Genomic DNA, 144,179 nt, shown 5'->3' with positions numbered 1-144,179 from the left:
TATTGCCATGTCAAGCCTCTAACCCACCTTTCCTAGCAAACCGTTGTTTGGCTATGTTACCGCTTTTGCTCAGCCCCTCTTATAGCGTTGCTAGTTGCAGGTGAAGATGGAGTTTGTTCCATGTTGGAACATGTTTATGTTGGGATATCACAATATCTCTTATTTTAATTAATGCATCTATATACTTGGTAAAGGGTGGAAGGCTCGGCCTTATGCCTGGTGTTTTGTTCCACTCTTGCCGCCCTAGTTTCCGTCATACCGGTGTTATGTTCCTTGATTTTTGCGTTCCTTACGCGGTTGGGTGATTTATGGGACCCCCTTGACAGTTCGCTTTGAATAAAACTCCTCCAGCAAGGCCCAACCTTGGTTTTAACATTTGCCACATAAGCCTTTTTCCCTTGGGTTCTACAGACTCAAGGGTCATCTTATTTTACCCCCCCGGGCCAGTGCTCCTCGGAGTGTTGGTCCAAACTAGAGCCACTTGCAGCGCCACCTCGGGGAAACTTGAGGGCTGGTTTTAGTTGTACGTAGTGTTCATCCGGTGTGTCCTGAGAACGAGGTACGTGCGACTCCTATCGGGATTGTCGACACATCGGGCGGCTTTGCTGGTCTTGTTTTACCATTGTCGAAATGTCTTGTAAATCGGAATTCCGAGACTGATCGGGTCTTTCCGGGAGAAGGTTTATCCTTCGTTGACCGTGAGAGCTTATAATGGGCTAAGTTGGGACACCCCAGCAGGGTATTATCTTTCGAAAGCCGTGCCCGCGGTTATGAGGCAGATGGGAATTTGTTAATGTCCGGTTGTAGAGAACTTGACACTTGACTTAATTAAAACGCTTCAACCGCGTGTGTAGCCGTGATGGTCTCTTTTCGGCGGAGTCCGGGAAGAGAACACAGCTTTTGGGTTATGTTTGACGTAAGTAGGAGTTCAGGATCACTTCTTGATCATTACTAGTTGACGACCGTTCCGTTGCTTCTCTTCTTGCTCTTATTTGCGTATGTTAGCCACCATATACGCTTAGTGCTTGCTGCAGCTCCACCTCACTACCCCTTTCCTACCCTTAAGCTTAAATAGTCTTGATCTCGCGGGTGTGAGATTGCTGAGTCCTCGTGACTCACCAGATACTTCCAAACAGTTGCAGGTGCCGATGATACCAGTGCAGGTGATGCTACCGAGCTCAAGTGGGAGTTCGACGAGGACCGTGGTCGTTACTATGTTTCGTTTCCTGATGATTAGTAGTGGAGCCTAGTTGGGACGATTAGGGATCTAGCATTTGGGGTTATCTTCTTTTCATTTGGATTTGACCGTAGTTGGTCCATGTGTGTATTTTGGATGATGTATGTTTAATTTATGTTTTGTGTGAAGTGGCGACTGTAAGCCAACTCTCTCTATCCCATTCTTGTTCATTACATGGGATTGTGTGAAGATGACCCTTCTTGCAACAAAACCAGAATGCGGTTATGCCTCTAAGTCGTGCCTCGACACGTGGGAGATATAGCCGCATCGTGGGCGTTACAATCCATCACCCACTCAAGACCCACACGCTTCCGAAGAACAAAGTGAAGGCCCTCAACCAAATGAGCAAGATCAAGGGCAAGATCAACCTCATGAATATGGTGGTGCACCAAATGATGCCAAGATCAAGTTCATACCTCCGAGCAAGCTCAAGATAAAGAGGTCACTGAAGATCAAGAGCAAGCTCAAGATGGTGCTCAAGATGATCAAGTTAATGATCCTCAAATGCCTATTGAGGAACTTTTGGAGCGCCGTGCTGCCAAAGTGGCTTCCAAGCTCGAGCGTCAACAACATGCCATGGAAAATGTGATTGGAAGCTTGAGAAAAGGGGTAACTACTCATAAACAGTTTTCAACCTTTTGTGAGCATCACGTGTTTGTTTCGTGTGTTGAACCCCAAAAGGTACATGAGGCGCTCGATGATGAGGATTGTCTTGAAGCCGCATGATGAACTCAACAACTTCGAGCGAAACCAAGTTTGGGAATTAGTTCCAAGGCCATCGGAGGAACACAATGTCATTGGGACCAATGGATCTTCAAGAATAAGCAAGATGCGAACGGCGTGGTTGTTCAAAACAAGATTGATGGCACAAGGTGATGTCTACTACACAACTTATTCTTATAGACTCATGTTGGGCCTCCAAGCGCAGAGTTTTGTAGGATAGTAGCAATTTTCCCTCAAGTGGATGACCTAAGGTTTATTAATCCGTGGGAGGTGTAGGATGAAGATGGTCTCTCTCAAACAACCCTACAGCCAAATAATAAAAAGTCTCTTGTGTCCCCAACACACCAAATACAATGGTAAATTGTATAGGTGCACTAGTCCGGTGAAGAGATGGTGATACAAGTGTACTAATGATAGTAGATATTGACTTTTGTGATAGGAGCAATAAAAAACAACAAGATAGCTAGTAAGAAAGGTGAGAACAAACAGTATTGCAATGCTTGAGAATGAGGCCTAGGGTCCGTACTTTCGCTAGTGCAATCTCTCAACAATGCTAATATAATTGGAAAAATAACCATCCCTCAACGTGCGATGAAGAATCACTCCAAAGTTCCTATCTAGTGGAGAACATAAGAAGAAATTATTTGTAGGGTACGAAACCACCTCAAAGCTATTCTCTCCGTTCAATCTATCCTAGAGTTCGTACTAAAATAACACCAAGCTATTCTTTCCAATCGATCTAACCAAGAGTTCGTACTAAAATAACACCATATGATACACATCAACCAATTCTAATGTCACCTAGATACTCCAATGTCACCGCGAGTATCTGTGAGTTGATTATATGATATGCATCAAACAATTTTAGATTCATAATACTCAATCCAACACAAAGAACCTCAGAGAGTGCCTCAAGATTTCTACCAGAGAAACAAAGACGAGAACATGCATCGACCCCTATGCATATATTACCCTAATGTCACCTAGGGAATCCGCGAGTTGAGTGCCAAAACACATATCAAGTGAATCAATATGATACCCCATTGTCACCACGGGTATTCATAGCAAGACATACATCAAGTGTTCTCAAATCCATAAAAGTATTCAATCTGATAAGAACAAAATCTCAAAGGGAAAACTCAATTCACAACAAGATAGAGAGGGGAAACACCATATGATCCAACTATATTAACAAAGCCCGCGATACATCAAGATCGTGACATCTCAAGAACATGAGAGAGAGAGATTAAACACATAGCTACTGGTACAAACCCTGAGCCCCGAGGGTAGCCTACTCCCTCCTCATCATGGTGGCCACTGGGATGATGAAGATGGCCACCGGTGATGATTTCCCCCTCCGGCAGGGTGCGGGAACGGGGTCTAGATTGGTTTTTTATGGCTACAGAGGCTTGCGACGGCGGAACTTCTGATCTAGGGTTATTTCTAATGTTTCTTCTATTTATAGGATTTTTTGGCGTCAGTTTCACGCGAAGATGGGCCTCGAGGTGAGCACAACCCACCTGGGCGCGCCTGGGCCTCCTGGCGCACCCAGGTATCTTATGCTCACCTCCTTCGCCTTCTGGTCCTCCCATGAAGCTTCTAGTGCCTCTTTTGTTCCAAAAAAATCGTCAAAAAGTTTTGTTGCATTTGGAGAACTTTTATTTGGGAAAACATTGTTTTTGCCACTCTAGTTTTTGCCGACTTTGCTTATGCCACTCTAGAATTTGACATCTCACTTTTGCCACTCCTACCTTTTGACAATACATCACAAATGCCATTGGATGAAAAAAACAATAATTTTTTATATCACTTTTGCCACTCTTAGATTTTGAAATGTATCACAATTGCCACTTTGAAAATTTTGTTTTTGCCACGGAATGGCAGTTGTGATAATTGTCAAAAGCTAAGGGTGGCAAAAGTGATATGTCAAATTCTAGAGTGGCATAAGCAAAGTGGCCAAAAACTAGAGTGGAAAAAACAAAGTTTTCCCCTTTTATTTCTGCTCAAAAAAACAACACCACTGTAGTTCTGCCGAAAACAGCGTCGGTCCGGGTTAGTTCCATGCAAATCATACCAAAACCATATAAAATTGTTGTAAACATGGCATTAATACTTCATAAATTATAGATACGTTGGAGATGTATCAGCATCCCAAGCTTAATTCCTACTCGTCCTCGAGTAGGTAAATGATAAAATAAATAATTTATGAAGTGTGAATGCTAGCATAGTGCATAAGTTTGATCAATGATAATTTCAATCACTTTTCCTAGCATCATAACATTAATTTTTTCTCATAAAACTTCTCATGTTAATGTAGCAACCAATTCACATGTTAAGGTTCAAACAATGAATTCTCTTGAAATTCAACAACCTATATTCTTAGTTACCAAACAATTGCAATTCAACTTATTCAACAAAGTCTAAGTAAGAGCTCCACATACTCAATCATCATATAGTCTTCCATGATTGCTAGTACTCAAAGCATATTCTTAGAACAAATGACATCCATCGAACATAGAGAAAGATAGGGGCTTAATGTTTCGCCTCCCAACTCATTTACGATAGAGATAATGGTCAACAATAATAAATCATGATCAAACATATTTTACTGGCCATATGTGCCTACATCTTTCCCCACCACAAGATGTTTTCCAACTAGAGAGTAATTGAGGTTGAAATGAGAATGCATACTATTGACTCTTGCATAAAAGTAAATACTGAAAAGTAAAAGATAGGCCCTTCCTAGAGGGAAGCAGAGGTTGTCATGCGCTTTTTGGTTTTGTATGCACAATCCCTTATATTGCCCCTTATGATAGCAACCTTTATTATGTAGTCCTTCGCTTTTATTACTTTGCCATCACAAGTTCGTACAACACTCAATTTTCTCTTACACTAAATGATCAAAGACATTTAGAAGCAATTTTTATTGCCTTTTTGCACCGATGACAACTTACTTGAAGGATCTTATTCAATCCATAGGTAGGTATGATAGACACTCATGGCAAGAAACTGGGTTTAAGGGTTTTTGGATGCACAAGTAGTATCTCTACTTAGTACGAATTTTTGGCTAGCAAAAGATCCTAAGCAAACACCACATGTTGGAGGATCCATAACAATATAACTTCTATGCAAATATACACAACCATAACTCATTACATTGTCTTCCTTGTCCAACTTCAACTAATTTGCTCAAGTTTAAAAATAATTAATGGGTATTCACAATCATAGAAGATGTCCAACATAATATATTTGTATGTGAAAGTTCTCTTCCTTATACTAATCATTCATGAGCTTGTATGACCAATAGTGTGATTGTCAAGCTTCAAAAGATTCCACTTTCTAAACCCAATGTGAAGCTACTACTAGGTATGATATGAACATATAATTTCAACTTCATGATATTCAATTCATTCAACAATTTACTCATAGGATATAAGTGAAGCACAAGAGTAATGACAAAGTACTCCAAAAAGATATAAGTGAAGATCAAGCGAGTAGTTAAGTAAACGGGTATCTAATTGAGGACTCTCTCTTATTTAAAAACTTTCAGATCTAAGTATTTTATTAAAATAGCAAGCTAAACAAAACAAAATGACATTCCAAGAATAGCACACATCATGTGAAGAAGCAAAAACTTAGGCTCAACCGATACTAACCGATAATTGTTGATGAAGAAAGGTGGGATGCCTACTGGGGCATCCCCAAGTTTAGATGCTTGAGACTTCCGGGAATATTAACTTGGGATGCCTTGGGCATCCCCAAGATTGAGCTTTTGTGTCGCATTAATTCCTCTCATATCACAGTTTCCTAAATCTCAAAAACTTCATCCACACAAAACTCAACAAGTACTCATGAGATAAGTTAGTTTAAATCAATGCAAGAACCTTATCATTCTCCACTGTAGAAAATCACTAAAATTATTATTTAACATTGCACACTAAATGCCTCTGCATATTTAACACTCCTATCTTCAAATAGAATAATTAAACAAGCAAACATAACATCAATCTGTCTAAATAAGACAGTCTGTAAAGGATGCAAGAATATTCATACTTCTCTAACTCCAAAAATTCTGAAACATTACCATACTGTAGTAATTGTTTCATAGCATATTGTGTAGAAATTTCACGATTTTATCACTCTCTTACTTTCCAGAAGAATTCAGACAATGACAACAAACTTTCTGTTTTTAAGCAACAACATGTGGGCTTCCAAAATAAGCATGGTAAAAGCTATACTTGATTTTTTTATTGAAATAAAAGATACAAAACATTGTTCTAAATAACAGAAAGCAAATATTAACAAAATAAAATGACGCTCCAAGCAAAACACATATCATGTGACGAATAAAAATACAACTCCAAGTGAGGTTACCGATAATGTTGGAGACGAAAGAGGGGATGCCTTCCGGGGCATACCCAAGCTTAGTTGCTTGTGTATTCCTTGAATATTAGCTTGGGGTGCCTTGGGCATCCCCAAGCTTAGGGTCTCGTCACTCCTTATTCTCCACATATAGACATCTCACCCAAAACTTGAAAACTTCAATCACACAAAACTTAACGGAACTTCGTGAGATAGGTTAGTATGATAAAGAGCAAACCATTCACTTGGATACTGTCAATGACAAGATTCATAATTGTCCTCACACAATGCCTACTATAACTTATCATTTCCACAATTTATATTGAGCAATATAAGCCATAGAGACTAGGAAACAAGCAAACTATGTATTGAAAACAAAATCTGTCAAAAAACATAACATTCTATAATGATCTGGACAACGACCATACTTATGATACTCCAAAAATTCTGAAAAATTAGGAAAACATAGGTAATTTGTATATAAATCATCTGTAAAAAATCAAGAATTTATCACGTTCTAGCAGAGGAGATCAATTTTGTTACTGGGAGCAAAAGTTTCTGTTTTTGCACAGAATCAAGTCAACTATCATCCACACATCCCAAAGGCTTTACTTGATACTTCATTGAAAAAAAGCTATAAACACTACTGTAGGATGCTGCTAACGTGACACTACGATCAGAGACCCTTCAATGAAACTGTGTGCGATGCAATAATCGCAAAAGGTGGTGTAAAAAACCATCAAAAAGGTGCAAAATGTTTGCGATGACAGATGCATCAAACACGGTTCAGATTTTAGTTGCGTGTGCGATGTAGGGCATACAGTTCAGTTCAATTAAATGTTTGCGATGAGGAGGAAGAAAAGAAATGGGCAGCCAGATGAAGGTGTGTGTGATATACAGCATACGGCTGACTCAGATGAACTGTTTGTGATTAGACAACACAAAAGAAACGGTCAGCCAGATCAAGGTGTGTGTGATACACGGCACGCAGTTCACTCGGATGAACTGTTTGCGTTGAGACAAGAAAACAAAAACGGCCGCACGTAACTGCATCATGTGGCAACGTGCGCGGTGCAACCACATGCATATGGGGCCCCCGACGTGATCGTGCGCACGCCCAACCACTGGCAGAGCGCGCAGGAGGGACGCGAGCAGAGCGCTCCGCGGCCACCTCAACGACGAGCAACCATATATATGTATATAGCAGTTGAACATGCAAGGAAAAGCTGTCTACAAGCCGAGCGCGCCGATGGAAGCGAGTAGAGCGCGCCGCGACGCCTAATGGCGAACACAGCTTGCAGGGGACGCGAGCAGAGGCTGGCACAGTGATACGTGGCAAATAAGACAAACTGTGGGCAAACGCTTGCTGGTATATAACCGTTTGCGATTAAGGAATTCATCGCTGACGGGTTACCTAGTGCGGTCCGTGTGTGTTGTGAGATGCTGTGTCTGCAGAACATCTATGCTCTGTGTACATAAGAAAAACATATATATACTTGTAACATGACATGATTGCAATACCAAATTAAACATCCAATTACGTTATATAACAAATACCATAAATATTGCAAGGTTCGAATTCAAAGATTACAATGCCCAAATTCAAACATTGCAAACATCGTCATTTCTGCAAAGGGATCAGCCGCTGACAAATCATGTATGGGCACTACAACGGGAATCCCCCTTTAGCAACGCATCGTTGCGTTGCCTAATGTCCATATATGTGTTGCTAAGGTCTACACCAACCGATTAGTATCCGTTGCCGTTGGTGGCGTTGGAAGGGTCTACAACAACACATATAGTTGCGTTGGTAATCGACATGTAAAAGCATTGCACGATAGCAACATATATATCTACACCAAAACAACACTTTGTATATGTTGCTGATTACCCTACACAAACCAATTTTCACATTGCAAACCAATGCAGCACTTCCATGCATCTGTGCATAGCTTGAACAATTACTGCCATTTTATATATTATGAACAACAGAGTAAGGAGCAGCAATCCACTAAACAGAAAGATTATATATATTTAATCAAATCAGTTTGCATTACATGGAACACAATCTGATAAAGATATTACATGATATCCTATTTATTAACCATGAAACTGACATTGTATAATGTAAATGTAAAACTATCTTGTAGTAGCCCCATTCTCCACCTTTCTATCAACAACTTAGCCATGCATCATCTTCGTCTTCATCGTCCTTCATGCTGGATGACAAGATTCTCTATGAACTTCCTGCGAATGCCTTCTATGACATTGTTATAGGATGAATCACTGCCACCCTGCCCATGGTTCAGTACTAGAACTGACTGGCAATGCGCCACTGCAACAGATTAAATAAACAAAATGAAAATTCAGCATGAGGAGATGGAAGCCGCATGTAATGCTTAAATATTCTGGGATTGATCATTTATCGAAGGAAACCTCACATCAGTTTAGTGATTGTAAATGACCAAGAAAAATTCTTGTCATTCCTTATTTTTAGCAGATGCTTGATTTAATTGTAACAAGAATGTATAACTGTGAACTAGGCATGCCACTCTGTTATGCACTCTTAAAATTTTCCCCTCAATCTTTTTCTTTTCTTTTGCCATATGTCGCAAGCCAAAAATACATTAGGACCATATATCTAATATATAGAAATGCATGTCATAATGAACATGGTCCCTCTTAGTACAAAAAGAGAATTCTCATCCTAAGATCAAAGATTACTCACGTTAAGGCATCTAGATTACAGTATACAAAAAAATTCTAAATTGTATAATGCGATTGGGTAATTGCAACTTTAACATAGCCACACACACTGTTATTTTTTTGTCCAGCCAACTAAATAAAGAAGAGTAACTTCAATTAACCTCAAAAAAAGAATACTTGAACTAAGATAATGGAAACTGATTGTGTCATATAACTTACATTCAGGTGTGCATTTCGTTCCACAAAGCTGTTGCAGACCCAAAAAATCCCTTTGGAAACATCCTATATGGGTAGTTGGGAATATAGTTAGTGGAGATAATTTAACAAACTTGGTTTCTGTGTATTTTGTCACCAGTTCCTCAAGGAAAGTCTAAAGCAACCCATATTCTGGTATCCTGCGATAAGTTCAGCATAAGTGTCAGATAATGAACAGCTCAAGGTAGAATTTCTATCTGAAGTGTTTCCTGTATTATAAGCACCTTTCAAAAAAGGTTAAATCGGAAATGCAAAATGGAGCTTGAATTCCAGGTAGCTCTTTATCTAAAACATCCATGTACAATTTTTTTGGTGAAATCACCATATTTGAGGGGCTAGTGTTTATCTTGTGTGGCATTGTAGCTTTTCATCTCTTAATTTTCTATCTAGAAATCTTTACCAGTAATCTATATTTTGTGTGATATTTGTTTCTACCTTTCAATGAACTTTTTCTTCTAAGTTTACAGTTCAACATCGAACTCACTACCTATAGGACTACTCTGAGCAATAAAAATAAATAGTTCATAATTTTTGACGTGACGACTTCCATTTTAAGAACTATATATATCAGGAAATAACCAATCTTTTATTTTTGCAGGGGAGGAAATAACTAATCTGGTATTCTTGTAAAACTTAAACTATGGCATGCTATCTTACTTATATTAACATTGTAACTGTTCGCACTGTTCACATTACATTTAATTTCTATATGATTTAGCTAAAAAATAAGCTAACCATCCCCCACAACAAAAAAAGTAGCCATATTTTCATATATAATGAAGGGAATTATAAAGTTTTGCCTGCCGCTTGAGCAGACTATTCTTTATTTATTAGGAAAAACTGGTCCAGAGTCTAAAATAGATGCCATACAGTATAAGAAATAAGGTCAGGGTTGCAACATATTGGGTTTCAGTCAAAAAACATATTTAGGTTGGCCCGGCAGGCTCTGCCGGGACGATTCGGATGCCTCCTTCCGGGGGTGGCCCCGTCCTTGCCGAGCTCGCCTACCCGGCAAGGGAGGCTTTTCTCCTGGTGATGTCTTGCTGTTTTGGCTTGACCTTGGTCCTCTTGATCTGCATGCTGGTCCTTCGATGCTCTTGGTCTCTTGTACTCTGATTTAGGTTGGAGCCCCAATCTTGTTCCCGTGGGTTTGTTGCACTGACACCCGACGCGTAAGATGGGTTGTCAATCCCTCCTCGGTAAAAAGATAGATTAATTTGTATGAATTTGGATAAATAGATCTTGATAAAACACGAAATAAAATAAATAAAGAAAAAGTGTAGTAAGGTATTTTTGGGTTTTTGGAAATATAGATCTGAAAATAAATGCGGCAAAAGATAGATCGGAAAGCAAATATGATAAAAGATAGGCCCGCGGGCCGTAGATTTCACTAGTGGCTTCTCTCGAGAAAATAGCAGACAATGGGTTAACAAATTACTGTTGGGAAACTAATAGGAGAACAAATAATTATGACGATATCCAAGGCAATGATCAATATATAGGCATCACATCCAAGATTAGTAGACCGAAACGATTCTGCATCTACTACTATTACTCCCCACATCGACTGCTATCCAGCATGCATCTAGTGTATTAAGTTCATGGAGAAATGGAGTAATGCAATAAGAACGATGACATGATGTAGACAAGATCTATTCATGTAGGAATAGACCCCATATTTTTATCCTTAGTAGCAACGATACATGTGTGCCTCGCTGCCCCTTCTGTCACTGGAAGAGGACACCGCAAGATCAAACCCATCACAAAGCACCTCTTCCCATTGCAAGAAAAAATAATCTAGTTGGCCTAACTAAACCAAAGATTCGGAGAAGAAATACGAGGCTATAAATAATCATGCATATAAGAGATCATAGAAGACCCAAATAATATTCATGGATAAAACTCTAATCATAAACTTGATCTTCATCGGATCCCAACAAACACACCGCAAAGAGTCATTACATCAAATAGGTCCCCAAGAGATCATTGTATTGAGAATCAAAAAGAGAGAAGAAGCCATATAGCTACTGCCTACGGACACGTAGGTCTATGGTGAACTACTCACGCATCATCGGAGGAGCACCAATGAGGATGATGAACCCCTCCGTGATCGTGTTCCCCTCCGGCAGAGTACCGGAATAGGGCTCTAGATTGGATCTCGTGGTTCTGGTACTTGCGGCGGCTGGAATTGTGTTTCGTCGACTCCCCTAGGGTTTCTGGAATATTTGGGTATTTATAGAGCTGAGAGGCGGTGCATTGGAGCTCCGTGGGACCCATGATACATCAGGGCGCGCCTGGGCTCTCTGGCGCACCCTGGTGTATCATGGGCCCCACAGGCCTTCCCTCATACACTTCCTGGGATCCCAAGTTGTCTTCTGATCCAAAAAAATCTCCAAAAAGTTTTGCTGCGTGTGGACTCCGTTTGGCAGGGATATTCTGCGAAGTAAAAAACAAGCAAAAAATAGCAACTGGCACTGGGCACTATGTCAATAGGTTAGTCCCCAAAAATGATATAAAGTTGCTATAAAATGATTGTAAAACATCCAAGAATGATAATATAACAACATGGAACAATAAAAATTGTAGATACATTTGTAACGCCCCAAGACCGACGCTCCAGACGCCTGCCATGTTTTGCGTGACCGTCGGGTGTTTATTTGTTTGTTGCATTCATCATCGCATCATTCGCATTGCATCGGCATTCTGTTGCCGTCATTGTTTTCAAACTTGCATCCGCTTGTAGTTACCGCTCGTCACTTCTCTCCGTTGCGTTCGTTGACCTTCCGAGACCAACCGTGTTTTCGGTTCCCTCTTGTCAAACCACCTAACCCCTCTCAGACCCACTCACGTGCGTGTCCGAAACCTTTCCCGAACCCGACCCGCTCAGTCATCACCATTGGGTCCGGATCATCCCCAAACATCTATAAAACATCTCCGGTTTCTCATTTGGACTCTCTAACCTATTTATTCTCGAACCGTCCGATTATAATCGGAGGGCCCGAATAGCCCCTAAACTAATCTACCTGCTATATAACCAGACAAACCCTAAAATCTAGGGAGATGTCCCATCCATCCCCACGCCGCCGCCACTCCACCGAATCCCCCTCGGGATCTCCCCTGCCCGATTCACCTAATCAGCCCTCTCCCTCCTCCTCGTTCCAGATGCCCGAGCCCCCGATCCAAAAATTCCTCTCGGCCTCCTTCCTCCTCGGATCAGCCTCAGCCGCCACCCATCAAATCCATCCATCCACAGCGCCACCCCACCTCCCTCGTGTTATGCATCACCCCAACCGGCAGCCTACTCCCGATCCCCTCACACCCGAGTGCCCGAGGAGAGGAGCTCCTCGAGTGCATGAACCCGCCACCAGCAACCGAAGCCTCCACCGCCACCTCCTCTGCTCCCGGGGCCCGAGCGTCCTCTCATCCAGGAGCACGAGCCCCTCGGCACCGCGCCACCCCCCCGAGCCTGTCAGCCGGCGACCTCGACCTCAGGCCGGCCCCATCGCGCCCTCTCCCTCGGTCCCTCCTCCTCGCTCTCTCTCTCACACATCTCTCACTCTCTCGCAGGAGTTTCTCTCGTCAGCCATGGCGCCCGCAAGGCCAAGCTCGTTGTTCTCTGCCAGATTCGGCGCCTCCCGCTCGGATCCGCACCCCCACGACCTTGCTGCAGCTCCGCGCCGCCGCAAGTCCACGGTGTCGCCGGCCTCTACTTCCCCTGCTCCAGATCGAGCGCCTCGCTCGTGTCGATCGAACCGCCCTCTGCTTCGCTCGCCTGAACCAGCGCGTCGCTCGCGTTGACCGCATCAAGTCCCACGACCGACCACACGCACCTGGGCTGCCTCCCCTTCGCCTGTTGGCCAAGGCCCAGCCGCGCTAGATCCGGCCTGCCTGGCGTCCTCCTCTCCAGCTGGGCCATGGCCCATGGTGAGCAGCATCCAGTGCCCTCTCCTGTGCACTATTGGGCCAGCAGTTTCAGCCCGATTGTGTTTTTTTTTCTGTCTGCGAATTTGTCTAATAATCCAGAGAACGCCAGTTTTCAGAAAAGTCCCTCTAGATCATGCATTTAATAACTCACAAACCGTGCATCATTTGTAAATAAGTTATATATGTAAAATGCTGATTAAATTGCAAGGAATTTCATTGTATATCAATTGACCCTGCATACATCTAGGGGGAGTATATTTCATCATCGAGTCAAGTAACGCAAGTTCACTCTTGTTCGATTTACATTTCCTTATCTATGTTCACTTCCATGATTATCTGTTTTGTCAACAACCGTCCAAAAATGGGGAGATTGTTGGTGCAATGATAGGCCCCTTATGTTTTGGCGTTTGTTGACATAAACAGTGTGGGACTTATGAGTTTGCTAGTGCACACAGAGTAACATGTTCCAGAAGTATCGAGGATTTTGATGCAAACGATGAAGATAATCTCCCTGTGTGGCAGCGAAGGTTATCACCGAAGATAAAGCTAACAAGAGTGACCCTAAAAATTGCTGAAGTTCAAGCAATTGGTTCGGTGCCTATTCGAAGCAAATGACTGCGCTCAAGGAAGAATGAAGACAAGATGAAGACGTATAATTTATTTCGTTGTTCTTCTTCTTTCATTGAGTCATAGGACCACCATACTATTAAGAGGGGTGTAGCGTTCAAAGCTTTGATTCTCTGATGCTAAACCCAAATCCTATGGAAGCTGTGAGAGAAATCGCTTTGTGCTCCGAGCAAATACTTGCCAGCAAGAGACTGTGATCTTCTTCACTGTGAGAGATTTTCCTCGGACCGAGGAGTTAGCATTACATGTTCCTCAAGTAATGTTACTGTTGCTCCAAAATCCGACCATTGTGAATGTGTCGGTTGGCCATTGGCTGGGCCACATGTCCAAAATGGTCATTTCTCATCTATGAAGGCTGAGCCCATAAATAGCCACCCCGTGTCGGCTTTGTCCGGTGGCTGCTCTGTTTGATTTTTGAGAAGATTGTTGAGAAACCCACTCTCTGAGCGTTTGAGTTTAAAATCCACCAAGAGAAAAACCCTAGTGTCAAAGAATTAGATAGTGTTTCAGCATCACTAGAATCTAATTTTAGTATGCTCTGCCTATTACTCTTGAGAGCTGCAAACTCTCTAGACGGTTAGGTGTCAATTTCTTCAAAGACCAAGAGTGATTGTGGTTCTCGAAGAAGAAGTCTGTAAAGGTTCGAAGATCGCCTTCAAGTATCTACCACGAGTGATCGGCATTGGTTGATGAATTGATTGTCGAGGAGAATAGGGTGAAGAGAGTTTATATTCCATGTTAAGTCACAGCCCCTCCAACCAGACGTAGTCCTTGTGCAGAACGACGAACTGGTCCAACAAATCCCTTGTTGCCATCGAGCATCTTCGGTTATCTCTGTCACTCATGTTTACCTTCATTGCATTTTCATTCATGCAATTTACTTCAATGCATGCTCTAGTTTCTTTTCGGTACTCTATGTCAGTTCACTATAGTTTGTTTTTCATTCGTTCCGCTGCTGGGTTCTAAGAGATTTAAGTTTTTCGAAGAAAATTTAAAACTCCCATTCACCCCCCTCTGGTAGACGTACTTCGTTCCTACAACCCCTCACTCGTGCACCGATGTGCTATACAAACAGTTTTTATCCTCTTTACGCGAATGAGTTTTAAACCGTCACCTTGCCTGTGTGCGATAGGGGGGTCCTTCCCACATGACCCATAAACCATTGGCGATAGGGAGTAGAATGCATACGTTTTGCAGAATAAGCGTATGTGATGCCCGCATCTATCCCAAACGTGAGTCGTCACACAAATATTTGTGATATATCAAATATCCCTCCATCATTGGTACTCGTGTGGGTTGCCATTACCATTGCATGCGCTATTCTATGGTGCAACGTTTATGATGCCCTCCATCACAAACATTTCGCGATTGTAAAGCGTGTATGATAAGGAGACTATCACACACATTCACTTTTCCCGAACCATATGCGATATATAATTAAGAAGATAAGTTAATCATCGTATGAGTGTCGGATGATCAACGAAACGTCCAACTGTCGTACTAGTGTCAGATGGGATAACAATTGCACACACACTAGTCTGTGGTGCAACATTTATGATGCGTACGACATCACAAACAGGTCATGATTGTAAAGCGTGTACAATAAGGCCACTATCACAAACATTTAGTTTGGTTGCACCGTTTGTGATATTGTCTGCCATCACACACGCTTTGCAAATGGAAATTGTGTGCATGGCCGCACACAATTTTTCTCTACGAAACATGTTGGATTATGAGTTATATCGCACCCGTTGTGCTTTACAAACCGTGTGCGACATAATGACCTGCAGAGCATTTTCTCCCTAATTTAATAGATGCAATTTAAAATTGTATAGAATTTGAATTTGAGAGTAGGCAATAACTTTATTCATGTCCATCAGGTTCAATAACCAATGCATTATTTGATTGACAGGTACGTATGCTCAAGAATTACACCAAAAAAGGAACTACATAAGCACCAAATAAAAAAGTGATGAACCAGGGTTGTATACTTGTATTATATATGGTAAAGAAAGAGGCGAAAGACATTCTGGTTGCTGAACAGGTGAAGCAGAATGCCCGTATTGTGCCCTCCTCCATGCCAAATGCACGCATGACTCTAGTCCAACCCCTTGCGATGGCCGACCGCCCATCCTTCACTATCTTCATGAGGACTTCTAGATAGTCATTGTAGTCTAGTAGAAATACTTTAACCTTTGCATGCCCACCAATCATGTAGTTTGAGATATAATCTTGAGTAAACTGCTTTGGAAACACTTCAAAGGAAAAAATCAGACATTAATTGTCATCTAACAGCTCACTATGGGCAGTAAAAGAAGGCTACAGAGTTCCTACTCACCATCCTGCAGTTCACTGTTGTCTTGGATAAAGTGTAAACAGATAGTTTAATTGCCATCTTTTGACCCATTTTACTAACAATCTTTAGCAGTTTCCTCACTTGATGCTGGTTCATGAATATCTCATTGCCCCATACGAAAATGGGTCAAAGTGCGGATCTTTACCAATGACATATGTACCTACAAGCACCAACTTATTGTTAGAAGCTAAACTGCAATTGCACAATGATGTAGCACAACACTCCCTCTGTACCATTATATAAGATCTTATTACATCCAATATACTCACATATTGGATGAATTAACAACTTATATTATGGAGCGGATGGAGTATATATAATCCATGGGATGAAAGTAACCTTGATCGAAAACAACAGTCGTTCCCAATATTGTCCTATGTAAGTACATCGAAAGGCATGTTAAGCACAACAGGCTAAACATCAACCAAATATATCCATGGTAGACAACATAATCTCCAAATGATAGCTTTAGTGTGCCGGTTTAAGCATGCTAGTTAAGCAAACAAAGTGGAAAGCTGATACGTCTCTAATGTTGTTACGCCCACGATGCTGCTATATCTCCCACGTGTCGAGGCACGACTTAGAGGCATAACCGCATTGTGGTTTTGTCGCAAGAAGGGTCATCTTCACACAATCCCATGTAATGAACAAGAATGGGATAAAGAGTTGGCTTACAATCGCCACTTCACACAATACATAAATAAAATCATACATCAAACAGAGTATACACATAGGTCCGACTACGGAACCAAAAGAAAAGAAGACAACCCAAATGCTAGATCCCCGATCGTCCCAACTGGGCTCCACTACTGATCATCAGAAAACGAAACATAGTAACGACCAAGTTCCTCGTCGAACTCCCACTTGAGCTCGGTTGCGTCACCTGCACTGGTACCATCGGCACCTGCAACTGTTTTGGAAGTATCTGTGAGTCACGAGGACTCAGCAATCTCACACCCGCGAGATCAAGACTATTTAAGCTTAAGGGTAGGAAAGGGTAAGGTGGTGAGGTTGCAGCAGCGACTAAGCATGTATGGTGGCTAACATACGCAAATAAGAGCGAGAAGAGGAGCAACGGAACGGTCGTCAACTAGTAATGATCAAGAAGTGATCCTGAACTCCTACTTACGTCAAACATAACCCAAAAGCCGTCTTCACTTCCCGGACTCCGCCGAAAAGAGACCATCACGGCTACACACGCGGTTGATGTATTTTAATTAAGTCAAGTGTCAAGTTCTCTACAACCGGATATTAACAAATTCCCATCTGCCACATAACCGCGGGCACGGCTTTCGAAAGATAATACCCTGCAGGGGTGTCCCAACTTAGCCCATTATAAGCTCTCACAGTCAACGAAGGATAAACCTTCTCCCAGGAAGACCCGATCAGTCTCGGAATCCCGGTTTACAAGACATTTCGACAATGGTAAAACAAGACCAGCAAAGCCGCCCGGATGTGCCGAAAAATCCCGATAGGAGCTGCACATATCTCGTTCTCAGGGCACACCGGATGAGCCAGACGTCGGGTTGGCATAGACCCTGGTTGCCCAGGGGGCGCCGGACATCGCTCGGTTTGGACCAGCACTCGAAGGAGCACTGGCCCGGGGGGGCTAAAATAAAGATGACCCTCGGGCTCCGGAAACCCAAGGGAAAAAGGCTAGGTGAGGCAAATGTAAAACCAAGGTTGGGCCTTGCTGGAGGAGTTTTATTCAAAGCGAACTGTCAAGGGGGTCCCATAAATCACCCAACCGCGTAAGGAACGCAAAAATCAAGGAACATAACACCGGTATGACAGAAACTAGGGCGGCAAGAGTGGAACAAAACACCAGGCATAAGGCCGAGCCTTCCACCCTTTACCAAGTATATAGATGCATTAATTAAAATAAGAGATATTGTGATATCCCAACATAAACATGTTCCAACATGGAACAAACTCCATCTTCACCTGCAACTAGCAACGCTATAAGAGGGGCTGAGCAAAAGCGGTAACATAGCCAAACAACGGTTTGCTAGGAAAGGTGACAAAGGTTAGAGGTGGTTTCATGGCAATTATGGGAGGCATGATATGGCAAGTGGTAGGTAGCACGGCATAGCAATAGAGCGAACAACTAGCAAGCAAAGATAGAAGTGATTTCGAGGGTATGGTCATCTTGCCTGAGATCCCGCAAGGAAGAAGATTGAATCCATGAAGAAGACAAACGGACGTAGTCGAACGGATCCTCACAACTCCGGAAAGAAACCGAAGCTAACGAGAGAAGCAACCCGGAAAGAAACAAACAACGTAGTAAACAACCACCACATACACATGGCATGATGCAAAAACAAATATGATGCATGTCCGGTTTAATGAGGCATGGCATGGCAAAGTGCAACAAACAACACTACAAATTAAGTGGAGCTCAATATGCAATGAGTTGCATATTGACAAAACACCACATCAATTGTTTAGTTCGCTCTTTTTTATGCTACTCGTCAATATTAAATGTTGATTAACATGGCAAGAGGTGAAGCATAAGTAATCTAACTATTTAGGCAAGTTTAAATGAGGCCGGAACAACAAACAACAATTCCGGAAAATCCTCATATGCATATTTTGAATTTGGTACTGTTCTGCCCTAAACACAATTTTAATGTTGTTAAACAGCAAAATGAAGTGCACCAAGTTAATCTATGCATTTTTATACCCCATTTACATATAAAGTTTATTAAAATCCGAGCTACGGTTATTTAGTTATGAAATAATTCATTTTAGCATGGCATTTGAGCAAATTTAAACAAACAGCAAGTTTAAACATTTTAACATAGATGAAAGTAGCAGATTATGAAACTAGATGAAAAACTAAGCATTTTACATATATAACTTATTTACAAATGATGCACGGTTTGTGAGTTATTAAATGCATGATCTAGAGGGACTTTTCTGAAAACTGGCGTTCTCTGGATTATTAGACAAATTCGCAGACAGAAAAAAAAAACACAACCGGGCTGAAACTGCTGGCCCAACAGTGCACAGGAGAGGGCACTGGATGCTGCTCACCATGGGCCATGGCCCAGCTGGAGAGGAGGACGCCAGGCAGGCCGGATCTAGCATGGCTGGGCCTTGGCCAACAGGCGAAGGGGAGGCAGCCCAGGTGCGTGTGGTCGGTCATGGGACTTGACGTGGTCAAACCGAGCGAGGAGCGAAACGAGGCGCTGGTTCAGGCGAGCGAAGCAGAGGGCGGTTCGATCGACGCGAGCGAGGCGCTCGATCTGGAGCAGGGGAAGCAGAGGCCGGCGATGCCGTGGACTTGCGGCGGCGCGGAGCTGCAGCAAGGTCGTGGGGTGCGGATCCGAGCGGGAGGCGCCGAATCTGGTGGAGAACGGCGAGCTTGGGCTTGCGGGCGCCATGGCTGACGAGAGAAACTCCTGCGAGAGAGAGAGAGAGAGAGATGTGTGAGAGAGAGAGCGAGGACGAGGGACCGAGGGAGAGGGCGCGATGGGGCCGACCTGAGGTCGAGGTCGCCGGCTGACAGGCTCGCCAGGGTGGCGCGGTGCCGAGGGGCTCGTGCTCCTGGACGAGAGGATGCTCGGGCCCCGGGAGCAGAGGAGGTGGCGGTGGAGGCTTCGGTTGCTGGTGGCGGGTTCATGCACTCGAGGAGCTCCTCTCCTCGGGCGCTCGGGTGTGAGGGGATCGGGAGTAGGCTGCCGGTTGGGGTGATGCATAACACGAGGGAGGTGGGGTGGCGCCATGGATGGATGGATTTGATGGGTGGCGGGTGAGGCTGATCCGAGGAGGAAGGAGGCCGAGAGGAATTTTTGGATTGGGGGCTTGGGCATCTGGAACGAGGAGGAGGGAGAGGGCTGGTTGGGTGAATCGGGCAGGGGAGATCCCGAGGGGGATTCGGTGGAGTGGCGGCGGCGTGGGGATGGATGGGACATTTCCCTAGATTTTAGGGTTTATCTGGTTATATAGCAGGTAGATTAGTTTAGGGGCTATTCGGGCCCTCCGATTATAATCGGACGGTCCGAGAATAAATAGGTTAGAGAGTCCAAATGAGAAACCGAAGATGTTTTATAGATGTTTGGGGGTGATCCGGACCCAATGGTGATGACTGAGCGGGTCGGGTTCGGGAAAGGTTTCGGACGCGGACGCGAGGGGGTCTGAGAGAGGTTAGGTGGTTTGACAAGAGGGAACCGAAAACATGGTTGGTCTCGGAAGGTCAACGAACGCAACGGAGAGAAGCGACGAGCGGTAACTACAAGCGGATGCAAGTTTGAAAACAATGACGGCAACAGAGTGCCGATGCAATGCGAATGATGCGATGATGAATGCAACAAACAAATAAACACCCGACGGTCACGCAAAACATGGCAGGCGTCTGGAGCGTCGGTCTTGGGGCGTTACAACACTCCACCACTACAAGAGGATCTCGTCCCGAGATCTAGGATGGCACCAGAGAGAAACGTAAGAGGAAGAGGTAAAACAAATTGCTTTTTTGACAAACGAGTGAAACCAAAGAACCTTGAGAGGTCGCAAAGCTTGAAGAAATGACACGACGGAGGTGAACAAAATTTACAACACTCCGTTCAGCAAGAGGAACAAGGACCATTACAAGAACCTTGTAGGTTGAAAAACAAACAAAAATGGTTAAGATGGACAAGAAGTACATGCAAGCACTCCGGTTGAAACGAGATGTATAAGGAACGATAAAGGTCAATTACGACAACACTCTGGTAAAAACAAGATAGAGAAGGAATAAGAGTGATATAATTTGGGCAGCACTCCGACTGTAAATGGAAGGAATTGAACATGATCTTGACAAGATGAGAGGATACTCGTTGAAATTAACAACACATTGCCTCCGTAACTATTGAAAGAATGGCACAATGGGTCAGAAAGATTTCAGACAGCACTCCAGTTTAGAAGGTAGGCAAAACTTGATAGAATGGGAAGAACTTGAAAAGAGGGCACGACACTCCGGTTGGAAATGGATAAGCACGAAAAGAACACAGACCTCACAAACCGAGAAGATGAGTGAAGAGAGCAACATCACAATGCCTCCGGAAGAAAAAAAATAATAGAAGATAGATCCTTGGAATAAAGAATGGAGAAGAAAATGCCAATTTCTGCCACAAATTATCTTGGAAAGCACCCTTCCAAGAAGGTAAGAACGGAGTAGTTGGAAAACCAACAATGAAACAAACAAGCTTGTAGTGGCTTATGGAAAACTTCTCAAAATTATGAGGTTAAATCCTGCCACTAACGACAACAATAGATTGGATGGATATGAACAAGGAGACGAGAAATTTATTTCACCAAGAGGATAAATGAAGAACTTGGGTCATTTATTAGCACCATAAATAGCAAAATCCTTAGGGCAAGCTTTAGGTGAAATATAACCCAAGATAACTCCAACAAAGAGATTAAAGGATTTAAAATGCCTCATTCTTGACAACATGTGAAACATGGAACACGAACTCAAATTGTCAAGAATGACATAACACCACCTCAAATGATAAGGTAGAACGAATTGCACTTCAGAATGCAAGATGGAGAGTGCTTGAACTCCTCAAAACAAAACATGTGTTGAGCACCATGTTTATTTCACAGTATAGTTAGGCGAATCATAACTTCGAGAGAAATCTTGAAGAACACTTGAAGAATGAAAGGAATCCTTGACGAAGCACCATGTAGAGCCTCCATGAAGAACTCCGGTAATAAAAGAATGATCAAACGAAAGGGAAAGTTGAAAAGAACTCCGGGAGAAGCCTTGCAATGATTAGATGAAGCTTTGAAATGATATAATCGATAAAACTTGCAACTCCGGAAAGAAAAGATGAACAACTTGGAACCGAGAATTTCATATCATGAACGAACTCCGGAAGAAGGAATTAATCACTTGGAGGAAACAAGAATAAGAATTACATTACGCGTATCCTTCACCAATTTAGATTGATGACAAGCAACGGATTTGGCATACTACTTATTCTCGTAGAAAGGATTAAGATAGATATAGCGCAAACTTGAGAAAAGTCTTCAGCGAACCACCGGTAGGATTGAAACAACGAATAAATTTATATGATAACCAAGGAAGATAACTCTTGAACGAACAGCCGTGAGAATTTGAAATGAAAGTAGCAAAGGCGCAATTCATCGGGAAGAATTAGAAAACGAATAAAGATACTTGACAGAATTTAGACACAAGTGAAACAAAGAGATCATGAATTGACTAGAGGATACTTGAACGATGCACCGGTAAGATTTGGAGAACGAGAGCTGAATGTTGAGAATGAATAAATCTTCTGAAATGATGGCCTTCGGAGAATCAAACTGAAAAGACTCATGAATTGCCCCGGATGGGTGAAAAGAATTCTCACAATCGAAAACAATTATGAGAGGATGGCATCAAGCTATAACCATGAATCTTGAAGAGAATGGAGCAAGATTTAAGAGAAACTCTTCTTCGATCTTCAAATGTTGAGAATGACGATGAGAAACACCACCCTGAATTATTGAGACACTCCGGAACAATGGATAATAGAAATGATGAACCAACGATGAAAGAATTTGAAAGATCTTGGAGAAAGACATTTGACTGCTGATAATTCATTCTTACGTCAAACTTTGCAATGAATTTGAGAATAACTCCGGAAAGAATTAGAAGAGTTAGGTAAGATCCTGGGAAAAACCTGTGGGTTAGGGCCCACTCAAAAGATACACCGTTGAATGATTAAAAGAAAGATCGCGCCGGTTGAATTAAATGGCTTGAATGTGATAACAACCTCGAAATAGCTTGAACAGATTGATAATGGAGACACAAATCTTCTGAGATACCTTCGGCACTCCAGAACAAATGAATGGCGAGAAGTGGATGATTAAGAGGTACACCGGCATGAGAAAGCATTTGAAACAAGGAAATGAATGTGACCAACATTGAAGTCTTGAATTTAGTCCACCGGAGAAGAAAGAGAATGAAGAATGAGAAACTTGAAGAACATCTTCATGAGAACCACCGGGTAAGAACATTGATTGAAAAGAATGAAGGGACTTCACATGAATAAAATGGATACTTGGTTAAGAAATCTGAGTGTTTCAAGAAAAAGGGTGGGAGGGTGGGAAAACAAAGGCAACTTGGGTCGGATGAAACGAACACTGTTGAGGAAAAAAACTGAGGGATGATCTTGCGAATGTTGAAATGATCGGATGCACTTGAAGAGAAACACGTCGGTTGGAAAGAATTGGCATGCCAATCTCGATGATCAAGAAGGATTGGTATTCACATAGAAGTATGAGAACACCGCTTAGGAAAGGTATGGAATCAACACTTGACATTGAAGCAACTCGAATACCACAACTTAAAACAAAACAAAGGATTGGCTTGCAAAATAAGCCGGAACAAACATATGATAGAGATTTCGTCTGAAGTTTTTGTGGTGGGGCCCACACGGGCTCGATCGTATAGCACCATCATGTACAAGGCAGTGCACATGACATACGAAGCGTCCCCGAGTCGGCATAGCCAAGGACTCTTTAAGACACTACGAGACCACTGTAAAACCAACCGTGGAAAGGCGGACCACTAGACGTCGAACCCCAATCTCATATCATGCATCTGTCGGAAAGATATCCTAGGAGCTACTTGAATTCCCACTTATAAACTCCTGAAACTTTCTGATTATGCAATCAGGTGTTAGGGAACAGGGGACACAACATATCTCACCCAAACTAACAATACCTAGATCCAGCTGTATCCATCCTTCAACACATAACCAAGAAACCTTCGGAAATCATTTACCTCAACCTTCGAAAAGCATCCGTTCTACGAGTTATGGCAATACTCCCGAACTCCCGCCCCAGTACTGGGTGGCGTCGAGGTGATCTCACCAACAACTGCATAAAAGAGATTTTCGGTGTCGGCGAAACTCAGTTATTCCAGAACTGTAACGATAAAATTGTGACGACAACACCTCGGAGCTCAACTCCCCGGGACACTTCCACAACCCCTAAATGTCAGGAGGCACCAAGAACAATGTTCTCGTCACAAAACCATCAGAACGATTCCAAGATACCCGCGTGATCCTAAAAAAAATTAGTGAAATTTGAGGAGAGAAGAGTCAAAACTTCTACGTCAGGAGGCCTCACCAGAGCGATGAAGGGACTGAGGAGTAAAAAGAATCCTACTCTTCGATATATATAATCCTAAGACTCAAAACATTTTTTTCTAGACTCAACAACGCCAGCGATTCGATCAAGCAGGGGGCTCCTAAGTCGGGGATGGCTCTGATTACCAACTTGTTACGCCCATGATGCGGCTATATCTCCCACGTGTCGAGGCACGACTTAGAGGCATAACCGCATTGTGGTTTTGTCGCAAGCAGGGTCATCTTCACACAATCCCATGTAATGAACAAGAATGGGATAAAGAGTTGGCTTACAATCGCCACTTCACACAATACATAAATAAAATCATACATCAAACAGAGTATACACATAGGTCCGACTACGGAACCAAAAGAAAAGAAGACAACCCCAAATGCTAGATCCCCGATCGTCCCAACTGGGCTCCACTATTGATCATCAGAAAACGAAACATAGTAATGACCAAGTTCCTCGTCGAACTCCCACTTGAGCTCGGTTGCGTCACCTGCACTGGTATCGTCGGCACCTGCAACTGTTTTGGAAGTATCTGTGAGTCACGAGGACTCAGCAATCTCACACCCGCGAGATCAAGACTATTTAAGCTTAAGGGTAGGAAAGGGTAAGGTGGTGAGGTTGCAGCAGCGACTAAGCATGTATGGTGGCTAACATACGCAAATAAGAGCGAGAAGAGGAGCAACGGAACGGTCGTCAACTAGTAATGATCAAGAAGTGATCCTGAACTCCTACTTACGTCAAACATAACCCAAAAGCCGTCTTCACTTCCCGGACTCCGCCGAAAAGAGGCCACCACAGCTACACACGCGGTTGATGTATTTTAATTAAGTCAAGTGTCAAGTTCTCTACAACCGGATATTAACAAATTCCCATCTGCCACATAACCGCGGGCACGGCTTTCGAAAGATAATACCCTTCAGGGGTGTCCCAACTTAGCCCATTATAAGCTCTCACGGTCAACGAAGGATAAACCTTCTCCCAGGAAGACCGATCAGTCTCAGAATCCCGGTTTACAAGACATTTCGACAATGGTAAAACAAGACCAGCAAAGCCGCCCGGATGTGCCGACAAATCCCGATAGGAGCTGCACATATCTCGTTCTCAGGGCACACCGGATGAGCCAGACGTCGGGTTGGCATAGACCCTGGTTGCCCAGGGGGCACCGGACATCGCTCGGTTTGGACCAGCACTCGAAGGAGCACTGGCCTGGGGGGGCTAAAATAAAGATGACCCTCGGGCTCCGGAAACCCAAGGGAAAAAGGCTAGGTGAGGCAAATGTAAAACCAAGGTTGGGCCTTGCTAGAGGAGTTTTATTCAAAGCGAACCGTCAAGGGGGTCCCATAAATCACCCAACCACGTAAGGAACGCAAAATCAAGGAACATAACACCGGTATGACGGAAACTAGGGCGGCAAGAGTGGAACAAAACACCAGGCATAAGGCCGAGCCTTCCACCCTTTGCCAAGTATATAGATGCATTAATAATATAAGAGATATTGTGATATCCCAACATAATTATGTTCCAACAAGGAGCAATCTTCAACTTCACCTGCAACTAGCAATGCTATGAGAGGGGCTGAGCAAAAGCGGTAACATAGCCCAACAATGGTTTGCTAGGAAAGGTGACAAAGGTTAGAGGTGGTTTCATGGCAATTATGGGAGGCATGATATGGCAAGTGGTAGGTAGCGCGGCATAGCAATAGAGCGAACAACTAGCAAGCAAAGATAGAAGTGATTTCGAGGGTATGGTCATCTTGCCTGAGATCCCGCAAGGAAGAAGATCGAATCCATGAAGAAGACAAACGGACGTAGTCGAACGGATCCTCACAACTCCAGTACGAAACCGAAGCTAACGAGATAAGCAACCCGGAAAGAAACAAACAACATAGTAAACAACCACCACATACACATGGCATGATGCAAAAACATGCATCTCTGGCTTAATGAGGCATGGCATGGCAAAGTGCAACAAACAACACTACAAATTAAGTGGAGCTTAATATGCAACGAGTTGCATATTAACAAAACACCACATCAATTGTTTAGTTCGCTCTTGTTTATGCTACTCGTCAATATTAAATGTTGATTAACATGGCAAGAGGTGAAGCATAAGTAAACTAACTATTTAGGCAAGTTTAAATGAGGCCGGAACAACAAACAACAATTCTGGAAAATCCTCATATGCATATTTTGAATTTGGTACTGTTCTGCCCTAAACACAATTTTAATGTTGTTAAACAGCAAAATGAAGCGCACCAAGTTAATCTATGCATTTTTCTACCCCATTTACATATAAAGTTTATTAAAATCCGAGCTACGGTTATTTAGTTATGAAATAATTCATTGTAGCATGGCATTTGAGCAAATTTAAACAAACAGCAAGTTTAAACATTTTAACATAGATGAAAGTAGCAGATTATGAAACTAGATGAAAAACCATGTATAAGGAGGGTTTTTCAATCATACAAGGTAATGATTCACACCGATGATAGCTAACCCAACAAGAATATAGTGCAATCATTCATGACTTCTGTCACCTGCAAAACAAATACTTCGAGAGAATATAGTGCAACAGGCGGTGTTATTAATATTACAGCCCATAACAGAAGTTTTACATCAGAGCACATAAAGTGGCATAAATAGTCTCAAAAGATAGAGCAAATAAACACGAAGAACAAATCCAACAGAGAAAATCTATCGAAACTCTCCATGTGATTCTCCGCCCTTTTGTCAACTAGTGTCAAAAAGGTGACGAATAACATGAGTGCGAGAAAGGTGAATATGATTTACTCTGAGGCATCGCCCGAAGAACTACCCGAAGAAGTTTCTGATTCAGATGTGGCTAGCATATCTTCATCGTCAGCAGCAACAGATCCTTCAAGACTGGCTTGGGGCTGAGAAGACGAAGGCACATTGGGATTAGCCTGATGAGTCGTGCGAGACAGAGTATTTCCTTCAGCAGGTTTCTCAGTGGGCGAAGTGGCTTCTGATTCGTGGAGCAATTTGCGCAGCTGAATGCAAAGTAAATTTGTGTTGTTGGTTCACAAGCTGGCAAAGGTGGAGTGGTGCGGTCTTGAAAATCTTCAGCTGAAAACCCTTGATCAATATACTCATAGAGTTCTTTGAGATGAGAGTGGCTCAATTGCTTCTTTGAAGAGAATTTATGAAGCAATTTCCAGAGATGCTTCTTGTTTTCTGATATGATCATGTGCACAACTTTTTTCGGTTGTGAATTGCATTAAGTTCAGCACCCAGGTGCTCTTTCTCTTGGCGATCTTCGACCATATGCTTCAGCAGAAGCTGTTGAGTGCGCATGCTCACTTCAAGATGTGAAGGAGGTTGAGTGTTTAGTTGACGATCACCCTTAGGTAGCTTTGGACCATTGAAGGTGTGATGATAATGAGGATGGCTTTACACTGGTGCTTTTCCTGATGAAAAATCTTCCATGATTTTATCATATCACGAACTGGAGGAATGAAGCTCTTGTGACTAACTTTTGCAAGATGTTTGGTCTTCATCATAATCAACCACTTTCTGAATCCAGGGTGCAAATACCTTGATAGTTTTCAGGCACTGAGATGAATCCATCAGGATGTGGAGGAACATATCTTCAACATCGAAGATAAATCCTTGAGATATAGCATGGATGGTGTTCTGAAGAACATCATAAATAGCGTTGTCTGTATTCATACGAGCTAGCAGACAGAGGTGTATGTGAGAATATGATATAACGTATGACTGTCGAAGGTTAAGTGCTCAGGCAGGGGAGGACCATTGTAGTCACGAATTTTGGCTTCATCCATTGTGCATCAGAAATCTTCATCAGAGATTGCATCAATGTTGTGAACTCGAATCTCAGTCTTGCCATGTTCAAACCGAGGGAAATGAAAATGAGATACAAAAGTCCATGGCAGAGCAATTTATTCTCTTTCCTCCAGTCATCCATTCCATGATCCACTTTGTGTTGTCAGATTCATCACCAGAGATATATAGTGTTGCATAAAATTGAAGAATCATCTCCCTGTTCCATGGTTGCTGATAGGCAAAGACATGCATGAGACCAAAGTCTTCGATGTCTTGCAATATTTAGTTGGAGCAGCTGATGCTCTTGATCGCAGCAATATCTGGGAACTCATGAGGGAATGTCTTGAGGCTATCATAAAGAATTCGCGAATAGTATATAGCCAATTCCTGAGTCCAGAACTAAGGAGATTCTGAAGTGTGGGGCTTGCTGTATGGGCTCTCTTGAAAGAAAACAGGATGAGTGTTTTGATTGAAGAGTGGCCCTTTGACGCCAACGCCGATTGAAAACAACAACAGTCGCTCGTGAGGATAAGGGTATGCACACTCATCTTCAACAGATATCACTTCATCGCCATATATAACTGAGTCTGAGTGATGAGCCGAAGCTAATTTTGCTATAGAAGGATTTTCTTCTTTTGCTAGGGAGGCCACATGCACTGTTTCAGCTGGCCTTGACGAGATAGATGCATTTGCAACTAGCTCAAGAGTGGGCAAAGGAATTGCTCGTTCAGGAGAATTTTCTCTCCGTGTATGAGCATCTGGAGGAGGAGCATTGTTCTTCGCTATCTTCTTTTTCTTCTTTTTCTTCGACGAACGAATGTGTCCTTTGACAAGATCATTGTAGCTAGTGACTTTGGCTTGATGATCAAGGCAGACCTGACGAACAATTTGATCGAGATCTGAATGAAATCCCAATCTTCGGTGCTGAAGGATAGTCCAATCCTTATTGACATCCTCATAGGATTCTTCAAGTTGCTGGATGACAAACTTAGATTTTGTAGCTTTCATGTGGTTGTCAAGCTCCTTGAGTTGTGCGGTGAGGTCATTTATCTCAACCGAATCATTTCTCATGTCCTGGACCAGATCAGACGCTTGAGTTATTACTTCAGAGAGAACGGGCAAAGATGCCACTTCTCCATCAAACAGGTTCTCCACAAATCTGTCGAGCTGCCCAATCATAAACATATGATTGAAATAATGCGGTGCATCAGAATCATCTGAGTCTGTGCAGCAGCCTGTGTAGAGGGAGCAGTCCGTGCCGCATTTTGCTCGGTCGGAGGCATGGAAGCCAAAGGTTGAGTCAACGTGGGAGAAAATTTTGTAGCCTTTCTTTCAAAATCTCAGCTCTTGGGGCATTTTGCTCGGCAGAAGGAGCTTTTATTTGCTTCACCTTTTGCTTCGGTAGCTTTTCTCCTGGCTTAGCAGTACAGACAGGGGCATCAACTACCAAATCCTGTAGATCAATTGCATCAGGATGTGGAGTGGTGTTCACTTTATCAACCATAGTAACAGTGGTTGCAGGGGTCTTTCTCTTCAATGGATTCTTCTTCGAAGGTGCAGTTGGGACAACACTTGCTTGAAGATCAAGCAGAACAGTGGATGTAGTAAAATTCACTTGTTCGGAGAGAGTTGCTTCAACTTCTTCTCTCATGAGTGGAGGATCATCTTGATCAAAAGAATCAATTTCAGGTCCAACTGACTTAGCAGGCCTTCTCCTCGGTGCGCTCTTTTTCTTCAGAGCAGCAGAACTTGGATCATGTTTGTTCTTTGTATGGCGTTCAATTTTTCCTTCAGCTGTCTTCTTTTCAACATCTGATTTGATAAGAAGACAATTTGCATCTTCTCTTTCCTGCTCGTTTTCAGCCTTCTTGGCTCTCTTTTCGGCATTCTTGAAGCGCTTGGCCTTTTCTTCGGGGTAGGAGTCATGTGTCTTGAGAGATGACTCATGAGCTTGTGGAGGTGGTTGAGGCCTTTCCTGGGGCTCACCTGCCCCGATGAGTCCAATTTCAGGACAATCACCCCACGGGGGATGGAAAGCAAAGTTCTTAGCATACCGAGGATGAACCATTTCGTAGTCGAACCACTTTTGTACCAAGTGGTGCCGAATCTTTTGCACACGCCTTTTTCTCTGAGTTGAGTCTTCTCCAGGTACTGTGTTGTAATCATCATGAGAGATATACTGTGCTGAATTTGTGAGAGGTTGCCTGCCACCTTTCCTTTTCTTTGGAGCATCTGCTTCTTGCACATTTGCATTTGGTTCGGATCTCTTCCTCTTGCTGGTGGATGGGCCTACCGTTGGGCCCTTTGCATTTGGTGCCTTGGATTCATCTGCTGTGCCCGTGAGTACTTCTTCTTCGTCAGCCATACCGTGCCGTCTGGCGGAATCTTCAACAGAATGCATGCACCTGTGAATGAGAGTAGGTACAAGGGAAAATGGGGACATGGTCACAAATGCTCTCAGCGAATGGTTTTTCAAACAAATAGCATTTTGAGGAAGAATCAGATATAGACTTTGTGAAATGGTTCAATCGAATAAAAAAATAGATCGAGCTAGTAGGTCTGAAGAAAATACTAGACAGTGAGCTAGGCATATCATTCAAGCGAAGCATAACGTAAACCCTAGATCTGAAACATTCGGATGCGAGGAACAACTACAAACCACATCCGCACTAGTAGGGTAAAAACCTAGATCTAAGATGTGCGGTCAAGTCGGAGATAAATACAATGGATGAACTCGAATCATGAGGGATGGAGGACCGAGTTCAAACCACACGTACCCTAGCTCGGTGACGTGCAGCAGCTACGGCGGCGTGGGGAAGAAGATGTCCCATGGTGGCGTGGGAACGACTCCGGTGACCTCTTTCCGGCAGTTAACCGGCGAAGGGGTCGTCGGCGTTGAGCTCAAGGAGGAGCGTTGCGGTGAGGGTGTTGGTAGAGAGGAAGCGAGGAGAGAGAGAGAGTAAGGTGGAAGAAAGGAGCGGTGTGGTTTATATAGGCGAATGGAAATAACCGCACATAGAGTATTTCATCTGACGGCTCTTAAGCGAGGACGATTGCGATTGAATGGATAGGATGGACTGGCAGATGATGTTATCAGGGTACACAAATAGGGGCGTATGTTTCCCCCTGACTTGTGCACGGACAGCAAGCCACCCGACAAGATTACAACATCCAAGACCAGACCAAGCCCAAGTGATCAGCTCTTTCAAGAATCAGAGTGCAGATCAAGAAGACCAAGTCAAGCCAAAGGAGCAAGACACCACTAAGGGAAAAACCTCCCTTGCCGGGCAGGGGAGCCCGGTGAGGTCAAGGTTACACCCAAAGACAAGCCTCAAGACCGTCCCGGCAGGCCTGCCAGGCACTACGAAGGCAAAACACCCCGCTAAGGCTCCACCACACCACCTCACAGCGATGCAAGTCATCGATCGGTGCGGTGTCAAGCCCCCAAGTGACTAAGTTGCTATTTCTTGCCACATGGCAGCCACTTCCTTTGGAAATCACCTCCAAATGACACCCGTCCAGCGATGTGTCATGGAAACAGTAGAGAAGGTGGTCGAGAAGCCCGGCAAGGCTTGCCGGGCAGGCCATGATGTGACACTAAGCGGCGCATTTAATGCACTCTGCCCTGTCTGCAGAGTTAGGTATGATAGCACTGATTGCTATCTAATTAGTACACAATGACTCATTTGCCACTGTGGTGCCCCTTGATCTATAAAAGGAGGCCCATGGCAACCATAGAAAGGATTCAGACCCTTGTACACTCATACGCGCGTAGCTGCTCTCGCCTCAAGGGAACCCTGCCGGGCAAGAGCGCTGCGATTCCACCACAATCCACCATCAATCCACCAAAGCAAGAGTAGGGTTTTACGGCTGGTGGCGGCCCGAACATGGGTAAAATTGCCCGTGTGATCTCTGTCGTGCTGAGCGGCGTTCTTCGCACTTTGTGCAATGTGCTCATCCCCCCGCCGAACCACAAGGGGCTCATGGCCCCATAGGTGGGCGTGGTTTCCCACGACATCTTTGGCGCGCCAGGTAGGGGGATGTGCTTGCGCGAAACTGAGAAGCGTACATAGCGCGTCATCTTCATCATCGTTCTCTTCATCAACGGCTTCATCATCCGTGACGTCCGAGAAAAGGCTGGACATGATGGGAATGGAGTGGGGAGCAATGTCGCTTCCCCCACACCTCGTTCAATCACCATCGCTTCCCTCCACCACAGCTGCTGCAGCGGCAAGAATCAATAACGGCGATGGCAAGCCAACCCCTGCGGTCCGGGCGGCGTAATCGCCATGCAAGCCTCGTCTAGGGGAAAGGGACAAAGCGCATAGGTACAAGGTTTCTTCTTCCGCCACTCTCGCTTATCGACAATCAAGCCACTCTAGGTTTTAGCATCATCAACGTTGATGAGTACCACGCAAAACTCGGTTCAGTATTTTCCCTATTTAGGAAATCCTCAGTGGAGCGCTGGTGCGAATCCGTTGATCGACGCCCCGGCATGTGTGCTCCGGCAAGGCCATCCTCATTAGCATGACTTCTATGCCAGCCGCCACCAGATTGTTTGAAGAGTATGTAGTGGAGGAAGAGAAACCGGTCGCACCCTACACCGCGTCCTGCCACCGCAAGATATGTATGCTTTTTTTATCGGCCCCTGCTGGGAGCCAGCTAACTACGCACACGGCATCCATCCTTCCCGAAGCATGCGAACGCCGCAAGCACTCGCAACTGAAGGAGATGGGAGGAAGCGAGGACAAAAGTTAAGTCCATGTAGTCATTGCTCTCTTATGAGTTGAAGATTTTGCGTTTGTTTATCCCGTGGATATTGAAGTGTTCGTATGAGGAAATCCTTCATGTAGCGGTACCTTGCTAGCTTCTCTGTCTGCACCCTCGTTCTGTTCCGAGCCTGCTCGCAGAATGAGCGGCTGCGTCGAGAATTACCAAGGAAAAACCTGACGGGGCGCATCCACGCCAAGATGAATGCTAAGGGCTTGCCCCTTACGACAATCACAACAAATATGATACCGGCACACAACCAAAACATGCATAGGGGCTAATCATACAAACACTGACGGGCGAGCTCTAGAGGGATAAACACACAATTAAGATTAAGAAAAAACATCAGTTTCACGCGAGCATAAATAAAACAATGTCTAAACACAGGACATGCATCATGTTTTGTTACAGGACAACACGGTGATGAGAATAGTTCAACGCCGTGCCTGGCGACCGCGTGGAGCTGTTGGGACGGAAAGGACCTTGGCAGCAAGGGGAGCAGCGTTCTCCTCGGCAGTAGGAACATCCGTGCCGTTCGGCTGCTTCTTAAAGCCATCGGCAAGGTCGAGGTGTGGATGGCGGCAGGCAATGTTGCTCAAAACCATGAAGAGGGCGTCGCGTGCAAGCTTCCGAGATTCAGTCGCGAAGCGATCAGCCCTTCCCTCTTCATGCGCCTTTAGCTTGTCAATCAGCTCGTTGAAGAAGACCCCTAGCTCGACGCTGGGGACCTCCTGCCTGCTGGCCGAAAAGACTGGCCCTTCCATGCCCATCACTGCAGTCTAAGCAGTGAGACACCCGACAATGTCGATCAAGCTCTTGATCTAGAGGTCGACCTGCTCGGAATGATTCTCCAACTTGTCCTCTACATCCTTCCAAAGATGCCTTGCGGTGTCAAGGTCTTTCGTCAGCTGCTGCTCGCGGGCCCCGTTGGATTCTGCCGAGCTCTCCAAGGTGCCGATCCTAGCCTTCAGGTCTTCGATTGTGCCATTGGCGTTCTCAAGGCCTTGACTCTTGGAGGAGAGCTGTGATTGTATATCCTTCAGAAGTATATCTACTTTCTATGCCTCCTCCTTGAGGGTCGAGACCTCCTTGGCGCTTCCGGCAAGCTCTTCCGTCAGCTTGGTCACCTGTTGGTCGACGTCAGCCTTGACAGAAGATGCAGCGGCAAGGTCATCAGCGAGTTTCTTTAGCTGGGTGGCAGAATCAGCAACAAGGGTGTAACGACCCGAACCTGATAAGATTCGATGTATCTGTGCTCACTGTGCTAGTCCCTGGATCGATTCGCTAGCACACACAGTACATGAATATCAAATAACAAGTTCATCGTTTACTATAACGTATGATCCAGAATTCATAAAGTATTACAAACTGAGTAGCACATAGCTAACTTTATTCAGTAATAACAGCGGAAAGGTAGCATAAGCAAACGATGAATCCCATCAATGCCCACTAGCTAAAATGATGAATGAAGACTCGCGACCCTACTGTATCTCACTGATCATCTGAAAATCCTGCAAAACATGATAAGTTGCAGCCACAAGGGTCAATACATTGAATGTATTGGCAAATCACACAATATGATAAAGCAAACCTACATCCAAAAGCAAAGCATGACAAACAAAACACTCAAGTTTGGTTTCGCGTAAAACTACCTTCACCTACCTCCACGACATAGGCAAGGTGCAAACAACACAGATGATAAAGATCTTCAAGATGTCTCAAGTGCGCTCAGTCCTGGCGCATTCTCTAGGGACAATACAACGCTCAGCCCGTGACGCATTCACGTGAGAAAAAGCCCCGAGAACTCAAATGCGCTCAGCGATGGCGCATTCTCTAGGGACAATAGAGCACTCAGCCATTGACGCATTCACCTGAGAAAAAGTCCCGAGCCTACAACTATAAATACTGACCACTTTCATGGATCACTTGACATAGCCCCACGTCTACCATAGCAAGATGATCACACCACCACATAACACAATCAATATCAAACATGACAACATGGGATACACATATCAGGCCAGACATATATCATAGCATCAAACCACACATGCGTAGCAGAATATAGGATGAGCAAAATCAAATGTGCAAACTTGCCTTGAGCAGTGTTGAAGTACTCTAATGATTAATTCTGATCCGCTTCACACTCCGACAATCTATACGGTAACGAAGGCACCAACAAATAAACCGTACTCACATAACCCACAATAAAACCAACATCAAAGAATTCAAATAAAAACTTAATTAACAGAACATATCAGTAGGTATATATTATCTACATGCTAGTAGGATCATAATGCAAAAAGAATCATCTAATTTGGATCTACAATTTGAAAGATATGGCCTCCGAAAGGTTAAATTCAAATATGAGCAAATCCAAATTTAAACAGTTCAAAAATGTGAAAATTTGGTTCTACTAGATTCTCCTGGTCAATATAAGTTCTTAGGAAAAAGAATCAATGAATTTGGAGATACAGATCTCAAGATATACCTAAATGAAAATTTGATATGGAATCTGCAAAGAAAAAATTATGCCATAATAGCGTTCTGGGAAGAATTGCCACGGCTGCTATGGCATTGCCACGTGGCGGGTTTCTACTGGCTGTTACCTGTCTGCTAGGAGGCTTAAATGGCGAACGGCCACAACATAGAGAAAAAACGGTCCGGCCTTAAATAAAAACAACAGATCTAATCTTGACCATCGGAGAGGGATCGGACGGTGCAAGGTGACTCACCGGAGAGGAACAGAGGACAGCCGGGTGGCTACCGGACTTGGAGAAGAGGACCTCGGCGGCTCGGACCTCGATGATGCTGACAGCTACAGGGAATCTCCAGCGACGGCGGACCGACCAGAGGAAGAGGTGTACGACGGTGGTGAGTTTGGCGGCGTCCACGACGACTGGAATACGTCTGCGGGGATGACCGGGGATTGCTCCCGCGACAGCACCGTCCGGTTGGAACACGGCTGTTGGCGGCAACCTTCTGTTGAGGTCGTGTGCGTCGCCGCACTGCTCCCCTACGCGAAGTAGATGAAGAGGGAGAGAGAGGAAACCAAGGCGAAGTGAATCAGAGGGGAAGGAGGCGCTGAACCTATCTGGAGGCGACGAACGTGACTGAGGACGAAGTTCCAGCAGCGGCAAACTCCGGCGAGGTTGGGGCGCCGTTCTAGGGCACGGGAGTTGGCAATTTTGGCGAAAATCGAACGAGAGAGAGACGGGGAATATTTATAAGGTGATTTCCGTGTGGTAGGGGACCGAATCAGGCGAGGACATGGGTCGGGACAAGATGTGGGATTCATGCATGAACAGGAGTCAGGAGAGAGGAGGGAGATGACGGCTGGGCCCCTTTCGTCTGAGAAAAGAAAAATAAAGGGGCTGCGGTGATGGGCTGGCCTGCTAGCTGCTGTTGCTTCCGCTTCAGTGCGCGTAGGCGAGGGATAGAGGCGGGCTGACGGGGTGGCATACTGTGCAGACCGAATGCACAGTAAAACTGGCTGGTAAAGAAAACTACAGGAATTATTGGCTATCAAAAAAATGCCAATGGAATTTCTAAAATACATAAACACACAGTAAAATACTACTACTAATATATACTACAGGAAATATAATTCCAGCCCCAACAGAATTTTGTAATACTATTGCATGCAATAAAGAACACACAAAGAGCAGTATAAAACAAATCTAAAAATCATTTGGAGTTCATAAAATTACAGAAATACATTAGGTGAACTCCAAATAATATTTTGATCATTATGAACGTTTTATAATAGGGGAGAAGTCATGTTATCTCCACTCCAATAGTTTGCCTTAAGTTGCAATAATGATTTAAATATTCAGAAAATTCAAATATGCATAGAAATCAAGATGAAAAAAATGATCCTATTAACAAATCCAAATTTGAAAATTTGGGATGTTACAAATCTACCACCCATAAAATGAATCTCGTCCTCGAGATTCGAAGAGGCTAGAAAGAAAAGACTAGGGTTGGGATCTCCTTGAATATCGATTCTTCACTGGAGAGTGTGGAGTACTACCACCCTTAGAATAAGAGTCACCGGTCTTCAAAAATCTTACTCCTTCGAGGAAATCCTTCAGACATATGTCTTACACTCCTTTGAAATCCTGAGTCCCATATCAAAAGAGAAGTCTTCCATAAACTAAAACTTCATGCCTCACAGGTCTTGCGCCGATGCTAAACAAATATCGATGCTCTCATGGTGGTCATCAAGAATGGTTCCTACAGGAAAGTGTATTGGTTTATTCTCATCGTACAACCTACTATTGGCAACGGGTGCCTCTTACAAGGGTCAAATATCATACCATTCTAAGGTTCAGGCTTGACAACATTGTCACTCTACTATAGGCAAGTCACTCTAGATTACCATCCCATATAACAAAAGCGAATAATAAGAGTAATTCGGCATGGTGATCAATCCATTCCGCACCCAAATCATTACCTTGTATATGGTTTAGTGAATCTCGTAGTCTAACACTCGGACATCCTCACAAGCATTGCAGAAATTTCTCTTGTTCACGAACTAGGCTCGGATTAATCCATCTATTCTGCATGCCAAACAAAACAACTATGTTCCTATCAACTATTAGGTTTACGTCAACTACTGCAAAACATATACTAATGAACTATAGCTTCCTCTAGGTTTCTTCCTTCAACAAGATTGTGCTTGCTTCTTGTCAGATCTTCGCGCATGTGGTAAGACTTGAACTCTTCACTGGGTTGCAACATGTATTAGGATATATACAGAATAAAGACCTAAGGGGAAAAAACTACCCATATGCTCATGCTAGCAACAAAAACTACAACAAAAAAACCAAACACTAAATTCACACAAGTCACACCACACGAGCAAAACCTACAAGTAAGGTCATATCCACAAGAGATATGATCTCATCATACTACCGCAAATCGTTTACCAGGCACAACTTAGTAATTGTGGTCTGTCAACTAAAAATCCTTAAATGACACTAATAATAATACCAGGGGTCATCTATACTTTGCAAAGAAAAGATATGAGTACAAGAGTATGAACTAAGAAGTAGACAACAAGTTGTAAAGTAAGTTTTTCACTCCTATGGCTTTTCTAATCCATTTCTAGGGTCACGACCTACAGTCAACACACTGCTCTAATACCATCTGTAACGACCCGAACCTGACAAGATTCAATGTCACCGTGCTCACTGTGCTAGTCCCTGGATCGATTCACTAGCACACATAGTACATATGAATATCAAATAACAAATGCATCATTTACTATAACGTATGATCCAGAATTCATAAAGTATTACAAACTGAGTAGCACATAGCTAACTTTATTTAATAATAACAGCGGAAAGGTAGCATAAGCAAACAATGAATCCCATCAATGCCCACTAGCGAAAATGCTGAATGAAGACTCGCGACCCTACTTTATCTCACTGATATACTGAAAATCATGCAACATGATAAGTTGTAGCCACAAGGGTCAATACATTGAATGTATTGGTAAATCACACAATATGATAAAGCAAACTAACATCCACAAGCAAAGTATGACAAACAAAACACTCAAGATTGGTTTCGCGTAAAACTACCATCACCTACCTCCATGACATAGGCAAGGTGCAAACAACACAGATGATAAAGATCTTCAAGATGTCTCAAGTACGCTTAGTCCTGGTGCATTCTCTAGGGACAATAGAGCGCTCAGCCAGTGATGCATTCACGTGAGAAAAAGCCCCGACAACTCAAGTGCGCTCAGCCATGGCGCATTCTCTAGGGACAATAGAGCACTCAGCCATTGACACATTCACCTAAGAAAAAGTCCCGAGCCTACAGCTATAAATACTCACCACCTTCATGGATCACTCGACATAGCCCCACGTCTACCATAGCAAGATGATCACACCACCACATAACACAATCAATATCAAACATGACAACATGGGATACACATATCAGGCCAAACATATATCATAGCATCAAACCACACATGCGTGGTATAATATAGGATGAGCAAAATCAAAAGTGCAAAAATGCCTTGAGCAGTATTGAAGTACTGTAATGATTAATTATGATCCTCTTCACACTCCAACAATCTATACGATAACGAAGGCACCGATAAATAAACCATACTCACATAACCCACAATAAAACCAACATCAAAGAATTCAAACAAAATCTTAATTAACAGTACATATCAGTAGGTATATATTATCTACATGCTAGTAGGATCATAATGCCAAAAGAATCAACTAATTTGGATCAATGGTTTGAAAGATATGGCCTCCGAAAGGTTAAATTGAAATTTGAGCAAATTCAAATTTGAGCAGTTCAAAAATTTGAACTTTTGGTTCTACTAGATGTTCCTGGTCAATATAAGTTCTTAGGAAAAAGAATCGACGAATTTGGATATACCGATCTCAAGATATACCTAAATGAAAATTTGATATGGAATCTACAAAGAAAAAGTTATGCCATAATAGTGTTCTGGGAAGAACTGCCGCAGCTGCTGTGGCGTTGCCACGTGGCGGGTTTCTACTGGCTGTTAGCTGTCCGCTAGGAGGCTTAAACGGCGAACGGCCACAACATAGAGAAAAAAAGTTCGGCCTTAAATAAAAACAACAGATCTAATCTTGACCATCGGAGAGGGATCGGACGGTGCAAGGTGACTCACCGGAGAGGAATAGAGGACAGACGGGTGGCTGCCGGACTTGGAGAAGAGGACATGATGCCGACAACTATAGGGAATCTCCAGCGACGGCGGACCGACCAGAGGAAGAGGCATACGACGGTGGTGAGTTTGGCGGCGTCCACGGCGACTGGAATACGTCTGCGTGGATGATCGGGGATTGCTCCCGCGATAGCACCGTCCGATTGGAACACGGCTGCTGGTGGCAACCTTCTGTTGAGGTCGTGTGCATCGCCACACTGCTCTCCTGTGCGAAGTAGATGAAGAGGGAGAGATAGGAATCCAAGGCGAAGTGAATCGGAGGGGAAGGAGGCGCTGAACCTATCTGGAGGCGACGAACGTGACCGAGGACGAAGCTCCTGCGGCGGCAAACTCCGGCGAGGTTGGGGCATCGTTCTAGGGCACATGAGTTGGCAATTTTGGCGAAAATCGAATGAGAGAGAGACGGGGAATATTTATAAGGTGATTTTCGTGTGGCAGGGGACCGAATCAGGTGAGGACATGGGTCGGGACTGTAAGACTTAGGGTTTGGGAAACTGCACTACACCCTTAACGGGTGTGGCTATCTCATATATATAAGGGGTACACGATAGTGTATGGTACAATATACAAGACCTATACACAAGCTACGTATAAATACAGTCTAACACCCTCCCTCAATCTTAACTATGCCCTGAAATACAAAGTATGTTAAGATTACGCCTGCAGCTTACAAACTGAGGTTGTGGTAGAGGCTTCATGAAGAGATGAACTTGATATGGAGTAGCTTCTGTGCAACACGTTCCCGCACAAAGTGATAGTCAACTTCAATGTGTTTTGTCCGAGCATGAAACACTGGATTAGATGACATATATGTAGCACCAATGTTGTCACACCAAAGAACAGGCTGCTGAGTTTGCGAAACTCCCAATTCTCTCAATAAGGACTGTACCCATATGTTCTCAGCTGTAGGATTTGCAACTGCTTTGTATTCAGCTTCGTGCTACTCCTGGACACTGTAGCTTGTTTACGAGCAGCCCAAGCGATCAAATTAGGACCAAAGAAGACAACATGTCCCCTCGTGGATCGCCTGTCATCTGGATTACTAGCCCAGTCTACATTTGAAAAAGCAGAAAGCGTAGGAGACGGTGCTGGCTGAAGGAGTAAACCATACAACGCAGTAATGCAAACATAGCGAAGAATGCGCTTCACCGCTGTCCAATGAGAAGTCCGAGGAGCAGACGGCAGATCAAGTGCATAGCGTCCATGGCGTAGGAGACCTCTAAGTAGAACGTCCCTCGTGTCCCAATCCTTGATAAAAAATAAAAAGGATGAAACTCAGTGAAAACATTGTTATCACGCGTAAGTTGAGGAACAGACAATAAGCTAAGAGTAGAAGAAGGAACTCTACGAACATTACAGAGACAGAGGGATGTCTGTTTATGAGTTAAGAGCGTGGCCTGACCAACATGCGATATGTGCATACCTGCTCCGTTGGCGGTGTGAACCTTATCATGTCCACGGTACGGCTCCTGGGTGGAGAGTTTACCCATCTCGCCCGTCAGATGATTCGTAGCGACCGTGTCCATGTACCAGGTTGGATCAATGGGATACGACGGAGTGTGTCCACGCTCATGAGTAGCCAAGGCAGCCTATTTGTCGTTGCCTTTGCCGTTGTTGCTGATGCCGAGGAAGTCCTGCTTGAAGCGATGATGACAGCGAGATGCTATATGACCGGGAAGGCCACACAGCTGACATGGAAGCTGAATGCCGCATGAGAGGCAGCAGGCACACGGAAGACCACCCCCGGTCATAGGCAAGGAGGCGGCGGCGGGCAGCCGCTGAGCCGGTGGAGTCAGTCATACTATTTTGCCGCCAGGGGGAGAATTGAAGGGCTTCCCTTTGCCGCGAGTGGCAGCATTTGCAGCAACAAAACTCGGGTTGGTACGGCGGGACTTGACGCGCTGTTTCGTGGCGAGGAGGCGCACGTAGAGCTCACGAGGTTGAAGCGGAGTATCACGACCATTGATGTTCTCAGCAAGATTATCATAGTCGTCGTCCAGCCCGTTCATGACGAAAGTAGTGAAGTCCTCGGAACGAAGCGGCTGGCCAATGGAGGCCAAGGTGTCGGCAAGACGCGTCATCTTGCCGAAGTAGTCGGTAATGCTGAGGTCAAGAAGCTTGGTCTCCCCCAGCTCCGTACAAAGAGTGTGAGCACGCGCCTGCTGCTGAGATGCAAAACTCGTGTGTAGGTCAGACCACGCCTCCCGGGACGTGGCAGCGAAGAGGACCAAGGAGGACACCCCCTCGGTGAGCGACGACTGGATCGCAGATAGGATGGCCTGATCCTGAGCCACCCACGCAAGGTACGCCAGGTGATACGGTGGAGGACACGGCAGAGAACCGTCGACGTAGCCTTCTAGGTAGCAACTACGGAGAAGCGGCAACAATTGTGCACGCCATGACAGATAATTATCCGTCGTCAGTTTCATCGGGATGAGATGCGCGAAATAAAACGGCGCTGTCGGATGTGGGGTTCCGGCAAACCCTTAAGGTTTGAACACTGGGGTGCACGCGAAGTCTTTCCCTCCTACCGATCTACGCTCTAGCTCGCTAAGATCTCGCAGACGAACTCGATGAACTCGCAACACAGAAAGACACGAGGTTTATACTAGTTCGGGCCACCATTGTGGTGTAATACCCTACTCCAGTGTGGTGGTGGTGGATTGCCTCTAGGGCTGATGATGAACAGTCCAAGGGAAGAACAGCCTCCTGAGGTTGAGGTGTTCTTGTGGGTAGGCTCTCGATCGGGTTGGATCAAGCTAAGATGAGATTCCTCTACTATGGTGGCTAGCTCTACTTATATAGGCCCTGGTCCTCTTCCCAAATATCGAGCGGGATGGGAGCCAACAACGGCGGGCAAATTTGAAGGGGGACAGCTAGTACAAGCTATCCTGACAAAAGTGGTCTTCGCCTGCGAAAAGCTCTGGTGGTGACCCCCGTTCCCAGAACGTCGACAGTAGCCCCCGGGCCCAAGGTGCGCTCGGGCTTGGCTTCGCGGTGAAGCCAAGGGTCAAGTTCGGAGCACCGCGGGCCCCAAAAGCCCACGACCTCGGTTGACGCATGGCGGTCGATTGGACGTGTGCGTCTCCGCTTCCCCACGCTACCTCGGCAACTGTTTGGCCTGACAAGTCCCTGTGACATGCAAGGAAAACCATCATTACCTGCGATCGTGGGAGACGCCGGTTGGCCTTCTCTTTCTATTAATGGGGAGGGGGGCGGAGCCCCCGTCGCCCATCTCTTCCTCGCTTGCTTGCTTCTTCCTCCCCGCTCCACTGCTGACAACAATGGCGCCTATCAGAAGGTTTTCTGCCGAAGATAAAGGAAATGCTCCCCGTGATGATCCGGGGCCACTTCCGCCGAAGAAGAGGTCGATCCATCACCGTGATGAAGCGGCGATGCAGGTGGTGTCGAGGCCCTGGTGCGAGCGGCCTCCTCCGGGTACCCTCTACCCTTGTACGCCCGAGCTGAGGGCTCGGGAAGACGGAGTGAAGAGCAGCGCCGCCCGCGCCGTGTTCGGGGTCGCCGCGCCGCGGCGACGCGTGCCGCCGCCCCTGGGATCCACGCCGCGGACTCCTCGCGCGAGTTGGTGCTGTGGGCGCGGATGCCTCCAAGCTCCTGGATCCGCTTCCCGCGGTTCTTTTCCGACGTGATGCCACCGAGGGGGCCTCTCGAGCTCTGGTTGCAGCACGCCGACTGCAGCGCTCCGGTGACCGGAGCGGATATCAAAGCAGTTCCCATCGGCAAGATCTTCATGACCCGCGGCTGGGGGGAGATCGCACGGGTCTGCCGTGCGAGGGGCGCCCTCGCGATCCACTTCGAGTACGATGGTGCTTCCACGCTCTTCTTCAAGGTCTTCGACACCGAGGGCCGCCGTCTGGAGTGCTGCTCCGGAGAGGAGCGCCAAACTGACGCGCACTCCGCTCGTGGCTACTCCAGCAGCAGCAGCCCTTGGGAGTCCAGCAGCTCTCCTGAGCTTTACGAGACTCCGGAGACGAGTGACGACAGCTACGTGCCCCCGAGCTCTCGCCTGGCTCGGAGCAGAGCCACGGCGTCCAGCCGTCGCCGCCGCTGATCTGGATGGGGTTGGCGCCGGCCCTCCGTGGCCCACTGTTGATGATGGCGTCCGCCACGGAATGGTGTAGATAGGATTCCCCTTAGTACCAGCTTTTGCTTCCTGCGAAGAATCATGAATCACCCCGTGGGGGCATGGAAGGATCTGCAATGTCTTTTGTACTTATCTTCCTTGTTATGAAAACTTAGCGAATGCGTGTCCCGTTAAGGCTCAGTCCCCCCTTTCTTTCCCTGCGACGGCTTGTTGCTCTGCACTGACAGGTCCCGGTTCCCAGGCGGCTACAGCCGTTGCTGGTATGCCATGTCGCGTGTCGTGGTCAAGGCCAAGAGGTGTGCGGCCCGAGGTCCAGTAAGAGCCCCTGAGACGCGATGCTCAGGAGGTCCCCCTTAGCGCTCAAGCAGCCATGGTAAGGCAAGAGAGGGAGTTGACATGGCCGCAACGGGGTCGCGGCAAGGCGAGGGTGACCATCAGGCCCCAATATTTGGCCGATCCGAGAGCGGGACTTATCTTGTCGATTTCGTGGCGACTCCTGACGCTGCGCTAGAGCTGTGCGCCTACTTGTGCGGCATAGCTAGGCCGGCCCGTACGAGTTTCCCTCCCCTCATGCTCTCCTTAGTGCTCTACGTCCTCAGGTCCCAGCCCTCGAGCGAGCTCAGCCGCCGCTGGTATGCCAGGTCGCGATGCCGTGGTCAAGGCCAGGGGGTGAGGGCTGGAGAGCCAGTAAGAGCTCCCGAGTCGCAATGCTCAGGAGCCCCCCTTTTAACGCGCAAGCGAATTGCACAAGAGAAAAGGAGACTCGCGGTGCCGCCTGCTATCCTTCTCACAGGATCCCTGTGAACTGGCACAAGAAGAAACACGGTCTGCCGTTACAGCTGTCAGCCTGCCGCTGGTTGCTCTGGATGAGGTGAAGGCACTGAGGGCCTGGTGAGGTGACGTGCGCGGGGCATGCCGCGAGCCAGAGCTCGACCGCTCAGGTTTGACGACGTGACAGGGACGGACCCATGCACCAGCGCCGTGCCTGTGTGGAGGCCCCGGGGGAGGCGATGATCAAGCAGGCGATAGCCGTTGGCAGGTTAAGCATGGAGAGTAGATCAACTTGGATAAATGCAGGAAGATACATGCCATCGGGTCCGGCCCGAGCGGCTTGGGGATGATGCAGCCCGAGGGGCGCCCCCAGCAAGGTAAGCTAAAAACGTAAGCAAAAGGGGTACATGCCACAGGGATGGACCCACGCGCCCTGGGAATAATGCAGCCTGAGGGGCGCTCCCAGCTAAACGAGCTTGGAAGATGTCACCTAGTTCTGTAGAGGAAGTAGAGTTGGTGCAGCTGAAGGCGTGCGTTGAAGAAATGGCCCCTCATGAGCCGCCGGAGCCCTGAGCCTCGGGAGGCTCTGGGGGCTCGGGAGGTTCCCTGAAGACCGTCTCCATCTCCTCCAGGATGGCGTGGTACATGGCCTCCTGAGCCGCCAGGACACGCCGCATGTTGCGCTGATAGGCTGACGCCATGCTCGGCAAGCCGAAGGGCATGCGAACGTAGCTCTGCGGTGGGCCGTCGCAATGGCCCACACGCGAACGCCAGAAACGCTCCTGAGATGCGGCCCTGTTGAGCCCTGGGACGTCGACGCAGACACGCAGCCCGGCATCCTCGCCTGGATGGGGAGCTGCGCCCTGTGAGCGGCTGTCGCCGCGCATGGCTCTTGCATCTTGCAGTTCCTGTGTGGTCTTGGCGATGAATTCCTGGGTGGTGGGCACTCCTTGCCCTGTGCTCTCCTGAGGGACACGTGCCACGAAGCACGCCTCCATGTGGTGCCCAAGCGCCTCCCTCGTGAGGGTGGCAAGGTCTGAGGCCCTCCAGAAGAGAGCCCCCGAGCCCTGCCCGAGGAGGGCGCCGGGCGCGCTTTCCTATGCGATGGAGGGAGGCGCCCCTGGGACGGGCGCAGATCCTGATGAGGCTCCTTCCGCGTCGCCATCCTCCTGAGGTCCTGCGCGGCGCAGCTGCTTCTTCTTGGGGATGGCCTCCGGAGGGCCCTCGCTTCTGCTATCGGGGTCATCGATTGTTGCGGCTTGAAAGGCGCGCTCGAGGAGCACACCGCATCCCTCTCTTCACATGGGACCGTGATGATCCCTCCGCTTCCTGGCATCTTGAGAACGTTGTAGCCGTGATGGGTGACTGCCATGAACTTGGCCAGGGTTGGATACCCGAGGATGGCATTGTACGGCAGGCGGATGTGCGCGACGTCGAAGTCGATGAGCTCGTTGCGGTAGTTCTTGCGCTCCCCGAAGGTGACAGGCAGGCGGACCTGCCCTATCGGTGTGGTGGAACCATCGGTCACTCCTGAGAAAGGCTTGGTGGGCTGGAGCTGTTCATATGGCACTTGGAGGTTGTCGAACGTGTTGACGGACAGGACGTTGAGCCCTGCGCTGCCGTCGATGAGGGTCTTGGTAACCTGCACATAGCTGATGACTGGGGAACACAACATTGGGAGGGTGCCAGCGGTGGCTACACACTTGAGCTGATCTGCCGAGTTGAAAGTGATGGCGCATTGGGACCAGTTGAGCGGACGCGTGGCCTCGAGCTTGGGGAGCACCGCATTCACCTCGCGAGCGAACTGTTTGAAGATGCACTGAGAGGCTGGGGCCTGGGCGCCGCCCAAGATACAGGCGATTGCGCGCGGCTCCTGGAAGCCCCCAGCCCCCTCGTCCTGGTGGTGGTCGTCATTCCTTCTTGGTGGCGGCAGCGGAGGAAGACCGGTGTTGCCTTGGGGGCGATCCTCACGAGGCGGGTCCCTCCAGGCGCCCTCGCGAGGTTGGTCCTGCCAGCGGTCCTCACGAGGCTGGTCGCGCCACTCCTGGCGTGGGCTACGGTCATCCCAGTGTCCGCCTCCACGTCCTCCTCCGCGGCCGTAGCCCCGTTCGCTGTGCTCGGGGCGTCGACCGAAGCGTCCTTCTTGTATGGCTCCGAGCTCTTGATAGTTGCTGGTGTTGTGTGTGTTCAGGTTGTGGAAGGCGCAGAACGGCCGGCTGTTCTTGGAAGACTCGGGCTGATCTCTGCCCCGCTTGGTGTCGGGCTCCACTGCGAGCACAGCTGCCTCCTTGCGCTTCACGTCCTTGGCCTTGGTTTTCTTCTCCTCCGCGCCCACAGCTGGCAGCTCAAGGAGAGAGAGGCGCCCCTCCTCAGCTCTTGCGCACTTGGTCGCCAGGTTGAACAACTCCTGAGAGGTACAGAGCTCCTCGTGGATGGCGAGCTCTTCCTTCATCTTGACGTCACAGACACCGTCTGAGAAAGCGGAGATGATGGCTTCGTCCGTGACCTTGGGGATCTTGAGGCGGGTGTTGTTGAAGCGCTGGATGTACTTCTGGAGGGTCTCTCCTGGTTGTTGCTTGATGCGTTGTAGATCACCCGCGGCCGGCGGGCGGTCGCGAGTGCCCTGGAAGTTGGCGACGAAGCGGTCGCGCATTTCATCCCAAGAGGAGATTGAGCCGTGCTGCAGGTTCAGGAGCCAGGAGCGGGCTCCATCCTTGAGAGACATGGGAAACCAGTTCGCCATGACTTTTTTTGTCGCCGTTGGCCGCTTTGATGCTCAGCTCATAGAGCTGCAGGAACTCCGCGGGGTCGGTGATACCGTCGTAGCGAGGAGGCAGATCCGGCTTGAACTTGCCCGGCCAGGCGATGCTACGCAACTCGGGGGTGAAGGCGCGGCAGCCAGCCGTGGTTGCCGGGGCCCGCTTCGGTGGTGGAGCTTGGTCTTGACGAGGTCCGTGCTGCACCGCTGCAGGCGGTGTGCGGTCTTGACGAGGTGGCGCGGAGAGCGCAGGTGCAGCTTCTCGTTGCCGCGGAATTTCTTGGCAGCTTCTCTCTTCGCGCGCGGGCACTGGGCGTGGTGGATCACGCCGTGGAGGCGCGCGCCTTGGTGCCAAGGCACCGTCTTGGGGCAGAGGTGGTGGAGGCACGCCTTGAGCCTCGTCGCCCGTGGCTGGTTGAGGGGGAGGTAGAGAGAGGGACGACACCGGGGAGCCCCCTGCGGCGTGGACAAGCTCGGCGACGCAGTCGAGCCACTCCTCATAGAGGTTGTCGACGGGGCGGTAGCGTAGGAGTTCGTTCGCCACGAGGAGCGCAGCCCGCGCCTCCATGGGAGCGTGGCACGCATGAGACGAAGAACCGGCAGGGGTCAGCGATGGAGTGGCGGTGCGGCCGTCCTGCCGCATCGAAGGATGCAGCGAGGACGCCTGCTGCTCGTTCCCCGCCGGGCCGGTGGCAGCGTTGGCGGCGGGTGACGGAGAACGACGAGGTGGCCCGCCAACGGGAGCCGTCTGAGCGACACGGGCGGTGAGGGCAGCCCGACGCTCAGCCCGAGCACGGCGAGCGTCCGCCATGGAGACGACGGAGCGACGGAGCGACAACTGATGGAAGGGAAGCTACGGCGCACCCCTACCTGGCGTGCCAAATGTCGGATGTGGGGTTCCGGCAAACCCTTAAGGTTCGAACACTGGGGTGCGCGTGAAGTCTTTCCATCCTACCGATCTACGCTCTAGCTCGCTAAGATCTCGCGGACGAACTCGACGAACTCGCAACACAGAAAGACACGAGGTTTATGCTGGTTCAGGCCACCGTTGTGGTGTAATACCCTACTCTAGTGTGGTGGTGGTGGATTGCCTCTAGGGCTGATGATGAACAGTACAAGGGAAGAACAGCCTCCTGAGGTTGAGGTGTTCTTGTGGGTAGGCTCTCGATCGGGTTGGATCAAGCTAAGATGAGATGCCTCTACTATGGTGGCTAGCTCTACTTATATAGGCCCTAGTCCTCTTCCCAAATATCGAGCGGGAAGGGAGCCAACAACGGTGGGCAAATTTGAAGGGGGACAACTAGTACAAGCTATCCCGACAAAAGCAGTCTTCGCCTGCGAAAAGCTCTGGTGGTGACGCTGCCTTGGGCTCCACGATGACCTCCGGCTTGGCATCCTCCTGGTCTTGGTCTCGTTGCACCAATATAGCAACCTTTGCCTGATGCCTCAGTACTCTTCGCCTGCGCTGGCCTCCTTAGCACCAAAGAGGAAATAAGGACGCCGCGCGCGCTGGCGCCCGCCTGGCGCCCGCCTGGTGTCGTTCGTCATGGCTTACGTCACGAGAGCCTCGTGAGGTTTGCCCTGCCTTGATATCTCCGCTCCTCGTGAGCCTGCCTGGCTAGGCCACTCCAGGGGAGGTCTTGCGTCGTCCCCCTCGCGAGGCTTGGACCCTTGCGAGGGTCTTGGATGCCTTGTTGATGAAGATGGGTCGTACGGCCTGCTGGCTTAGCCACGCTATGGGCTGCAGGCAGGCAAGTCTGGGGACCCCCGTTCCCAGAACGCCGACAGGCACGAGAGCCACGACATGATCAGCAGCAGGAGGCGACGTGTAGTAGCACATGTGTGATGAACCACCAGGTGCACCATGACTCAGCACTGGGGAGGAAGCTGCGGCTGGGGTAGGAGCTCCAGAAGAGGGCGCAGCCGGCAGAGGCAGGTAGTAGCCACCGTAGGGCAGCGGTGGCGGCGAGGCACCATAGGGAGCCACGGGTGCAGCCCCACAGTATTGCTGCGAAGGCGGGGCAGCGTAGGACGCCCTAGGCACGGTGCCGTATGGTGCAGCCCCAGCAGCCGAGTGGGGCGCAGCTCCGTAGGCAACGACAGGAGGAGGCGCGTACGGTACTGCCAGCGGCGGATGGATCGGCGGAGGGGCTCTATACGCAGGGGCGACCACAGATGCATCAGCATAAGGCCCTGCCGGCGGCGGATGGGACGGCGAAGATCCCATCCAGGGACCAGGGGGATCCCAAGATGGCGGAGCTGCGATCGTGGCCGGCGGCGGCGACTGATCTGAGGCGGCGCCAATCATCGAGGACTGGCCGGTGTAGACCGAGACCATCGGTCGCGAGGAGAGGAATGGCGAGGCAGGGGCCGAGGCAGAGACCGGCGCGGGCGGTGGCAACGGAGGTCGGCGCGACATCGGTGGCGGCAGCGGAAGACATAGGACCGATTAGGGCTGATACCATGTAAGACTTAGGGTTTGGGAAACTGCACGACACCCTTAACGGGTGTGGCTATCTCATATATAAGGGGTACATGATAGTGTACGGTACAATATACAAGACCTATACACAAGCTACGTATAAATACAGTCTAACAGGGACTCGATGTGGGATTCGTGAGTGAACAGGAGTCAGGCGAGAGGAGGGAGATGACGGTTGGGCCCCTTTCGTCCGAGAAAAGAAAAACAAAGGGGCTGCGGTGATGGGCTGGCCTGCTAGCTGCTGTTACTTCCGCTTCAGCGCGTGTAGGCAAGGGATAGAGGCGGGCTGAGGGGGTGGCATACTGTGCAGACCAAATGCACAGTAAAACTGGTTGGTAAAGAAAACTACAGGAATTATTGGCTATCAAAAAAATGCCAATGTAATTTCTAACATACATAAACAGACAGTAAAATACTACTACAAATATATACTACAGGAAATATAGTTCTAGCCCCAACAAAATTTTGTAAAACTATTGCATGCAATAAAGAACACACAAAGAGCAGTATAAAACAAATCTAAAAATCATTTGGAGTTCAAAAAATTACAGAAATACATCAGGTGAACTGCAAATAATATTTTGGTCATTATGAACTTTTTATAATAGGGGAGAAGTCATGTTATCTCCACTCCAACAGGTTGCCTTATGTTGCAATAATGATTTGAATATTCAGAAAATTCAAATATGCATAGAAATCAAGACGAAAAAATGATCCTATTAACAAATCCAAATTTGAAAATTTGGGATGTTACAAAGGGCATATAGGGCGGCCTTGTGCTTGTCCTCTAGCTCCTTGGTGCGCTACTGCACGAGGGCTTCCAGGTCATCGTCCTTGGTGCCGAGGGTGGCCTCTTTCTCCTCCCGGGAAGAGATATCCTGATCCCTGGCATCCAGAAGCACCTTCCGCTCCGCCATGCGGGCCTCCCGGGCAATGACATCCTCCCTCGCCATCGAGATGGTCTCCTAATGCTTCATGATGACTTGGAACTGCTTGCCGTGCCACTCACGCAGCTCGTTACCTTTGTCCCTCAACTACTGGTCCACCTTGTTGGCGGACTTGCGCTGCTCCTTGAGCGTCTGCCGCATTTCTGGCTATGCCGGCCCTGCATCTCCTTAATGCCTGCCACCATGGACTCCATGAAAGACAAGTCCATCGCAGGAGAAACAAAATCATCGACCTCCTCGACTCCTTGGTACAGCGACGCCAGAATACACTGGAGCTCCTCGTCAAGTTCCGCGCTCATCGCGACTGACGAGCCGGGGGCTCCAAGCCCATGGCTGTGCGACCACTACCGCCAAATGGCTCGAGGATGGCAAGCACAAGTTAAGAAGCAGAGATATCAGGAAAGCTCGAAGCACGAAGCAAGTTGGTAAAAGAAGAGAAGAGATGAAAAAAAAGAGTGGGAGGGAGAAAAATTAACCGAAGGAGTCTGCAGGGCGGAGGCCTCAGTTTCCCCGGCAACATCGGTTGCCGGGCCATGGTTCCGTCCCCTCCCCCAGCACCCATGACGTCGTCCTGGGCAAGCTCTCCTGTTGAAGCCATCGTTGGGGGCTCCTCGACTTGATTAGTGGGCAGAGTTAGTCCTTCCCGGAGGGGCTCATCCTAGATCTCCTCTCCTCCTCTTCCAGCCGAGGAAGTTGGGAGCTCTCCTGCATCGGTCCCCACAGGAGGGGCCAATCCCGTCCTTCCTCGGCGGGGGCTGAGCTGGGGGCTTGGTGGCGGGTCGTTTGTGCTACTCCCCACCAGACCCATGCCCTCCATAGTCTTCGGCGGCTCCGCACACTTGAGCCGCTTGGACCGATGGATGAGGGTCTCTGTCTCCTCCTCCTCCTCCCTGACAACAGCAGCAAGAAAAAGATCAGTCAACAAGAGTAAGAAGGCGTACTGAAACTACTGCAAGAGAAGGGGATCGTTCTCTCTTACTCCTCATCAATGAGCATGGAGTTTAGCTCAAACTCAATGGGCAGTGAGAGCGCCTGGCCTCTCTTCTGGGGTAGAGGAACAAAACTCCACGGCAGCTTTGGGCTCTGCCGAGGTGCAGGGACTCCGACGAGGATGAGTTCTGTGAGGAGCTCGAGCCGGACTGGGAGCTCGAGTCAACTCCCGCGGCCGCGGATTGCTTGGAGGGAGGGGTTTTAGCCCCGGCAAGGCGGGATGACTGTCGGCGCACCACATCCTGCTTGTTGCTCTTGGTGGCAATCTTCTTCACCTTCTTGACGGCAGGCACAGGATCATGAACTGCCGCTCCCTAGTTAGCAGCCCGCCTGCGGGGGCGCTGGTCCAAGTCTCGTTCGGGGGCTTGAGGGCCTGCCGCAAGCCACTCCTCCTCAGGCAGCTCTGCTCCCTCACTCTCCTCTTCCTCCTGGGCCTCTGCCGCCATGGTGTACAGAGCTTCCATCCTGGAAGGCTCATCCCCGCAGGCTCGTCCCCGGCATGCTCAACCCCGACAGGGTCGTCCCCGGCAGCCTCTTCCGTGGGTTGCGCCTCACTCCTGCCGTGGGAGTTACCCTCGTCCTCCGCCTCCTCCTTTCCCTTCGCTGCCTTCCCAGCCTTCGCCGTCGCGGCAGCCCGAAGCGCCTATCCTCCTCTAGCCGCTTCTTGATGTATGCCTCCTCCACCTTGGAGGTGCGCTTCTACATATTGGACTCCACCCTGGTAGCCCTTTCCACCAGGATGGAGGACCATGCAAGATCTTCGTTAAGCGTGGCTAACTTCCAGTAACCCGCAACTCCATGAGCATCGCAATCTGGCATCCATTTCAAGATCTGGTCCCTGGCAGAAATAAAATGCAGTGGGATGACATTTGCCGGTAGCTTGAACAACCCAAAGCTGCCAAATGGTTGATCACACAACCAAGCGTGGCCATAGACTGATAGATTGTTGGCCAGGCCAGGGAGCAATCTCATTCTATCCGCTGCATATCCATACTCCCAGGCAACCCTGTCCCTCTTCTTCAGTGGTGCGATGTGACAAAGGAGGAAGTCAGCTCCCACATCCCTGCTAGTTAGCCTGGCAGCCTTTAGGTGGGTGATCCTGTTTATTGCCGGGCGGAGCTTGTCATCAAAGAGGCTGACTTCCCTCCAATCTTTCCGCTCTCAACACACTCTGTCCGTGCTTGGCAGAAATCTGGGGCCTTCCCATCCTGAATCCAGCACCAATCTGCTCTTCATTCCTCCCATTTGCCACACTGCACACCTGGGAGGCAATCCCAACTTCCCCTCGCCACCTGTGGCATCCAACATATGTTCCCGGAACGATGGACTTTGTTCTCCACCCGCGGGACAAAATAGTGCCTGAACAAATAAACATTGGGGTCGACCCCAACAAAGTTCTCGCACAAGTGGGCAAAAATAGCCATGCACACCGTTGCATTTGGCGTGAAATCCAGAAGATGGAATCCATCGTTTACCATCATTGCTTCAAAGAAATCCAAGAAGGGAGGGCAGAGGCCGCAAATGAAATACGCGTAGAAGAATCGGTATGAATCTGGCGAGTCCTCTTTCCCCTCCGCCAGAACTTTGGGTGCGTCATGCCCTTTCAGGACTTCCATCCCCCACAGATATCCGTACCTTTCTTCTAGAAACCCACTGTCCAGATTCGTTGGGAAGAAGACGATGTCTCCCCTTCGCCTCTTGTCCAGCTCCGTTGCCCTGTTGCTCCCCTCACCGACCGCCTCTTTTGTGGTGGTCATCCGCTTCCCCTTGGCAGCGGTTCTTCCCCATCTCCTCAAGCTGCAACGGGGATAGGGGAAGGTAGTAGGATGGGGGACCGGCAACGAGTATGGGCGAGGAGGAAGAGCGGTTGTTTGTCTTGCGGAAGAAAATGGTGGAGGAGCGGACCGGGCAACGAATGAGCAATGCCCTTCCGTGTTTTCCTTTGTTAAGGAAAGAACGTGGGGGAGGGTGTGACTCTTCAGAAAGTTACCATTTCACATTAACTGATATAGTCCCACTACCCCACAACTCACAGTAAATACGCGAAGTGGACGTTGGATTGACTGCTTATCATGACAAATCGCTGCACGCGCAGCGTTTTCTCACCACATGTCCGTGCACTGTTTGGGGCCTAACCCAACGTGCCCAGCGACACGTATGGCTCAGGTCCGGGGGCCTCTGCCGGGGTACACAAACACGGGCATATGTTCCCCCCTGACTTGTGCACGGACAGCAAGCCACCAACCTGGCAAGATTACAACATCCAAGACCAGACCAAGCCCAAGAGATTAGCTCTTTGAAGAATCAGAGTGCAGGTCAAGAAGACAAGGTCAAGCCAAAGGAGCAAGACACCACTAAGGAAAAAACCTCCCTTGCCGGGAAGGCGAGCCTGGTGAGGTCAAGATTACCCCGAAAGACAAGCCTCAAGACCGTCCCGGCAGCCATGCCAGGCATTACGAAGGCAAATCACCCTGCCAAGGCTCCACCGCACCACCTCAAAGTGATGCAAGTCATCGATCGGTGCGGTGTCAAGCCCCCAAGTGACTAAGTTGTTGTTTCTTGCCACATGGCAGCCACTTCCTATGGAAATCACCTCCAAATGACACCCGTCCAGCGACGTGTCATCCAAACAGGAGAGAAGGTGGCCGAGCAGCCCGGTAAGGCTTGCCGGGCAGGCCATGATGTGACACTAAGCAGCGCATTCAATGCACTCTACCCTGTCTGCAGAGTTAGGTATGATAGCAAAGTTTGCTATCTAATCAATACACATGACTGATTTGCCACTGTGGTGACCCCTTGATCTATAAAAGGAGGCCCATGGCAACCATAGAAAGGATTCGGACCCTTGTACACTCATACGCGCGTAGCTGCTCTCGCCCCGAGGCAACCCTACAGCGGCCCAAAGAAGGAGTGGGGTTTATGCCTCGCGGCGGCCCAAACCGAGGTAAAATTTCCCGTGTGATCTCTACCGTGCTGCGCGATGTTGTCCGCTCTTTGTGCAATGTGCTCATCCCCCTGTCCAACCACAAGGGGCTCATGGCCCCATAGATACCCGTGGTTTCCCACGATAGATGAATTGCACGTGGCAACCGTCATAAAGATCATGGTCCTGAGTTGGGCGGGAAACCCCATATTTTGGACACCTTCGCTAAAACAGATTAATGTTCGGACCGAATCTTAATCGTGGTCAAGGACACCAGATAAAGCTTCGTTCCATATGAAATTTGAGCATTTGCAACGGAACAACATACACTGGAAGAGATAGATCAGAGGGAAAACATGGTCCCTAGGCATTTCACTCAGAAGGAAACACAAGAACACAAGCACATTGCATTCGGACAGAAACAAAATATATCAAAGGAAGAGAAATCCAACGAAAGAAAATTGTAGTGGCGTAACCCACCGTATAAGAACTATATGACCCCGACCGTCGCACAATTATCGTGGCACCCGGTTAGTCCAGTTCTTCGTTAATGTATTCACTCTCAAAAAGAAAATTTCACTTTGTAAAAAATTTCAAACTCTTCGAGTGTTGCGTACCCATTCCTTCAAAGATGTGGAAGTGTTAGCACGGGTGCCGAGTCCAGCTTACTGCAGGTTTGTGAACTCTAGGATATTTACCTCACACCGTAACACACATAATCTTTTCTCGTCGAGAGGCTTGGTAAATATATCAGCGAGATTGTCTTCAGTCTTGACATGATTGATAACATTATCCTCTCGAGCCACATGATCGCGAATGAAGTCATGTCTGATGGCAATATGCTTCGTGCGAGAATGATGCACAGGATTGTGTGCAATTTTGATGGCACTCTCATTATCACAATATAGAGGGATATGCTTGAACTTGATGCCATAATCCTTCAGACTTTGCTTCATCCACAATAACTGAGTGCAACAGGCGCCAACAGCAATATATTCGACCTCAGCCGTAGATAGAGATGCACAATTCTGCTTCCTGGATGACCAACAGACCAAAGATCTACCAAGGAAATGACATGACCCTGAAGTAGATTTCCTATTAACCAAGTCACCAGCCCAATCTGAGTCTGAATAACCAACAAGATCAAACTATGTTCCCTTAGGATACCATAAACCTAATGTGGGGGTGTGAGCAAATATCTCAGGATGCGCTTGACCGCTTGGTGGTGCGATTCTTCCAATGCAGCTTGATAGCGGGCACACATGCAAACACTTAACATAATGTCAGGTCTGGATGCACATAGATAAAGAAAAGATCCAATCATCGAAAGATAAGCTTTCTGATCGTAATCCTTACCATACACATCTGCATCCAGCTTACCATTCATGGGCATTGAAGTTTTATAGCCCTTCATTTTGGAATCTTGCATTTTGAACTTCTTCAGGCACTCTTTCAGATATCTCTCTTGAGAAATGAAAATGTCATTTGCTTGTTGACGAATTTGCAAGCCGAATATAATATCATCCACATACATTTGACAAACAAATAAAACATTGTCAACAGGACGAGTGAAAAGTATGGGATCTGTGGATCCTGGCTTTAACCCCTTCTCGAGCAAAAACTTCTTCAAGATGTGATATCATGCTCGAGGGGCTTGCTTTAGCCCATATAAAGCTTTCTTCAACCTGAAAACTTTGTTAGGAAACTCAGGGTGTTCAAAGCTAGGTGGTTGTCTAACATAAACTTTCTCATCAATCTCACCATTGAGGAAAGCACTTTTCACATCCATTTGAGAAAGCAAGATATCACTGTAATTTGCATAAGCGAGAAGAATACAAATTGCCTCAAGGCGTGCAACAGGAGCATATGTTTCACCGAAATCAATACCTTCTACCTGAGTGTACCCTTGAGCAACAAGTCGTGCTTTGTTGCTCACCACAATGCTATTTTTATCTTGCTTATTGCGGAAAATCCATTTTGTGCTGATTGCATTGTGCTTCTCGGGATACAGTTTGTCAACTAGTTCCCATGCATCATTCAATTCGAATTACACCAACTCCTCTTGCATGGCATTCATCCAATCTGGATCATCCATGGCTCCTTCATACTTGGTAGGTTCTACCAATGAAACAAAGGAGAAGCTGCCGCGGACTTAAACAAACGAGTGCGTGAGCGAGTTGTGGGTCGATAACCTCGATTCTCAATTTCATCGAGAATTAGTGAAGTATAAACTCAATTTTCCACACGAGGATGAGCATTTTCTTCGTGATGATCATTATCATCAGCATCAGTGTCGTGGGAAAACACGGCCACCTATGGGGTCATCAGCCCCTTGTGGTTTGGCGGGGGGGGGGGGGGGGGGTAGAGCACATTGCACAAAGAGCGGAGGGCGCTGAGCAGCATGACAGTGATCACACGGGCAATTTTTACCCAGGTCCAGGCCGCCGTGAGGCGTAAAACCCTACTCCTACTTTGGTGGATTGATGAGAGGACCGTGGTGGAGACGCAGCGCTCTAGCCCGGCAAGGTTTCCTCGGGACGAGAGCAGCTACGTGCGTACAAGTGTACAAGGGTCTGAATCCTTTCTAAGGTTGCCACGGCCCTCCTTTTATAGGTCAAGGGGTCACCATACTGGCAAATTAGTCATTGCGTACTGATTAGATAGCAAATAGTTCTATCATACCTAACTCTGCAGACAGGACAAGGTGCATTAAATGCACCTGTTGGTGTCACATCATGGCGTAGCGCGGCAAGCATTGCCGTGCCATTCGGCAACCTTCTCGCCTGCTTGCGTGACACATCCCTGGACGGATGTCATTTGGAGGTGACTTCCTTCGGAAATGGCTGCCACGTGCCAAATAACAGCCACGTAGTCACTTGGGGGCTCAACACCGCTGCGATAGGTGCCTTGCGTTGCTGTGAGGTGGAGCGGTGGAGCCTTGGCGGGGCAATCTGCCCTCGGCGTTCCCGGCAAGCTTACCAGGGCAATCTTGAGATTTCTCTTCGGGGCAACCTCGACCTCACGAGGCTCGCCTACCCGACAGGGGAGGTTTTTCCTTAGTGGTATCTTGTTCATTTAGTTGGTCTTGGTCTTCTTGATCTGCCCTTTGATTCCTCAAAGAGCTATTTCTTCTGCTTGGCCTTGTCTTGGATGATGGGTGAAGTTCTTCTCGTTGTGGTCGTGCCAGAGACTTGCCTGTCCGGGCACAAGTCAGGGCGAAACATACGCCCATGTTTGTGTACCCCGGTAGAAGCCCCCAGGCCTGAGCCATACGTGTCGCCGGGAACATTGGGTTAGGCCCCAAATAGTGCATGGACACGTGGCGTGGGAACGCTGTGCGTGCAGCGGTTTGTCATGATGACCAGTCAATCCAATGTCCACTTTGCGCAATTACCGCGGGTCGTGGGATCATGGGACTGTAGCAGTTAATGTAAAACAGTAACTTTCTGAACAGTCGCGCCTTCCCCCATGTTTTATTCCTTAAAAGGGAAAAACGCGAAGAGGCACTGCTGACTCATCGTCCGCCTCGCCCCTCCACCATCTTCTTACGCAAGCCAAGCGACCGCTCTCCCTCCTCGCCCACATTCGCCTCTGATACACATCCAGCTTCCTTCGGCCATCCCCGCCGCAGCTTGAGAAGATGGGGAAGAAAACCGCCGCCCCGAAGGAGAAGCGGGCAACCACCACGAAGGAGGTGGCCGCAGAGGGGAGCAAGAAGAGAGCAACAGAGTTGGACAAGAAGCGAAGGGGAGACATGGTATTCTTCCCGTCGAATCTGGACGGTGACACATTGGTAAAAAGGTATGGATATCAGTGGGGGAGGTGAGGGAGTCCTGGATTAAGGGGTCCTCGGGCGTCCGAACTATGATACGTAGGCCGGACTGATGGGTTGTGAAGATACAAGACCGAAGACTCTCTCCCGTGTCCGGATGGGACTCTCCTTGGCGTGGAAGGCAAGCTTGGCGCCCTGATATGAAGATTCCTTTCTCTGTAACCGACTTTGTACAACCCTAGTCCCCTACGGTGTCTATATAAACCGGAGGGCTTAGTCCATAGAGGCAATCATAATCATAGTCATACAGGTTAGACTTTTAGGGTTTTAGCCATTACGATCTCGAGGTAGATCAACTCTTGTAATACTCATATTCATCAAGATCAATAAAGCAGGAAGTAGGGTATTACCTCCATAGAGAGGGCCCGAACCTGGGTAAACATTGTGTCCCCCGTCTCCTGTTACCATCAACCTTAGACGCACAGTTCAGGACCCCCTACCCGAGATCCGCCGGTTTTGACACCGACATTGGTGATTTTATTGAGAGTTCCGCTGCGTCGTCACCAAAAGGTTCGATGGCTCCTTCAATCATCTATAACAATGCAGTCCATGGGGAGGTTTCCCTCCCCGGACAGATTTTCATATTCGGCGGCTTCGCACTGTGGGCCAACTCGCTTGGCCATCTAGAGCAGATCGACAGCTACGCCCCTGGCCATCAGGTCAAATTTGGAAGCTTGAACTACGTCGTTGATATCCGCGGCGACTTGATCTTCGATGGATTCGTGCCCACGACAGCCGCTTCCTGCCATCGCGATGAACATGACTTAAATCTATCATCGGACCACACCCAGGAGATAGCGCCTGTAACTGCTTTGGCCCTAGGTCCGGAGCAGATCACGCCATCCGAGGACGGGAAGATCAACCCCGCCACAGAAGCCGCAGACTCAGCGGCGTTGGAGCCGCACACAGACCCAACCTCGGGTGGAATCTGCGCCACCGGAGCCTCGGACTCGTTTCCGGCTACAAGTTCCGAACCACGTGCGTCCGTGTACGTCAAGCTTGATCGGACATCGATCGTCGAATTTAGCTCCACGGACATCTTCCGGCACTCACCTTTAGGCGATGTGCTAAACTCATTAAAAACACTCTCCTTAGCGGGGAAGTCACAGCCGAATTATATCCTGTTCGAACTAGAGGCTGATGATGGAGAATTTCGCTTCCCACCCACCGCCCACTTCATAGCCACTATCGAAGACTTAACCGACATGCTCGATTATGGCTCCAAAGACATCGACGGTATAGACGACGATGCCGAAGAGGAGCAGGGCTAAAACCCGCCGTTTACCGGGTGCTGGACGGCCACTTCTTCGTACGACGTGTACATGGTGGACACACCTAAAGAGAACAATGGCGATAACAAGGAAGATCCAGTCGAGGATGAACCTCCTAAGATACAACCAAAGCACCGACATCAGCGGCGCCGCTCTAAATCATGCCACAGAAAGAACAGCAATACTGGCACAGGAGAAGATAACATTCCGGACAGTGCCAAAGACAGAGAAGACCCCGACGAGCAAACTGCCGAACAGGACGATCGGGAAGACGGGCAAGTTAGCCCTGATGAATAGGCCATAAACGAAGACTCGGAGCATAGCAATTGTCTACTACTCTCCGAGGAGGAGGTGAGCCTCGGTGACAAAGACTTCATCGTACCTGAGGAACCTCTCGAGCAGGAGCGCTTTAAGCGCCGGCTAATCGCCACTGCAAGGAGCCTGAAAAAGAGGCAGCAGCAGCTTCAAGCTGATCAGGATCTGCTCAATGACAGGTGGACTAATGTCCTGGCAGCCGAGGAATACGGCCTCGAGCGCCCAACCAAAAGTTATCCGAAGCGCAAATTGCTACCTCAGTTCGATGACGAGGCGCTGGAGCATGTACCATCATCGCGCAACGCGGCTGACCGACCACCACGTGGCTTGGACAAAGCGGCAACTCAAGCCGAACACCAACCCGCACCACGTCACTGTAAAGGCAGAGATAAAACAGCTCGGGGACATACATATGACCTGCGGCAGAACTTGGACAGTAGAGTAGGGCAGAACAAATCGATCTATGGATCAAGGGGGCGTGCCCCGACACGCGACAACGGCTACCTAGCCAGACGCAACAATCATAATCACGCCCGGGCCGAGAACCGCAGACGGACTCCATCCGAGCTATGTCGCGACGTGGCCCGATATAGAGGCGCCGCACACCCCCTTTGCTTCACCGATGAGGTAATGGAGCACGAATTCCCAGAAGGGTTTAAACCTATGAATGTCGAATCATACGATGGAACAACAGATCCCGCGGTATGGATTGAAGATTTTCTTCTCCATATCCACATGGCCTGCGGTGATGATCTCCATGCCATCAAATACCTCCCACTAAAAGTAAAGGGACTAGCGCGGCACTAGCTAAACAGCCTTCCAGAGAACTCCGTTGGCAGCTGGGAAGACCTGGAAGATGCCTTTTGCGATATCTTCCAAGGCACATATGTCCGGCCACCAGATGCCGATGACTTAAGCCACATCATCCAGCAGCCCGGAGAGTCAGCCAGGAAGCCCTGGACTAGGTTCTTAATTAAAAAGAACCAAATTGTCGATTGTCCGGACGCCGAAGCCCCCACGGCCTTCAAACACAGCGTCCGGGAAGAGTGGCTCGCCCGCCACCTCGGTCAAGAAAAACCAAAATCTGTGGCAGCCCTTACCACTCTAATGACCCGCTTTTGCATTGGAGAAGACAGCTGGCTCGCGTGTAGAAGCAATAGTGCCAGCGATCCGGGCACTTCCGAAGTCCGAGACGGCAACGGCAAGCCACGATGCAATAAACACAAGCGTCGCAATAATAATGAAAGAACGCAAGACACGGCGGTCAACGCCGGATTCAGCGGCACCAAACCCGGTCGACAGAAACAACCATTCAAGGCAAATAGAGACGGACAATCCAATCTAGACAAGATACTGGATTGGCCCTGCCAGATTCATGGCACCCCCGATAAACCAGCTACTCACACCAACAGAAGCTGTTGGGTTTTCAAACAAGCCGGCAAGCTTAATGTCGAACACAAGGGGAAGGGGCCGCCCAGCGACATCGATGACGAAGAGACTCGCCAGCCAAATACCGGGGGTCAGAAGCACCCCCCCCAAGTGAAAACCGTAAACATGGTATACGTGACCCACAACCCTACAGGGGAGCGCAGGCGCGCACTACGGGACACATACGCCATAGAGCCGTTACCCCCAAAATTTAGCCATATCCGTCCTGAAGGTTTGGTAGCTCTGATCATCGATCCAATTATCGATGGGTTCCATCTCATGAAAGTCCTTGTGGACGGCGGCAGTAGCCTCAATCTACTCTACCAAGACACAGTACGCAAAATGGGCATCGATCCTTCAAGAATCAAGCCCACCACAACTACCCTCAAGGGAGCAGTACCCGGCATAGAAGCTCACTGCACGGGCTCCATCACATTGGAAGTCGTTTTCAGTTCGCCGAACAACTTCCAAAGAGAAGGCTTGACGTTTGATATTGTCCTTTTCCGCAGTAGCCACTACAAAAAAAAATACACTTTCATGATGATACGTGTTTGTCACAGTAGGTCGCGTTTTTTGTCATGCATGTACATCCATGACAAATTTATGACAGAATCAAGATAGTCATACCTGTGCTGTCGTAGAAGTGTTCCATGACATTACCAAAATTATCATCACGGAAGTGTCCACTTCCATGACGATAAATCGCGCGTCACAGAAGTGCTTTCGTCAAGGGTGACCGACACGTGGCATCCACCGTAACGGAACGCCGTTAAGCTATCGGGTCGGGTTTTGGATCCGATAACCTGTTAACAGCCCCGACCAATGGGGATTTTCCACGTGTAAAATCATCATTGGCTGGAGGAAACATGTGTCGGCTCACCATTGGGATAGATGTCATCCGCTCATTGGACCGAAGGCGCCTATGATACGGCGACACATGGCACGGCCCAATAGAGGCCCATTCCTATGAAAAGGCCGGCCCGTTTGACTTGGTCAAAAGGTGGCGGGCCGGCCCACAGAAAGCCTGTTAACGGCCTGTTCGCATATAGCCCTTTACAGCCCGCTAACCTAGGGCCCGTTATGCCCTATCCGAATTAGGCCCAGTAGCGTCATCTGGGCCGTCCAATATGATTCAGCCCGTTTTAACTTCCGGCCCATGTGTGGCCCATGACTTCTTTCGGCCCATATGAGGACCTTTGTAACTCTTGGCCCATTAACGGCCCGTGGTGAAACTGGCCCGTAATGAACAGTGTATCACTTTATACCCATTAACGGCCCGTTATTCCATTGGGTCGTTTCCAGCCCAAGTTATCTTTCGGCCTTCTCAGGGCCCATTGATTCTTGGGCTCATTTGCAGCATTCGGTTACATACGGCCTGTTACTGTCATTTTCTGCTTGTGGGCCAAATTCAGCCCGTCGTTACAGTCGGCCCGTTTGCGGACCGTTAATACGTTGGGCCGTTTTCATGTCAAAAAAACCCGTTGGGCTGTTTTCATAGAGTTATCAAATACGGCCTATTAACGACCCGTTATGGTCCACGAATAGTACGGCCCATGATTGGCGAACTGATGATACGCCCCGTAGAAGGCCCATGGATCCTACGGCCCGTATGAGGCCCATGGATAGTACGGCCCATAGAAGGCCCATGGATCGTACGGCCCGTAGAAGGCCCATGGAATCTAAGGCCCGTATAGAAGGCCGATGGATCCTACGGCCGGACGAAGGCCCATGGATCATACGGCATGCAGGAGGCCCATGGTTACAACAGTCCGTGTGTTGCCACGATTATTTTGGCCTAGTTACCAAAAATAGGCTATTGTGGCCACTAGAAAAAAACAGAAAAAGAACTGCAGTGACTACAAGCAAACAACTAAACAAGACAATAAGGAAATAAATAAGCAAGCAACTAACGCTAGCCTATTACCGCTATTACACATATTACATCCACTGGGCATCAAAGTTCGCCACCAGTGCAAATATAGGGAACAAAGCAGCACATTACATACACTGGCCGTCAAAATTGGCCACCAGTGCAAATAAACGCGGTAGCAAAACAAGAGCATAACTGAAACAACTTCAGAAGAGCTCAAGAAACGTTATCCTGGGTATCCACCATGCTGGCAATAAGCTTAGCAAGCTGATTAGCTTTGTCCTGTTTGGCGCTAAAATCCTCCAACGCTTGCTGTTGCACCAGAAAGTATGCATCTGAATGCTCCAGGGACTTCCGCAGTCCTTCCGCTTCTTGTCGCAGCACAGCTGATCGATGTCTTTCAGCTTGTAGTTGAGACTCAAGAAACCGAACTGATTCAGACAGTGAGTTTGAATAGCTTGTGCAAGCGGTAGTGGCCAGTAACTCGAACACTAAACCAAGACAGGACTTTGGGGTTGTCTCGCTGTCTTCAAGATAGTCTTCCTTAGCTGTTTTATCAGCTTTGTTGGAGACCAACAAGGATGTGTCACTATCCTGAACCTTATCTGCATTACTTCCTTTACCATTTCTTAATAAGGCACTCTTCCGCAATATTCTGTCAACATTCTAAAAGGAGGAACAAGCAGACACATAACAAGTTTAGCATGTACTAGTATACGAAACTCATTTCGGTGAACCAGTTCATTAGTAAGGTGGACAGGATTAAACTACCAAGTCTTCTATTGCCAAGTACTAGTACATAATAAAAGCATCAAACAAACATATATCTATGTCCTATGGTCACTGCATTGTCTTGCCAAATCAAATTAGAGACACGGTTCAAATCATATCAGTTCAAGACAAAGCAGCAGTGAAAGAATACAAAGCGTGGGAAACTACACGGCACAACAAGATTTCAGATGGGTAGCACGGGTCTACATGTACAACAACACTATTGGCTCTGTTGTGATGCTAGTAACGTGCATGATATGAAAGTCAACTGTATACACAATTGAAATTGAAATCAACAGAGCTATTGATAAGAGCAAACCTGTTAAAGAAACATGCGTGAACATACCTGCTGTGCCATTGGAGTTTCGATTGGATCCTTCAATTTAAAAATAAGTTTGTATGAGTAAATACAGTGATACAAGAGCAAAGCAATCATAGTTAAAAAAGGCGCGCCTAAGCAAGCGCTTAAGCGCGCCTAGGCTCTAGGCGTTGGCAAAACGCATTGCGCATAACTACGCATAATCTGTGCATAACTGCGCATAAGCATGCGCTTTGGTCAGTAAAGCGCAAGGTGGTGGCAAAACGCACAATTAACGCCTAGCACTTTTTTGAACTATGATAGCAATGGAATCTTAAATTAGAACAATTGTTCTTCGGGTTTAGGCACTTGTTCTACATGAACAGAGTACAGTAAGACGCAAGAATATAATACTAAAAAAATAGGAAATGAGCTCATAGACCTTACCACATTTTTGGTTCGGGACCAGTATAGAACAAGGCATTCCCAGTCATCGTCCAGTAAATGTGTCTCAGGAGAACGTAAGGGAATTTGATGAGTTTCTTTGCCGGTGAAGTACGTTTTCTTCAGGTAATTCCGATACTGCCACCAAGCATTCTTGAAGATAGCAGAGGTATTAGCATAGGTTACCTCATCCTGAGTTTCCAAATCGGTCCTTCTCTATAGAGAAAAATGGGAAAGTTTGCTGTATTATAACCATCATGGAGGTAGGATGTATGGGACGAAGCAAAGTAATTGCCATGAATAACATTACTTACACATAAATCCTGGACAAACACCTGCAACTGGCATTTTCCTTCATCTTCAGTATAATATTTCCAAGATGGGAAGATACGCACATACGATTTAACAACATCAAATGCGATAGATGCTAAACTACGACTAGCTGGTTGTGCTTCCTCCACAGGAATAGGCGTACTAACTGGTGGAGTTGGGGTTCGCCGTGATAGTACTGGCCCTTTGGGCACTCGAGCTGCCTTACTAACTGCTCTTGTTTGGGAGCTCTGTGGTGGAGATGGTGCTGTGTCAACAGGAACTGGGTTACTATCGGCTGGGGTTGGGGTTAGATTGGGTGAAGCTGGTTCTCTGTCCATCGCAGTAGGGGTACAATCTGCGAGAGTTTGGGTTATGTGTGGTAGGGCTGGTTCTTGTGCATGTACAACCGGGGTGCTATCTCCACCAAGAGGTAGCACTGTTTTATTTGAAGACCGTGTTTTTAGTCCGCTAGATACTAGCATCACCCGCTCCAATTCAAATGGCTGATAAACAGGAAACATAGTTGAATGTACAGACATTGTATGAGAGACAGATGCAATAGATAGTGTGGAAAAAAGAGGGCATGAAATAGTTGACATGTATATTGTTTAACTAAAACGGATAGCATGACATAATTTCACATATATGATGTCTACCTAAACTGGATAGCATAGCATAACATAATTCAAAGATATGATGAATAACTAAACAGGATCGCATGACATAATTCACCTACATGTTATCTAAGTAATCATGATCGCATCATTTAATTCACATATGTGATTTATATGCTAAACAGAGGGCATTCGATATGATGTCTGAACTAAGAACATGGTGTTGAATATTGTGTATATGATGTCTAAACTATGCAATGCAAGACACCGTATGCATGATATGAGCAGTATAACCGTGCCAAGTTAGAGCATACACCTCAGTGGGGGAGTAGGACTGGTCATCTGTCTCTGAATCCATCTCCGAGGAGCTATCGGGACCCAACAAGAGATTTGCTTCGACAGGTAGCACCGTCTGCTCTGAAGGCCTTGTTTTCACTCCAGATTTTTCCATCTCCCACCCAAATGGCTGATTCACAGGAAGAGTAGTTTAATGTACAAACATTGTCGACAAATGGAAATGTAATGAAGAAAAGGATGGGCAAGATATTATTCAAATATATGATGCCTGGTTAAACAGGATGGCATTGCACATTTCACATATATTATGGCTGGCTAAAAGACATGAGACTGCATAATTCCCATATATGATATAGAAACTAAACAGGTGGCATTACAGAACATGTCTAAACTAAGCAGATGACATATATGATGTCAAAAGTAGGCACTGCAAGGCAACATATGCATGATATGACTAACATCATCATGCCAAGGTAGAGCAAACACCTTGGGGGTAAATAGGAGTGGTCAGCGGCGTCTGAATCTGCCTCAGAACAGATATCTTCCTCTGGATTACAATCTGGAGACGGGTGGGGAGGGTTTGCCATTGAACCCACCATGGAGCGCTGTCTGCATGACATTGTATTGCCGCACAAAACTCTTCTCTTTTTCTCTACATGTTCAGCATGACTGTGTACAATATCTGACATGCATACGAAAAAAATATGGTGAGATTATGTAAGGAGAGCATGCAGAAATTTAGAGTGATGGTAACAACCAGTGGATCGACGTTTTTCCGTTGAACCAAAATAGCCCTAATGGATCGACGTGAATGTATAGTAATAAGTGATGCAACAAGTGTACAACCTCTTTGCCGTAGCCGTGTCGACCTCAGCATCATGGGGTTGGTTGCTGAAGCAGTTGAGGCAGAGGTGGCTGTCGGAGGTGTGGAGGGAGATCTGAGGAATCTGTAGACGGCGTCCAGGGCACTGCTCTGTTGTGATGGATCGTTCTATCGTTGGAGCAGCTCCGGTGAGCCGTAAGACGTCAAGGCTGAAGCAGCATAAGACAGACATCGTCAATCTCAAGTGGGATTCTAATAGCATCTCCAATAGATGATGTAAAATGGATGTAAAATTAACATCACCAAAAACCACCTGATTACAACAGATGAGGTAAAAACTGTTGACTCTGAACTTAACTGTCAAAACTGAAATTTACTGTGGAATCTGAATGCTACTGTCGAAACTGAACGCAATGGTAGCAGAGAGGCACTTGACATGTAGTTTAGGGAGGGCCTGCAGTTCATCTTCAACCTGCACCCCCCTGAGCCGCCTGCCACCACCGGCCGAACCGCCGGCCCCAGCGCCGCCTTGCCGCCCCGAAACAACTCGCCACCGCCGCCCCGGCCAGCCCTCTAGCCCCCCACCCCCCACCCTGAACCCTAAGATAGATAGTGGGGTACCTCTCCGGTGAGCCCCCGTCCCCGCTGCGGGTGGTTCTTCCTTAACTCCGGCGAGCCCCCCCAATCCCTGAAAATTGACTGACCCAAAAGTCGATTCAGTCGACTGAAGTGTGGCTTAATCGGAGCAGAGCAGCAGCACGAGCGAGGGGGAGAGCAGCAACAGCAGCTGGGCGAGCGAGCGATCGAGCGAGAGCTGGAGCAGCAGCGCGAGCGAGAGCCGGAGCAGCAGCAGCAGATCCGGCTGGTATGGACGCCGCCGCCGAAGGGGCCTCGCACTGGGGGAGAGCCGCCGTGGAGATGTCACCCACGGCGCCGGCTTCAAGGTAGCCGCTCCATGTGGGTGCGAGATGGAGCACCGTCGGCGCCGGGAGGTCGAGTTAAGGAGAAGGTGCGATGCGATGAGTGTACAACCTCTTTGGTGGCGCCGTGTAGGCCTCGGCTTCGTCCGAGGAGTCGGTGAGGATGCTGCGGTTCCGGTGGAGCAGGTTAAGGCGGCGCTGTGGGGATGGAGCAGCCGCGATAGACGAGGCGATCGTCGGAGCAGCTCCTTGGAGGTGGAGGACGGGGTGGCCGAACCGGCGGGACGGCGAGATGGACGACGAATCCTCATCCGGGGAGGTGGACGAGGGACGTCGAGCTGTTGCGGTGGACGACATCGTTGGGGAAGAGGCTCCGGCTAGGCAGCGGTGACGTGGCGGACGGAGGAGGGTGGGGGTTCGCGGCTAGAGCGGAGAGGTTATGGCGGCCTGGGATTTCGAATGGCGAAAAGGGGGCGATGGGAGGGGGTGAAGCATGACTGGGACGCGCTTGTCCAAAATGTAGGGTGTGTTACAAAAGTACCCCCCACCGATTTGAACTAGCGGCCCTTTCGGCTCAGGGTTAGAAGGGGGATTTCGCATGTCGGGATTTGGCAGTTGGAGGGAGTTTTCGCGTGTGTTGTAATTTCGGGATAGCAAGGCGCGGGTTGTGAAGGCGCCAGTTTTGGGAGCACGATATCTGAATTTTTGGGATATAACAAGACGCGGCTGAATTTTAGGGACAAGCCTAACGTGTAGTAATATTTTACTTGTACGTACCAAATCAATTCGCACTTCCCTCAACCAAAAAGAAAACGAAAAAAATAAAACTATTCACACCACACAAAGAGATAGTCTTGCCCCGTTTTACTATACAAATGCTATTCAAAGCTACTCCCTCCTTCCATCTATATAGGGCCTAATGCGTTTTTCGATGCTAACTTTGACCAAATATTAGAGCAATGATATATGACATGCAACTTACAGAAAGCACATCGTTAAATTCGTCTGTGAAAGGTTCTTTCAATGATATAATTTTCACATTGTGCATGTCATGTACTATTAATCTTGTCAATAGTCAAAGGCGGTCTTAAAAATCTCATTACGCCCTATATAGATGGAAGGAGGGAGTATGAATCCATGTTATGTCCGATTAATTTTTTTCGCTTGCTGTATAATGCATGTAACCTACTCATACCAACATTTTAGTGCATTCCAAATGTCTATACTACCGCTGCAATTCGAACTAAATTTGAATTCGTTTCTCTATTTCAATAAGAATATACAATCATGATTGTTGCCAACTTCAACCATCATAGTTTCCTTGCTATCCGCCAGATATAAATCGGACGGCCTATAATGCAGGATGGCAGGCACACCATCATCAATAACTCCGTTTTTTATAAGAGTAGAGATAAAATATATTAAATGTAGTATAACATGTTCATAACCACACCATGTGTATCACCGTTATATATATTCACACATGCGTTGGTTTCAAACACTATGATAAATTCTTCAAATATCCGAATTCGCTTTTTATAATGAAGTATATCTGATCTCTATTCGTCTTTTACACCCACACAACCCTCTTATCTTTGTAGCTAGCGCTAACTTTCTCTTGTGCATGCACACGCCCGCATCCCTCTCACCCTCCCTCAGCATTCTCTAGCTCCATCGCGCAAATTCATCTTTTCACTTTATGTCGTTCACCCACGGTATGTGTAGGCCCCCCAGCTCCTTCTTTACGGCACACATCGATCGATATGCCTCTCTAGCTAGGTGTGCCTAGCACAAACACAAGCTTCCCCTCTTCTCTTGTCACCGTCCATGCCTCACTCCTACCACTCTTTTCATCATTCTCGTACTCGCACACTCCTCCCCCTCGATATAGTATGCCTCTCGTACCACCTCCTACATGCATCCCTCTCTCTCTATCCTTCTCCTCGTGCCTCATTTGCTTCTAACAAAGGGAGATTGATCTTCCTATGTAGTTACGTCTGCTTACCACAGCCACATCGTCCCCCCTCATCATTCGTGCATGCCTCCTGACCCGTCTCTCACATGCAAGGTGCACAGAGAACAAGCAGCCATCTCCTCTCTTATTGATATTGTGGGCGTGCCCTCCGTTTGTATAGCAAGCCTATCCCACCATTTGTTAGAAGCAACTCCACTGCCACCCCCTCCAACACTCTAGCTCTATCTCTCTCCCAACCTTATTCCTCTCCTGCACATATGCATGGATGCCGATCGATCTCCCTTAATACATGAGGTAGATTGATCTCCTTAATACATGAGGTAGGCCTCTCTCCTCCTCCACACATATACCAGCCATTGTACCTCTATAGTTAATTGGGCCTCCCTCTTCCCCCACCACACACCGATACTCGAGTGCTGCAGGTAGGTATCCATGCCACAGAGACAAACTGCACATGTCCCATCTCACGTTCCAGTAGGCCAGCCACTCTATATCTTTGACGTGGGCACACACAAATTCGATGGCACTCTTTATCGATTGCGCGCACACACACACACATCGTCCCTCTCTTCGATTCTATGGACACCTCAAGCCGATGATACCTCCACTCTCTCCTCGTGGATCGCCCCCTCTATATATATGTTATATCCAGGACTCTATTTCACACACATTGCATATGTTACATTTTTTGATTGACCCCCCCCAAAAAAACTCTCAAGAACCCACACACTATATCTCTCTAGGTTTGTATCTCTCTCACACAACCCCACGTAGGTGGTGTACGTATACAAGAAGAGAATAGGTGCACCGTGCACGTACTCACGCTTCGTGCCCAGCCACACCCGCGCGGGTACACGGTGGAGCTCATTTCTTTATGAAATGGCAGCCCACGTGCTAATTTGAATGCCTGTAGCGGTTGTTTACCTAGGGAGGCCGTGTACCATGCGTGCACGAAACAAAGTTTGACTTGACGCGTTGCCGCGTTATTTTTAAATAAAGTTATAGCGCTCAATGGCACGTACACAGAATATAAAACGATTTTTATGGAGAAAAAGGTAGTCCGCTCACTATATACAATGGAGCCTGCCTGCCTGGTTTGTCGCTCTTCAGAGTATCTCACACAAGGCTGCGGTGGCCTCTCTCTCTCTCACCGTTGGTCACTGATCCGGCCGCATCCCTTCCGTCGGGGGAAAGGGAGTGCGGTGGCTTCTCTCTCTCACCGTTGGTCACTAATCCGGCCGCATCCCGTCCGCCGGGGGAAAGGGAGTGCGGTGGCCTCTCTCTCTCACCGTTGGTCACTGATCCGGCCGCATCCCGTCCGCCAGGGGAAAGGGAGGAAGTGCATCGTTTCTCCGTTTGCCGGCGCCAAGGCAGCACGTCCCGATCTGCGGTACACTCCGTTCTCTCTGACCAAGCTCCGGCGTGGCCGGGCCTACGCCACCTGCTCGCAGATTCCGCCCGCCGCCTCTCACCTAGTTACATCCCGACGACCTCTAGGTATCCCCTCCGGCCTTGCTCCACTGCCCGTCTTCCCACGTCGCTGCATGTGGATCTTCCATAGTTCTTTGCCCAAAACGTAGCTCATCCGGCATACTTTCCATATTGCATTCTCGTCCTCACACCGTTTTAGCCAAACACAACCGTGTTGTTATCTTCCCTTAGGACAAGGAATATGCTTCTTTTTTGTCGTCGCATGTGTCATCAACTGTTATTGGCCAGTAATTGTTTCCTTTCTACTCGTTGCTATTGCGACCTTTTGGTGAACTGCACAAATCACTTTTTTCTGAAGAGTGTTTTGTGCAGTTGTACTAAAATGTCACACGGGCAACGTCTCTACATTTCAGTGCAACTGCACAAAGGGAGATTGGTTTTGCTCTATCCTCCTCATCCAACTCCGAGCCTAATCTTCTCCAACTAGTTAGTCTTAAGAGAGACTGCAAAGGTGACCGCCTTCTATTTGTGTGTTTATTGTTTCATCAGCAGTCCTCTATTATCGTAATCGCACTTAATATCTTTGGAACAGGGACGCTCAGCTCTATTTTAGTGGAACTGCACAAAATTACCGGAATGTTGCATGCTCCAGACAGCTACTTTTTTCCCAACATGCCTTGTTGATTTAGACAGAGCTGGGGGGACGTTGCTGCCAATGAAAGCATGGATCAATTTTAATTTAACACCTTCTCACAACTCTGTCTTCAGTTGTGATGTAATTATTAGCTCTGATCTACTAATAATTGACATGCATTAGCAAGGAAGTTAGTTTTTTATTGTTTCCGAAAGAGCATCGATGGCAAGACACGCGAAACAAAAGCTGAAAGCTCACACCATTGTACAATTTCATGTCGCTGGAAAATTATTTGTATAGTACGTCAATTATGTAAACAAATGATGGAAGCTTGATAGCATTGCCGGAAGCCTCTTCATCATACGGGTCCATGTGCCATGCACAAAATTATACTCCTTCGTTCCTAAGTATTTGTCTTTTTGCAAATTTCAAACGGGCATATTTTAGAGTGTAGATTCACTCATTTTGCTTCGTATGTGTACTCCCTCCGTTCCTAAATATTCTATTCGTCTTTCTAGAGATTTCAACAAGTGACTACATAGGGAGCAAAATGAGTGAATCTACACTCTAAAATATGTCTATATACATCCGTATGTGCCAGTCCATTTGAAATCTCTAAAAAGACAAATATTTGAGTAGTCACTCGTTGAAATCTCTAGAAAGACAAATACTCTGGAGTATATTTAAGAACCGAGGGGGTAGTGCACAACCGCATGGGAGACTCAGCCCGGTCGTTGCGCCACATTAATAGTGAGTAATGAGCAGTCAAATCATAAGCCCCACCTTTCCCACTGTAAGTTGCTCTGAAGAAGCAACCATCAATACACTCTTCTTTGAATCCGCTCATACTACTCCATCCGTCACTGTTTATACAGCGCGCTTCAGAAAAAAGAAAAATAATCTATGGGACCAAGGCGACTAGCGATCGGCCTGAAAAATAGCATTGGTAGTTATAGCACGGCGTCTATTACAAGAGGGAATAATGCGTACACACATGCATGCAGTGCTTCCACCCCGGGTACACACATGCATGCACTTACTCCACTCCGTAGTAGGACAGTACATGGACAGAAAATTGTGGACTTGATTGCGGTTACCATGCCCTAATTAATTGAGCATTAAACCAAACGTGTCTAAAGTCTCTCTGGTGGTGGAAATGCATTGAGAGAAACGCATCATAATGAAGCGCGCCCTGTAAACTGTGACGGACGGAGGAGTAGTATGAAGGTGCAAAACCAAGTACGCGTATGGCCAGTCGGTCAACGCACCTCCTCTTGGCATATCACTGACATGTGGGACAGGAGTGTGAGCAAACCGATCTCAATTGACGGCAAAGAGCCAACCCGCCGTTCCTTGAGAGAGACGAGGAGCGAGAACACACAGACGGGCTCGCACGGAGGCCAAGATATATTCGAGCATGGTTGGTTGATCGATATCATTCATTACATGTTGGGCTGCCGTTTTCCGCCCTTCTCCAGAATAAACGTGTACTTTATCAGAGATAAAAAAATAAGAGTACAGACACTCCACCATGTGGTTCTAGTAGTAGTACTACTCGTACTACTGCACTTGGCTCTTCGCCTCTTCGTGAAGTCGAACAATGATGGTACTCCGCATGTTGGGTACTACAGTGTATGCATCTGACAATCTGACACCGAATGGACTGATGCATGTCCATCGAGGGTAGGTTGCATTAGTCAAAAGGCGTAAGCGAGCTTCACCTTGTCCTGCAAGCTTCTCCTCGTTCTGCGAGTTGACGGGACACACCAAAAAGTAGTGCTAGTCCATACTCCCTCCTTTCCGGTTAATATGGCTTAATCTTTTTTGCGGGTAAATGAGAGAGCTTTATTCATATATAAGCATTCTTAGGACGATCAGCCAAGACACTGGTCACTAGGAAGCGAGGTACCCCGCAAAAAAAGAAGTAGGAAGCGAGGTGTTTCATCAAGCCAGCTCTCGGCCACATTCAAAGTGCAGCAAGCACAGTTCGCACGAAGATGTGCCGCACGGTTCGCACGAAGATGCGCCGCAAGGTTTGCTGACCTGTTTACTTTGCGCTTGGCTGTTCGCCTATTCGGGAAGTCGAACAATAATAGCACTAGTAGTATAGTGTATGCTTCTGGCAATCTGACACCGAATTAACTGTTGCACGTCCACCGCCTAAGCGAGGGAGAGCTTGCATTAGTCAAAAGTTTCTCCTTGTCCCGCGAGCCACCGTGCGCAAGCTTCTCCCGTCCTGCAACCTTCTCCTCGTTCGGCAAGTTGACGGGACACAGCAAAGTAATGCTAGTCCATATTGCCTCCTCTCCGGTTAATATTGTCTTAATTTCAAACGAGATAAATACACTGTCTGTCACTGTATATTTGTAAAAATACGGTCAGTGGACTTCATAATACGCTCATTGCGCTCAATATATATTTTCCGGTGTTTATACGGTCACTGGCTCACCCTGACTGAGTAAGTGTGTGCATGCACGTGTAGGTTGAGCACTTGAGCGTGACCGTGTGTGTTCCGTTGTGTGCTCGGACATGCATGCATTAGGGAGTCGCGCGCGTTTTTGCGTCCATGTGTACGTGTGACTGTTGCATACACGTAGGGGGAGTACGTGTAGGGGCCACTAAGGAGCAGTCAAATCACACAGTAAGTTAGTCGGAAGAAGCAACCATCATTTCACTCTTGAATGACACGTACGCAATATAGAATGGTTGATATGGAGAGAAAAAGAAAACCACTATATATACACTAGCAGGAGCCTAAGCTACAAGCCTGCTTGCTTTGGTTGCTCTCTTCACAAGCATAGAACGACGGGCCTGATCCCGCAGCTGGAGGAAGGGAACAATGTTCTACGTAGACGCGGTCGACATCGGCGAGGGAGAAAACCCACAGTCAGTGCATCCCAATCGGGGGTCACCGCGGTATGGGCCGATGCCGCGTCCCAACCGCCCTTCTAGCTACAGCCCGACGTCCCAGGTAGTCCATCTTCCTTTTGGAGCCGGCTTGCTCCACTGCCATAGCTCCATCTCCATGTCGATCTTTCTCTACTTCTACCGGCTTCTACTTGTGATGAGTTTATGTCTCATGAACTAGTGCTAGTACTATTATTCCAATCACACTTCTTCAATATCTTTGCCATCAGGGATGCTCAGGTCGATTTTAGTGGAACTGCACAAAAGCATCGGATGATCCGAGGGTGCCAGCCGTCTTTCCTTCGACAGGTTCTACCTGGCCAGGAAATTAAATCATGTTTAGGGTTTAGGGTTTAAGTCGTAGTGACCCCATCAGTAGTTTTTCTTTTGTACATGCTCGCACAACTTTTTTTCTTTAGTTGTAAAGTAAATATTGGCTATGATATGTGAATCATTGAGATGCATCAGCATGCGTGTTAGTTTTCCTTTGTATTTGATGGAATGTTGTAATGGGGCAACCTTGGAATAGGAATGAAAATAGAGTGGAAAGTTTCCGTTTTTCCGGAGAAAAAATGGAAACGGAGAGAAACCAACGTTTTGTTTCATTGGATCACGCCATCGAGCAAAACCAACGTTTAAATCACGTCTGTCATGTTCGTGTCTCACCCTCCTCCATGGCTCGACCCCACACGGTCGCTCGGCATGCCACTCACCGCAAACTGAGTATACGATAACTTTCCCGCCTGCTTGTCGATGGATCGCGCCATGGAGTACTAGCACTATTGGAAGAGATTGACGAGTTGGGGGAGGACAGCTAGCTGTAGCATGGACTCCCAAGAACTTTTTACATGCATGTTGTAGCCAGCTATTGCGACCTTTGAACGCGGAGCAGCCGCATGCACCCGAAAGCGGCGCGGGCGACGCTCTCTCGGCCGGCGTGCCACTTCAATACCGGCGCCAGTGAGAGGTCGCGTCCGCTCTGGCCGGGCATGAATGCGGCACTGACCGTTTCGGGCGGGAAGCACACGCAGGTGATGAAGAGGGTTCGGGTTGGTCAGGACCGGCTGTGGCAGCGGTCCGGACGTGCGCAAACAAGAGATGCTGTACGTTAATATTGCTGCGTATATAATTAACAACGTAAATAATGTGCCAGTTGGACAAATATGATTGGAGATGGAGATGCCAATGGAATTTTACGTAAACACGGATATGCATGTCTATGTCTATGTGTGTGCGCGACGACTCTCGCGACCTGGAAGCGGGGGCGTGTTTTTGATCGAGTCTTCTTTCTTGGTACGTTAGAAAAATTGTCCGCCAGTTTTTGTTTCTTTTTTCCGGGAACGCGCGTATTCTTTTTAAAACCACTGCTATGGAGAGATTTTTTTACTCCATTATAGCCTCTTGTTTGATAGAGTTTCTCGCGTCTCGCTCTCTCACCCTCTCCATATCAAAACAAGATGACAGTGTCCACTCTATCTCTCTCCTCACCGGTGGTCATAGATCCGGCCGAATCCCGTCCGCTGCGGGAGGTGAGGAGGTGCAGTGTTGACGTTGTCGCCGTCGGCGACGGAGGAAGCCGATGCGCACCGTCCTCTCGGAGCCGGCGCTGGCGCGGACGAAGATCCTCTGCGCCCTTGTTCGCTGCCGTCGTGTGGGCAGATCCCGCCCGCCCGCCTAAACGACATCTCGCCCACCTGAGGTATAACTTCTTGTACTGGTCCAGCTCCCCAGGTCGCTGCGTGCGGGTTTTCTTCTATGCGACTACTCCCCAGCTCCCCATGCATAGTAGCTAGGGTTCGTCGGCTGGTCCAACATCACCTACTAGTACTATTATAGAGGAAATGCCACTTGAAAAGTTGTCCTGATTTATTCCTCGGTGGAGGTATATATGTTGTTTCAACAAAAAGTACATGGTGGTTGTGCGGTCATTGTCCATATGGTGGTAGTACTATCACTGGTTAAATGAAGAAATGCTTTTTTTCTCTGGTATCCTGGTTTAGTTCCCATCAAGATAATTATGATGCTTCTGTTTGTTGGTGTACTTTTCATTAATTCTTATTGACAATTGAGATGTCGTTGCTAACCCTTTTTTATATTTTTGGAAACAGCAATGCGTGTCTCCATACCCGGGCATGTCTTCCTCAATTTTAGTGGAACTGCACAAAATTGGATGGCCATTGTTGTTCCGCCTCACTGTCCTCTGCCACGTGGTTCTTCCTTCCTCGAGCTTGATTACTGAGAAGAAACAGACCACAGTGAGGATTTGTCGAACTTCATAGGTGCCTCACCCAAACTTGATGCCAAATGGATGATGCATCACCACGATGACCTATCGATGCTCATGGTTGCGCCTCATGGTTGCGTCGGCTGGTGAAGCTGATCGATTTTCAATGAAAAACAACTTGTCTTCCATCAGTGCTCTTTGCTTGTTATGCACAAAGATGATATCCTTCGTCAGTTCACCTTGGTTGCGTTGGAGACGCAGTCGTCTTTCACGTTGGTGCAATTTTATCACACAATTGGCTATGAACCAAATGTTTTCTTGAAGAAGGATCGACGTTGGTACTAAGAGCATAAGTTTTGTATTGATTTCTGAGCCTTCTCACAACTTTGTCTCCAGCACCCCTGTAATTTTATTTGTCCAGCTATTAACTTTGATTTAAAAAATGGTGTGGACTAAAAACCCGGATGGACGTAGTAGCCCTCCATTTTTATTTACTCCGCATATTAGATTTGACTGAAGTCAAACTTTGTAATACTCTCAAACCTTTCCGATAATTGAAATTAAATTCTTTATTTGTACACACTCTCACACGTTTCCGATAATTTGGCGCATGTGTGGTTGTTCACTTAAGGGAGGGTAGTGTACCACACGTGAAGGACAGGAAGTGCGACCAGGACGCGTGGGCGTGGATCATTAGTTCATCGGAAGTAGTACTAGTTTTCTTCACTGTACATTAAATAAAGAGTTTTGTTTCGTACTTACACAATTTAAAACGATTGTTATGGAGAGAATAAGAAAACCACTCCACTATATATTAGTCGTATACACGAGAGTACTATATGGACGCAACTTCATTGACTTAGTGCACCTGCCTTTGGATTTATGACAGGTGGGCCCAAAATGTGGTTGGTTCACCTGTCATACAGCCAAAAGCAGGTGCAGTGAAGGCACCAGAGCTCAGTCCGTACTACAGTAGTTTATATATAAGCGGGAGCCTCAGCTCTTGTTCGCTAGGGTTTGCACTCTCCACACGCTCGCCGCACTACATATATGTTACACGCTGGAGGCTCAGCGTTCATTTGCTAGGGTTTGCTATATTCATAGTCTCTCACCCTCTCTTCACCAGATCTAAACAAGACTGCGTTGGCCTCTTGTCTCTCTCTCCCCCCTCATAGCTGGTGAAGGAGGCGTCCGTATCCCGTCGCACCAGGAAGGGGAGGAGGTGCAGCGTTCACTCTATCGCCTTTGGCGAGGGAGGCAATCCACTACCGGCTGCGCTGTTCTCTTTCACCCAGCGCCTGTGCGGGAGGGCCACCGACCCCTTCTTCCTCGCTGTCGTACGTAGTGTGGGCAGATCCGGCCTCCCGCCGCACGCCTTGCCACATCCCGACGACCCTAAGGTATAAGTTTCTTTGAAACCGTCATTGCTCTAGCTGCATGTGGATCTTTTTCGATCTGTAGTCGAATCTAGGTCTTGGTTCAAAGAGGAAAGAAGGGTGCGGTGGGCTGGAGCAAGAATCTAGGACGTGGTTCAGTGAGGAAAGGAGGGGCGGAAAGTAGTATAGACTGGCTATCCAGCCGCTTTGTAGGTCGAAAAGGGAAAAGGGGGGTAACCCAGTACACACATCTGTAAGGAACCGATCTCTTTGTTGAAAAGGGAAAGAAACTGGGGGGTCGGGTAGTTTGTGCAGGACTAGATTTGCTGCCCTCACATAGGAAGAAGGTTCAAAGAGAACAAATATGGGACCAGCGCATATATGCTGCTTGGCTACATACTCTGCATCACCCATTTATACGTGTGGACGCACATGGTGCTGGCATGTCCCATACAGCTATTTTGCTGTTGTTAATCTAAGAATGCCGCCAGAAAATTGAAGCAATGCCACTGTTAAAAGTAAATTACATTTTTAACGAATGTTGTTTCAAGAGAATGTCTCTGTTAATATGAATCAATGCAACCGTTTTAGAAATGCTACTGTCCTACTTTGTTTCCCATCCAAGATAAGTTAGATGCTTCTTTCTGTCACCGTTTGTTTCATCCTCCTTTATCGGCAAGTAATTGTTTCCTTTTTTGCCTCTGTCAAAACAGGGCTATCGATTCAACTTGTTGCGATTGTGACATTTTGCTTCGCTACTCGAAACACTTATGTTTTAAGAGTGTTTTGTGCAGTTCAACTTGAATGTCACACCGGTGACTTTGCTTAATTTGGTGGAACTGCACAAAAGGAGATGGAGATTCGTATTTTACCTTTGTCGGTCTCATGAAAGGTCAGTATAGGCCTTCATCCACATGATTGTGCAGTGTGCTTTGAGATGTTGTGCTACTTGTATTGGTACTGTTTTAAATAAATGTTGAATTGAAGCTATTGTATTGCTGTCTTTTCCCATTAAGTAGTGAACAAAAATTGGACCAACCCAGACATGATGCTTGTTGCTTTGTTACAACAAACTCTGCATCACCCCCTTTATAAGTAGATGGAAGCACATACTGTTGTTGCACCCACTCTCCTCTGGAACTGTTTATGCTTTTCGTTAATCTAATGCCGCTGGTAAAATTAAGCAATGCCACTCTCAGAATTAATTAACCACCGAATCTTAGTTCAAAACTGCAACACTTGTTAGGAATGGTACTATCCTGCTTTGTAGTTCTTTCTACATGTTTAACCAAGGTATTTTTAAGATAATGTCTCTATTAAAATGAATCAGTTGCATTTTTTTAGGAATGGTACATTTCTGCTTTGTCGTTCTTTATACATGTTGAAACAAGGCATTGTTAAGATAATGTCTCAGTCAATATGAAAGAATCACACTGATGGAGAATTGCTACTCTCCTGCTTTGTTTCCCATTAAGATAAAGTAGATCAGTAGATGCTTTTCTTCTGGGAGTACAAGTCATCAACCATTATTTCTCAGTAATTGTTTCCCTTATACCTATTGTTGCTTACATGGATATCAAAATTAAAGCTCGGTTTTATTCCGACTTCGATTTTAGTTGAACTGCACAGAAGTAGCCAATGTGTCCAAGGCAAACTGCTGCATTACTGGGTCCAGTTGGTCGTTCCACTTTGCAGAAAGAAGCAGTCACTGTTTGCGCTACATTACAGAAGGAATGACCGAGAAGCTTTACAGGGTATTATTAGACACCCGTGACATGACTAGTCTGCAGAGACCATTCGCAATTTAACAGCACGTGGAGTGCCCTGGGCAAAAAGTGCCCAAACAAGTACAAGAAGCTACGACAGGACTCCATGATCATAGGCATTACATATTTTGAATGGGAAAAGCTTGTCAAAGTTTAATCATTGATGTTAGCAAGAAGACGTTAGTTTAATATATTGGAATTGGAAAACCTTGTCAAAATTTGCTCATTGATGTTAGCCAGAAGACATGCATTTGATATTTTTGAGTGGGACGCCCTTGCTGTGAGCAGCGTCGAGTGTTTTTTCCTATTCCTGTGTTCAGTTTAGAAGTAAATAGTTACTCTGCTGAGATATTCTTTTGTTAAGAGTTTGTTCTGAATATTGTCTATGTAATGCCAGGCCTTGTGTTTGATTGCAAAGTTGAGCTTGGAATGTTGTGGCATGCGGCATCACGAGCTGTTCACCGTGACTCCTGAGAATAATGCTTCGTATTGTTTTGCATGTCGATCTAATGCCAGTGATTTGCTTGTTAAGAAGATCATCCTCTTCTGTTGTTTCCGTGCTTAAGAAGTTCATCGTCTGATGTTTCATTCATAGCCTATACGACAAGTCGGGTAGGTTAGACGTGAAACCATATGATCTTCCGACCAACTCATGATATTAGGCCGTGATTGGATCGTCGTTTTCCAACCAAAACCGCTTGTAAAACTGACGCTTGTAAATTAAAGCAGATGGTCTCGGGTGAAGGCGCTTGGTTGGTCGATTTCGACTAGTAAAATATCGGAAGTACTTCACACACGATAAAAACGCTGAACGACACTCAGAGGATTGCTAATCCAGCCGTTAGATGTTGTTTCAGCATTGCCCATGGATGGCATGATACGCACGTCGTGCATGTATCGTCTGGTAATGTCGTCCATATAGCAGTGCTCGTAAAATATACACTGGTCTCTCAAATTACACGCGTAACCCGCCGGTTTTACTTACAGACCTCGGGCCCTCGGTTTCATTATGCCTGTATTTTACGCGTTGTTTCCGATGATGAGTAAATTACACTTGTATGTTAATACAGGTTTGAAATAAACCAGAGCTCCCAAGCGCGGCCTTACCGTTTCATGCCGTCTCAGTTTCTCAAAGGTGCTCATAGGTGTCCGATGATCCTGGCTTCCTAAATGAGTAGCGGGCGCTGTATCAGACCATCCGTAGGGCCCGCGAGGCCCTCTCCGTTGTCCTTCGAGTTGTTGCGCTCGCCATGGCGCCGAGCATTGTTAACATCGTCAACGAACATGAGGATTCAGGAGATGACTTTATTTTGACTGGATGACACTAGGGACCCACTAGGGCCATAGCCGTACGTACGCAAGTGCCTCCTTATTATGTACAACTATATATTTTTGCTTTCTCCTGGTTTCCTGACATCACGGTCCCACACCATCGTCAACCTATGTAGTCAATATAAACGAGAGAATTGCACAAGGTGCGGCCGACAGCTGGGACCAAGCAGCTCGAGCAGTATTTGTGTTTTTGAGGCATGAGCACTGCAGAGTTTTTCTTGGCGATGATTTCGTTGTTGTTCAGAGGAGAGCAGGGTATTAACTGGGTGGGCTGTGGCCCGTCAAGCCCAGGCCAGATATCCAGCCCAGATACTAATTTTTTCAAGATGAAAATGGCTAGCCCAGCTATACGTCTTTTTGAGGAATACCCAGGCAAGGTCAACTTGTTATTCTCCGCCCCGCTGGGCTGCAAATCTTTCCTAGGAGGGATGCATTAGGCTTAATAGGAAAATGGGCTTTGAAAAATAATAAATGGGATGTAATTATAAAAACTGGGCAGTAACTATAAAAAATGCACCAAACACAAAATTAGTTTATAAAATATTATTTATGGATTTTGAAAATCTTAAATTTTCATTGTTGCGCGCGCAATGTTTCGTTGGATTTCTACGTAATACAAATTTATATTTAATCTGACTAGAAATTTCGGGATAAAAATATTTCGGATCCCATCAAAATGTGGGAAATTTTATTGAATTCTGTCTTCAACGGTTGGTTGAAATTATTAATCGTTGTCCTAGCTAGAAAATGGGCTGTACTTTTAACAAACTGTAAATGGGTTGTTGTAAATTCCATTAGAATTCAAAAATGGGCTGGACATTCTTACAAAACGCAAATGGGCTATAAGTTCTCTGCCACACACTTGTGGGCCTACTAAGTGACGCGTCCCCTAAAAAAATAAGTTGACGCATATGCAAGGCTTTGTCAACTTATTATAGTCAACACGCGGTTCTAGTAGCAGTGGCCGTTGGATGTCTATCCAACGGATGTCGTGCTTCTTCTTCAATCTCGGATATTCTTAGCTTCGGCCCCCCAAAAAATGATTCCTCCCCCCGACATCTGGGCGCACCGTTTCGGAGGCTGACCTGTGGGCCTACTAAGTTGGAGCGTACCAAGGGCTTTGTCAACTTAGTCAATATAAACGATTCTAGCTTCAGTGACCGTACGATGTCCATCCAACGGCCGTAGTGCTTCTTCAACCTCTGGTCTTCTTGGTCCAGCCGCCCAAAGCAGCGCCGGTCGTGCCGCCTGCTCCTGCCTCCCGTGGCTGGCTGTGCTGCCGCGGAGGCCTCACCGCCCCCATACTACTCCCACCGCTGGCCAGGCCATCCCTCCACTCACCCACACCCCCTGTTATTCTGCGGCAACGGCAGCCTCACACCGCAACCGAACCAGTGAACCCTCGTACTCCTCTCCGCGCGAGGTTCCACTTCTGCATCTTCCCCGGCTCCGCGTCGTCCCCTTCCTAGGCCTCGCGGTCGTCCACCGCCCTGGTGCTCTCGGCGCGGCGTGGTCAATGTGGTCAACGACCGACTTCCATCGGAAGAGTACTGTACGTGGAGAGGCTGATAGCTGGGTCCACGGCTACCGCAAGGAAGTGCCTCCTTATTACGCGCAAAATAATTATTCCTCCACCTGACAGCGGGGACCCACCGGACGGGCCACCAGTATTTTGCGAAAAAAATCGTTTCCCCCTGAGTGCTGGGACCCACCGGACGGGCCACTGTATTTCGCGAAAAAAACGTCCCCCCCGCTGTCAGCTCGGACCCACTGGAAGTGCCTCCTTATTACGCACAAAAAAATGAATACTCCCCCGGCTAGCTGGGACCCACCTTGGTGGGAGGCTGACTTGTGGGCCTACTAAGTTGACGGGGACGAAGGGCTTTGTCAACTTAGTCAATATGAACGATTCTAGCTCCAGTGACCGTACGATGTCCATCCAACGGCCGTAGTGCTTCTTCAACCTCTGGTCTTCTTGCTCCAGCCGCCCAAAGCAGCGCCGGTCGTGCCGCATGCTCCTGCCTCCCGTGGCCGGCTGTGCTGCCGCAGAGGCCTCACCACCCCCTACTATTCCCACCGCTGGCCACGCCCTGCGGCGACGGCAGCCTCACACCGCAGTCGAACCAGTGAACCCTCGTACTCCTCTCCGCGCGGGCTTCCACTGCCGCGTCTTCCTCGGCTCTGCGTCGTCCCCTTCCTAGGCCTCGCCGTCATCCACCGCCATGGTGCTCTCCGCGTGGCGTGGTCAACGTGGTCAAGGAACGACTTCCATCGGAAGAGTAGTGTACGTGGAGAGGCTGACAGCTGGGTCCACGGCCACAACCCAGTTTTTTTGTGATTTGCCAAGTAAGTCGCTTTGTCAGGCCTGTTGGGCTGCAAATCTTTCAAGACGAGGAGAGCTTTCATTCGGCTAGCCGAGAAAAAGGCCCATCAGTAATGAGAAATGGGCTGTACATTTTTAAAACACATCAAACCGGCAATTAGTTTCAAATATCTTTTTTTTCATTTCAAGATTTTAAATTACATTAATTTTTATGCGTGGAGAATTTGTTGGATTTTATATTGATATACATTTATTTTTAAAATCAGTTTGAATGTGAGTCGAAATTTCAGGATTAAAAACAGTTCGGACCGCACCGAAATATGCAAAATTTCGTATAATTTTTTAACCGTGGCCACAATATGGGCTGTAATGGTAACAAAAAGAATATGGGCTCCAAAAAAACCTTAAGAATTAGCAAATGGGCTGTAAATTATTAGAAATAATGGTAGATGGGATGTATGCTGTTTTCCACAGATTTGAGGCTTTCCTAAAAAAAGGTTGACGCACAAGCACTGACTGTTGGATGTCCATCCAACGGCCATCGTGCTTCTTCAATCTCTCCTCTTCCTGCTCCAGCCGCTCAAACAAGCGCCGGCGGGACTGCCTGCTCCCTCTCCCCGTGGCCGGCTGTGCTGCCGCGCAGGCCTCACCGCCCCACCGTACACCCATCGCTGGCCTAGCCATCCCTCTACTCGCCCACACCTGTTGTTATTCTCCGGCGACGGCAGACGAACCAGTAAACCCTCGTACAGTCGTACTCCCCTCCGCATGGGAAACAACTGCCGAGTCTTCCCCGCCTCCGTGTCGTCCCCTTCCTAGGCCTCGCCGTCGTCCACCGCCGTGGTGCTCTCGGCGCGGCGTGGTCAATGTGGTCAACGACCGACTTCCATCGGAAGAGTACTGTGCGTGGAGGCGCTGACAGCTGGGTCCACGGCCGCAGCAAGGAAGTGCCTCCTTATTACGCGCAAAATAATTATTCCTCCACCTGACAGCGGGGACCCACCGGACGGGCCACCGTATTTCACAAAAAAAATGTTTCCCCCCTGACTGCTGGGACCCACCAGCTACACCTTCGCATGCAAGGAAGTGCGTCCGGGCAAAAAAAACAAAACGATTCGCCCCCCTGACTGCTGGGACCCACCAGCTACATCTTCGCACGCAAGGAAGTGCCTGACAGTCGGGACCCACCTGGTCGAAGCGTACGTAGCGTTGTCATTCTGGTCGCGAATGTCTACGTACATATATACTGGTGGATGTAGAGGCGCGCACGTGTCGTAGTAGAGGCGCGCACGTAGCATGTGCACGTACGTACAGCGGCCAGGGTGCAAGAAAGAAAATACGACCATGTATGTGTACATATGAGCGGAGTCTCGAACGCCTACTCGCGCATACATACGGCGAGGGCTCGTTGACATGGCTGGGTCGGAACGGAGAAACAGCGTCGTCGTCATGTTCATGGGGAGGCAACGGAATGCGTCGTGTTCATGGGGAGGCAACGGAATGCGTCATGTTCATCGAGAGGCAACGGAACGCGTGGGAGCCAACCTGCTGGGTCGGAACGGAATGCGTGGTCATGTTCATCGGGAGGGCTTGGACGGAACAGGCGATGGAAACGAGGCCTGGCATACCGCACAACGGAGGAAACGGACCTCCAACGTTCGGAACGGGGTCCTGTTGATCGGGAGGGGTGTGGCGTACCGCAAAACGGAGGAAACGGACCTCCTACGGTCGAAACGGGGGTCCTGTTGATCGGGAGGGGTGTGGCGTTCCGCAAAACGGATGAAACGGACCTCCTACGGTCGAAACGGGGGTCCTGTTGATCGGGAGGGGTGTGGCGTACCGCTAAACGGACGAAACGGACCTCCTACGGTCGAAACGGGGTCCTGTTCATCGGGAGGGGTGTGGCGTACTGCAAAACGGGACTCCACGGGATATTGTTCATCTCCACCGTCGACGTCCTCCAGCCTCCACGGGCTACCGTCGACCTCCTCCAGCCTCCACGAGCTCCTGTTCATCCAGCCTCCACCGCGTGCTACTCCACCGGATACTGTTCAACCACCCCTCCATGGGCACCCCTCCACCGTCTACTGTTCATCCAGCCCTCCACACCACGGGGTCCTGTTCAACCACCCCTCCACGGGCACCCCTCCACCGTCTACTGTTCATCCATCCCTCCACACCACGGGGTCCTGTTAAACCACCCCTCCACGGGCACCCCTCCACCGTCTACTGTTCATCCAGCCCTCCACCACACCACGGGGTCCTGTTCATCCAGAGGCAACGCCACCGCTCACTGTTCATCCAAACCCCCCCGCAACGCTCACTGTTCATCCCAGAGGCAGCATCAATCGGCTTCAGTTAGCAGCAGTAGCGAAGGAATCGCTCGATCGGGTTCAGTTAACAGCCATCGATCGATCGCTCGGGTTCAGTAACGCGTAGCCTGCAGTGCAATCGCTCGGGTTCAGTTAGAGCCCAACGCCTCGCTCGGGTTCAGTTAGAGCCAACGCCTCGCACACACGCGCGTACGTGTACGAGAGAAACGCGCATCGCTCGGCCCCGACCTCCCACCGTAACCGGGAACTCCCCGAAATTTTCCTCTCCCTTGCTTCTACCACGGTTTTTTCCGTCATGGACGACCCAAAGAATGTCATGCAGCTGCGTCTCTGGCCCGCCTAGGACGAAAAGCCCATTTTTCTGTCATGATTTTTTGTCATAGAAGTAGGAGCCCACCACATCTATGATGATACCGGGTTTTGTCACAATTATCGTCATAGAAGTGTCATATGTATGACAGAATTTTTTTTCGTTCGGCCCAAAATGTCACGGATGTGTCTTTTTTTGTAGTGAGCTACCATGCACTTATGGGGCGTACCCCTTTTGCTCGTTTTAATGCGGTCCCACTCTATGTCCGCATGCCCGGCCCACGCGGCGTCATAACAATAAATGGAAATACGGAACACTCCCTCCGTATAGAGGATCATACTACGGCTACTACGGCCGAAATACAAAGCGGCCTCATCAAGCCGCATATCTCATCGGCCATTAAGCCGCCGGTCTCTATTAAATGGAACCGAACAATCTCAGAGCTGGATTAGCAGTTCGGCCTCCGTCGTTCACCTCATGTACCCGCGAAGTTTGTACCACCAATACATAATTATGTATTTAGAATATCCTGGTCATCAGCAGAGGCACAATACGGACATGCCTACAAACACTCCCATAGCCTCCTTTTCTTTTCTAACTATTTTTTATCTTTTACCACAGGTTTCTCAAAGACTGGTCATCTTACGGACTCTTCCGGAGTTCGGCTTCGTACACTTACCCAAAGGCTATTCCTGTCAAGGAGTCCTTTCACCGAGGCAAGGTGGCGCAGACGTGCGACAGGAGGTCCAAATAATTTCTCGTAGACCGCACTCTCTATTTCGAGCCTGTAAAGTGCCTTCCGCCTCAGCCTTCGACCACCAGTATGTCAAATAGCCTGGGTCGCGGCGTTATTATCTGTAAAATGGCAATTGACATATCAATCAGGTTCTAGTGAACATAATCCGTATTCGGTATTCACTTTTTCTAAAGAACTGAATTTTGCTTCTTCGGTTGTTTCACACACGCACCTCGGCACAAATTGCCAGGGGCTCAATATAGGAACAAATGAACTGCCGGCAAGTCCAAACAGCTTTATAGCACACTTCGGCGTCACGAGTTTGGCCTTATATGCATCAGCTCCGAATCATGTCTTTGGTCAATAGTTCGGTTGCCCGGCTCCTGTGCTTACTACCTTACGTTCCGCTCTATCGGCTAGGGTAGTAAAGGGAGAACTACTGCGATTGTGTCCTGGTTTATCCGGATGAGCACCTCAGTAGAGAGAGCCGAAAACTGACTGTCATGATGCGGCGAGAGCTGGTCAACCACTCGATGACTTATCAGAATCTTTCGTGATTCCTTCCGTATTACACGAAGGACTGTTCTTCTGGTCACCTATGTAACGCACCGTAATCGGATAACTGCGTGCATACCAGGGGCTATCGTAGACCCACCGTCAAAATCCTATGGCTAAGTGAAAGTGTTAAAGCCCTATAGTCCGATTGCCTAGTTCGCCGCATTGACACCTCCTTCACGGACCAAGACGTTGGGTCAAGAGTGATCAAGTGCTTTTCCAAACACCCCCGTATTTTATGCGAGGGCGCTGAAGCTGACGGCTAGAAAACTTTCAGATTATACAAAAACAGCCACACAGGAGGAGCCAAACCTTTTAGGCATAGCCTTAAAATATCATAACATTGTTTTTACAATTTCAATACATTTCACTCGAATATCATATCTTTCGAGCACTGACCCTCTATCAAGCGGGCACCCTCTAAGACATCCTCAAAATAATGCTCTGGCTGTGATGGTCCTTGCCCTTGGGTGGACTTGTCGCTGCAATATTGGTGGCCTTCATCTTTGCCCAGTACGTATTGACGCGGGCAAAGGCCATCCGTGCACCTTCAATGCACGTTGACCGCTTAACGGCGTCGATACGCGGCACCGCATCAACAAGTCACTGCACCAAACCGAAATAACTATTTGGAATTGGCTTAGTCGGCCACAGCCGGACCACGATGTCCTTCATGGCAGAACCGAATATCTTGTGGAGCTCGGCCCACCGGGACATCTGTTCGTTCAGCAACAGCGGGCGCTTTGGCGTGCTGAATTGTGACCAGAAAAGCTTCTCCGTTGCATACCCTTCCTGCGCTTGGTAAAATTGCGCCGCATCGGAGGCGCTCTTCGGCAAGTCCAAGAATGCGTCTGGAGAGCTCCACATTTGATTAAGTGGGGCATACTTCAGATCGCCGAATTTAGTCTGTAATAAGAAAGGCTTACCGGCCGCTATCTCCCCAGCTTGCCGGATCTCCTCCCGAGCGCTCTAGACTCGGATCGTGCTTCTCTCGCCTCTTGTAAGGCCTTGTCGGGATCGGCCGCTTTGGCATTGTTATCCCTCTTGAGGAATTCGCACCAGACAGTGGCTTCCTTTAGCTCGCATGCCATAGTAGACATTCTCTCCTCACACTGGCGCCGAGTAGCCTGTTCGGCTTTTAACTCATCAGCTGCCTTCTTGGCAGCCACATTACTCATCCGGGCTTGCTCCTTGGCTCAGGCAAGTTCAGCCCAAAGGGTCTCCACCGCGGCAACACTATCTGCAGTTACGCATGTCTCAGTATATAATTCTAGCTTTGTGCTCATGTTATTATACATATATACACTGACCGCCCCAAAACATACCTTGCGCCTCGTCGAGCCGCCTGTTAATAAGCGTGATGTCGTCATCCGCCATATCAAGTTTTTGCTTCAAACCTGCAACCTCTTTAGCGTGGGCAGTCGTCATGGAGGTAACAGCCTGTGTTCCAATTAATTAGATTATTTCTTGGGCATATCTTTTTCGATCCTCTGATTTCCTCCCTTTGGACGCCAACCAGAGTCTCAGGGGCTACTATCTATACACAGATGCATTTTGCGTATAGAGCACAATCGAAAATATAACATTACATACCTCGAAGCCTCTTAGCAGGCCCATGAAGGCTTCATTCAATCCACTTTGCGCGGACAGAATCCTCTCAACCACCGTACCCATCAAGGTACGATGTTCGTCTGAGACGGACGAATATCGCAACATGTCCATCAGTGTATCCGGCGCCTCCAGATTCCTGGAAGCAGCTGTGGGAGTACGGACTCCCTCTGAAAGGATATGTTTGTTTGACCCTAGAGTCGTCTCCGGCTGTAAACCGGATAGTCCGGGGCCTTTATTGTTAGTCCCCGTAGGGACCGCACACCCCGGACCCTGGGCGGCCGAAGTTTCACCTTGGGGCGTTGTCTTCATTATCCTCTGTTGATCGGGAGAGATCCTCCGGGACGACACCTCGAAGTCGTCCGCCCTATTGGGCGAGGAAGCTTGTGGAGGCGTCTCGCTTTCCATCATCTCCGGAAGAAGATCCCCCAAGGAAGAGGATTGTTGAGCAAGACTATGTGCCGGACTGCAAAACATATATTCTAGATGTTACCCTTGTAGCGGGAAAAGGAACGGGATATGTTTAAAACACCTTTGTTCACTTACGATTTAGCTAAAGGCTTGTCCTTACGGAGGAACTGTGCGACAACGTCGCCTTCCGAGCTAGAACCGCCTGACAGGGGCATCTTACCTCGCTTAGGAGCCTTTACCTCCCAACCTTCGGAGGCGACCCTTTTCTTACCATGGGGAGAAAGGATGTCAACTTCTCCTTCTCTTTTGTCTTCGGAAGAAGGAGCCTTAATCTCCCAGGACATAGTGTTTGGTGTACCTTCAGAATGGAGGCTACCTTTGGCCTTCCTGCTCTCCTCATTTTCCTCTTTCACCGGCAGCTGGTATGGTGCCGGGACCATCATCCTTGTTAGCACAGGACTAGCCGAGTCTTCGGGAAGAGGGGCCGAACACCTAATTTGCTCTGCCTTCTTTATCCAGCCCTGGAAGAAGATGGTTTTCTCAATATCTTATCACGGGATATTTAAGTAAGCTGTGTTCAGGAGTCAAGTGCTTACTGAGGAATCCGGATGGTTGCAGTCGAGGCCGATGTCCTCGGTGGTGTCCGGCCACTGTTTTCGTGTCCCAAAAATAACTTCCACATTCCTCTGTGAGTCGCGCCAAAGAAGTGCTGAAGGGTTTGTGGTCCTTCTGGATTAAACTCCCACATACGGAGGGGCCGTCGCTGGCATGGGAGGACCCGGCGGACTAACATTACTTGAATCACGTCGATGAGATCAGTGTCCTTCTCAAGGAGACTCCGGATGCGGCTCTGTAGAGTCTGCACTTCGTCGATTGATCCCCAGTCCAAACCCTTATTGATCCATGATGCAAGCTGAATTGGAGGGCTAGATCAGAACGCAGGTGTAGCTGCCCACTTGGTACCACGGGGTTTAGTGATGTAAAACCACTCCCGTTGCCATAAGTTGGAAGATTCTGTGAAGGATCCTTTTAGCCAAGAGGCGTTGATGAGTTTGCTCACTGTAGCACCACCGCACTCCGCTTGTTTCCCATCAACTACCTTCGGCTTCACATTAAAGGTCTTGAGCCACTAGCCGAGGTGTGGGGGAACACGGAGGAAGGCCTCGCACATGATAATGAACGCCGAGACGTGAAGAAAGGAGTCCGGAGCTAGATCATGAAAATCTAGCCCATAATAGAACTTGAGCCCTCGAACAAAGGGGTGAAGAGCAAACCCTAGCCCTCGGAGTGATCTGGGAGTAGGAATAACCTGCTCTTGAGCAGGAAGCCTGTGGGGGATTTCCGCGGTCAGGTATCTTGCCGCCCGGAGCTTCGCAATATCCTCCTCTGTGACAGAGGAAACCACCCACCGACCTTGAGGGCTGGGTCCAGACATAACTGGGAAGCTTGAAGTAATTAAATTGAACCTTGGAGGCTGGAACTCGAGGTTGGAGAGGGTGAGGAAAGGGTTGGCGTGAAGGAGCAAGATGGGTCTTAGCCCCTTTATAAAGGCGATGAATATTGAACGCCTCCTCCTAAGCCTTAAAACCTGCCTATTCCTAAGGAATCATGCCAACAGAACGGTTGGGATACCCACGCCCGTATTGATGAGGATCCCGTGATAAGGGGACACGATCTCTGCTTCGACAAGACGTGCCAATGAAACCGCGTCTCGAAACGTGGAGCGACAGGCTAAAAACGGTTCGAAATAATAACCGGGTGGTGACGTGATCTCACGCTACAAAAAAGTTGTCAGCGGATTGGACTCGTGAAATATTATACTCTCTGCGGTGGTGTGTGGTACTTGTTTTGCAGAGCCGAACACGTTCGTTGTGTTCGAAGACTGTGTTGGAGTATTCGGAGAAGGAACCCGCCTTGCAAAGCCGAAGACAATCTGCGCGCTGGACACTCGTCATTGAAGCCTGGTTCAGGGGCAACTGAGGGAGTCCTGGATTAAGGGGTCCTCGGGCGTCCTGACTATGATACGTAGGCCAGACTGATGGGTTGTGAAGATACAAGACCAAAGACTCTCTCCCATGGCCGGATGGGACTCTCCTTGTCGTGGAAGGCAAGCTTGGCGCCCTGATATGAAGATTCCTATCTCTGTAACCGACTTTGTACAGCCCTAGTCCCCTCTGGTGTCTATATAAACCGGAGGGCTTAGTCCGTAGAGGCAATCATAATCATAGTCATATAGGCTAGACTTTTAGGGTTTTAGCCATTACGATCTCGAGGTAGATCAACTCTTGTAATACTCATATTCATCAAGATCAATAAAGCAGGAACTAGGGTATTACCTCCATAGAGAGGGCCCGAACCTGGGTAAACATTTTGTCCCCCGTCTCCTGTTACCATCAACCTTAGACGCACAGTTCGAGACCCCCTACCCGAGATCCGCCGGTTTTGACACCGACAGGAGGGAGGTTCCAAAGGGACATGGCGCACCCAAGGTTCTGGCAGAGGGAAAAGAGGATCCGCTGGATTCGTACCGTTTCTTTTGTGCATACTTCATCTGTGGCCTCTGTCCTCCCTTTTCGGATTTCTTTGAAGTGATCATGATAATCCATGGGTTCCACTTCCTGGATTTTACACCGAATGGAATGGCGTGCATGGCGATTTCTCCCATCCGTGTGAGAACTTTGTTGGAGCTGCCCCCAATGTAGACCTGTTTAGGTACAACTTCGTCCCACGGGTGGAGAACAAAGCTCACCGCTCCGGAAATATAAGCTAGATGCTTCAGGTGGCGAGTGCCGTGGAATTGTCACGGCAGATGTCCTAGTGTGAGGACTTAGTCGTGGAGCCATCGCAACGAGATTAGCTTAAAGGGGTTAATCAGGACAAAGGACACAAGGAGTTTATACTGGTTCGGCCCCTTGCGGTGAAGGTAAAGGCCTAATCCAGTTTGAGGTGGTATTACTAGGGCTCCGATGACCAGGGAGCGAATATGCTAACCTGGTTCTCGATCTCTTCTTTTTTTTTCTCTCTAAACCGCCGCTGGGTCATCCCTTTATATACACAGGTTGACGCCCCGCGGTTCAGAATCCCGGCCGGCTCATAAATGTGTCTGGCTCGGTATCTACTCTTTCCTATCTTACAATACAAGTCATACACCTATGGCGGTTTACATCTATGTCCCTAACCCGCCTCTGGGCTTTGGGCCTTCTTATTAAGTCTCCTTCGTAAGTCGCCATCTTCTATGCCTTCATGGGCTTCAATACTGGTAAATCATCATGAGCATAACCCGGCCCCTCCTGGGCGGTTTATACTCAATAGTTATATCCCCAACATTAGGCCCCAGGTTGATTTGAACTTGTTCATGTCAATCTTCAACACTTAGGAAAATTCCTTCTCCATTACCTTCGCGAAGATTATAACTCGCCATGATGTCATCTTCTGGAATCATGATAACCCGCCGTGACGTCACCTGCCATTAATTTTACACAGAGCCAAAATCTTTTAATGTATCTCCTTATCTTTAATGAATCTCCGAAAATTGAGGCGTCTGCATGTTTACAGATCCGTTTTTTGACCTCCTCGATTCCCATGCTTGCCACTTATCCATTCACCTTATAAATAGGACCGGGGGTCCCTTTCACTTCCCCCCCCCCCCCCCCGTGCCTCTTCGACTCATCTTCTTCCTTGCGACGCCCTAGCGCTCGAGCTCAGCCGCCGCCGTCAAGCTTCACTTCTGCTTCAATGTTGGCCGCTGCATCAACCTGATTGGTCCAGATCTCACTCACGCGCCTCCGCCGCTCCAGCAGCCTCGGTAAGTTCTTCCTCCTTCCCTCTCCGTAGATCCCATTAGGGTTCGTTCGAGCTCATGGAAGTCCAACACTGTTCCTCCCCGGTTCTTCGCTGTAGCATGAACTCTTGATCTAAACTTGATATTTCCCTGTGCGGCAATAGCCATAGACATTCTTTCCTCATCAGAACATCCTTTTTTCAGTAGAAAATCGAAAAGGAGAACTTCATAATCTGTTCAAGTACCAATATTTAGGTCTGAATATATTTTCATTTTCTGACATGCGGTAGATCCGAAATTGTGATATCCATCTGTGAAAACTGTTTTTCATCACTTAGTCATTTTCCAACTTTAGATCTATACTTTCAATATTTGTGTAGGCGGTTTAACTCAGAAAATAATAACCCGTCAGGTACCATTAGTCCCCTCTTAAACCGCCAATTGCTCATCTCTGCAACTTGTTAACGCCAATCTCCGGTTTAACACTTTTGCATGCTTCAACACTCCTCTACCTTTTAACCTGTTAACGGATTAACCATGAATCTTAAACCGGTATAAACCTTCTTCCAGGTTATTGAATTAATGGCCAAGTCCTTTTATTCCTGCAACTGGGTTCAATCCCGGTTTACAGAAGAAAAACTGAACGGATGTGTTGCTACCGACGCTTTAGCTAAAAAGGAAGTCATCCTCTGGAGAGTCCCTGGTCCTAAATGTCCTCCTGAACCCAAGGAAGGGGAAGTGATCGTTTTTGTTGACCATCTGAGCCGAGGATTCAGCCCTCCCGGATCAAAAAAATTCCGTGATGTGCTTCATTTCCTTCAACTTCACCCTCAAGATATTGGACCAAACTCTGTATCCAATATTTGCAATTTTCAAGTGTTCTGTGAAGCTTACCTGCAAGAGGAGTCCACGGTCGAACAGTTCAGAGATTTCTATTACTTAAACCGCTGTATAGAATTTGTGGACGAGCCCAATACTGAACAGGGTGGGGTGTCAATCGAAAAGAGGAAAGATGTCAGCTTCCCTCACGCTAACCATCGTAGCCATCCCAAAGACTGGAATCAAACTTGGGTTTATTGCCAAGATACATCTCCAGCTGATGAGATCCCTCTGTCGGGTTATCGTGCTCACCGGCTCACCAGTACACATCCACTCCCCCAAAGACTCAGTGCAAAGGAACGGGCCAAGTATCCACCACAACTGTCAAAGCTCAGAGCCTTTGTGGCAAATGGTTTAACTGGCATTGACTTTGTCCGTTGCTGGGTGTCTTGGAGTATTTGCCTTTAAGCCGTCGCCCCGGTTTAATGTGTGAATACACAGGGGACGTGAAAGACCCTCAACGCCACATTAATATTCTACTGACTGACGCTGAAGTTACTGAAGCCATCAAGAAAATGTTGGATATACCGGTGGATGAGTGCAGCCAAACAGGGCTTAGTCCTTTCTGCGCTTCAAATAAACGGCCAGCTGTAAGAATTGCCCAACTCCTGCTTAATCCATATTTTTAATACTCCCTCATGATCTTTTCAACTTTTAACAAGGTGATGATCCATTCTGGAAGAGGAAACCGCAGGATAAACCGGCCAAAATAGCTCGCCCCAAGACCAAGGTCACCAAGAAGCCCGCCAAGAAGAAAACCGTCGAGTCTACCGGGTTAAACATTGATGATGACAATGATAATCTGGAGTCAGAGGTAGAACTTGATTCACTTGGCTCCTTTTTCATACACCTCATTGACAGTGATTGTTATCAGGATGACGCAGAAGCCAGCCGTGCAAGTGATGCAGAGGTAATTATTCTCTCATCCGGCTCAGAACCTCTGCCCACACAGAAAACCCGACAAGCAAACCGGAAAGTAAGATTTTCTCACCCCTCTAGCTCACTTGGATCTAAACTTTCTTTTGAAGAAACAACAACACGAAGCTCGCCGCACAACCCGGCATAGCGGCCATGTGGTAACTTCTTCCGGTTTACCGAACACGCCGGTTCGTAAACTCCACCCAGAGGTCTCTTATAATGACACATGTTCTCCTAAGCGGGTTATTTCCGACAACCTCTTAATCCGTCTGATTCAAATTACCAGGGAACTTCCCATTCCTCCTCTGGCGAGTCAACAGGAACGCAAATTCCAACCCTCAAAACAGTTCCTAGGTGAGCATATTTAACTGACCCTTCATATCTTATACTTGATCTTTATACTGACCTGATCTACACTTATTATTTCCAGGGCCCAAGCCAGTAAACGGTCCAAACGGAATAAACTGGCTGATGACTCCAATCCATCTGAACCGGAAAGGACCCCAGAACCTTCTAATCCAAATACTGAAGCTATTCTTGATGATCCGCCACAGCAAGACCATGAAATTGATGTCGAGCATATGGAAGTTGACCCGATGATTCATGTTGATAAACCGCCAAGCCCAACCAAAGTTGCTGATGACAACACTGACGATGTTATGGTCACTGGTGTTAATTACACAGCCCCAGGCAACCCTACTGCTCTGCCAAAACATAGTGCCAAAGAAGAATTTTCTGTTGTTGACAAAGGCAAGTGGAAGGCAGACTTGGAAAGTTATGCCCACCTCAGCACCCAAGATATTCATTCTGGGTATTTAAACTGTCTGTACACAAGCCGTGACTATGAAGCCGGTTTACTAAATATGATGAAGGAGCGATATGAGGTAAATGTTGTTAGCTTTGCATAAATACTCTTCCCTTAGCTGCCAAGTTTATTGGACATAAAAGAAGAGAATATTCTGTAAACTTCCAAGAACCATATAGATCAACTCTAGTAGCACCCAAGGGCCGGTTTGTACTGCCAATCTGAACCGGGACTTGTAGAATAACAACTCCTCAATTTTGCCTGCATAGCCCCCAAGGGCTGGTTTATACTTTCAAGATGAACCGGGACTATTGATGCTATAAGGCTCAAATTTTTTGTTTAAGGCCTTTTGTAAACCGGTTAACCACCGAACTGACAGTTGAAGAAGAATCCACAGCTTTTAACTGGAGAAAACATGCATTAGCCCCCAAGTACCAAGAATAATACTTGTATTGAGCTTGGAACTTGTAAAAAATTTGATAAGAAGCAATAGTATTAGCCCCCAAGTGCCAAGAATAATACTTGTTATGTGCTTGGGACTTTGAATACGCACTGTCATCTCATAAATTGCTTGTCTCTTGCAGGCTGATCTTAGCAAGAAGGAATCCCAAATCGCTGACCTCCTAGAAAATATTAAATTGCAACAAGCAGATACTTCCAAGGCCAAGGATGAACTGACCAGTGCCTTAGCAACAATGGAAAAGCTGAAGGAAAGCTTCAAAAACGAGCGGGCAGGTTGGGATGCAGAAAAGAGAACTCTGCTAAAGAGGGCTGAGGATGCTGAAGCAGCCCTTAATCCGGTGGCAGAAGAGCTGACTGGCTTAAAACAGCAAATAAATGCCATGACTGCTGCCGTTTTTGGTAAATAGCTTCTTCATAAGCTTTAAACATGTATTATCCAATAAACTGCCGGTTTACAGACTTTTTGATGATGCAGGATCTCGCATTGCTCATCTTGGCTCGAATATGCGGAAAAAACTAAAAGCTGCCTATACACTCATAGAGCAGTTATATACCGGCGCACAATGGGTCATCTGCACAGCTTCCCATAACAAGCCGCCCCCAACTTTGATCAAGGAAACATTGGAAAGGCTGTCTATGATGCCTGCCCCGTTTGAAGAGCTAAAGAGATCAGCTACAAGGGCAGGTGCTCTTACCGCACTAACTCGGGCCAAAGCATGGATACCTGATCTTGATCCGACTGATTTGGCGAATGGCTACCCAAGCATAAAGGAGGACGGATCAGATTTTAACACTGATGACCTCGGAGCCCTTACGAGGGAGATGCGCCCACTGGCTAGTAAACTGGCTGAGGAGACCGATCTTTCATACTATTAGTCGGTTTACGATGCCAACAATAAGAGAGTTAAAGCGGCAACTTATGATGCTCCAAGCCTTACTCCTCTAATCCGTAAGCATACTTATGCCCCTGATGTTGACCCCTCCCCACTTATAAGTGATGAAGCTATATTCAAAGCCTTAACTGGGATCAATTGGACAACCATTCACTTCCAGCCACTGGGTAGAGAAGAAGAAGATGAACCGGAGGCTGGCTGAACATCTGCTCGCTGCAAGACTTGTTAAAATAATTATTCTTTTGGGCATCACACGCCTTGTAATAGGCTAGTTTAAACTCTTGATCTATTATGCCATCGCGCATATTTGCTCTTGCATGACACTGTTGATCCGCCATTTTAAGATACGCCACATATGCTTATCATATGAGCAATGTGAATCTATTGCTGCATTCAACAGTGTAAAAAGTGTCCTAGCGGTTTACCGCTGGACGGGTTATAATGCCCAATATAAAGCTATGGGGAATTAATCATAGTTTATAACCAAAGCTGGACTTAAGGATAACCATATATAATTGAGACTATATCATACCTGTGATATTTGATCACACCGTTGGTTTATCAAGCCAGTGTAATAAGGGTGATAACCCAAAATTTGAGCACCGGTAATTATATATTGCTGGTTTACGAACAAAACCAGGCCGGGTTAATAAACACCGGATATTATCTTATCTCATACTGGCGACTTATAGTTAAATGCCAGGCCGGGTTAATAAACACCGGTGAATTATAATCATAAAGCATTATAAGCCTCATCAAATAAACCTCAAAAAGATCTGTCGAATAAAAAAAATGAAAAACAAGGCTTTTCATGGGCTGCCAGGCCGAAAATCGAGTGCTTTCACGGGCCGCATAGCCACTGAGTTAAACCTATATACAAACCTTATAAGATGGACCTCACGTAACGAATCATCGTTTTAACTTTGACAAGTTCAGGGTCTGCATAAGATTGACTTGTCAAACATTCGGCGGGTCATTCCAGGATTACCTGGGTAGAGTGGCTTACTTAAAAAGGCAGGATAACCCGGGGTTTTAGGTGAATACACCTGGCTTCCAAGCCTGGCTTTTAAGCATATTACAAGGGTTATAAAAACTCTTTGTTCTTTAGAACAAAGAGCCCCCCAAGCAATATTTTGAGCTGTGCTCAAGGGGTACCTATGCTTGAGTTGTGCTTTTGCAACACTCTCTTTGGTCCCTTTAACCTGGGTAGCAAGCCCCCAAGTTTGTTTGTTTGTTTTATGTGTGGCCTATAAGCTGGATCAAAGGGTAATCGTAACTTTGCTGTATAAAGCAGAAGGCCCCATGTAACCAAAGACTCATTAAGGAAAAACGACAGAGGCCTTGCTTTAGCAGGGATGCCGGTTTATTATATTGATCATAATATATACACTGTCAAAAATATGTACATCAGAAGAGCCATTGGCTCAAGTGTAGTAAGGCCAAAGATGAGCAATATTCCACGGCCGGTGGGTCTCCTCCTCCGACTTACGTGAGTCTGTGTGCTCTCGAACATCGATAAGGTAGTAGGACCCATTGTTGAGATTCTTACTGACCACAAAAGGTCCTTCCCAATGTGGGGATAACTTGTGCATATCAGTCTGATCCTGGATAAGCCGAAGCACCAGATCTCCTTCTTGGAAAGTTCTAGTTTTAACCCGGCGGCTGTGGTAATGGCGTAGATTTGCTGATAAATCGCCGAACAAGCCGCTGCGATGTCACGCTCCTCATCCAACAGGTCAAGTGCTTCCTGACGTGCTTTTTCGTTGTCTGCTTCAACATAAGCCGCCACACGAGGTGAGTCATGACGGATGTCACTAGGGAGAACCGCCTCTGCTCCGTAAACCATGAAGAAAGGCGTGTAACCCGTAGATCTGTTAGGGGTGGTATTAATGCTCCATAACACGAAAGGTAACTCCTCCACCCAACAACCCGACGTCCTCTATAAGGGAACCATAAGCCGGGGCTTGATGCCTCACAGGATCTCTTGATTAGCTCTTTCAGCTTGACCATTAGATTGGGGTTGAGCCACTGATGATACATCAAGCCGGATATGCTCACGTTGACAGAATTATTTCATAGCACCCTTGGAGAGATTAGTGCCATAGTCTGTTATAATGTTGTGTGGAAAGCCAAACCGGAAGATCACCTTCTTCATGAATTGAACCGCCGTTGATGCATCACACTTACTGACCGGCTCTGCCTCCACCCACTTAGTGAACTTATCAACCGCCACCAAAAGGTGGGTCTTCTTATCCTTGGACCTCTTAAAAGGTCCAACCATATCAAGCCCCCTAAACTACAAACGGCCAAGTAATTGGAAGCATCCTCAATTCTTGAGCCGGCACATGGGCTCGTCGTGAAAATTTCTGACATCCGTCGCATTTACTGACCAGATCCTCAGCATCAGCATGAGCCGTCAGCCAATAAAATCCATGACAAAAAGCCTTGGCCACAAGAGACTTAGAGCCAGCATGGTGGCCACAATCTCCTTCATGAATCTCGCGCAGAATCTCACAGCCTTATTCAAGTGAAACACAACGTTGAAACGCCCCTGTGACACTGCGATGATATAGCTCCCCATTGACAATAGTCATTTACTTGGACCGCCGGGTTATTTGCCTGGCCAAAGTTTCATCCTCAGGTAACTCGCCCCGGGTCATATAAGCCAAATATGGAACTGTCCAATCAGGAATTACATGAAGAGCTGCCACCAACTGAGCTTCCGGGTCAAGAATAGCCAAATCCTCCTCTGTAGGTAACTTGACCGACGGGTTATGCAAAACGTCAAGGAAGACATTAGGCGGCACTGGTTTACGTTGAGAACCCAACCGGCTTAAGGCATCAGCCGCTTCATTTTTTCTCCGATCAACATGCTCAACTTGATAACACTTGAAGTGACCAGCAATAACGTCCACCCCTCGTCGATATGCCGCCATGAGTGGATCATTGGAATCCCAAGTACCAGAGACTTGTTGAGCCACCAAATCTAAGTCACCAAAACACCTTACCCGGCTTAAGTTCATCTCCTTGGCCATCCGAAGACCGTGGAGCAAGGCCTCACATTCAGATGCATTGTTAGTGCAAGGGAACATCAAACGGAGAACATAACAAAATTTATCACCTCGAGGGTGAGCGAGCACAACTCCAGCCCCCGAGCCCTCCAATTGCATGGACCCATCAAAGTGAATAGTCCAATACGTGTTATCTGGCTTCTCCTCAGGCATCTGCAGCTCTGTCCAGTCATTGATGAAATCCACCAGTGCCTGAGACTTGATGGTCGTGTGAGGCATATATTTCAAACCATGAGGACCAAGCTCAATGGCCCACTTGGCTATCTGACCTGTAGCTTCTCTGTTCTGAATAATATCCCCTAAAGGAGCAGAACTAACCAAAGTGATGGGATGACCCAAAAAATATTGCTTAAGCTTCCGACTGGCCATGAACACCCCATATACAAGTTTCTGCCAGTGCGGATATCTTTGCTTGGACTCAATAAGCACCTCGCTGATGTAGTAAACCGGCCTTTGAACCGGATATTCCTTGCCTGCCTCCTTTCGTTCCACCACAATAGCCACGCTGACAGCTCGGGCATTGGCAGCCATGTACAACAACAATGGCTCTTTATCAACAGGAGCAGCCAGAATAGGTGGCTCAACCAGCTGCTTCTTCAAGTCCTCAAACGCTGCATTAGCGGCATCACTCCAAACAAAATTATCTGTCTTTTTCATCATCTAATACAGAGGGATAGCCTTCTCGCCCAACCGGCTTATGAACCGGCTTAACGCCGCAATACGACCCGCCAGACGTTGCACATCATTGACACACACCGGTTTAGCCAGAGAAGTGATGGCTTTGATCTTCTCCGGATTAGCTTCAATGCCCCTGTTAGACACCAGAAAGCCTAAGAGCTTGCCTGCCGGTACACCAAAGACACACTTGGCCGGGTTAAGCATCATCTTATAAACTCGGAGATTATCAAAAGTTTCCTTCAATTCGTCTATCAACGTCTCTTTCTTTCTGGATTTTACCACGATATCATCCACATAGGCATGAACATTGCGCCCAATCTGATTATGAAGACAATTCTGCACACATCATTGGTAAGTCGCCTGGGCACTCTTGAGCCCAAAAGGCATAGACACATAGCAGAAGGCTCCAAAGGGAGTTATAAAAGCTGTCTTCTCCTGGTCCTTAACTGTCATCTTGATCTGATGATAACCAGAATAAGCATCCAAAAAACTCAAACGCTCACAACCCACCGTAGCATCAATAATCTGATCAATACAAGGGAGAGCGAAAGGATCAGCCGGACAAGCCTTGTTTAAATCTGTGTAGTCCACACACATATGTCAAGTGCCATTCTTCTTAAGTACCAGCACCGGGTTAGCCAACCACTCAGGATGAAAAACCTCAATAATAAACCCGGCCGCCAGGAGGCGGGGTACCTCTTCACCGATGGCCTTACGCCTCTCTTCGTTAAAGCGACGAAGAAACTACTTGACCGGTTTAAACTTGGGATCAATATTAAGAGTGTGCTCAGCGAGTTCCCTCGGTACACCCGACATGTCAGAAGGTTTCCATGCAAAGATGTCCCGGTTCTCACGGATGAACTCGATGAGTGCGCTTTCCTATTTCAGATCCAAATTAGCACCGATGCTGAACTGCTTGGATGAATCGCCAGGAACGAAATCAACCATCTTGGTATCATCTGCTGACTTAAACTTCAGGACCGGATCATGCTCTGTAGTTGGCTTTTTCAAAGATGTCATATCTGCCGGATCAACATTGTCCTTATAAAATTTTAACTCCTCCGTTGCACAAACTAACTCGGCATAAGCCGCATCACCTTCTTCGCATTCCAAAGCTATCTTTCGGCTCCCATGCACTGTGATTGTCCCTTTGTAACCCGGCATCTTGAGCTGCAGATAAACATAACAAGGCCTGGCCATGAACTTAGCATAAGCCGGCCGTCCAAACAGGGCGTGATACGGGCTGTGAATCTTGACCACTTCAAAGGTCAATATCTCTGACCTAGAGTCATGCTAATCTCCAAAAGCAACTTCCAGAGCTATCTTACCGACTGGGTATGCCGACTTACCGGGTACCATGCCATGGAAAACAGTGTTCGATGATTTAAGATTTTTATCTGTCAACCCCATGCAACGGAAAGTTCCATAATAAAGGATATTGATGCTGCTCCCTCCGTCCATGAGTACCTTGGTGAACTTATATCCTCCGACCTGAGGTGCGACTACCAAAGCCAAGTGACCCGGATTATCAACCCAGGGCGGGTGATCTTCCCGACTCCACACAATGGGCTCTTCAGACCAGGCAAGTATAGGGGAACTGCCGGTTCAACAGCATTCACCGCCCTCTTATGAAGCTTCTGATCCCGTTTGCATAAACTTGTGGTGAAGACGTGGTACTGCCCACTATTCAACTGCTTCGGGTTACTCTGATACCCAGATTGCTGCTGTTGACTCCCTTGATTACTCTGCTAATTGTAACCACCCTGGTTGCCGTGATTGCCTTGATTTCCTTGGAATCCAGCGTTAGAACCGCCACCGCCGTAACCCGGTCCGTGAGAGCTGGATCCTGAACCGCCACCTGGCCCATGACTGTCTTGAAAAAGATTGGAATTCTTGTACTCCTTCATAATGTAACAATCCTTCCAGAGGTGCCCGGACGGTCTTTCTCGCGTACCATGTCTTGGGCAGGGTTGATTTAGCATCTGTTCAAGATTGAAGCCGGATCCTCCGGTCCGTGCGGGCGGTTTACCCTTACGATGCTGACCATTATTCTGCGCATTGGTGTTAGCCACAAAGTAAAAACTATTATCAGCTTTGCGCTTACTGTTGCCTCCCTGGTTCGCCGGGTTATGCTACTGCCCCTTGGTGCTGTTGCTCTTCTTTCCCTTTCCCGATTTTTCGTCATCAAACTCGGGGTCCTTGGTACCATCAGAGTCAACATACTTAACCAGAGCCTCCATGAGTGTCCCCATGTCATTGCAGTGGCGTTTAAGCCGTCCCAATTTCTGCTTCAGGGGCGTGAAACGACAATTGCTTTCCAACATTAAGACTGCTGAATCGGCATTGATGCGATTCGACGAGTGCAGGATTGTTGAGATCCGGCACACCCAATGAGTCATTGATTCACCTTCTTCTTGGACATAGGCGGCTAAATCCACAATTGACATGGGCTGCTTGCATGTGTCTTTAAAATTCTGGATAAACCGGGCCTTTAACTCGGTCCATGACCCAATGGAGTTGGCAGGAAGCCCCTTCAACCAAGTGCGAGCCGTCCCCTCCAACATCAGGGGGAAATATTTAGCACACGCAACATCACTAACATCCAGCAATTCCATGGCCATCTCATAACTCTTGATCCATGCCTCAGGAGGTAAGTTGGCTGTATAGTTAGGCACCTTGCGAGGACCTTTGAAATCCTTGGGCAGACTCTCATTACGTAAAGCCGGCACTAAACATGGCACGCCCAAATTCCTAAAGGTTACACCTGGCTGCACCAAAGTTGTTGTTCGAACCGGAGTAGGTTGACGGGCCGCATATTGTGTTACTAGTTCGGCCTCTCGACGTGCTCTACCTTGATCCACTATGTTCTGAGCATCAGCACCACCACCCGCCGGGTTATGTCCATGGGGCGGGTTATGGTTCCGTCCACTGCTTGACACAGTCGGTTCATCGATATGCCTGCTGTAACTCCGGCTTGGGTGAGGGGTGGAATGAATCCTGTCACGACTATTAGAATAAGCCTGCTGCTGAACCAAAGCTGTCTGAAGGAGCTCTCTAGCCCTCCATGTTTCAACCGCCGTCGGAGACTCGCCTTCAACCGGGAGAGCTGCCAATCGTGACACCGCACGATCATGTTATCCAAAGGGTTAGAGTAATGACCCGGCGGCGTCGGCACGTGCTGCGGCGGGTTATTGTTCTGACGAGGCGGGTCCGTCGTGCGCGGCTGAACCGGTGTACCCGTCCCAGGTGCTTCAACCCGATTTATCGCTGGCAGGTTACTGGTTCCTACTCCTGGAGTGTTAAAGAGATTTCTTGCTTCGTAAACCGGGGGCAGACGAGTCTGATGCCTCCTCCTCATGACATCGTTTGAAGCGTTTTGATCTAGCATGAGTCGGTAAGACTCCGACTGAATCCGCTGTGCCTGAGCATCCAAAGCAGCCTGCTCCTCGGCCATCCTTGCGTTTTCCGCGTTTAGCTCCTCCTTGGCCTGTGCTATCTCATCACGCAATTTTGCGACCGCCGCATTATGCTGATCCTGATCCGCCGAATTAACCACTATTGTTAACAACGTTGTCAGCTTATCCAACAAGTCGGTTAAGACCTGAGCCGGTGGGCGCACAAGGCCTCCTGCCCCGGCAGCCATCACCGATGCTGACCCGGAAATCAACTCTGCTGCAGTCGACAAGTGTTGCACGGGCTGTGTACCGGCCATGAAGATTGCAACCCGGTTCGGCGGCTCATAGGGGTCCGGAATATTGTCGCTATTGGAATAGCCCCCAAGCCAACCGTCTTGCAGTTGATACAATGATTCGGTCTCGCCGGTGGATGATTAATCATCAGAGTAAACAACCGTCTCACCACCAGATGCCAATCTACCTTCAGATTCCGCTCCATGGATGAATCCCACGAAGGCACGATTCATGGCGGGCTGAACTCAGGCGGGTCTCACACGCTGAGCCGTCTCGATGATGTCGGTGCAGATGTCCGGCTCAGGGCCCGGTTCGCCGATCTCGCCAATGAAGACGTGAATTCCGCCGAAGGGGACCCGGTACCCATACTCGATTGAGCCGGCCTCGGGGCCCCAGCCCGCGTCGTCGATGTAGAGCTTGCCGCGATGACTCTTGGTCATCCGGCCCATAGCGTATCCCTTGATCCCTTCGAAGTTGCCCTCTAAGAACTTGAACCATCGTGAGATAGCCCCACGGTGGGCGCCAAATGTCGTGGAATTGTCACGGCTGATGTCCTAGTGTGAGGACTTAGTCGTGGAGCCATCGCAATGAGATTAGCTTACAGGGGTTAATCCGGACAAAGGACACGAGGAGTTTATACTGGTTCGGCCCCTTGCGGTGAAGGTAAAGGCCTAATCCAATTTGAGGTGGTATTACTAGGGTTTCGATGAGCAGGGACCGAATACGCTAACCTGGCTCTCAATCTCTTCTTTTTTTCTCCCTAAACCGTCGCCGGGTCGTCCCTTTATATACAAAGGTTGACGCCCCGCGGTTCACAGAATCTCAGCCGGCTCATAAACGTGTCCGGCTCGGTATCTACTCTTTCCTATCTTACAATATAGGCCATACACCTATGGAGGTTTACATCTATGGGCCCTAACCCACCTCTGGGCTTTGGGCCTTCTTATTAAGTCTCCTTCATAAGTCGCCATCTTCTATGGCTTCATGGGCTTCAATACTGGTAAATCATCATGAGCATAACCCGGCCCCTTCTGGGGTTTATACTCAATAGTTATATCCCAAACAGCGAGGGAAAATTGGGATTACCTCTTCGGTCAGCAGCGCGACAGATGGGAGGAGTGGAGGGCAGACTGGTGCTGGATCCAGGACGAGGAGGCCCGAGATTTCTGCCAGGCGTGGATAGAGTGCATTATGCGCATCAACGAATGGAGGGAATTCGGCCTTACTGACAACAGGCTCCGCCCAACATTAAACAAGATTACCCGTCTAAAGGCTGCGGGGCTGACCATCGGGCTTGTGGGGGCCGACTTCCTGCGACGTCACATCGCGCCACTTCAGAAGAGGAACAGGTTTTCCTGGCAATAGGGAGATGTAGCGGACATGATGAGATTTTACCCCGGCCTGACCAGCAATCTGTCAGTTTACAGTCATGCTTGGCTGTGTGAACAACTGTTTGGCAGCCTTGGGCCGTTCAAGTTGCTGGCAAGCGTCATCCCGCTGAACATCAACTCCGCCCGGAACCAAATTTTGAAATGGATGCCAGATTGCAACACTCATGGGGTTGCGGGTGACTGGCAGTTACTCGAGCTTAACGAAGAGCTTGCGTGGGCCTCCAGCCTGGTGGAAATGGCTACCAGGGTGGAGACCAATATGATCAAGCGCACCTCCAAGGTGGAGGAGGCGTTCATCAAGAGGCGGATCAAGGAGGACAAGGCATTCTGGGCTACCGAAAAGGCAAAGGCCTGGAAAGTGGAGGAGGAGGATGAAAGTGCAACTATCCCTGGCTGGTTTTGGTAATTCCTAACAACATATAGCTCATTGAGCTAATGATATCTCAAGATGAATATTTCAGGAAAGCTCACTGATTGGCATGGCATGGTTTAGAAATGTGGACCCCTCAAAATACTCAGGACAAAAGATTGGCTCAAGCTCAAGACTCTACATTTCCTTTCAGTGATCCAAGATCACATTGAGTCCATAGGAAAAGCGAATACTGTCAAAAGGGGATGAGGTGTTGCTTAATGGGTTGCTTGCTCAAAATGCTTAGTGATGTGCTCCAAAGACCCTCAACTACTTTCTATCTGGCGCCACCGAGTTCTCTTGACATAGCCACTGCCACAAAACCTAGTCACTTCGGTCTCACCGATAGGGATTTCAGTCTTACCGAGATGGGATTGCAAACTCTCTGTTTCCCTTCGTAACGTTTCGGTCCAACCGAGATTAGCGATTGGTCCCACCGAGTTCGCAATGCAAACTCTCTGTTTCCCTTTCATAACGTTTCGGTCTCACCGAAATGAGCAATTCGGTCCCACCGAGTTTGCCTGACCAACTCTCTGGTTAGCTTATTACCAAAATCGGTCCCACCAAGTTTGTGTAATCGGCCTCACCGAGATTACGTTATGCCCTAGCCCTAATGCAATCGGTCCCACCGAGTTGGCATGTCAGTCCCACCGAAAAGCCTAACGTTCACATTTTGAACTGAATCGGTCCGACGGAGTTTTGTGATTCGGTCCCACCGAGTTTGGTGATTTGTGTGTAACAGTTAGATTTTTTGTGGAGGATATATATACCCCTCCACCCACTCTTCATTCGTGGGGAGAGCCATCAGAACATGCCTACACTTCCAGCATACATTTTCTGAGAGAGAACTACCTACTCATGTGTTGAGGTCAAGATACACCATTCCAACCACATAAATCTTGATCCCTAGCCTTCTCCAACGTGCTTTCCACTCAAATCACCTTTCCACCACATCCAAATCTGTGAGAGAGAGTTGAGTGTTGGGGAGACTATCATTTGAAGCACAAGAGCAAGGAGTTCATCATCAACACACCATCTATTACCTTTTGGAGAGTGGTGTCTCCTAGATTGGTTAGTTGTCACTTGGGAGCCTTCGTCAAGATTGTGGAGTTGAACCAAGGAGTTTGTACGGGCAAGGAGATCACCTACTTCGTGAAGATCTACCCTAGTGAGGCAAGTCCTTCATGGGCGATGGCCATGGTGGGATAGACAAGGTTGCTTCTTCATGGACACTTCGTGGGTGGAGCCCTCCGTGGACTCGCGCAACCGTTACCCTTCATGGGTTGAAGTCTCCATCAACGTGGATGTACGATAACACCACCTATCGGAACCACGCCAAAAATCTCCGTGTCTACATTGCGTTTGCTCCCTCCAAACTCCTCCCTTTACCTTCATGTGCAATGTTTTACATTCCGCTGCTATATTCTTAGACTTGCATGTGTAGGTTGATTGCTTGACTAGTGCTAAGTTGCTAAAATCTGCCAAGACTTAAAATTGGGAAAAGGCTAGACTTTTATTTGGTCAAGTAGTCTAATCACCCCCCTCTAGACATACTTTCGATCCTACAAGTGGTATCAGAGCTACGGTCTCCATATTGCCTTGATTTCCATATCTTTTGGTGATCATAGCCTTGGTTTCACAACCTAGGAGAGTATGGCGTCTTGCAAGGGAAATTACCACCGTAGAGGTCCTTTACTTTGATGGTACTAATTTTGCTAGTTGGAAGCACAAGATGAAAATGCATATTCTTGGATATAACCCCGCCGTTTGGGCTATTGTGTGTATTGGCTTGCAAGGTGAATTCTTTGATGGGAGAGAACCGGACCATGAAGCTACCGCGGAAGAGTTGAAGATGCTGCAATACAATGCTCAAGCTTGTGATATTCTCTTCAACGGATTGTGCCCCGAAGAATTCAACAAAATCAGCCGTCTTGAGAATGCAAAGGAAATTTGTGATACTTTGATTGATATGCACGAGGGTAACGACTCCGTCAAGGAATCCAAATTGGACGTGCTTCAAAGTTAACTTGACAAGTTCAAAATGAAGGATGGTGAAGGTGTCGCTGAAATGTACTCTAGGCTTGCTCTCATCACAAATGAGATTGCCGGCTTAGGAAGTGAAGAGATGACCGATAGATTCATCATCAAGAATATCCTAAGAGCCTTGGATGGAAAATATGATACCATGTGCACATTGATCCAAATGATGCCCAATTACAAAGATCTCAAGCCAACGGAAGTCATTGGAAGATTTGTTGCTCATGAGATGTCTCTTAAGGATAAGGAAGAGCTTCACAACAAGTCGAGTGGTGCTTACAAAGCATCATGTGATGCTCCTACATCATCAAGTGAGAAACAAACCTTCAATGAAGAATTGAGCCTAATGGTGAAGAATTTCAACAAGTTCTACAAGAGTAGAAGTAAGGAAAGAAGTTCCAAGTCAAGGTCTTACAATGAAAAAAGATCTTCAAGTCGTGAACGAAATTGCTACAATTGTGGAAGACCCGCACAGTACTCTAATGAGTGTACGGCTCCCTACAAAAGAAGAGAAGATTCTCCCAAAAGAAGAAGTAGAAGAGAAGAATCACCACCAAGAGAGAGAAGGAGTAGAGATGATCGTTATGAACAAAGAACCTCTTGGAGAAGCAAGGATTCGGAAAGGAAGGACAAGTCATCAAAGAGCTACACAAAATAAAGACATCAAGCTCACATTGGTGAATGGGTATCCGGCTCCGACTCCGACCATCACTCCGAAAGAAGTTATCACTCCGACTCCGAATATACTCAAGATGAAGGTGTTGCCGGTCTAGCACTTGTGTCAACCAACTCCTACGACATATTTGACTCACCAAATGAAGGAATTGGAAGATGCTTCATGGCTAAAGGCCCAAAGGTATCACACCCCGAGTATGTTGATTTCAATAGTGATGAAGATGATTTGCTAGGTGATGATGACTTGTTGACAACTATAGTGATGAAAACTATGATGAACTTGCTATTAATCATTCTAATCAAGATAAAAAGAATGATGATGATAAGAAGGAGATTGAGAGTCTAACTAAAGAACTAAACAATCTTAAGTTAGCTCGTGAAACTACCTTGGAAGATCATCGAGAACTTTTAAAGACTCATGAGCAGCTACGCTTTGAAAATCTCAACCTTGAGCAAGAGCATGGGTTCTTAAAAGCAATCAATGATGATCTTCCAAGAAAAGTTCTTCTTACATTGCTAAGCGTTTACTCCTGTCTACTTACATGCCACAACTAAAATCTAGCAACAAGAGTAAGAAAGATTCTTCATCTAGTAGTAACAATAATCATGCTAAATCCAATGTTGTTGCTTCTAGTAGTTCTCTTGATTCCACTAATGATTCTCTTAGCCAAGTTACACTTGAACAAGAAAATAGCTTATTGAAGGGAATTATAGAGAAAGGTGTTTACAAGAGCCTTGCCGGAACTAAGCAATTTGAGGAAATTGTACGCAAGCAATGAAGGCACCGGAAGAATCAAGGTGTTGGTTTTGAACGAAAGTTCAATGCCAATGGAGTTGAGTGGGAAGAGGATCAATACCCCAAGACGTAGTTTGTTCCTCAACAAGATAAGTATGATCCTACTTCTTTCCAAGGAACTCAATTTCAAGATGATCTTCCACCACAAGACCACAAGCAAAAAGGCAAGGACAAGCTTCAAGAGGAGATTGATGCATTTGAAGAAGCTCCCAAGGCCTTGGTCAAGTGGGTTCCCAAGACTACATCAAGTTCTACTACATCAAGTACGACTACAACTCCAAGGATTCCCACCAAGATGATATGGATCCCGAAGAAGAAGAACTAGAGAGTTCTTGAGGGTGACTCCGCCAACATACTTCACTCATATTATCTTGGCGAGGACAAGTGCAAACAACTTCCACATCTTGCACTAGTTCAAGGAGTCACAAACCCTCTTGTTGGTAAGACAATGGACAAGGTAACCTAATGCTTTCATGGAGATCATCTGTGTGTACATCACTCTATGTCTATGGATATCCTTGTTTGTTCCTTGTGGGACTAACCCGTGTAGGTATTGAAAGTGCAACTCACTCAAATGGGTTGCTCCGAATGATCCACATCAACATTGAGCATCCACATCTTCAACACCTACATGAAGTCATCATCAACAAAACCCAAGGTTTGTTCATCCCTCTTAGGGGGGATATCACATCTAGGGGGAGCTTTACTCTAACCAATTGAGCTAAATCAACTCTAATGGTGTGAACACAACAATGTGTTATGTAAAAGTGGTAACCCCACTTGTGCTTAAACGATGAGTATGACCTATGATCAAATGTTCTCATTTGACTCCTAAGTCAATATACTCATATATAGATGACCTAGTCATCGCCAATTGCTTGTTAGATGCTAGAGTGTTTGTGCATGCTTCGTCACATATTTCATTTGCCATTTTATTGTGTAAGCATGTTGATTGCATATTTTACTCATTCGAGGACATCCATTTGTTGCTTTGATGTTTGCCTTTTTCTCTTTTACCAAATGGATGGACAAGAATGCCTACGAACACCCTCTAGCTATCTATGCTTTTCTCGTCTCAAACTCTATCCATGCTACGTCAGAAAGTTTGATCAAGTCAGATTCGAACCACTCTGTGTGAGGAGCACTCGGAGTCCCCGATTCGTCATAGACTTAAACCTCCAAAACCTCTTTGTGCATTTTGGTATGACCGAGTCATCCACTTCGGTCACACCGATTTCACTAAGTTGATCTAGGTTTTCCATCTCGGTGCAACCGATTTGAACTTTTCGGTCACACCGAGTTGCAGTAACCACTTGCGATTCTGCATCTCGGTGCCACCGAGTTGTTCCACTCGGTCACACCGACAGGGTCGGGATATATAAACCCACGGGTGAGATTTTGGAAATTTCTTCAAACTCCTCAGCCCGTGCGTGTCCTGCTCTGCCTCCTCGTGTCTCTGGATCGTCTCCTCGCCGCCAGCGACCTCCAGCCGCTGGTTCCCGTCACCGTCAACGGAATTCTGCTCCACCATTGTCACCGTAGCGAACTCTCGCCGAACTAGGGTATGGGTTCGACTCTTTGTGCTATTTCCCTACTCCGATTCGTAGCACACTCCTTTGCCATGATCTTTACCAAGTATGAAATCAATCTATCCAGAGAAAACATCCTTTAGATTAAGTTTGATTCGAAAATTTAGGGTTAGGTCTCAGCCGAACTCATCTTGGACCGACCGAGTTGTAGAAATCGGTCTCACCGATTTGGCCTAGGCCATTGCACGTGCGTTTTTGGTCTGATCGAAATTTGCAAATCGGTGTGACTGAGTTTGACTCTCTGTGAAACCCTAGCAATCTCGGTGCCACCGAACTGTGACTCGGTGTGACAGAGTTCACTAGTTTAGGTTCCAAAAGTTGCTTCGGTATCACCGAGTTTTATAAATCGGTACCTCCGAAATGCTTTCTGTGGAGAACTAAAACTAAGTTTTTGACTCATCAATTTTGCAAAAAAAAACTCTGCACTTTGTGATGCTCATCTAGTCTACCTCATCCATATCTATTCACAGGGTTTGCTGTCAGTTTGCTTGCCAAGATGTCTGATCAAGGTGATAGCCAAAACAGATCTGAAGAGCAAGTGCACATGAGTGAGGGCACTAGTCCCTTAGGCAGCTATGATGAGGGCAGCAGGAGCACACCAAGTAACTTGACCAAAGCAGCCACCAGATCAAGGAAGAAGAAAACCTCAGATTCTGAGGATGAGGACTATGTGGCTGTTGAGGATGAGGCCACCTCAAGGAAGAAAGTGCTGAAGAAGGAGTATGGCACAGCTGCTGCAACCAAGCCAGGGTTGAACAAGAAGGCACCAGCAAAGAGAGTCCCAATGTCAAAGCCAAGGAAAGTTCCAACAGGAGAAACCATGAAATTCAACAATAGAATCAGATGATGGTGAGGCAACTGGAGATGGCAAGAAGAAGAAGAGGGCAAGAACCACATCTGGAAAAGTTCTTGGAAAATCAACTATGGTAAGAGATTCAGAGGAAGAGGAAGAGGATGCTGCACCAGCACCCAAGTCTCAGAAGCTTATGGGAGATGCAATCAAGTCAGGGACTGCTCCATCAAAGCCCAAAACTGCTCCCAAAGCAACAGCTCAAGCTCAGAAGCCTTCTAAACCAAAGAGAAGCTCCAGAAACATTCCTGCAGAAGAGAACAACAAGGCCCTAGTGCTTGAAGTTGAAGAAGAGGATGATGAAGCCCTACTGCTAAGAAAACTGAAACCCAAGATTCCAGACCACAATGATACTCATCCAGTGGCTGAGGACATGCACATCAGAAAGGATGCGGGACTGAGATTGTGGAGATAGTCTAATCCCTATGCTATGAGGAGGAGGATTGAAGTTGACTATAGGCTCCACACAAAAGAACAACAAGACTTCTATGAGACAATCCTGCTTGACAAGAAGCCAATTGTCTGTGACATGAGATGGGTTGATTGGGAATTCATCAAAGAGAATGAAGATCACTTCCCAGGTGTACATGAAAGCTTCAAAGCTTGTGGGGTTGACAAGTTTGTTGGATAGAAGCTTACAAAATGGAATGATGAGCTAATCATGCAATTTTACTCTACTACTCATTTCTATCCAGATGGAAGGATACTGTGGATGTCTGAAGGTACAAGGTACCAATCTACTGTTGAAGAGTGGGCCAAGCTGATCAATGCCCCAGAAGAGCATGAGGATGACATGGATGTGTATGCCAACAAGAAGAAAGACCAAAACTCTATGGAAAATATGTACAAAGAGATCCGTGATAAAGCTTTGGACACACACAAGCTTGGATCTGTACACTATCTATTGTCTGATCTGCCTACAATCAACACCATCCTGAGGCACACATTGTTACCCAAATCTGGAGATCACAAGATGATAAGAGGACATTCCATCAACTTATTGCAAATCTTTGATGTTTCTCAAAAATTCAAGGTCATGAGTCTGATTGTAGAGACAATCAAAAGGACAGCTGCTGACCAGAAAAGATCTTGTGGGTATGCTCCACATATTCAGGTGCTCATCAACTCCAAGATGGGCACAAGGACTTGTTGGACAAAGAGCATTTACCCTTGCTCCCAGAGTATGAAGATAATGAAGTTGTCATGAATGAGAATGAACCTTCATCAACACAAGCACAAGAGAAGAGAGCTAAAGCAAATGCAGAAAAGGCTGCAAGGATGCCAAGTGCTGAGGAAGCATCTCAAGTGTTCCTGAAGAGCAAGCAAGATCAGCTTGGATATCTGATTCAAGCTACATTGAGGATTGAGAAGGGCTTGGCCACCCTGACTCAGAATCAGGAGAGCTTGGAGAGGATCATAGAGACAAAATTTTATGATCTTGATCTGAAGGTCACTGAGATACAGATAGCAGTTGAGCAGCTCCAGGAGGAAGCAGAAGAGAGGAAAGGGAAGGCAACTACAGATGCTTTTCAGCGAGTGCCAAGGAGTTAGAGGTCTGCTGCAGTGTCAGTACCAGATACTAGAGCTACATCATCAGCACCAGCAGCTACAGCTTTAGTAGCACCTCCAGCAGCCACTCCACCAGCTCCAACTACATCAACTGATGCCTTCGTCCTTGGAGTTCTCTCTACACCACCTCCCGAAGACCAAGCCTGAGATACGCATAGCACTATGCATTTTCGAACTTTTTGACAACTTGTTGCCAAAGAGGGAGAAATGTATAGATCATAGGCTTAGAGAGAGAGTGTTTTGCTTCTTTGTCCCTCTTGCTTTTGGTTGAACTTTTTGTGTGCTTGGTTGATACTCTATGTATGTGAGATACTTGTTTGATCATATGCTACTTTAATGCTTGCTTGGATGATATTATCTCTTGTATTCCATATATGATCATTCACTTTGCTTGGTGATGAGTGCATGCTTTTAATTTCTATCATTTTGAGCGCTCCACCAAGATGTATGTGACATGGAAGAGTAACCCATGACCCTAATCAATTGTGCATTAGCATTCAAAACCAAATTTTAAATAATGCACAAATTTAGGGGGAGCTCTTGCTTATCGCATACTTCTCAAAGTGACGATGTATTTCAATCTTATGATCATTTGTCGAAGCTTTGATCTATATGTTGTCATCAATTACCAAAAAGGGGGAGATTGAAAGTGTATCCCTGGGTGGTTTTGGTAATTCCTAACAACATATAGCTCATTGAGCAAATGATATCTCAAGATGAATATTTCAGGAAAGCTCAATGATTGCCATGGCATGGATTAGAAATGTGGACCCCTCAAAATACTAAGGATAGAAGATTGGCTCAAGCTCAAGACTCTAGATTTACTTTTAGTGATCCAAATCACATTGAGTCCATAGGAAAAGCGAATACTATTAGAAGGGGATGAGGTGTTGCTTAATGGGTTGCTTGCTCAAAATGCTTAGTGATATGATCCAAAAACCCTCAACTACTTTCTCATATCCAGATATGTCCCAAACCAAAAGTCAAACTCGGCCCCACCGAAACGTTCTATCCGGTGCCACCGAGTTCTCTTGACATAGCCACTGCCACAAACCCTAGTCACTTCGGTCTCACCGATAGGGATTTCAGTCTTACCGAGATGGGATTGCAAACTCTCTGTTTCCGTTCGTAATGTTTTGGTCCAACCGAGATGAGCGATTGGTCCCATCGAGTTCGCAATGCAAACTCTCTGTTTCCCTTTCGTAACATTTCGGTCTCACTGAAATGAGCGATTCGGTCCCACCGAGTTTGCCTGACCAACTCTCTGGTTAGCTTATTACCAAAATCGGTCCCACCGAGTTTGTGTAATCGGCCTCACCGAGATTACGTTATGCCCTAACCCTAATGCAATCGGTCCCACCGAGTTGACATGTCGGTCCCATCGAAAAGCCTAACTTTCACATTTTGAACTGAATCGGTCCGACCGAGTTTTGTGATTCGGTCCCACCGAGTTTGGTGATTTGTGTGTAACGGTTAGAATTTTTGTGGAGGCTATATATACCCCTCCACCCACTCTTCATTCGTGAGGAGAGCCATCAGAACATGCCTACACTTCCAGCATACATTTTCTGAGAGAGAACCACCTACTCATGTGTTGAGGTCAAGATACACCATTCCAACCACATAAATCTTGATCTCTAGCCTTCTCCAACTTGGTTTCCACTCAAATCACCTTTCCACCAAATCCAAATCTGTGAGAGAGAGTTGAGTGTTAGGGAGACTATCATTTGAAGCACAAGAGCAAGGAGTTCATCATCAACACACCATCTATTACCTTTTGGAGAGTGGTGTCTCCTAGATTGGTTAGATATCACTTGGGAGGCTCCGTCCAGATTGTGGAGTTGAACCAAGGAGTTTGTACGGGCAAGGAGATCGCCTGCTTCGTGAAGATCTACCCTAGTGAGGTAAGTCCTTCGTGGGCGATGGCCATGGTAGGATATACAAGGTTGCTTCTTCATGGACCCTTCGCGGGTGGGGCCCTCCGTGGACTCGCGCAACCGTTACCCTTCATGGGCTGAAGTCTCCGTCAACGTGGATGTACGATAGCACCACCTATCGGAACCACGCCAAAAATCTCCGTGTCTACATTGCGCTTGCTCCCTCCAAACTCCTCCCTTTACCTTCATGTGCAATGTTTTACATTCCGCTGCTATATTCTTAGACTTGCATGTGTAGGTTGATTGCTTGACTAGTGCTAAGTTGCTAAAATCTGCCAAGACTTAAAATTTGGAAAAGGCTAGACTTTTATTTGGTCAAGTAATCTAATAACACCCCCTCTAGACATACTTTTGATCCTACATAGGAGGCTAAGGACGAAGGCTCCTCTCATGGCAGGAGCGAGGCACACACCTTAGAGGAGGTTGCCGGGGACGATCCTGTCAGGGGCGATCCTACCAGGGACGAGCCTCCCGGGGATGAGCCCGCAGGGATTGAAGCCTTATACGATGCGGCATCGGAGGCCCAGGATGAGGATAAAGCGGAGTAGCCTGGGGAGGAGTGGCTCATGGCAGGCTCTCAAGCCCCCGAGCCAATCTCGGATCAGCGCCCTCGTAGGTGGGTGGCTAGCCGAGGAGCAGTGGTTCCCACTCCTGCACCTGCCGCCAAGAAGGTAGAAGACTACCTCCAAGGGTAGCAAGCCGGACACGGTGTGTCGGCAGTCTTCTCGCCTTTCTGAAGCTAAGACTCCTCCCACCAAGCGACCGACAGCCACATGAGTCGACTCCAGCTCCTAGTCTGACTCGAGCTCCTCACATAGCTCATCCTCATCAGAGCCCCCTGAGCCTCGGCAGGGCTCGAAGTTGCCGGGAAGCTCGATTCCCTCGATCCTGAAGAGGAGCAAAGCGACCTCACTGCCCATGAGTTCGAGCTGAGCTCCATGCTTATTGATGATGAGTAAGGAAGAACACTCTCCTTTCTTTGCCGCAGTTCCTGTGTGTTTGTCAGTTTGCTGATCGATCTTGTTTGCCATCTTTGTTAGGGAAGAGGAGGAGGAGGAGAACCTCATCCACCGGGTCAAGCGGCTCAGGCAGGCGGAGCCGCAGAAGTCCGCGCGGGGCCTGGATTGGCGGGAAGCAGCACAAATGATCTAATGCCAAGCCCCCAGCCCAGCCCCCAGCTTGAAGGCACAGGATTAGCTCCTCTCGCAAAAATTGATGCAGGAGAGCTCCCCACCTCCTCAGTCAGAGCACAAGGGGAGGCCACTCAGGGCGAGCCCCTCCAGGAGGGGCCCACTCCGTCCGCCGACCGAGTCGAGGGATCCCCGGTGAGGGCTTCCACGGAAGAGTCTTCCCAGGACAACGTCGTGGTTACCAAGGAAGGGGATGGTGGCCATGGCCTGACAACTGACATTGCTGGGGAAACCGAAGCTCCCCCACGGCAGGCATCCCTAGGTAACTGATTTGTTCTTTTGTGTTCTGCTACTTTTACCATCTCAATCCATGTCCCTGGCTCGCCAATGATTCTGCACCCTTATCATTGTTTGTTGACTTTGCTTGCAGCCCCTCTGATCGAAGAGCCTGAACTGCTGGAAGAGGTGGCCAGCATAGGGAAAGATGCTGCAGAGGAAGCTGCCAAGATTGCTGCCGCGGAGGGGCAGGAACATGCTGTCGGGGGTATCCAGGAGCTCTCGGAGGAAATGGAGAAAAACCCCGGCAGCGCGCCGGGGTCGGGGGTATTGATTGAAGAGAAAATCCCCCTCCAAACCATGGACCCCCTTCCTTCATTCGACATCCTGGCGGGGGCCCCGCAGCCAGCTTCGAGCCAATTGGCGCTGGCGCTTGCGCAGCCTGGACTCAGAGCCCCCGGTTAGTCAACGACGACGAGCGTGGAACTCGATGAAGAGATCCAGCGCATCTTAGCATCGCTGTACCAGGGGTTGAAGGGGCAGACGACTACGTCACCGTCGCCATGGACTTGTCTTTCATGGAGTCCGTGGCAGCAGGTATTAAGGAGATGCAGAATCGACATAGCCAAAAATGGCAGGTGCTCAACGAGCAGCGCAATTCTGTGAACAAAGTGGACCAGAAGCTAAGGGACAAAGGTAGCAAGCTACGCGAGTAGCACAGCAAGCAGTTCCAGGTCCTCATGAGGCAGCCGGAGATGATCTCCATGGCAAGGGAGGATGCCATCACCTGGGGGGCCCGCCTGGCGGAGCGCACAACACTCTTGGACACCAAACAGAAGGATATCTCTTCTCGAGAAGAGAACCTCGCGGCCGCACTCCACAGTAAGGATGAAGAACTGGAGGGGCTCATCCGGCAACGCACCACGGAGCTGGAGGAGAAGCACAAAGTGGCCCTCGACTCGCTTTCCAGTGAATCTGCTGCGCAGCTGAAAAAAGTGGTCGACGACTTTGCCGCTGGATCCACTGCCAGGACTGATCTTGATCGGCAGGTGGCCAAGTTGACGGAGGAGCTTGCCGGGAGCACCAAGGAAACCGCGACTCTTAAGGAGGAGGCACAGAAAGCAGAGATTCTTCTAAAAGAGGCGCGATCACAACTCTCCTCCAAGAGCCAAGACCCCGACACTACCAATGGCTCCATAGATGACTTGAAGGCCAGGATTGGCACCCTGGAGAGCTCGGTCGAGTCCGGCGGGGTTCGCGAGAAGCAGATGATGAAGGACTTGGAGAACATGAGGATCCACTGAAAGGACGCTTAGGACAAACAGTCGAACCAATCTGAGCAGGTCGACCTTTGGATCAAGAGCTTGGCCGACATCGTCGAGCGCCTCACCGCCCAGGTTGCAACAATGGGGATAGAAGGGTCGATCTTCTCGATTGGCGAACACGAGGTCCCAAGCGTCAAGCTGGGGCTCTTCTTCAACGAGTTGATCAAAAAGCTGAGGGCACACGAAGAGGGAAGGGCCGGTCGCTTCACGAGCAAATCCCGGAAGCTTGCCCACAACGCCCTCTTCATGGTCCTGAGCAACATCGCCTACCGCCATCCAGACCTTAACCTTGCCGACGGCTTCAGGAAGCTGCCAGAGGATGCAGATGTTTCTGCTGCTGAGGAGAAGGCCACCCCCGACACCGACAAGGTCCTTGTCGTCCCTACTGCTCAGCGGGGCCGCCAAGCACGGGCTTGAACCATTCGTGTCGCCGTGATGCCCTGTAACAAAACATTATGCATGTCCTGTGTTTAGACACCGTACTTCTTTTATTTGTGCCGAACTGGTGTTTAATTAATCTCGAATGCACGCTATCCCCCTTGCGTTTTATCCATGAATGTTCGTATGGTTAGTTTCTTGTTACGTGTTTCGGTTACCCGCCCGTAACATGCCGCCTCTATTGCTGTGAGGAGCAGGTCCTTAGCATCAGCTACCGAGGACATGTCCCGGCAAGGTTTTTCCCTTAGGAGTCTTTGATGCAGCCACCCGCTCCATGAGCAGGCTCAGAATGGAGCGGGGGTGCAGACGATCCATTAAGGTGCCATCACATGTAAAGTTTTCTTCATATGAACCCCTTGGTATCCGAGGGATAAGCAAATGCAGATTCTAGATCTATACTGGAGCAATTATCGCGTGGACTTAGCTTTCATCCTCGCTTCCTTCCACTCCTTTCAGCTACGGTCGCTTGTCACGTTCACGTGCTTTGGGAAGGAGGGAGCCGCGCATGTTGCTTTCCGGCTCCCGGCAGGTGCCGGAAGGAATCGTATGTATCTTGTGAGCGGCAGGAAGCGATGAAAGGCACGACCGGTTTCTGTCTCCTCCTCTTTGCACTTTTTAAACAATCTGACGGTAGCTGGCATAAAAGTCACACCAACGCGGACGGCGTTGCCGGAGCGTACTTGCTGGGGCATTAATCAACGGATTCGCACCGGTGCTCTACTCATGATTTCCCTAGGCAGTGTAAATGTTGGACCGAGTATCGCGCGGACTCATCGACATTGACAATGCTAAACCTAGTGTAGCTCGATTGTTGATAAGTGAGAGTGGTGGAGAGAGAAACCTTGTACCCTTACGCCTTGCCCCTTTTCCTGAATGGGGCCTGCATGATGACCATGCTGCCTGAACAGTTTGGGGTTGTCATGCCGCCATCATTCCTGTTTCCCGCTGCCGCTGCAGCCGCGGTGGAGAGAGGCAACGGAGATTGGACAGGGTGGGCGGGGGAGCGATATCGAAGTCATGGATGATGAAGTCATTGATGGAGAAAATGATGATGAAGATGATGCGCTGCTTACACTCTCGGGTTCGCGCAAGCGCTTCCCCCTACCTGGCGCGCCAAAGATGTCGTGGGAAAACATAGCCACTTATGGGGCCATTAGCCCCTTGTGGTTCGGCGAGGGGGCGGGGAGAGCACAATGCACAAAGAGCAGAGGGTGCAGAGCAGCACGACAGTGATCACACGGGCAGTTTTTAGCCAGGTTCGGGCCGCCGCGAGGCATAAAACCCTACTCCTACTTTGGTGGATAGATGAGAGGACCCTGGTGGAGACGCAGCGCTCTAGCCCGGCAAGGTTGCCTCGGGACGAGAGCAGCTATGCGCGTATGAGTGTACAAGGGTCCAAATCCTTTCTAAGGTTGCCACGACCCTCCTTTTATAGGTCAAGGGGTCACCACAATGGCAAATCAGTCATTGCATACTGATTAGATAGCAAACAGTGCTATCATACCTAACTCTGCCGACAGGACAAGGTGCATTGAATGCACCGCTTAGTGTCACATCATGGCATAGCCCGGCAAGCCTTGTTGTGCCATTCGGCCACCTTCTCGCCTGCCTGTGTGACACATCCCTGGACGGGTGTCATTTGGAGGTGACTTCCTTCAGAAATGGCTGCCACATGCCAAATAACAGCCACTTAGTCACTTGGGGGCTCGACACCGCTCCGATAGGTGACTTGCATTGCTGTGAGGTGGAGCGGGGGAGCCTTGGCGGGGCAATCTGCCTTCGGCGTCCCCGGAAAGCTTGCCGGGGCAGTCTTGAGATTTGTCTTCGGGGCAACCTCGACCTCGCCAGGCTCGCCTGCCCGGCAAGGGAGGTTTTTCCTTAGTGCTATCTTGTTCATTTAGTTGGTCTTGGTCTTCTTGATCCGCCCTTTGATTCCTCAAAGAGCTATCTCCTCTGCTTGGCTTTGTCTTGGATGCTGGGCGCAGTTCTTCTTGCTGTGGTCATGCCGGAGACTTGCCTGTCCGAGCACAAGTCAGGGGGAAACATACACCCCTGTTTGTCTACCCCGACAATCAACATTTGTGTCATCATTCCCTTCAGAATTGGCATTTTGATTAGCATTTGGATTTCGATTGCCATTTCCATTCGGAGGAGCATTTGCTTTGGCAGTGGCTTGATGAGTTCTGCTTCGAGTCATAGGAGCATCGTCATCAGAGGACTTAGGTACATTTTCTTCAACGGGCTTGACGCTCCCAATGGCCATTTGCCGAATAGCATCTGATATTAGTGGTTTATCTATCATATTTGGCAGGTGCTCCTTTTGAGAGCCGTTAGATTCATCAAACTGCACATTTACCATTTCCATAACTTTCATGTGGTGGGAGTTATAAAAATGATACAAATGCGAGTTTGAGCCATAACCGAGAAGAAAACCTTCATGTGCCTTAGGTGCAAACTTGGAAGAATGATTCGTATCAAGAATGTAACAAGGTGTAGCAAAAACACTTAGATAAGAAACATTCAGTTTCTTTCCAGTGATAAGCTCATATGAAGTTTTCTTAAGGAACTTGTGAAGATAAACACGATTGATAACATGACAAGCAGTGTTAATAGCATTAGCCCAGAAGCGAATGGGAGTTTCGTACTCACTGAGCATTATTCTCGCCATTTCAACGAGAGTTGTGTTCTTACGTTCAACAACTCCATTATGTTGGGGAGTGTATGCAGCAGAGAACTCATGAGTAATACCATGATCGTCGAGAAATTCAGCAATATGAGTATTTTTTAACTCAGTTCCATTTTCACTTCTGACATGCTTAATTCGCACATCATATTCATTCTGGGCCTTCTTAGCGAAGCTTTTGAAGATATCTTGAGTACAGGTCTTGTCTCCGAGAAAGAATACCCAAGTGTATCGAAAGAAATCATCAACAATAACAAGACCATAATGACTGCCACTGAAACTTGCATAATTTTCAGGACCGAATAAGTCCATATGAAGAATTTCCAGTGGCCTTGCTGTGGTCATGACTGTTTTGGATGAATGATGCTTCTTAGCCAATTTACCAGCCTCACAAGCAGCACAGATACGATTTGTCGAATTTTACATTAGGAAAGCCACAGAAATGATTTTTATTCACCAGGGTCTGCAAATTTCTCATACATGCATGACCAAATCTACAGTGCCACAACCATCCTTCGATTGCTTTTGCAAGCAAACAAGTTTGGACTAAGGGACCCTTGGAGAAATCCACAATGTAAAGATCACCCTTTCTAATTCCCTCAAAGACGAAGGAATGGTCAGAGGCCATGAAGAAAATGCATTTGGATATCGAGAATAAAACTAGCATGCCTAAATCACATAGCTTGCCAACTGACATAAGATTGAATCCAAGGGATTGAACAAGTAACACATCATCAATAGATTTGTCCTTGGAAATAGCAATTTTACCTAGCCCAATTACCTTTCCTTTGTTGTTGTTGCCAAAAGTGATATACTTCAGAGGAGAAGTAGTTAAGTTTGGGTCAACAAACAACGACTTGTCTACGGTCATGTGACTAGTGCATCCACTATCCATTGTCCATTCAGTGCACCCTGAGACATAGTCCTACAGAAGAATTAGGCTTTCTTAACCATCCACATTTTTGCAGGTTGCTTCGAAACAAATGAACAAGAAGGATATGATTTATTTTGATAAGCATAGTTGTTGCTTGATGAGGTGCGAGCATAATTGAAAGAATAAGCATTGAAATTCTTTCCAGGCGCATGAGTATAGTGATTGTATCCAGTATGCATATACTAAGTCTGTCGAATTATTTGTCCCTGCATGGTTAGTCGAGCAGAAACAGGCAAGGCATCAACAATTTTCTTTGGCACCCAGATAGCTCTCTTTGGGGGGCCATTTCTGGTATTAGGTCCAACATAGCGAGCAACAGTCACACAATGTTGATTCTTGAACAACTTATAGTTGTCCAGGGAATTATCATCAGGATATTCAGGAACAGGAGACTTGTATCCCAAAAGTAATGCTGGATCGAGCGTTTTGCTCTTTACATGAACTCACACAATTTGAGGATATTGATGTGGTTCCTAGTAAGTGCCATTTTCATTCAGTTTCCTTTCCAAACCGATACCTTCTTTCCTGGGGTTTTTGTGAAGAATGGATTTATTCAGAACATCGCAAAGGGTTTGGTGTCCTTCGAGAGATTTGAACATTATTGTCTGAAGAAGATCCTTCAACCTAGCATTCTCAACAGAAACAGAACCATTTTCCTCGACCGACGGATTAGCACTCACAAATGATTCAACATTTGATTCTGCATTGGTTCGTTCAAGGCATTTTAAACATGGTGGCTCAAACATCAAGTTTATCCTTGATTTGTTGGGTGAGAAGAGAATTTTCTCTCATCAAATCTTCATGAGCCTCTCTCAGTGCCTTGAGTTGCTGTTTCCTTTTCAGGTAACCGTAGGTCAATCTTTCATGGTCTGCTGAGAGAAACTCATGAAGAGTTGATTGTTCATCCATTCATGACTTGAGAGTGGAATACTCTTCAGTCAACGAATGATTTTTCTCCATCTCCTCAACCAACAACCCTTCAGATTTCCTGAGGGTTTTCTTAATTTTCTCAAGAGAGTTTTGTTGTATGTTAGCAATTTTGATCAACTTAGCATGGTCATCATCATTAGAAGAATATTGATCACTAGAGTGAACCTTGTGATGTTTGGAGGATACCTTTTTCTTTCGAAGCCTTGGCCATGAAGCAGTAGGCAGACGTTTCATCATCGCTTGACGGTTTCCCGAAGAAATTTGTCACATGAGAGGAAGCGCATGCTATGCCAGCCATGCCTGAGTCGGAATCCTCATCTCACACATTCTCTTCTTCGGAGGCAGACGATTCTTCTTCTTCAGAATCCATCTCCTTGCCGATGTATGCCTTGGCCTTGCGAGAAGTATTCTTGTGGTTGGAGGAGGACTTGGAAGGGTTCCTTGATGAAGATCTTGACGAAGATTTTGAAGTGGAGTTGTCCTTCTTCTTGAAGAATTTTTTTGTTTTCTTTTCTTCATCGGAGTCGTAGTTCTTTCTCTTGCTTTTGCCTCGATAGTTGCCTGAATCATATCTCCCACTAGCACGAATTTCAGCTTCCCAGAGAGGGCATTCCGAAATGAAGTGTCCAGGCTTTTTGCACTTGAAATAGGTGTATTCTCCGGTAGGTTTTGATGAAGATTTTGAACCCCTAGAGTTGCTTGAACTTCTTTTCTTGAACTGACTCTTTTTGTGGAATGTTGGAATCTCTTCATGATTAGTGCGAGATCTTTGCTAAGTCGTTCTGGATCATCTGAATCTTCTTCGGCATTTCCATCTAAGGAGGAATCAGCCACAACCTTGACAGCATGATTTTTGTGTTGAGTTGAGCCATACAGATCTCTTTTCTCTTATTCTTGTTCCTCGTGAGTGTTCAATCTTTCCATGACATCAGCAGAGTTGAGGGTTTTGAAATTAGGACGCTCGCGAGTCATCAGAACAAGCGTGTCAAATGAACTGTCAAGTGATCGAAGCAGTTTCTGCACCACTTCATGGTCATTGATGTCTTTGGCGCCGAGTCCTTGAAGCTCATTTGCTATGTCACTGAGGCAGTCAAAGGTTTGCTAACAGCTTTCATTTCCAATGCTCTTGAAGCGATTGAACTTCGCTCGAAGAGTATCAATTCAAGCTTCTTTCTAAGTTGAAACTCCTTCATTGATCTTCTCGAGGACATGTAACACCCCAAAAATTCGACCATAATTTTATTGAGTAAAATTTGGCCAGAAATAAAATTTTGAATTATACTAGGTCATTTATTAATTTCACAGCATTTTCTTTGTTTTGTTTAACAAATTTCTTCCCTCCATAGAAGATTATTTTTGTGAAATGTTGTGGTCTTTGGTTGTTTTGTAAATCATTTCGTTTATATCATAAATAATAGTAGGAAATGTTTTCATAATAAAATTTGCCATATGTAATTATTTTAAAAGCATTTTTAGTGCTTGAAACACTTCTGTTGCACTACAATTATTTTAAATAATTGTTTTGAAATCCCACAAAAATTATGAGTGGTCAGGTGATGCCTATATGTCACTTTTATGCAAAAAACCTAACTATGTCTTTTGAAAATTTTGAGTGAAACATCCTCTTTTCAATTCTGACACATTCTTGAGTTACAACTGCAACCCTAATTTTCCGAGCTCCATTAATTCTGAAACTGTGCCATCTTGTAGCCCTTCCAACCAAAACCTTAAATCCAGGAGATCAACTCTATTCGCATCTGAAGTTTCTGCCCAAAACAGAATTCTGGTAAAACTTGCACTAGCAAGTTTCTTATCTTGCCAAACTAACTCCACCACCATCTCTATCATCTAAAGAGACCTCATCCTACCAAATTTCATCATCAACAGAATCTCCTAGCTAGCTCTAGCATTCTGTCAAACACCTTCTGAGCATGGCAGAAACTTTGCAACTTTCTGAACTGTATTGGGTACTTGCTCTTTTGGCTAAACCAGCATGCCCATTAGCTTTCTCTCAAACAGACTCACAACCCTGTCAATTTGCACTGCCATCAGAGACCCCTAGGTGGCCCTGGCATTTCATCGAGCACTCTGTGCACGTGCTCTGGGCATGGGCAGAGCGTGCATTTCGCACGCGTCGGCACTGAGCCCCTGCCATGTCTCTGCTACCTCCCCCTCTCATCATGATCCTTCTCTGGATCGGCTCGACCACCTGGAAGCTCGCCGACACCCTCGCTTGGCCCCTAGCACCGTCCGCTGCCGTCCACGACGACCGGGACCGCCGCCCGACAAGTCCCGCACGGCCACTGTAACATCCCAAATTTTCAATTTGGAATGTTATACATAGATCATTCATGCATATCATATTTTATTGCATATTCGTTTCGCGATCCTCGAAATTCTAAGCAACTCAAGGACCCTCGGAGAGAGTTGGGGATTTCACTGTTTTCATATTTGAATTTTATCAAATATTGAAACGAGGATTATTAGTTTTAATTATTTTTCTCTCCAAAAATATTTCATATTAAAATATATGAGAGGAGATAATATGACTTCTCCAAAATAAATGAAATATTGGAGGAAAAATATTAAAATCAAATATTTGATTTTATTCGGATTTTATTGCTATTTTATTTACATTAGAAAAATTGCATGTTTTCAAAATTGCATTTTAGGGCCAAGAAATATGTTCATCTTGTTCTAAATATTATATTTAGATGGCGAAAGTTTGTTTTGGCATTTTTAGTTTTTTATTTATTTTTCTAGGATTTATTTTTCGGCGGAATCTGTTTTTTTTTAAACTTCAGTGCCCGACTGGGCCGAAGCCCGGCCGAGCCAGGCCGGCCCAACCCCGCGCCACCGCCTCCCCGTGCCCGAGTCCGGCCAGGACACGGCAGCCGCCGCCGTCTGGGACTCCTCCCGCCCCTTCCCCAAGCCGACCCCGCCCCTCCCCCTCTTAAATACCCCACCGCCGCCGCCACCCCAAATCGCCACCACCGCCGCCGCAAGCAGCAGCAGCAGCATCCGCCGCCGCCTGCCGCGCCTCGTTTGCCTTGCGCCGCCGCACCGCACCACCGTGCTGTCGCCGCCACCCCGCAGTCCCACCTCGCGCCGCCGGAGCCGCCGCCGCCGATCCGATCCGGAGCCGCTCGGTTTTTTTTGGTTTAGGTAAAAACCATCGGTTTTTTTTAACTCTAGTTCGTTTTTTTAGATCGATTCGCCGGTTTTCTCGGTTTAGTTTATTTTGCGGGCGTTCGTCCGTACGTTCGTTTTAACGAACAGTTTTCGCCCGTTAGTCACAGACAACGAACGTTCGTTCGTTAGCCTGTTCGTCAGTTTTTCTTTTTCTCAGGTTTTCCGCGATTATTTTTTATCGCGATTTCTGATCCGATTTTCGTTTTAGTTTATCTTTTCGCTCGTTTATCGGAATCAGGCGATTCAAGTGCCTAGATCTTTGTCTCAAAGCCCTATTTCTGTTTAACCAACTTGAACAAGATTTTGGTACTGTAAAATTTTACTTTAGTCCAGATTAGTAAACAAATCTTGTTTCTTTCGCAGTTTGAGTTTCGTTGCTCCGTTTGATTTGATTCTTTTTGCAAACCGGAGTTCTTAAGTTGAACTTTCTGGTCAATTCTTCTTATTTGAGTTTTGCCCGTGCAACTGTGATTGATTGCTTATGTATGCTATTGTTTGTTTGCGATAGAATTCCCGGAGTGCGAAGCGTGCTACTACGAGTCCCTAGGTTTTGCGGATCGTCAGCAAGGCAAGTAACACATTGATCATATTCTTTTCATACCCAGTTTTTATGCATTAGCTCCAATCCTCAAACACTGCATGATTAGGATGTGATTAACTTGTGGGTATTGGGAAGTAGTTGATGAGGTAGAACCTATTGCCCTGTTATTATAAAACCCTTGGGAGTTACTTCTACGTATTGGTTATATTGCTATGCTAAGCTCGTAGACGTGGTTTGGGTGAGTGAATCCATGACAGATGTGAGCTTGTTAATTAATGGTTCAACTTAAGGTGGCAACTTTAATACACATCTGGGTGGATTGCTTGTCGGGCACCTGGAGAATCCAGTGTTGTCCTAGGATATCCCGGAGTACCCGTGTGATCATCCTAAGGTCCGTCACCCAGGCTCAAAGGGAACTGAGATATTTCATGCTAGAAACTTATGTGTGCAGCCACAAGCTATTATGGGCTCTAGCATAGTTGATTAAGTTGCATGACCTCTTCCAGAGGTAGGCTAGCAGATGTAGAGGGATGTAGGTTGGTACTGTCTACCCGGGGTTAGAGTTAATGCTTCTGAAAGACTGTGTCTCGTTCATCCGTTTCTCAAACACCATGTAGTGCGAGAAATCCTACGGAGGAGATCGAGTCTTGTGGGGAAAAGTGTGCAAACCTCTGCAGAGTGTACAATCTAATCATGGTTAGCCGTGTCCCCGGTTATGGACATCTTGAGTATCTAGTACTTGGATTATCCTAAGTATCTCATCACTATAATTTAATATGTTGGGTAGATAATTACTTTTAATTGGGATTGAGTTGGAGGAACCTTCTCAATGATGTTTCAACTACCATGATAGTTAAATAAAATCTATTCCTTTGTTGTAGGAAAAAATTGGCTTTTTGCAAAACTATAACCATAGAACTTTCCACCAGCCAAATATCCATGTAGTGATAGCATTTATTATGTTCTTGCTCTACTGTGTTATATTGCCAGCATATTCCGTGTGCTGACCTGTTTTCGGGCTGCAATGCATTATGTTGCAGACTTTTCAGACGAGGAGTAAGGTTCGTTAGGTCGTTGCCGTGCAGCTCAGCTATGCCGTTGGAGTTGATGGACTTACTTTATCTTCCTGTTATCGTATTAGATGGCCTTATGCCATATTTATTGTAATAAGTTCTCTTTTGAGACATTCGATGTAATAAGTGTGTGATTGCTACTCTGTTATAAATCCTTCGAGTACTGTGTGTGTCAGCATTACCGATCCATGGATGACACGGAAGCACAGAGACTTGACCGTTTGAGGTCGGGTCGCTACAAAGATGGTATCAGAGAACACGTTGAGTGTAGGACACGGCCACTAAGATAAACCACGGGTCACTCTTCTCTACTCATTTCTGACACCTCTCCATTTTCTACTCTTTAGGATGGCGGATTCGAGGAACAAGTTTGCACAACCGGATGAAGATGCACCCTTTGGACGCCACTTGAAGGAAGTCACTAGGTACCTGAACATCGGAATACCAAGCTTCACCGGGACCTACAACGCCACTTTACCAGAAGAGGAGCGCTGGATGATTCGAGTTCAAGTTCCAGGAAGGACGTTCGCGCCAATCACTGAGCCCATAGAGTTTTCCTTTGAAGCCCCAACCTGGAGTCTAGGCAAGAGCATGGCAGCCCACATTACCATGGGACGTATTGGAGAAGTCTACAACAAGGAGCTCAAGGACACTATCTACCAGATATGTGGGCGCCGAGATGAGCAATGGGAGATAATCAGCACCAAGAAGGACAGATCCATTGCAGCTTTCATCCAGGAGTTAAACCAGCACATTCGACGCTAGGAGAATCAGATGTGCGCAGACATGATAGATTTGAAGAAGGCGAAGACAAGGATCATCAAGCTGGAAGAAGAACTCAAGTCTACACGCGATGGATACGAGGAGGAAATTGCAACACTATTGGAGAAGAATGACGACCTGATAAAGAAGATGGAGTATTCATGGGAGACACCGCGCCAGGAGGAGAGGACGACGATTCCACTTGCCCGGAGAACTACATCATCATCGACAACACCGACTCCGACCCCAGTGAAGATGACTTTGAAGACGAAGCTGGAGCAGACATCATGGAGTCTTCTACCGATCAAAATTTCTAGATGACCACCAAATGATTAGTAGTATTCCCCCATGTATATAATAGTAATTGAGCACTTTCAACGATAGTTCTAGACCGTTTGTATGCCCTTGCTTGATTGATTGAGTGATATGATTGTGTTTGTCTCATGTGCATATGGGTAGTGTTCTCTCACTAGACCCCTATTATGTTCTAATCTCTCCCCTCTAAACCCATCAGATGCCTCTGAGACGTGACACCGGATTTGCTTTCCCGCCAGAGCTCACTCAGTTGATCCAGCAGTAGAATGCCTTGATGCAATTGTTAGTCCAGAACCAAGGCAACAACAACAACAACCCGCCTCCAGTTGACAACTTAGCTCGCTTTCTGAGGTTGCAGCCGCTGGTGTTTTCCAGTAGCACCGAGCCTATAGTTGCTGATGATTGGCTACGCCGTATTGGAAGGGAATTGACCACCGCAGGTTGCACAAATGCTGAGAAGGTGCGCTTTGCTGCACATCAATTGGATGGACCAACAGCCTCATGGTGGGAGAATTATACGGCCACTTCCCCCATAGCCAACGTCACTTGGGATCAGTTTCAGCAAGCTTTCGCACATCCCATGTCTCAACCGGAGCTATGAACATGAAGAAGCGTGAGTTCCGCAACTTACGCCAGGGAAACCGTACTGTAGCTCAGTACGTGGAAGAGTTTAGCAAGTTATCTCACTATGCCCCTGATGATGTGCCCACAGATGCCACGAAGCAGGAGAAATTTATGGAAGGGCTGAATGATGAGATGAGCATGCAGTTGATGGTGGCAACATTCAACAACTACCAGGAGTTGGTAGATAAGGCTCTTATGATTGAAGGGAAGCAATAGCAGATTGAGAGCCGTAAGAGGAAGTATGGGCAAGGAAGATACATTTCTGGAACTCAGCAGAAGCCCCGTCTAACCCCGAACTTGGGAGGACTTGTTCATAACCATGGAGGTCATAACCACACCGGAGGAAGTTCGCATAACCACAATGGTTCTAAGAATGGGACTGGGAACGGAACAAGCAACAATCGGAACCGCTCCAATCCAGCCACACCCGCGAAGAGAGACCTAAGTCACATTACTTGCTTCAAGTGCGGGAAGACTGGACACTATGCCACGGAGTTCCTTGAAGCGAAGAATGGAAACGGTAATGGGAGCGCTGGGAAGAAGCCCAATCCATTCAACAAAGGACAAGTGAACCACGTTAACGTGGAGGAGGTTGAAGAGCAGCCAGATGCGGTTACCGGTAAGTTTTTGGTTAAGTCTTTTACCGCTCTTGTTCTTTTTGATACTGGTGCATCACATTCATACATATCAAGGGGATTCGTGGATAAGTTTAAACTACCAACCCAAGCCCTTAGGACCCCTCTGTTAGTAAGTTCACCTGGAGCAGAGCATATGGCTAGCCGATGGTGCGACCGGATACCCTTAACCATTGGTAGCCATGTTTTTCCGTCCGACCTAATAATTTTGGAGTCACAAGGATTGGATGTGATATTAGGCATGGACTGGATTTCAAAGTATGGAGGAAGCATTGACTGTGCTAGTAAGTCGATTTATCTCACCACCCCGGAGGGAAAAAGGATCAAGTATGTATCTAGGCATGCGCCTAGGAGGAGCCAAGTGAATTCCCTCTCAGGAGTTGTTCAGGAGGAAGTGCCTGTCGTAAAGGATTACCCAGATGTATTTCCAGAGGAATTACCAGGCATGCTGCCACATCGAGACATCGAGTTTTTGATAGAACTGTTGCCAAGCACCGGGCCTATATCGAAGCGACCATACCGGATGCCCGCAAATGATCTGGAGGAGATTAAGAAGCCGGTCAAGGAGTTATTGGAGAAAGGTTACATTCGACGAAGTTCATCACCGTGGGGAGCCCCAGTGCTCTTGGTTGAGAAGAAGGATGGATCATTGAGGATGGTTGTTGATTATCGGGCGTTGAATGAGGTGACGATCAAGAACAAATACCCATTGCCGATGATCAATGATTTGTTTGACCAGCTGCAAGGAGCTAAAGTGTTTTCGAAGATCGATCTGCAATCAGGGTATCACCAGCTGAAGATTTGAGAGAAGGATATACCAAAGACAACATTCACCACACGGTATGGGTTGTATAAATATACGGTCATGTCATTCGGACTGACTAACGCACCTGCTTACTTCATGAGCATGATGAACAAGGTGTTCATGGAATATTTGGATAAGTTTGTTGTGGTGTTCATTGATGATATAATGGTATACTCGAAGAATGAAGAGGAGCACAAGGAGCATTTGCGTTTAGTTCTCGAGAAACTCAGGGAACATCAGTTGTATGCCAAGTTCAGCAAATGTGAGTTTTGGTTGAAGGAAGTCGGATTCCTTGGACATGTTATATCAGGAGAAGGTATAGCAGTAGACCCCACCAAGGTTCAGTCAGTCACTGAATGGTTGGCACCCACTTCAGTTAGCGAGATCCACAGTTTTCTTGGACTCGTAGGATACTATCGGAGATTCATTGAGAATTTTTCCAAGATTGCGAAGCCAATGACGGAGTTATTGAAGAAGGACACCAAATTTAAATGGACTTAAGAATGTGAGGCGAGTTTTTAGGAGTTAAAGAAACGTTTGACTACAGCCCCAGTGTTGATTCTGCCGGATATACGCAAGGATTTCCAAGTGTATTGTGATGCCTCTTGCCTAGGACTTGGAAGTGTGCTTATGCAGGATGGAAAAGTTGTTTCGTATGCCTCATGACAACTAAAACCGCACGAATTGAATTATGCCAGGCATGATTTGGAGCAAGCAGCTGTAGTGCATGCACTCAAGACTTGGAGACATTACCTTATTGGAAACCGTTGTGATGTGTACAATGATCATAAGAGTTTGAAGTACATTTTCACATAGAAGGAGCTGAACCTTAGGCAGAGGAGATGGTTGGAGCTTATAAAGGATTATGACATGAAACTTCACTATCATCTAGGCAAGGCCAATGTCGTAGCAGACGCTTTGAGCCGGAAGAGTTATGCTAACACCCTCGTAAGCACAGGATTGCCAAAGGAGTTAACAGAGGATCTCAGGGAACTTCGATTGGAGATTGTTCCTAGAGGTTTTGTTGCAACAATGGAAGTTCAGTCTACATTGTTAGGAAAGATTCAAGAAGCTCAGAAGGATGACAAAGAGATTGCCGAGATAAAAGAGAGAATGAGCAAAGGAAAGGCCAAAGGTTTTCGTGAGGATGAGCACAACGCCTTATTGTTTGAGGACCGTGTTTATTCGCCCAATAACACAGAGATCAGGAATTTAATACTTCAGGAGGCTCATGACTCACCATACTCGATACACCCCGGAAACACCAAGATGTATTTGTATTTGAATGAACATTTCTGGTGGACTGGTATGAAGAAGGATATTGCCGAGTATGTAGCCGTATGTGATGTATGTCAGAGAGTGAAGGCATAGCATCAAAAGCCAGCAGGATTGCTACAACCTATGCCGGTACACGAATGGAAATGGGATAAACTTGGCATGGATTTCATCACCGGATTGCCCAGGACCAAATTAGGATATGGTTCTATATGGGTAGTAGTTGATCGCTTGACCAAAGTGGCTCACTTTATCCCAGTGAAACCCACTTATACAAGTGCGAAGTTGGCCAAGATATACATGACCAGGATCGTATGTCTGTATGGAGTTCCGAGGACCATCATATCAGATAGAGGAACACAGTTTACCTCAAAGTTTTGGCATTAGCTGCACCAGACTTTGGGTACAAGGCTAGAGTTCAGTACAGCATTCCATCCGCAGACAGATGGACAGACCGAGAGAGTCAACCAGATTCTGGAGTATATGTTGAGAGCTTGTGCACTAGATTACGGATCTAGTTGGGATGACAATTTGCCCTACGCGGAGTTCTCATACAACAATAGCTATCTAGCCAGTTTGAAGATGGCACCGTTTGAAGCCCTGTATGGACGAAGGTGTAGAACACCGTTGATGTGGGATGAAGTTGGAGACTGACAGTTGTTTGGACCAGATTTGATCAAGGAGTCTGAAGAGAAAGTTAAATTGATCCGCGATAGACTGAAGGTAGCTCAGTCCAGGCAGAAGAGTTATGCGGATTCGAAACGCAAGGAAGTAACCTATGAAATTGGAGACAGAGCATATCTGCGAGTGTCACCTCTGCGAGGAGTGAAACGTTTTGGAGTTAAGGGAAAGTTAGCCCCGAGATTTGTAGGACCGTATCGTATATTGGAACGTATGGGAGAAATTGCCTACAAGTTGGAGTTACCTGAAGGATTGTCAGGAGTTCATGACGTGTTTCATGTTTCACAGTTGAACAACTGTCATGCTGAGATGGCCGATATACCACTAAGAGATACAGTGCCTCTAGAAGCGATTCAGTTGGACAGTGATCTGACCTATGAGGAGAAGCCGGTCATGATTCTTGAATTTTCCAGCCGAGTCACCCGCAGCAAGGTTATCAAGTTTTGCAAAGTTCAGTGGAGCCACCATACCGAGGATGAAGCCACCTGGGAATGAGAGGATGATCTCCGCAAAGACCAGCCACACCTATTTTCTAGCCAACCCGAATCTCGAGGGCGAGATTCATCTTAAGGGGGGTAGGTTTGTAACATCCCAAATTTTCAATTTGGAATGTTATACATAGATCATTCATGCATATCATATTTTATTGCATATTCATTTCGCGATCCTCAAAATTCTAAGCAACTCAAGGACCCTCGGAGAGAGTTGGGGATTTCACTGTTTTCATATTTGAATTTTATGAAATATTTTTTTTGAGGAACTTGACAGTGGGAGAGAACTCCCACTGTATATTTCATATATCTATATAAATGGGGTGTTTACATAGACATACAACTCACATACATCCAACTCCACTCCTGGTGTTACCATCGGGGGCGGGCAACTACGCCATGATCACTGTTATACACTTGTCTCTATGTATGTTAAAAAAAGAAAAAAGCCAAAGTAGGACTCAACTAAGTGTGTCACAGTATGAAAGCAAGGCAGCTCTACATGCAACCTTAACTCTATGTTGCAAAAGCCACAGGTCCTCTTTGAATCGATGGAACCAAGATGCAATTCTTGGGGCGACACCTCTGAAGTGTTTATTGTTTCTTTCTTTCCACAAAGTCCAGGCAGCAGTGAAGAATACTTCAAAGAAGAAAGGATTGGGCCAATTGGGTTGTGCGTTTTGCAACGCAGCGAACCTATTTTGAAAATCAGGCCAGTCAATACGTATCTTGGCCCAACACCTTTCGCTGAACTGGCAAGTGAAGATCATATGCTCGAGAGTCTCATCCGTATTTTGCCCACAAAGGAGACATGTGAAATCATCCCCAATGTCATAGTGTCTTCTCCTCAGCATGTCATGAGTGTTCAACCTGTCCTGTAGCGGTAGCCATCCAACCACTTTGATTTTCATCGTACAGTTTGATTTCCAAAGGCGCCAAAAAACGGGATGAGCTGTTGCGTCACGGAAGAAGCTGTTACAGTAGTCTTTTGGTCTGTACTCAGCGGCACCCCAAGTGTAGTGCCAGACATCAGATATTGTTGTCGATGGGTGTATGTTGGATGCAGCATGTTGGACATCTTGCACCTCATTGAGAGCACGAGCGGACAGTGGTAGGTGAAAGGTTTCATGCAGCTCTGTGTTGGCCCAGAAGTCAGCGACCATCATGTCTTCATGCAGAGCAAAAGAAAAGGCACGCGGGTGTGATGATTGGAGCACATCATTTGACCACAAGTCCTTCCAGAGCAGCATAGTCGAGCCATCAACTACTTGGACATGGGTGATTCCCCGGTAAATGGGCGTTAATTTGAGAATGTCTTTCCACCAAAAAGATCCGACCAAATCAACCGCATGAGGCACCTGGTGGACATACTGATTATCCCAAAGCATAGTAACCCATGGTACGTCCAGTTTGTTATAGAACTTGTGCAGAAATTTCAACAAGAGGGCATCATTGTGGATTTTAATGTTGATCACTCCTAACCCACCTTTACTCTTGGGCTTGCACACCAGCTCCCAGGCTGCTAGCGAATTACATTTGTCTAGAAATTTTATGAAATATTAAAACGAGGATTATTTGTTTTAATTATTTTTCTCTCCAAAAATATTTCATATTAAAATATATGAGAGGAGATAATATGACTTCTCAAAAATAAATGAAATATTGGAGGAAAAATATTAAAATCAAATATTTGATTTTATTCGGATTTTATTGCTATTTTATTTGCATTAGAAAAATTGCATGTTTTCAAAATTGCATTTTAGGGCCAAGAAAATGTTCATCTTGTTCTAAATATTTTACTTAGACGATGAAAATTTGTTTTGGCATTTTTAGATTTTTATTTATTTTTCTAGGATTTATTTTCGGCGGAATCTGTTTAAAAGAACTTCAGCGCCCGCTGGGCCGAAGCCCAGCCGAGCCAGGCCGGCCCAACCCCGCGCCACCGCCTCCCCGTGCCCGAGTCCGGCCAGGACACGGCAGTCGCCGCCGTCGCCACCCGGGACTCCTCCCGCCCCTTCCCCAAGCCGACCCCGCCCCTCCCCCTCTTAAATACCCCGCCGCCGCCACCCCAAATCACCACCACCGCTGCCGCAAGCAGCAGCCGCAGTAGCATCCGCCGCCGCCCGCCGCCGCCTGCCGCGCCTCGTTCGCCTTGCGCCGCCGCCGCGCCTCCCCGCCGCCGCGCCGCACCACCCCGCCGTCGCCGCCACCCCGCAGTCCCACCTCGCGCTGCCGGAGCCGCCGCCGCCGATCCGATCCGATCCGGAGCCGCTTGGTTTTTTCGGTTTAGGTAAAAACCGTCGGTTTTAAAAACCCTAGTTCGTTTTTTAGATCGATTCGCCGGTTTTCTCGGTTTAGTTTATTTTGCGGACGTTCGTCCGTACGTTCGTTTTAACGAACGGTTTTCACCCGTTAGTCACAGACAACGAACGTTCGTTCGTTAGCCTGTTCGTCAGTTTTTCTTTTTCTCGGGTTTTTCACGAGTATTTTCGATCGCGATTTCTGATCCGATTTTCGTTTTAGTTTATCTTTTCGCTCGTTTATCGGAATTAGGCGATTCAAGCGCCTAGATCTTCGTCTCGAAGCCCTCTTTCTATTTAACCAACTTGAACAAGATTTTGGTACTGTAAATTTTGACTCTAGTCCAGATTAGTAAACGCATCTTGTTTCTTTCGCAGTTTGAGTTTCGTTGCTCCGTTTGATTTGATTTTTTTGCAAACCGTAGTTCTTAAGTTAAACTTTCTGGTCAATTCTTCTTATTTGAGTTTTTCCCGTGCATCTGTGATTGATTGCTTATGTATGCTATTGTTTGTTTGCTATAGAATTCCTGGAGTGCGAAGCGTGCTACTACGAGTCCCTAGGTTTTGCGGATCGTCAGCAAGGCAAGTAACACATTGATCATATTCTTTTCATACCCAGTTTTTATGCATTAGCTCCAATCCTCAAACACTGCATGATTAGGATGTGATTAACTTGTGGCTATTGGGAAGTAGTTGATGAGGTAGAACCTATTACCTTGTTATTATAAAACCCTTGGGAGTTACTTCTACGTATTGGTTATATTGCTATGCTAAGCTCGTAGACGTGGTTTGGGTGAGTGAATCCATGACAGATGTGAGCTTGTTAATTAATGGTTCAACTTAAGGTGGCAACTTTAATACACATCTGGGTGGATTGCTTGTCGGGCACCTGGAGAATCCAGTGTTGTCCTAGGATATCCTGGAGTACCCGTGTGATCATCCTAAGGTCCGCCACCCAGGCTCAAAGGGAACTGAGATATTTCATGCTAGAAACTTCCATGTGCAGCCACAAGCTATTATGGGCTCTAGCATAGTTGAGTAAGTTGCATGACCTCTTCCAGTGGTAGGCTAGCTGATGTAGAGGGATGTAGGTTGGTACTGTCTACCCGGGGTTAGAGTTAATGCTTCTGAAAGACTGTGTCTCGTTCATCCGTTTCTCAAACACCATGTAGTGCGAGAAATCCTACGGAGGAGATCGAGTCTTGTGGGGAAAAGTGTGCAAACCTCTGCAGAGTGTACAATCTAATCATGGTTAGCCGTGTCCCCGGTTATGGACATCTTGAGTATCTAGTACTTGGATTATCCTAAGTATCTCATCACTCTAATTTAATATGTTGGGTTGATAATTACTTTTAATTGGGATTGAGTTGGAGGAACCTTCTCAATGATGTTTCAACTACCATGATAGTTAAATAAAATCTATTCCTTTGTTGTAGGGAAAAATTGGCTTTTCGCAAAACTATAACCATAGAACTTTCCACCAGCCAAATATGCATGTCGTGATAGCATTTATTCTGTTCTTGCTCTACTGTGTTATATTGCCAGCATATTCCATGTGCTGACCCGTTTTTGGGCTGCAACGTATTATGTTGCAGACTTTTCAGACGAGGAGTAAGGTTCGTTAGGTCGTTGCCGTGCAGCTCAGCTATGCCGTTGGAGTTGATGGACTCACTTAATCTTCCAAGCCTTCCGCTGTTATCATATTAGATGGCCATATGCCATATTTATTATAATAAGTTCTCTTTTGAGACATTCGATGTAATAAGTGTGTGATTGCTACTCTGTTATAAATCCTTCGAGTACTGTGTGTGTCAGCATTACCGATCCTGGGATGACACGGAAGCACAGAGACTTGACCGTTTGAGGTCGGGTCGCTACAGCCACGTCTCCGCCCATGACGCGTGCCTCACCCCGAGCCACCCAGCACCCCCAGGAGTAACTGCAGCCACCACCGCCCTCGCCTACCGCCGTAATGATCGCCGCCGCCGTGCTTATCCTCTGGACACTGTGGGAACCGGCCTCGACGGGCTATAAAAGCCACCCCAGGCCCTCAAACAGCATCATCTCACTCTCCCTCTCCCTCATTGATCCTCCTGTAGCAGCAGCACGACCAGAGAAGGCCGTCTTCCCCAACTCCGGCAACCATGGCCGCCGCCACTACCGTGTTGATTCCAAAGCCACCACAGCCTCCCCCACTCCATTCTCTCCAGCAATAGACTCCTGGAGCTCTCACGAATCCGTTGATCTTGTCAATTCCACCGGAGATGGCCCGTGGGCGAAACGCCCAAATTGCCTCCGCAGGAGCTCTTCGATTGAGCCCGCCGCTGGCGATTCCCTCCACTCCGACGACCAAGGAGGGTACCCCCGTGTTCGCCTCGACCTCCTAAGCTCGCGGATGGCCTCGGTTTTCCAAAAGGAGCCGCCAATCGCCGGCGAGCATCGCCGGAGCACTGCCTCTGTTCGGCCGGAGGAGACGACGCACGCGTGGACTGGTCAGACCTGACCAGTGGGCCAGATGGGCCCACTGTCAGTGACCCAGCATGGTGCCAGCTCGTTTTAAGTGGAGACATATTCCTCAAAGTACGTCTCCTCCTCTGGAAAGCGTACTCCAAGGAAGACACCTTCGACGTCTCAGCCCTCCCACGCAGCCAAACGACTGGGCTCAGCCCAGTAACGCTAGGCGGCTATACCGCGCCCAGGGCGCATTCCTGCTCAGCCCATCACAGTAATATTTGTTTCCTTTCTGTTTCCTTTTTCTTTTCCAGTAGATTTCAAATAATTCCATAGCAGCCATTTCACATCCAAATTTGATGATTCAAATTTCTACCTACTCCTAAAATCATTCTCTATTTATCCAGATAGGGTGAACATTTTTCCTAGGCCAGGTTTTTGCTGGATCTACTAAATAGTCCATTTCTTTGATTATTCCACCTTAGTAAATCCATAGGAAAATCATATGAACTCCAAATGACTTGATTCTTTTTCTGTTATTCCTCAAATTTCATCTAGTTTATTTTAGTATTTACTTCAAAAATTTCCAAACAATTATTTTTAGCATTGTTTTGGCTTTATGTGGTAATTGCAATATTTTCGAAAATAGGAAATGGAGGGGAGATATAGTTTTCAAAGTTTTGGAGTGCACCCAAACTTTCTGCATGCTCAAGGCAAGCATCTTGAACACATGTGGTGAATGCATAGTGTTTGTTTGCATGTAGAATTGAGTTATGAATATATTCAACTCATATGAAATTTGCATAGTGTTGGTCATACATGCATGATCCCCCTGGATGGTATTTTATTTTCATTTAAACATGAGGTATATGTGATCATGGTTATTTTCACGTGCCATATATTCCTGTGTTGGTCCAGGCTAATCTACAGGAAAGAATCAGTCACGAGAAAAGTGAATGTGAGACTGACATCTCATTGTGACAAGAATGATCAGTGCTGGTATGTTGGGACATACCAGGTGGTGACCCTATTGGGTACCGCCAAGGAGTTATATTATGCTAACCACTGCAGGAAAACTTAAACCTCCTGAGTTGACTGTAGACCGAGTCTTGTTCCGGTAACCCCCATACTGGTTTCATGCTACCACTTGTCCAAGCCACAGGCTGGGTACGGTTCAGTAAGTTGTTAACCCCTTTCCCTGCACACGTCGTACAGAGAGGCCATGATGACCCACAAGTATAGGGGATCTATCATAGTCCTTTCGATAAGTAGGAGTGTCGAACCCAACGAGGAGCAGAAGGAAGTGATAAGCGGTTTTCAGCAAGGTATTCTCTGCAAGCACTGAAATTATCGATAATAGATAGTTTTGTGATAAGGTAATTTGTAACGGTAACAAGTAATGAAAGTAAACAAGGTGCAGCAAGATGGCCCAATCCTTTTTCTAGCAAAGGACAATCCTGGACAAACTCTTATATGGAGGAAAATGCTCCCGAGGGCACATGGGAATTATCGTCAAGCTAGTTTTCATCACGCACATATGATTCGCGTTCGTTACTTTGATAATTTGGTATGTGGGTGGACCGGTGCTTGGGTGCTGCCCTTTCTTGGAGAAGCATCCCACTTATGATTAACCCCTATTGCAAGCATCCGCAACTACAAAAGAAGTATTAAGGTAAACCTAACCATAGCATGAAACATATGGATCCAAATCGGCCCCTTACGAAGCAACTCATAAACTAGGGTTTAAGCTTCTGTCACTCTAGCAACCCATCCTCTACTTATTACTTCCCAATGCCTTCCTCTAGGCCCAAATAATGGTGAAGTGTCATGTAGTCGACGTTCACATAACACCACTAGAGGAAAGACAACATACATCTCATCAAAATATCGAACGAATACCAAATTCACATGACTACTTATAGCAAGACTTCTCCCATGTCCTCGGGAACAAACGTAACTACTCACAAAGCATATTCATGTTCATAATCAGAGGAGTATTAATATGCATTAAGGATCTGAACATATGATCTTCCACCAAATAAACCAACTAGCATCAACCACAAGGAGTAATCAACACTACTAGCAACCCACAGGTACCAATCTGAGGCTTTGAGACAAAGATTGGATACAAGAAGTGAACTAGGGTTTGAGATGAGATGGTGCTGGTGAAGATGTTGATGGAGATTGACCCCCTCCCGATGACAGGATCGTTGGTGATGACGATGGCGATGATTTCCTCCTCCCAGAGGGATGTTTCCCCGGCAGAACAGCTATGCCGGAGCCCTAGATTGGTTCCGCCAAGGTTCCGCCTCGTGGCGGAAGAGTTTCTTCCCGAAAGCTTGCTTATGATTTTTTCTTGGACGAAAGACTTCATATAGCAGAAGATGGGCACCGGAGGCCTGCCAGGGGGCCCACGAGGCAGGGGGCGCACCCAGGGGGTAGGGCGCGCCCCCACCCTCGTGGCCAGGGTGTGGGCCCCCTCTGGTACTTTCTTTCACCAGTATTTTTTATTAATTCCAAAAATAACTTCCGTGAAGTTTCAGGACTTTTGGAGCTGTGCAGAATAGGTCTCTAGTATTTGCTCCTTTTCCAGCCCAGAATTCCAGTTGCCAGCATTCTCCCTCTTCATGTAAACCTTGTAAAATAATAGAGAACAGGCATAAGTATTGTGAATAACGTGTAATAACAGCCCATAATGCAATAAATATCGATATAAAAGCATGATGAAAAATGGACGTATCAACTCCCCCAAGCTCAGACCTCGCTTGTCCTCAAGCGGAAGCCGATAACGATAAATATGTCCACATATTTAGAGGTAGAGGCACTACAGGAATCAGCTACTTTGCCGTCTGCCACGGCAGACGGCAAAGGCAAGGATGGCGGATGGCAAAGGCCTTTGCCGTATGCCGCGGACGGCAAAAGGCTCCGGCAAAGTAAGCTACGGTAAAGAGCTTCTTTGCCGTCTGCTTTCTGAAGCGGACGGCAAAGGGGCCTTTGCCATCTGCGGCAGACGGCAAAGAAAGCCGACGGCAATAAATTCGTTGTTAGTCCGTTAGGCGTCTAACGGCAGCCTTTGCCGTCTGCCGCTGACGGCAAAGAGCATCAAGCCTTTGCCTCTTTGCCGTCTGCGGCGGACGGCAAAGAGCCCGTTGCCGTCGGTGGCAGACGGCAAAGAGCCTGCATTGCCTCTTTTTTCTGTTTTTTCTTATACCCAACCATTTTCACAGCAAAATAGATGATACATATATATTTTTCACATGGCAAGTTCACAGCAAACATATGAGATATCCAACACATATAATTTCATCATACATGCATAGTTCCATCAACCATACATAGCAAGTTCCACATACATGCATCCAACCATACATATTACGATAGTGTCATCCTACCATACATGCATAGTTCATCGATACAAAAGAAACATAGTTCATCCAAACAAGCACTCCATCTATAAAAGCACAAATGGAAAAGAAGCACTCCATCCATGCAAGCTTCCGTGAATTAAATCAAATCTGCAAAATGATAAACAAGATGTTAGAAAAAGAAGAAGAAAATGAAGAAGAAGAAGAAGAAGACTATAAGAAGTAAGCATACTTAAGTAAAATGGAGCTAACCTATAAGAAAATGAAGAACAAGAAGAAGAAGACTAGAAGAATAGTAGAAGAAGACTAGAAGAATACTAGAAGAAGAAGACTATAATTAAGCTTATTATGTAAACTTGGTCATTTTGTGCTAACAAAAGTAATTTTGGAGTTAACCTATAGGAAACTAAGCATATTAGGGATAACTTAGCATATTAGAGCCAACTTAGGTAAAATGGAGCCAACCTAGCTAATTATGCCATCTTTGAGTGAACTAAGCATATTAGAGCTAACTTATAGCTAACTTATGTCATTTTGGAGAAGAAGAAGAAGAAGACTATAATTAAGCTTATTATGTAAACTTGGTCATTTTGTGCTAAAATAAGTAATTTTGGAGCTAACCTATAGGAAACTAAGCATAGTAGAGATAACTTAGCATATTAGAGCCAACTTAGGTAAAATGGAGCCAACCTAGCTAATTATGCCATCTTTGAGTGAACTAAGCATATTAGAGCTAACTTATAGCTAACTTATGTCATTTTGGAGAAGAAGAAGAAGAAAATGAAGAAGAAGAAGAATATATGACATTTATGAGCTAATTTAGGTGAAATTGATCGTTTGTGAGCTAACCTAGGTGAAATGGATCGTTTATGAGCTAATCTAGGTAAAATGGGTCATTTTAGAGCTAACTTGGGTAAAATGCATCATTTTGGAGCTAACCTAGGTAAGATGGGTCATTTTGGAGCTAACCTAGGTAAAATGGGTCATTTTAGAGCTAACATAGGTAAAATGGATCATTTTGGAGCTAGTCTAGGTAAAATGAGTCATTTTAGAGCTAACTTGGTTAAAATTGATCATTTATGAGCTAACTAAGGTAAAATGGGTCATTTTAGAGCTAACTTGAGTAAAATGGATTGTTTATGAGCTAACTAAGGTAATTATGCTAAGTCTAGGTCATTGTGGTAAGCATATTGGAGGAAATAAGGCTAAGTCTACGTCTTTATGCATTTGTTAAGCAAAACACTAGAGAAACTTACCATGATCGTGGAGCTGTAGGAGCGGGCAGGCTCGTGCCGGTAGCTGGAGAAGGATCGTGCGATGCTTGTCTGGAGTTACGCTGCACCAAAGATCATTTCCAATGTCTCGTTAGCATGATGACACTCAAATGTTAAGACTAGCAAGTAATGTCCATTCAAATTAAACTCACCGTGGTCCCAGGAGCAATCAATGGCATCGGCGGAGCAGTCTGACCGGTCTTCTTGCACACAAACTGCACATTTGGTTTTGACGACTCAGTCATACTAGTTAGTAATGAGACAAACACTACATGAATGTTTTGGCTAATCTGCAGAAGAAACTTACCACAAGGAGCTCGTACATGGCCCTTGCCTGCATGTCATTCCGTGCCCTCTCCTCCTCCAACATCTTTGTCGTCCTCTCCTCCAACTCCCGCTGCCTCTCCGCCACCTCCGCCAGAAGATTCTCCATTCTATCTCTCTCACTCTGTATAGCAGCCTGCAACACCACTCCTCGTTACCATTTGTAATCATTGATGGAAGCACACACAATGTAATGGAGAAAGATAGCTGA

This window comes from Aegilops tauschii, chromosome 1 (assembly GCF_002575655.3).
Source record: "Aegilops tauschii subsp. strangulata cultivar AL8/78 chromosome 1, Aet v6.0, whole genome shotgun sequence".
Lineage (NCBI taxonomy): Eukaryota > Viridiplantae > Streptophyta > Magnoliopsida > Poales > Poaceae > Aegilops > Aegilops tauschii.
This window is presented reverse-complemented; position numbering follows the sequence as displayed.